Source organism: Tenrec ecaudatus, chromosome 3, assembly GCF_050624435.1.
Source record: "Tenrec ecaudatus isolate mTenEca1 chromosome 3, mTenEca1.hap1, whole genome shotgun sequence".
NCBI classification, from domain to species: domain Eukaryota; kingdom Metazoa; phylum Chordata; class Mammalia; order Afrosoricida; family Tenrecidae; genus Tenrec; species Tenrec ecaudatus.
This window is the reverse complement of record NC_134532.1, coordinates 215,937,175-216,078,775: the sequence shown is the minus strand read 5'-3', so window position 1 is coordinate 216,078,775 and position 141,601 is coordinate 215,937,175. Positions and strand designations below refer to the sequence as shown.

At 55.3% G+C, this 141,601-nt stretch overlaps 2 protein-coding genes across 2 annotated transcripts; one reads left to right on the top strand and one right to left on the bottom strand.

The window, feature by feature from the left end:
• Nucleotides 1–49,960: 49,960 nt before the first annotated feature.
• STX18 (syntaxin 18) lies at nucleotides 49,961–112,652 on the top strand. Its single transcript, XM_075544544.1, has 11 exons — nucleotides 49,961–50,265; nucleotides 98,265–98,332; nucleotides 101,661–101,776; nucleotides 102,578–102,655; nucleotides 102,755–102,821; nucleotides 105,537–105,652; nucleotides 106,692–106,783; nucleotides 110,360–110,418; nucleotides 111,156–111,225; nucleotides 112,007–112,087; nucleotides 112,332–112,652. The coding sequence occupies exons 1-11, from the start codon at nucleotides 50,098–50,100 to the stop codon at nucleotides 112,425–112,427; spliced, it is 1,011 nt and encodes a 336-aa protein (XP_075400659.1). The 5' UTR covers nucleotides 49,961–50,097; the 3' UTR covers nucleotides 112,428–112,652.
• Nucleotides 112,653–113,377: 725 nt separating this feature from the next.
• Nucleotides 113,378–134,926, bottom strand: NSG1 (neuronal vesicle trafficking associated 1). The gene is made up of 5 exons (XM_075544545.1): nucleotides 134,849–134,926; nucleotides 134,461–134,613; nucleotides 128,327–128,443; nucleotides 118,987–119,097; nucleotides 113,378–114,549 (listed from the first exon to the last, which is right to left on the bottom strand). The coding sequence occupies exons 2-5, from the start codon at nucleotides 134,587–134,589 to the stop codon at nucleotides 114,349–114,351; spliced, it is 558 nt and encodes a 185-aa protein (XP_075400660.1). The 5' UTR covers nucleotides 134,590–134,613; nucleotides 134,849–134,926; the 3' UTR covers nucleotides 113,378–114,348.
• Nucleotides 134,927–141,601: the final 6,675 nt, after the last annotated feature.

Here is a 141,601-nt window from a genome sequence, read left to right as displayed (position 1 = left end):
AAGCACATCTGTACAGTCTTTGCCCCAATCATTTTTTTCTCCTCTTTTCTTTTTTTACATTTTATTAGGGACTCATACAACTCTTATCACCATCCATACATATACATACATCAATTGTATAAAGCATATCCATACATTCCCTGCCCCAATCATTCTCAAGGCATTTGCTCTCCACTTAAGCCCCTTGCATCAGGTCCTCTTTTTTTTCCCCCTCCCTCCCCTTTCCCCCCTCCCTCATGTGCCCTTGGTAATTTATACCTCGTTATTTTGTCATATCTTGCCCTATCCGGAGTCTCCCTTCCCCCCTTCTCTGTTGTCCCTCTCCCAGGGAAGAGGTCACATGTGGATCCTTGTAATCAGTTCCCCCTTTCCAACCCACTCACCCTCCACTCTCCCAGCATCACCCCTCACACCCTTGGTCCTGAAGGTATCATCCACCCTTAGTTAGATGATCTTATGTCAACCTGAATATCTCTAAAAGTGTAAGGGTGGAGTTCAGCCTGTCAGCCAGCTCAAAACCCGATGCTGCCTGCCTGGGGGTGCGGCCTTCTTAAAAGGAGAACCCTAGGACCGCCCCACCCCTTTCTTCCTTGGTCTTCCTGCTGCCTGGTCACCCTCTGAGACAGCTCTCAGAGCCTGGTCATGTTCCCATGACCTTGTCCCCATGATTCTGTGTCCACCAGTCTGAGAGCCCGTGAGAACGCGGCCCATGCATCCTGCATCACTGCACGTGCGGCGTGCGTCTGAAGCGGGACTGAGGACTAGTATCAGACTGAGGGACTTGAGTTGAACTGGGCTGGGATGTTTTCTTGATATAGAATTGCTTCTTGATATAAAGCTTTCTTACCTACACATGTTTGAAATACCTGTGGCATAGCTTCTCCGATTAAAACAGCATGCCAGCCACCGGCGTAGGCCAAGTTCACAGAGGAGTGGTAGACCGAGGGACTGCAACATGTCTTTGGGCGGTGGGTGGGGCTCACAATTCAATCCATCAGAATGTGCGAGTGTGGAACGGAGATTCACAAGAGAACAAATACACAAAGCAAGGAAGGAGCCTGGCTTAGCAAATGTGTTCGTTAGATATCATGTCAACAAAGCACTCTGGGAAATGGGCAGAGTTCAACCTGTCAATCAAATGGTAGCTTGCTGACACCTCCTTAGGGGTGTGGCCTTTTGTAGAATAGCAAGATTGAACAGAGATGATTGCTCTCTGCTACTTCACCTTCCTCCGCACTGGGACTTCAGCGGGACTCTGTCTGCCTCGAGGCGTGGGCCTCCGGACCCTGAGAGCTATCCGCGCCCTGCCAGGCCTCCACCCACCTTGGATCCAGGTGACTCTGCACCCACCGGCCTGGGATCTCCCTGCTTCCCCTTCTGCATCGTTCCCCCTTCTACACCACCGGCCTGCGGCTATGTGAGTCTAAAGAAGGCCCGGCCAGCGGCAGACCTGTGGGCTTGAGTTGGACAGGGCCAGGCACCTTCTAGATGTCAAGGGTGCTTCTTGATGTCCAGTTCTTCCTTGTCCAGGGACGAGTGCCACTGGTTTGTTTCCATAGACACCCCAGGCAGATACAGCAGCGATAAATGTGCAGAATGGATCGAAAAAATAAATGCTCAGTGTTTGCTGTCAGAGATAAATGTGGAGGAGGGGCAGTTCTGTACACTCCTGGAAAGTTGGGGTCTAACCTGTCGCGTTAGGTGCTGTTGAGTCGGTTCCGACCCACAGTGCCCCGATGCACCACAGAATGAAACACTGCCCCGTCCTGAGCCATCCCCACAATTGTTCCTGTGTTTGAGCCCATAGCTGCAGCCACTGTGTCCATCCATCCTGTGGAGGGTCTTGCTCTTTTTTTTAAATGCGCTTCCACTTCACCAAAACTTAATGCCATTTTCTGGAGAGTGGTCTCCTGCTAACCTGAGACAAAACCTCATTACCCTTGCTGCTAAGGAACGTTCTGGCTGAACTTCTTCCAGAACTCTTTGGGCAGTCCAAGGTACTTCCAGTATTCCTCACTAGCACATAATTCATATGCAGCCTGATCTGTGGCCATGGGTGACGTTGGCAACTCTCTTCCCAACACCCTCACAAATCCCGGAGAGCATGCTGGGTTCTTGCAGGCATCTACTTCCTAGATGGTCCCAGTTGGTCCATGGCTGCCAATGCCCATCTCTGTGTGGCTCCCTTCCATATCAAAGAGGAGCCAACCTCTATATGGCAAAAGTGGAAAAGTATGATATCACAGGTCATATCTAAGTCCTTAGGACTCCTATCAGGACCACTCATCCTAGAGGTCACCTGCTAGGCCTTGAGGATGCTCAAGCTGTCCTGCTGGAAGGCCTATGTGGGGGAGGTGCTAAGGCTCCCATCCAATAGCAACAAGGGCAGCCATGTGATGAGCCACCTGGGCAGTGAATCCCAGTCAGGCTTTCAGATGGCAGTAGCCCCAGCTGACCTCTGTGTGCAACCTCATGAAAGACTTCGATGGAGACCCACCTGCCCACAGCCTTCCTGAATGTCGGACCCATAGAAACCATGAGCCCCAGCAAAGGCTATGCACACGCCTGAGTCATGGGGAAATTTGGTACACAGCAATGGATAGCTTATAGGACTGTCTGTTTACACCAGGTTATTTACCCACTTTGATCTCAACGTACTTACTCCCTTGTGGTTCTCCTGTCTATACAGCTATATATTGGGGGATTGTAGGACATCCAGGGGTGAAGGATTTGGCTCGGTGTCATAGATCAGAGATTTTCAGGTTCAGCAGAGCCTTCCTGGCATCTCCAGCAGTGGGAAGCATCAGCAAGCAAGAATTCCAGAGGAAATAGGACACAGGCAGGGACCATGTGGCCAGCCATCCCTGACCTCTCGGTGACAACCTGGGAAGTTTTTGGTTTTATTTCCTGAAGAGGTCTTCCAGGTGTCTCCAGGCTTGATGTGACACAGATGCCACGGGGCTTGGGGGCTCCCCTCCAGGGAGAGAGTGCTTCCTGTGATCAGAACCAGGCGAGGCTGAAGCCCCCAGAGCAGACACCATCAAAAGTCAAGTCTGAAGAGAAACCAGGGAGCGAAGGGGGAGTAGAGAAATGCTGATTGCTGAGGGAAGATCCGGGACAGAAGAAGGTCCCAGAAGTGAACGGGAAAGAGAGTTTTCACCACCATCTAAAGGCACAACTGTTGGTCTCTCTCCATCCAGAGCAAAGGAAAGGCACATCGAAGAGTTTGGGAAATGCTGGATCCCATGGACTAATGGGACGCATGAGCCTCTGTCGTCATGACCCTCAGACCAGAGAAACTAGATGCTTCCCGATACCAATGCCAACTTCTCTGAAAGGGATCACAATAGAAGGGCCTGGATACAGGGAAAGGATAATGTGGAACAAAATCCCACATCCTAGAAGAGACCAGACTCGCTGGTCTGATAGAGACTGGTGAGACCCCCAAGACAATGACCTTCAATCACCCTTCAGGCCTGGGGCTGAACTACTCCTTCCGCTCAAGTTTCAGCCAGATCCAAGGCAGGCCTACAAGGTAAACAATAGAACCTCCCCAGACTTAGAGGGCTACTCTCTGAGCTGCCCTCTACAAGGTCAACAGTTCGACTCCACCAACAGCTCCTTGGGAGAAAGGTGAGACTCTCTGCTCCCATGAAATGTTATAGCCTCACAAACACACAGGGACCATTCTGCTCTGTTCTGTGGGGTCCCACGTGAGTCAGAATGGGCTCGATGGCTATGAGGTGATATTTGCCCAAGGCAAAAGGTGGGGAGGCAGGAATGGTCAAGAAAGAAGGAGGCAGGGAAATGGGAAACCCAGGGAGGATGTGGGGAGAGCACTGAGACACCATGGCGACTGCAATCAGTGTCACCGACAAAATGTGCACAGGAGATTGGATGCTCTGGAGACTCCCACCCAAGCTTTTATGTTCTCCGACAGTTTAATTAGCATCTAATTTACATATTGCACAATCCAACGGATCAATCACACCAAGAAGAGTTGAACAGTCATCCCGGCAACATCCCAATCACACCATCATTCTGTACTCATCAGGATTAGTTCCTCGTTTCTCCTCAAGCTCCCCAGCCGCACCCTCAATGAATCATTAATCCAGTCACTGTCTCTATAGATTTGCTTATCTGGGACTTCATATACCAAAGATATTAAAAATAATCCACTTCCCAAGGCATTCTGAATGTTAGCAAGGAGATTCACATCCCTGGCCCATGGTCAGAGGGGATTCATCATGGGCTTAATCCATGTGTGTTTCCCATTCACTTTTTAAAAACTGAAACAGTTTTAAAATGGGTCAAAAGAGAGATCAAGTGATGATACATTTTTGCCTAACAACATCTGCCATCATCAGCTTTACAACACGCTCTCTGTCTGATAACAGGGCTCTTCACATTGTTCATTGAGATAGTTAGTTTATTGTGCCAGCCTGGCCGATCAATACAAGTGGGATTAATTGAAGGATGGAGAGATAAATGGCTCAGTGAGCCTTGCCTTTCTTGTCTCTTGCTCTTTGATCATCGGACCAGTGTGTGGCTGCCTTGCTTGTTCTGTGCCTCAATTTAGAGGCTACACGACCTGTGGGATGCCTAGCCGGTAGACTGTGTCACTGTAAGTTGAGGTCCCTTTAAGACCACACGATTGGAGTGTACATCTCTTGAGCTGGGGACTGATGGTTGGTGACCTGGCTGACAGTTGGTGACCTGCCTTGCTGTTTGCTGCCTGTGCTGGGATAGCCTAGCTCTCTCTGCAGAGGACTACCTGACGGCCCTCAAGACTTGAAGGACTGCCAGTGTCTCACAACTCTCTCATGGGAATGAGTAGCTCCGAGCCATTTGTACTGCTTTATAATTTAATGGTTTGTTTCTTGTATTATATATCAATCTGTTTATAAGTTAACTGTTCATTTTTTGTGTTATTTATCTATCTTTATATATATATATATATACATATATATATTAACTAGCAATCTGGTTTTGTCTTTCCAGAGAACCCTGTCTAACACATATGGTCAGAGGGGATTCACCGGCAGCTTACTCCACGTGTGGACCCTGTAACCATCAAAGGGGGTGTTAGTCAAGTGCACAGGGAAGGAGCATAGCAGCTCATGTGATCCCAGGATTGTAAATAATAAAATCCAAGATCAGAGGAGGGAAATTGTATTGGAGCTTAAACTCTGAGCACCCAGTTAGCAGATGGCTACGGATGACAGCGAAAGCCGATCAACCATTTGCAGAGTCCCCAGGCAGATTAAGCCGCCATTGGACTCCCTCGGACTAGTGACAGGGATCTGTAGTCTTGCCCGCAGACAGAGTGCATTGGAAAGTGTGTGCGTTCAGGTGTGCTGTTATTAGGAGTCACCAAGTCAGTTCAAGCCCATAATAAACACTACTGGATCTTGCACCATCCTCACAACAGCTCCACCGATACCTCTGTATATAAAGCTATTTCTAACTGCAGGTATTGTTAGGTTGACATTGAACATGTTTTCATTTGTTTTATCTTTTGATCCCTTTAAAAAATGTTCTTGTTCCCATTATCTCCCGGTTTCTCTTGGATTGAGGTTTTTCTGTGTTATACTTTATTGTCATTATTGGCTTTGTTTTTGTTTTGCCAAGATTTTCTTTATATGAAATCTGGGATAGGTAGATCCATAGGTATAGTAAATAGATTACTAATCCCTTAGGGTGATGACAGGGAAGGTTGGAGGGAGCTCGTAGACAGTGGGTACAAGAATGAAGAAAATGCTCTGAAACGGACTGTGGTGGCGGCTTCACGAGTCTTTTTAATCTATTTAAACCATTGGGTTGTACGGCACATGAGCTCTATGCCAATACAACTGTCTAAAAAGAAGAACGAAGCATTCCCGAGGAAAGGGGGATGGGGACAGGAGTACTGGGTGCTAGGTGGCATCAAGTCGACTCCAGCCCATAGCCACCCTCTGCACAACAGAAGGAGACACTGGCCCTGTGATGCCCTCACCTGAGCCCATTATTGCAGCCACTGTGTCCCTCCATCCCCTCGAGGGCCTTCCTCTGTTTCCCCGCCCCTCCACTTTACCAAGCACGATGTCCTTCTCAGGGACTGCCTCTCCTGACAACGTGTCCAAAGTACGTAAGAAGAATTCTCCCCATCCTTGCCTCTAAGGAGCACTCTGGTCATACTTTTTCCAAGACAGATGGGTTTGTCCTTTTGGCAGCCCAGGGTATTTTCAATAGTCTTCTCCAGACCCACGACTCAACTGCATCGATTCTTCCATCTTCCTTTTTCAAAGTCCAACTTCCACAGGCATGGGAGGCCGTGCAGAACAGCACGGCTCGGGTCAGGCGCACCTTGGTCCTCAAAGTAACCTTCTTGCTCTTCCACACCCCCAAGAGATCTTGTGCAGCAGATGGACCGAACGTACTGCCTCTTCATGGGTTTGCCTGTGGTTGACTTTTTTTTTTAAGTGTGGGGAGAATTCTGTGTCCAATGATCTATTTATTCCCCAGTATGCTTAACCACATCGAGAGATGGGCGGAGCACTGTGCACAGCGTCAAGGCTTCAGCCTACTGAAAAAATCAAGAACAACAACAAACATCACCTACAATTTTAAAAAGAAGGCATTTTCCCTGTTCCTGCTCCTCTTCAGACAAATCACCACCCTGGAGATGGGGGAAGATTGACTTAGCAGAAAGATGGGCTCTTGCCTTCGGCCCGGGACTCTTCACCCACCCAACCCATTCTGCTCCCAGGAGAACACTGGGCTCTGCTTGAAGGTCCCCAAGGAGGGACAGCACCGGCCCACCCCCTGGGTACGGGAACGAGCAAGGAGGGGGGCGGCCGGGAGGTGTCGTCTTACATCACCAGGAGACCATGTCTCTTCTACGCAGCCTCGTTCCCTTCTTACGCTGAATTAATCTTCCTGAGCATCTGCTTCGAGTAAAGGAGGGTTTGTGATGATTCAACCGTGACCCTGCGAAAGCCCAGTGATTTCACTGATGCCCGGCCGCGGCGTCTCCTGTGGGCAGCGGCGCTCTTTATTTCCATGATCATCAGCATGTTAACATGAGCTGATTAATCCCATCAACCGAGCTACACGGATCGGACACAGCCCAGGGCTAGGACCTCATTAGCGCTGGGAGGCCGGCACGCAGGCTCTGTGGCTCGGCCGGTCAGCTGGTCGCCCAGGCCTCTTTGGTGGCTGGGAATTGAAAGCAGATTCACCCATGGGCTGCTGCGCTGGCTCCCAGGCCCAGGTGATATGTCCCCGCTACGGCGCTGCCGGGACCTGCCCACAGGAAGGCTTGGGACCAGGCCACCCTGGGCTCAGAACCCACCAGTTCCTGGGGTGCAGTGGCCCCTGCCATGTCTGCTGAGGGAAAAAATGAGCCCGCCCACTGTGGTCCATTTGCTTCCTATGCCTCGCAACCCCGCACTTCAGAGCACAGCTGGCTGCTCCTCCATGAGTCGTGCTCTTCATGGACCGCCAGCCCTTTCTTCTGCAGCACTGCTGTGTACAGTTGCACCAACGACCCTTCTGTTCATGGTTGCGCCCCCTTGAGTCAGGGTCTACTTGTAGCTTAACTGCTGTGCCACCAGAGCTATCTCTGAGCACAGAGCGCTAACTGCTGGGTCAGCAAGGCTCTAGACGCAGAGTGCTCAATCGCTGCACCACCAGGGCTGTAAGCACTGGACACTTGACTGCCGCGCCACCAGGAGCATGGAGTGCTTAACTGCTGGACTACCAGAGCCCTGAGCACAAGCCTCCCCTGTTTCTAACTTTCTTGGGATACCCGCTTCTCCAGGGCAGGACCCCAGGCATGAGGTTCATTTGAGTCCCCGGCTGTCTCCTGGCGTCTGCATCCCAGGGACCTGCCTCCAGATAGAGGCTGCAGGAGAAAATGCAGAGGGTCTGTTTGCTCAAATCTGGACTCCGTATTTGGAAGAAATGAGTGTTCCTGGCCCCACCCCGCTCGTGTAAGGCTGCGTTTCCACAGCCCTCCACACACACACACAGGCGCACCTCGTTTTACTGAGCTACCAGGTAGGCATTTTTGTTTTTGTTATTTTATGGGCGCCATTTTTTCAACACCTTGTGCACACTACGTATTATGTCTGTGTTCCCTGTGGTCGCTCATGCCAGGCTTGAAGCTCTTCCATCCCACAGTTGCCCCGGGTCTCATAGAGACCCTAAAGGACAGGGTAGAACTGTCCCTGTGAATTTCCAAGACTAGCTGCTTACGGGAGTCGAAAGCCCTGTCTTCCTCCCACAGAGCACCTGGTGGTTTCAAACTGCCGAGCTTTCAGATTGCAACCCCGTGCAGAACCATTGTGCCACCATGGCTCCCTGTGGGTCGGCAATGAGTTTGTGTATTGGTTTGGTTACGCAAGATGAACTGACACAGTGGCTGCACCAATGGGCTCAAACATAGGAGCAAGGGCCAGAACCTACGCAAGGACACTTAACAACAATCGCACACTTAACAGGCAACAGCCAAGTGTCAACATACGTTATAGGCAGTAAGCGAAAGGGCTTTCTACTCCCCTAACGAGGTAGGTACAGTCTCAGAAACTCACAGGGGCAGTGTGTTAGGCTGGGTTGACCAACAAAACAAATCCAGAGACACTCGCATATGTGTAAGAAAGAGTTTTAGACCAAGAAGGCATTATATACCAAGAAAACATCCCAGCCCGGTCCTACTCCAGTCCACACGTCCGATTCTAGTCCCTAAGTCCCTCTTCAGACTCACGCAGTCAATGCAATGGTGCCCGATGCAGGAAGAGCACAGGCTGGCGGGTGGAGAGTCCTGTGGATCCACTGGCAGTGATGACATCACAGGGCTCCGGCTTCCATCAGGGTCGGCCAGCAGGAAGGTGAAGGCAGAGAGAGAGAGAGAAAGAGAGAGAGGTTCCCAGGACCCTCCTGATGAGAAGGCCACGCCCACAAGGAGGCGCCATCAGGCCCGGACCTGATGGACAGGTTGAACCTCAGCCCTGTAGGTCTATATAGCTTCAAGTGGACATGAAACTATGGAACGACCACGGGCAGTTCTACCTTGTCCTATAGGGTCACTGTGATTTGGCATGGCCTCGGTGGCAGTGAGCTTAGTTTGGGTTTTTGCAGATAGCCCACAAGGACTTGCTTTATTGCAATATTCTCTTTATTGTGGTGACCTCGACCTGCACCCCCGAGGTGTGGTCTGTGTGCCATTGTGGGAGTTGGTCATGGAAGCAACATTACTGCGTGGACTACTGGGGCCATCAAGGCAATGGCCCTCCTTGTGTGTGTGTGCTCATGTGCGCACACACACACACACACACACACACACACGTTTTAATCTCCAGAAGCTGACTAGGTCACCTCAGGGGGCAACAGGGACTTAACGGAGGTGATTAAGTGAAGGATTGTGAGGTGGGGAGGCTGGTCCAGGTGGGCCCCATGCCGTCATGTGGGTCCTCCGAAGAGGCAGGATGAGAGTCAGGGGGAGCAGGTGGAAGGATGCAAGCAGAGACCAGAGAAGACACTGTACTGCCGGCTCTGAGGCAGGAGGAAGAGGCCAAGGAATGCGAGGGGAAAAGTCCAGAGCTCCCAGAAAGAGCACAGCACGGCCAGAGCCAGTGTCGGACTTCTAATTTCCATGGCTCTTGATGACAACGCGAATGCTCATGGAAGCAGCCGTCCAGAAACCGAGTGTCAGGGGGAGGGGAAAAGAAATCAAATGACTGGATCACATTGGGAAAATCTGCTCCCCAGACCTCTTCAATGTGCTGAAGAGCAACGAGGTCACTTCGAGCCGAACCTGTGCTGGCCAAACCCGTGGTATTTTCAATGACCTCAGAGGCTCGTGAGAGCTGGGTAACGAATCAGGAAGGCCGGAGAAGGATTGATCCGTGTGAAGACCACTGAGAGTCCCACGGACTGCCAAGCGAACAAACTAATCTGTGTTGGAAGAAAGACAGCCAGACAGCTCCTAAGAGGCCAGGGATGGAGAGACTTGGTCTCACCTACTTGGGACATGTTGTCAGGAGAGACCAATCCCTGGAGAAGGACATCATGCTTGGTGAAGTAGGGGGGCAGCGGAAAAGAGGGAGATCCTTAACAGGGTGGAGTGACACGGCGGCTGCTACCGTGGGCTCAAACATCAGAACAACTGGGAGGAAGCTCAGGACCGGGTGGTGTTCTGGGACTGCACGTGGGGTCAGTGTGACCCCATGGCACCAAACCAAGTGATTGATGTGTGACTTTGTCACCGACGAGATTCATGCCAGTTGGTAACTGTTGTTGTCGTTGTCGTTAGGTGCATCAAGTCGGCTCCAACCCATGACTACCACAACAGAACAAAAGGCCGCCCGGTCCTGCCCCAGCCTCACCGTGGTTCCTGTGCCTGAGCCCATGGGTGCAGCCGCCGTGTCCGTCCATCTCCTTGAGGGTCTTCCTCTCATCTACCGCCCCTCCGCTGGACCATCTTGATGTCCTTCTCCAGGGACCAGTCTCTCCTGACAACATGCCCAAAATATGTAAGACAACGTCTTGCCATCCTTGCCACGAAGGAGCGCTCTGGCCGTACTTCTTTCAAGACAGATCTGCCTGTCCTTCTGGCCGTCCTCTTTGGGGGCACAAGTCCACAGGAGCACACGGCCTCTCCTTTCCTCTCCTGGACTGCGGTCTTCAGCAGAGATGCAACTAGGAAATCGGAGCGGTCCCCTACTCGCGCACCACCAGCCGTGAGTGCTGGCAACCTGCCTCCCCCAGGCACTCGGCTCCCGAGAGCGCCGAGGCCCACTCCTCCGTCTTTCCGTCCCTTCGGAGAGCTCCAGACGTTCACTGTTTTCTGCCCAAGAGCTGCCCCGGCCTCTTCCAAAGTGCAAGTTTAGAGGAAGCAGGGCAGCAGCACTGAGTTCTGTGGGGCCTCCTGCCCCACACGACAGGGGACACTGGTATCTTCCCCTTTGCAGACAAGGAAACTGAGGCACGGAGTGGTCAGGGGCTTGCCAGCTGCCCTTACACAAAGGAGTACGGAGATCACTCTGCAGCCAGGGGGTTGTTCTTGGGCCTCTTGGGGGGGGGCGGGGGATCAGGTGGGGGACATCGGCAGGGTGGGGACAAAGACAACATGCCACGGTACGTGTGGAAGCATCGCCAGGGTCCCAACCACGGTGGACAACCCAGGCAGAGGACGGCCCCAAGGCCCCAGGAGGGGAGGGCCTGTCGAGTCAGTCTCCCGCCCCACAGCCAGAAGGTTCTAGAAGCCTCCTGGGCAGCCCTTCCATGGAAAGTTGTTAGCGTGGGAGGTGGTATTGTTTGTGCTTTTTTGCCTCACATTTCAGGAACATTGCACTTCCATTTTTAATTTTAAATTATGACTTGGACGTGAACACTGAACTAATTTGGCCTTCCTTTCATCTAGGATTCCGGGCTAGAGAAGCAGAGTCCCAGCCCAATTCTTTCAAGTTTCTGGTACCCACCCACACAGACCACACGCACGCACATAGACCACACATGTATGAAAACATCCCACTCACACACACCACATATCACACACAGACCACCATGCACAATACATTTGCACACATGCACGCCCACACAGACCACACATGCATGCATATATACCACTCACACAGCACACATCACACACATAGGCACCCCCAAAGACCACACATATATGCCATTCACACCTCACACACACGCGCAAAACACTCACACACCACACACCACATACACAGACCACACAGAACATAACATATATACACCATGTCACACACATACATGTCCACACAATCTACATAAACTGCACACACCATACATACACTACACATACCACATACACATGCACACACGGTACACCACACCTATCACACATGCTAACATAAAGCCACATATACACACACTGCATACCCTCACACACCACACACGGACACATATACCACATAGACACCTGCATCATAGCACACAGGTATCACACACACACACCAACATCATACCATGCACATCACACACACATGCACAGAGCACACAGAGCATACACATGTACACCAAACACACCACACACTGAAACCGCACGCGCACACACATCCCACATGCACATAGTCTCACACCACACATGCACCACTTAACACAGGCCTTGTCATCATAGCACACACCTTACATGCATGTGCCATGTTCCCACATCACATGGACACAGCAACATCCTAGTACACACATTCCATGCTCACCACACGTACAGACACACACCCTACGTCATACCACACACATTGCACGCACTCACACCACACACACTCCAGTGTCACACTGCACATGTACACACTAGGAGCACACCACATGTACACACACACGCAGCGGCATACCACACCACATGCACACACATTCACAAACTGTACATCACACACCTCACACAGACTGCATGTGCCCACCACAGACACACCAGCATTATGCCTCACCACACCACACACACACATAACATACACACACCACAGCTCACACAGACTACATGTGCCCACCACAAACAGACACACCATCCTTACACCACACCATACACGGCACACACACGCACCTCACACACATACCACACACCTCACACACTCTCTATACGCCCACCACAAACACCAGCACCATGCCGCACAATTCATGCAAGCAACATACGTACCACACACCTTGCATACACTGCACACACCTGTGACACACACATCACACATATACCGCACACTTCACACACACTGCATATGCCCACCACAAACGGACACACCAGCTTCACACCACACAGGACACAGCGTCCCACAGTGATGTGGGGACAGGGAAGGACAGTCGGACAGCAGGAGAGCGGGCCTCCCCGTGGGAGCCCGTCTCACAGCCCCACCCCTCCAGTCCCCAGCCCTTCCAAGCACCGTGAGCACTTCGATTTCTCGACCTCGGCCTGGTGCAGAGATTGAAACACAAATATCCTGTCAGCGGAAATGAGTCTCCCAGGCCCGCTCCTTCGCTCTGGTTTCCCTGGCGACGGTGGAGGAGTAGAGGCGCCTGCCCTCCAGGGGTGGGGAGGCCAGCCCTGGACTCAGAGCCAGGAGAGCTGCCCCTGAGTCCCTGTGTCACCGTGGGCCACGCCTTCACCCTCTCTGGATCCCGCTGTCCACATGGGAGGAAGGGCAAACCCCACGTTGAACTGAGAAGGGATCCCAGCCAGCGCTCCTGACAGCATCACATCGTTCTGAGCCCAGAGGTCACAGGTCAGAGAAGAGGCCACCTTCTGGTGAGAGGGCCATTGATGGACGCAAGGTGGCCCCCGGTGGGTCTCCCCACCACCTTTGTTCTGTCACTGACGGGGACTGGGGTAGCTCTCTCTGCTCTGGCTGCCTCAGTTCCTTGGACGACGCCAATGGTCCTTAGCCAGTCTGTCTCAAAGCCCCCCAGGAATCAGAGGAGCCCACAGAGGCCAGTTCAGAGCCCCCCCACCACCGCCCATCTCTCAGGGTGTCATGCGAGGTGGCTTGGGTGCTGCTACCCTGCTGCTAACTAAAGAGTCAGCAGCCCGAACCCGCCCAGCCGCTCCGTGAGGGTAAGGCCTACCGAGCGGCTGCGGTCCAGGTGACAGGCAAGAAAGTCCTAAGGTGCCGATTGCCTCCATCGCGCCGGGTCGCCATGGGTCGGAGACCACGAGACACCCACGGACGACATGCGCTGGTATTTCAGTGCCCAGGTTTCACAGGCTTCTGGAGGAAGACCGACGAGGAAAAGAGACCAGGTGATCTACTTGCAAAATACAAACTAACCAGGCAATGAGAACCCTGAGGAATAAACGCACACACACATACACATATATACACATGCACATGCATACACATACATACACACACGCATACACACATACATGCACACGCATGCACACACAATACACACACACGCACATGCACACACATATACTTACACACATACATGCACACAAGCACACACGCATACACACACATACACACACACAAGCCAGGTTTAGTGGTCCGACAGAGACTGGCGGTACCCCCCAAGACTAGGGCCCTCATCATCCCTCAGGTCTGGAAATGAGCTCACCCTCAAGACTCCATTTTCGGCCAAACAGAGAGAGGACTATACGGGGAGCAGTGTGCTGGGGAGGTACACACACCTGCAAAGCATCGGCCATTTGAGCTGAAGGAGCAGCATGGACGTGAGGACGGAGCTCAGAGGGGTTAGGAAAGAAGGAGGGATGGAAACAGGAAGCGCAGGGAGGAAGGGAACGGGGTGGGTGATGTCACCCTGCAGGGACTGCAATGAAAGACGTGAGCCAACTTGAGAATGGATCGTTGAACGGGAAACGCGTCTGCTCGGCACATCGTCACCCAAGTCACAACAGAGAGCTCAGAAAGCCCTGGGGATGACTGCTGAATGAAGAGGGGGTAACACCCCCCGAAAAAAAGTGGGTCTTTCTCCCCCAAAAAACTATGTACTTAAACAGCACAACGCTGTGTACTTAATTTTTTTTATATAAAGCAGCCTTATCACCTTCAAAGTACTCCACGCCATGACACTTGATACAGTCAAATCTGCAAATCCACTCTTGGAAACATTTCTCAAACTCATCTGCCTGGATGGTTGACGGCACCTCCCTCGGTTTCCCTCACCTCTTCTATGTCGTCAGTCGCCGTCCTTTCATGCCCCTCTGTATTCACGAAAACAAAGTCGCACAGAGCAAGGTCAGGGGAGTCAGGTGCGTGGGGCAAGAGAGGCGTGCTGATTTTTACCAAACACTTGCTCACTGAGGTGGCTGCGTGAGCAGGTGCGTTGTCGTGGTGGCAAAACCAGCCCTCCATCTGCCACAAACCAGGCTCTTTTTTGCCGCACACTGTTATGTGTGCAGTCTTTTGATAACCTCTAAATAGAAAGCTTGATTAAGAGTCTGACCTGGTGGAACGAACTCCAAACAAACTCTGCATCACATCCCCTCGTACACAGTGCCCTGCAGGAAGGGGAGCGTCCTAGGCCAGAGTATGATAGGCATTCATGGCAACGATGGATTTCAGCATCACAGTGACAATGAGAATGGCACAGCAAGGGGCACATGACATCACCTGGATTTGTAGCCCGTGACAGCAATGACCCACCAACGCGCCTCCTGGGAAGATCCCTGGGCCTCAGTTGATCTGCCTCATGCCTGATGCCCCCAGGTTCCCCATCCTAGTGTCTGGTCCTGTGCTGGGCACACCACCCAAGCATGACACCAGGAGACCCTCCCCCATCCCGGTCTCTGATGTGCGCTTCAGTGCAGGGCAATTAGAGCAACTGAGGTCGCAAATACAAAGTACGTCGGGGTCTCTCCAGAACCATCCATTCCATGAGCCAGGTTCCTCCAGGGAGGAGAACCCACGCCCACGGTACAGCAGACATTCTCTGTGCACCAAATCTCCCGGTGAACGTCATTCGGCTCCTGCTCCCAGCACTGGCTGGTCTCAGATTAAACCTCCCGTGGAGAAGAACTATCAACAGTGAATTTGAAAACCAAGAAGTCTCTGAAGGCAGCAGAAATACCACAGCAGGGGTGGGGGCCCAGAGTAAGAGGAACAAGAGCCCAGGGGGACACATTGATTGGAGCTCTGGATTCCCTGCTGGTTTCACTCCCTGGGGATTTTCTCACTGAGTGGGTCTCAGAGGCCAAACCCAACCAGTGGTCTGAGCTCCGAGCAGCTTTGCTGGGAGGGGAGGGGTAAGGGAGCATGATTTAGAGTTCAGGGGACACCGGCAGCCAGGTCTCTGGGGACAAGGGTAGAAGAGGCCATGGGGAAGTGAGCCCCACAGTCTGCACTCAGTTAACCCACAAGACACCCCAGCAGGTACACGCTGGGTCAGCTGTACGATCCTTGATGTCCATGCAAGAACCCACCACATGTCTGTCATTGTCCTACTGTATGGGTGTGTGTGGCTGTGGGGGCTGTGTGTGGCAGGAAGCTATACCACGGTGACCCCAGTACCACAAGGGTGGCCCATGGTGGACAGGTTTCAGTGGAGCTTCCAGACGGTAGACTGGAGATACAAATCCAGGGAGACTCCTCATATGTGTATAAGAAAGAGCTTTCTATACAACAGCAGTTGAATGCTGAGAAAATGCCCCAACCCAGGCCAGATCAAGTCCATAAGTCTGATATTAGCCTCTATGTCTGATACTAATCTATAACGTCCTCTTCAGACTCACACAACACATGCAATGACGCCAAATGCAGGAAGACCACAGGTCAGTGGTGGGAAGTCTTGTGGATCCAGTGGCAGTGTAAGCATCTCAGTGCTGGCAGGGGTCTCCACATGGCTTCTCCAGCTCCCAGGGCTGCATCAGGGTAGGTCCATGTGGCTTCTCCTCAGAGATGTCTCACAGGGAGTCAGCCTTGTCCATAGAGAGTCTCCAAGGAGTGAATCAAGAGAGAGTGCCTCCCACCCCCAGGGAGTAAATATAGCAATTCCCAGAATCCTCAGGAGAAGGCCATGCTCACGCAGAGGCTTCAGTGACTATATCCCGATTGACAGGCTAGACTCCACCCTTTTATCCTTAATCCTCAAATTGACACCAGATTATGTAACTACCACGCAGACTAAGAACAGACTCGTAAGAAGGAATGTACGCTTCACTTCTGAGGGATTCACCTCTGGAAACCTTACCAGTAGCAGCAGCACTTTGTCAGACAGAGAGCCCCTCAGGTTGAGGAAGCGCTGCCTCACCGACGTGAAGTTGACCTTGATGACGTGGATGGAGCAGGGCTTTGGAGACCTTCCTCTGCTGGTGGGGCACGGCTTAAAATAAGAAGCAACGGCCACAAACATCCGTTGACAACTGGAATGTGGAATGCACTGACCATGAATCTGGGGAAAACTGGAAGTGAGTTCAAATAAAACGGGACTCCTAAAGATCAATATCCAAGGCATCCTGAGCTAAATGGACTGGGATTGATCAGAAAATCATACAGGATACTGTACTGGGAAAGAAAAGTTCAAGAGGACTGGTGTCGAAGTCATCATCCCGAAGGACATCTTAAGATCAACCTCGAAGACCAGCACTGTCCATAAGGAGATAATAGTATCCATATGCCTACAAAGTGGTCAACTATTATTCCAATCTACACACCAACAACCGGTGCTCACTCGGTGCTGTCCAGTCAACTCCAGCTCATGGGGACCTCCTAGGTCAGGGGAGAACTGCCCGTAGGTTTCTTTCAGGGAGCAGAAGGCTACCTCGTCCTCCCGCAGAGTGGCTGGAGATTTCAAACTGCTGCCTTTGCCCATCGCAGCCTGACAAGGACCCACTACACCACCAGCAAACATATCATTCAAATGTATGCACCCACCACTGAAGCTAGTGAGGAAGTAATTGAAGATTACCAACTTCTTCATACTGAAATTGGTCAGAAGGTTCCTAGGTAATTATTCGGTGATTGGAATTTGAAAGTCGGAAACAGAGGAAGGATCGGTAGTTGGAAAACACGGTATTCATGATAAAAAGAATAAAAACTGGAGATGGCATAATAGAATTTTGCAAGACCAAAGACTTCCTCACCATAAGTACCTTTTTTCAACAACCAGAACAGCAACTACACACAGGAGTCTCACCGGATGGAACACACAGAAATCCAATGGACGACATCTGTGGGGAGAGATGATGGAGAAGCTCAATATCAGCAGCCAAAACAAGGCCGGGGTCCAGCTGTGGAACAGGCCATCAATTTCTCCCTAGTTCCTGGGAAGGTTGAAGACAATGAAAGCAAGTCCACTAGAGCCAAAATACAACCTGGAGTCTGTTGCACCTGACTTCCCAGAACTGACGCAGGAGACCTGATGAGCTGTGGATGGCATCAAGAAGAGCGTACACGAAGAAAGCAAACGGCGTGGGGCCAAAGGGGGATGATGTCGAGGAGTCCAGGGAGAAAAAGAAAGCTTGGAAACGGACTGTGGCAGCAATTGCACAATTCTACATGCCAGGATTGAACTATGGAATGATATGTCATCTATTAAAAAAAATCCCACCGCATCGTAAGTCTTTTTAAAGACAGGAAAGACGGAAAAGATCAGGCTGGTTGCCAGAAAAGACTGACACTTGCTCTGGAATGTAGAGCGGCTGAGGCAAATGGGATCCAAATAGAACATTTCAAAGGGCAGCCCAGTGAACAAGGAAATGCGCAAAGACCTGGAGTTAAAAAGGAAAAAACAACAAAAAAATCCGCTCAGCATTTCTCAAACAGATAGAACTAAAATAAGTAAATAAATCAAGCTTCGGAGAGCAAATGTTTTGAAAATGATGAGGGCAAAGAATGTGCGGATGTGCTTTATACAATTGATGTATGTATATGTATGGATTGTGATAAGAGTTGTATGAGCCCCTAATAAAATGTTTAAAAAATCAAGCTTCAAGTTGCAATATTGAAGATTCTGTGGTAAAAATATTGAACGATGCAGCAAGCGTCAAAAGATGATGGAAAGAAAACAAAGTCACTGTACCAAGAAGAACTAGTCAAGGAGCTGATACCAAGGGTTCAAGTAGAAAGAAAATGTTTTGAAAATGACGATGGCAACAAATGTGCTTCACACAGTGCATGGATGGATGGATGGATGGATGGATGGATGGATGGATGGATGGATGGATGGATGGATGGATGGTGATGAGTTGTACGAGCCCCCAATAAAATGATTTTTTTTTTAAAAAAGAACTAGTCGACCTTCAACCATTTCAAGAGGGAGCATATGAACAAGAACCAACGGTGCCGAATGGGGACAAAAGCCCAGCTTCGCCAAAGGCATTAGCCCAAATCAAGCCTCCAACCAGTGACAGAATATCAGTTGAGATGTTTCAACAAGTTGATGCAGCACTGGAGGCTCCTACTCGATGAAAGACAATGGCTTGGCCACGGTGATGGAGAGAAGTCTCTTAATATGGCTCTTCGATCCATTTCTCTGTAACGCCCACCGAACGATTGGGTAGGGTCATACCAATAAGGTGCAGACGACTCTGACTCGGCTCTGGGTTCGTTTTGTCAATCCTCTAGGTATCAGAGGGCCATCTCACAAACAGAAACAGAGAGAATCTGAGACTCTCGGGAAGGATATGGCGGGAGTTCCCTGTCTGAAGTGCTAAGGGTAAAAGAGGCCTCAGCACGGAGGCCAGGAGACAGGGCAGAGGAGCCACACCAAGACGGAGCAGAGACAGCACCACTGAGATCGGAGGCAGTGAGGCTGAGTGGCAGTCAGGCGTCCTGGACTCTGGGGCCAGAGGCCAAGAGACCAAGTGGCCGTGCAGTTGAGAACCTAGATAGAGACATGGCTCCTGGTGGAAAAGGGGTGTTGCTTTGCACCAATGCCTCATCCTTAATGTTTTATGATCCTGACTGTGGTAACCAGCTAACTTTTCTACTAAACCCGAGAGTCGTGAGCATTGTCTGAGAGTTCTGTGTGGCCAATTGCAGCCGATTATCCAATCCAGCCGGAGCAGTAGAGTGGAGGCCTGGATGGTGTCAGAGTGGGGGAAGGAAGACCGGAGGGTGGAGGCATGTCTGAACGCTGCCTTGTGGCGACAGGCCATAGGCTGCTGTGGAATCAGACCCACCTGCTGCTCGAGGGAGCCAGAGGCGCTCAGACACGGGCCCCGCACCTTGCTCGCCGGCCGACGAGGAGAGGGCCACACTGGCACTCCTCCTAAGAACGGCAGCCCGACAGGTCCCAGCATGTATAGAACAAAGTCACTGACGTCACATGCAGGTGAGAGCTTGCTGAAGAGGACTTTTAAATGGCCGCAGCAGTCCGTGGATGGGTATCTTCCAGCAATCCGAGCAGAATCCACAAGAGGACGTGATCTACACCAGCCACTGCTTGGGTCACGTGGACCTCGGCTGAAAGCAAAGAGTGCCGGGCAGATGCATGTTCGTGTTTTATTGGCTGTGCCAGGGTATAGTCGATGAATGATTGACGATCAATGATTCGATTGCGCGAATCATCATAATACATAGAACTGTGGATAACATTGACGAGATGGGAAATCCCAGAATGCTTCACTGTGCTAAAGGGGAAGGCCAAGATCAGAGGCAGGAGATGCTGCGTGGTTTAAGATCAGGAAAGATGTGCCTGAGGGCTGTAGGCTCTCTCCAAACTTGTTATGCGCATTCCGTCTGTATGCTGCGCAAACACTGACAAGATGGACCGTGGGAAGAAGGGAGCGGAGGAGGCCGGCTGACAACCTGCAGGATTCAGGTGACACAACCTCGCCGCTTGCTGAAAGCGAGGAGGACTTGAAGCGCTTGCGGAGGAAGATCAAAGACTACAGCCTTCAGTGTGGATGACAACTCAATGTCAGGAAGACCAAGATCCTCACAACTAGACCAATAGGCAACATTCATGATCCATGGAGAAACGGCTGAAGTTGCCCAGGGTTCCGTCTTGCTTGGATCCACAGTCAATGCTCGTGGAAGCAGCAGTCGAGATCAAAAGACGCCTTTGCGGCAATCACGGATTTGAATGATGCACAAGACCCCTTTAGTTTGTTAAAGAGAAGAGCGATCATTTTGAAGACCAAGGTGCGCTTGAACAAAGCCATGGGATTCAATTACCTCACGTGCACGTGGAAACTGGACAACGAATAAGGAAGGCCAGAGAATAAAATGATGTGTTTCAATGATTTGTGTTAGCAATGGTAACACTGAAAGTACCACGGGCTGTCAAAAGAACAAACCAGCTGATATTGGGGGAAGTACCGCCAGAATGCTTCTTAGACGTGACAGTGATGAGAAACCCGTCGCTGGGAAATGACAGCGTTCGTGGTAGAAGGACAGGATCAGTGAAAAAGAGGGGAAAGACCCTCTGCAGGCTGGATTGGCCCAGTAGCTGCAGCAAGGGTCTCAAACAGAATAACGCTTGTGAAGATGGCCCAGGACCGGGCAGTGTTTGCTTCTGTGGTGTACAGGGTCACTGTGGTACGTGGTTTGGGGTCAACTTAGCTGGACCTAGATTCTCAGTAATTTGGCCTCCCCCATGATATGGTCTAATATATAATCAACTCGGCCCCCATGAGATGGTCTAAGACCGTATGATCATCTCCATGATGAGACCTGCTGTGAGCAGCCAAGCAGAAGTGGGAAGATGATGACCCCACTCAGGTCACAGCCCCTGACGATGTTTCCTCAGAGGCATGGCCTCCTTCACATAGAACCAGATGCTGTGGAGAGCTGCTTGCTCCTTGCCAATCCGGATCCTGCATCTGGCTCATAGAACTCTGATTCTTTGAATTGGAGCCAGTGGTCCAGCCATGTTGCCTGCCGACTCTGGGAGCCAGCAGCAGCCTGCTTGTCTGACCTGCTCACCTTGGATTCATGGGACTCTGCAGCCACGAGCCTGAGCGGCTGACCTGGGACTCATCCACCTCGACAATCCACCAGGCTGTGTTCCCTTTGTTTTTGTCTTCCTGCTTCCGGGTTTGTCAGCCTCCGAATGCCAGTCAGGAGAAACCTCCAGCCAGCTTCTAACACACAGACTTGATCCAGGATGGACTTAGCCACTTCTAAAACTGTGTGAGCCTTTTAAAAAGTGGAAATGTATCTCTTTCTTTCTTTTTTTCTTTCTCTTTCTTTCTTCCCCTCTCCTTCGCTCTCTCTTTCTGTTTTTGCTTCTCTAGAGGATCCAGCTTCGCACAGTCACTATGAGCCAGAGGTGACTCAGCGTCCCCCAACAACAGACAGCATCTGTGCTAAAGTGGCACAGAATTAAACACACACCAGTGAGGATGCGTGAAAGAGGAAATCTGAACAAAATGGTCAGATTGTCTCCATGGAAACATCCCGCTTGTGAGGGTGAACCACAGTTTTTGCAAGATGTCTCTGCCAGGGGAAGCTGCGCCAAGGATACAAGGGGCCCAACCGTGACTTCGCCCGGCTGCACGTGAACCCACGGCGATCTCAAACTTACATCTTGAATCAAACGAAGCAGAGACTTTGATGCCCAAATCTCAGCTCCCTCCCTTGCCGGCTGAGCAGCCATGGTCAAGAAACTCTTGAACATCTCATGGAGAAGGGCTATCATTCCCACTGGCTGGCTGTTAGGTTGTGTGTTTCTCGTTGTTAGCTGCCCTCAAGGCAACCTCTGATGAGTCAGGCGTTGGGATCTAATGACTGTGATGCACCCAGAGGGTTCTTGTTTTGTATTGAAAGCTGTTTGTTTTGGGTGGGTGAAGGTTTACAGAGCCAGTCCTCGGTCTTACACTCAACGATTCTTATACACCTGTTTCAGGACATCCATTGCCATCCCTTCTATGTCCCGTCACGTATCCTACTTCCTCCCTAGGTTTCCTGTTTCTGCTCCTCCTCCTTGCTGATCTCGCTGACCTCTGTCCACAGGTGCATGTTGTACTTCTGATCTTAAATGGTTGATTATTCTCGCACAGGGATGGGGTCAGTTCCAGACCCGCATGGTGATGGAGGGCTATCATCTCGGGGTCCCATCTGTCTCTCTCAGATCATTAAGCACAGGCTCTTTTATGATTGTGAGGTTCTGCCTACCCTGCCCCCCACTTTCCTCCCATTCTATCCAGGACCTTCTAATACAATCCTTTTTGGAGCAGTTGGTGCTGGTGGTTGGTCACCAGCTAGTCCTGCTGATCTCAGGATGGTGGAGGTCATCACACACACACACACACACACACACACACACACTTTGGCAGGGTTATCCCTTCGTATCACAGCTCTTTTTTTAAGGTATATGAGTTGGTTTTTGTTTTGTTATTGAATACTTTTATTGGGAGCTCTTACGTCTCATCACAATCCATACATTCATCCATTGTGTCAAGCACATTTGCACATATGCTCCATCATCATTTTCAAAGCATTCTCTTGCCACTTGAGCCCCTGATATCAAGTCCCCGTTTCTTCCCCCTCCTTTCCCCGCCCTCCTGCCTTCACAAACCCTTGATAAGTTATAGATTATTATTTTCATATCTTACATCGTCCTTCGTTGCCTCTCACCCAATTTTCCATTATTTGTCCCCCTGCGAAGGGGTTCTAGTTTGATCCTTGTGATCAGTTACCCTTTCAACTCCCACCCCCCTCCCTAATCCTCTTAGCATCTCTACTCTCATTGTTGGCCTCCAGGGGTTTATCTATCCTGGGTTCCCTGCTGTGGGCTCTTACCTATAGCAGTGTGCATGTTCAGGTCTAATCTGATTTGTAAGGTAGAATTGAGGTCATGAAAGTGGAGGGAAGGAAGCACCAAAGAACTAGAGGAAAGTTGTGTGTTTCTTCGGTGCTATGCTGCACCCTGACTGGCTCATGTCTTACCTGTGAGCCCTCTATGAGGGGATGTTCAATTGTCTACAGATGGGCATTGGTCTCCACTCCACCCCCATCCCCATGCACATTGGGTAGGATTTTGTTCTGGGTCTTAGATGCCTTAGATCCCATCCACACCTCATGATCACACAGCCTGGTGAGCTTCTTCCATGTGGGCTTTGCTGCTTCTCAGCTAGATGGCCACTTGTTTACCTTCAAGCCTTTAAGATCCCAGACGCTATGTCTTTTGATAGCCGGGCACCATCAGCTTTCTTTACCACATTTGCTTATGCACCCATTGTGTCTTCAGCGATCATGTCGGGAAGGCGAGCGTCATAGAGTGCCAGGTCATTAGAACAAAGTGTTCTTGTGCTGAGGGAGGACCTGTCATCTCACAGCTCTTGGTCCCCAGGGCATATACCAAGGGTTGGGATTGGCGGGTCATCTGGCAGTTCTACTCCCAACTTTTTGAGGCGGTGAGATAGCTCTTTGCACAGTGGGGTGCCACCAGCCATGTATGAAGGCTCCCATCTCCCCAAACCCTCGCCAATATGGACTGCTATCTGCTTTGTAGCTTTGTTAACTTTGCTGTTGGTGCAGAGATGGCATGGCCTCTCTTTGCTTGGACTGGCATCTCTGGAATGGCTTACCACCACAAGCATTTCTTCACACGCGTGTGGGCCACTTGAATGTCCGCAATGGCAAAGTGTCTGTTCATGTCCTCTGCCCATTTTTAACTAGATTATTTATCATTCTCTGTGAAGTCTTGAAGTTCTCTCTGAATTTCAGAGTTGAGTCCCTTGTCCGACATGCCGTTGACAAAATGGTATTCCCTGTCCGTGTGCCCTCTTTTCGTTCTTTGAGTGAAGTCTCAGATGAAGGCCGTGGTCATCGATCTTGTCTTCTGCAGCCTGCGTGTTTTCCATTCTGTTTGGTAGTGCATTTATGCCATGGACCAGGACACATAAGTTTGTTCCTGTTTTGTTTTTGTTTTAATTGATGATCTTTATTGTTCTGGTGTTTGATTCATCTAGAGTTCATTTCTGTATCCAAACTCAGCTGATGTTGGGTCCATTCTGATTCACAGAGAGCCTGTAGAACAGGGTAGAACTGCCCCTGTGAGTTTCTGAGACTGTGCACCTCTATGGGAGAAGAAAGACCCATCTTTCTCCCGCAGAACTGGTGGGTTTGAACTGCTAACCTTGTGGTTAGCAGCCCAGTCCACCAGGGATTCTCGTTTCCTTCCCGAGTCGTTTCATTCGTCTGCATCTAGATCTTCAGTTTTGTCGACACCGTTTGTTAAGAGACTGTCTCATCTCTTCTGTAGTCTCTGTGTTTTACTCCTTTATCAAAGATCAGCTGCCTGCAGGTAGATGGATTTGCCTCTGGGTTCTCAATTCGATTCCACTGGTCTACGCATCTGTTTGGATTGTAGCACTCACAATACGATACGATACAACACAATGCTATATTGTGTGGTATTGGAAGAAGTAAGACCAGAGAGCTCCCTAGAAGCAAGCATGGCGGGACTTCATCTTACCGACTTTGGACATGTTGTCAGGAGAGACCAGTCCCTGGAGAAGGACATCATGTTTGGTAAAGTGGACGGGCGGCGAGAAAGAGGAAGGCCCTTGACAGGTGGGTTGACGCAGTGGCTGCATCAATAGGTCCGGGCACAGGAGCAATGGTGAGGATGGCGCAGGATGGCGCAGGGCTTAGTTGTGTTGTGCATGCATGGGGTCACTATGGGTTGGGGCTGACCCGATGGCACCGAACACAACAAGACAACATCTATCTTTTGTTGTGTCAGTAGCAGACTGTTCTGACCACCCCGGCTGTGTGGTTGACTCGGAGCAGGAAGTAAGAGGCCCCCAGCTTGGTTCTTTTTAAGTCATGCTTTGCTTGTCCGGTGCCTCTTTCTTTCCCTATAAAGTTGGTGATTCGTCTTTCCCTCTCTTTACAGACGATGCTGGAGTCTGGATTGGGATGGCGTCATATGATGCCTAGGGTTTTCATCGGTTAGCTTAAATTACAGTATTGCCAAAAGATACTGAACGTGCTATGGCTTGCTAGAAGAACAACGACAACAAACACAAAGTCTGTCTTGGAGGAAGGGCGGCCAGACTGTTCCTTAAAAGCAAGCGTAGATTTTGTCTCACGTCCTTTGGACAGGTTGTCAGGGATCACTGAATCCTAGAACAAAATCCCTAGAGAAACACACCATGCTTGGTAAAGCGGCAGGTCAGTGAAAAAGGAAAAGACCTTCAACGAGATGGACGGACCCAGCGGCTGCAAAAATGGACTTGGACCTAACTCCTGGTCGGATGGTGCAGGACTGGGCAGGGACCCTTCCTGTTGTACACGGGGGCACGAGGGGCCAGACCAACCTGACAGCACCTGGTGACAGCAATTTTTTTTAAGTGGATCACCGGGAATTTCTGCCTGGTCCTTCTAAATTTGGAAGCTCTGCTGAAACCCATTCGGCCTCATAGCAAGACGAGAGCTTCCCATGGCAAATGCCTGAGGTGTCTGGGCTGGGAATCGAACCCAGGTATCCTGCATGGAAACAAGAGGCTTCACGGGACACAAGTATTGCTCCCATCACATAGTTGCTGCTGTGCTTATAAACTCTAAACCCAAACGCACCGCCAACTAGTCCATCCTGACTCTTAACAACCCTAAAGGACAGGGTAGAACTGCCCCTGTGTGTTTCTGAGACTGTGACTCTTTACGGGAGTAGAAAGCCTCGTTTTTCCCAGGCAGGGCGGCTGGTGGTTTTGAAGTGCTGTTCTTGCCCATAGCAGCCCAACTTGTAACCGCTGTGCCACCAGGGCTGGTGTTCTTAGGTGCTGTCAAATCAGCCCAGACTCATAGCAACTGTGGCAGTGACATCATCTCCTGTCAACTCGCAAAGGGGTGGCGTCTAGTCTGTCAATCAGGCCATAGTCAGTGAGGCCTCCGTGTGGGCATGGCCTTCTTCTGAGGATTCTGGGAACTCATGTCTTCCTCCCTGGAGGTGGGACACACACTCTCTGCTAGACATTCCTATTGACAAGTCACTGGGAGACACACTGATGGAACCAGAACCCTGGAGCTGGAGGAGCCACGGGTAGACCCACGCCAGTACTGAGATGCTTCCACCGCCACTGGATCCACAAGACTTTCCACCCACTGGCCTGTGACGTTCCTGCATTCGGTATCATTGCATGGCTGTGTGGGTCTAAAGAGGAATTTATGGATGAGTATCGGCATATGGGCTAAAATAGGACGTATGGACTTGATCTGGGGGGGCCGGGATGTTTTCTCGATGTACAACTGCTCTTAGTTAGAAGTTCCCTCTTACACACAGGAGTGTCTCTGGAGTTGTTTCTCTGGTCTGCCCGGACTCACACAGCAGCCGTGGGCACAGCAGGAGGGAGGACAGCCTGGCCCTGCACCATCCTCTCAATCATAGTGACAGTCCATCTCCTGGAGGGCCTTCCCCTCTTTGCTCGCCGCCCTCCACTTTACCCCGCACGGTGTCCCTCTCCAGGCGCCACCTCTCCCTGCAATATGTCCAGGGGAGTTCTGGGCTGCGTCTTGTGAGACAGATTCATTCGGACTTTCCACACCCTCCACCAGCGCCACATTCTCGTGCACTGATCCGTCGTCTTGTGTGTGGCTCATTCGTGCCCCACGTCCCAAGGAGGCTTCATTTCATGTGTATTCAAGCTACCGTGGCTCGCGCCGGGCGCACCTGAGTCCTCAAAGTGACCGCTGGGGCGAGCGTGACATGGCTAAGCACGGTGCCCGGACCATGTAAATCCTCAGGCACTGCCACCTGACGGATAACCGCCATTGTTAGAAGCCCGCGGAATCGGGCACAAGGAGATAATCCAGTGATTTGCCCCGGTCCCGTCCCGGTGTAGGAGGCCGGCCTGGGGGCTCTGTTTAGTCCTCAGAGGTGGGAGGGACAGGATCAAAGTGGGAAATCTGGGGGTGGCACGCCGTCCTCTCATGGTGACATTGTGTGTGTGTGCCTGGGGGAGGGTGGCGGGAGGGGGCGTCTGGGACACAAAGGAGGCAGGGGTCAGAGAGCAGGCAGCCACAGCCCACTAAGGGAATCAAAGGGCCACAGGAAACCAGCCAGCGGGCCTATTGTGCCCTGGCTCTGAGCCTGTCCCTCCTCGCCCGCAGGGGGCCTGCAGGGGTCAGCTGGTTCAAGGATGCGACAGCTGCTTGAGCCAGCCCCGCCCACGCCCTCGGGGAGCATGGCGATGGTGACCACGGGACGACAGCTGGACGGCCTCTGTGAACCAGGGTGGACTGCGCGCCCTGGGCTGTTGCCACGCTGCGTCGACTCGGAGCAGTCCCGGGGGACGCAGTAGGAGTGCCCCCCCGAGCCTCTCCTAGCTGTAGTGGCCCTTTACAAGAGCCCAGGCCTGGCTCTTCCTCCCCTAGAGCCACTGGTGGGTGTGAACTGCTGACCTTTGGACCCCTGAGCGCTTTGCCGCTGCTGCACCGGGCTCCTCCTCCGTGCCCAGGCTGGCCAGAATCGAAAGCCCTCACTGGCCCTTTGTCACCCTCTCTGTGCCCACTGCCTGGCCCCGCAGAGCCAGCCTCATGCCGTCACCAGCTGCCATTGCACAGCTCCGCGGAGGAGGCCCCGGACTCACCGTGGTCTCCTGTAGAAGTTTCCAGAGCAGGGCGAGGGGAGGGTTGTGCACGGGAGGGGCACCTGGCAGAACGCAGGGCCGAACAGGCTCTGGTTGGTGATTTCATTTCCTGAGAAGGCTGTAGAATCTATATCAAGACTGTGTGTCTTGAAAAGAAAAAAAGACGCAAAAACTGTTTAAATTCCTCCGGAGTCGCTCTCCCTGTCTGCGTGGCTTGAATAAAAATATTTTTTAAAAGAGGAGGGACCATAAGTGGAGACAGACTGGGAGTCTTCAGTAAGATCCCAGCGGGGAGGCACAAGGAGGCTTCAGAGAGTGTGTGGCGAAGTTGCAGAGGCCCTGGGGCCTTCCGTGGCTTTGTGGAAGCCCCTCCTCATGCGCTGGGCACATCGTCAACAACACGCACAAGGTTGGCCGCATGAGCCCACCGGTTCTGCGCGAGAACGGTGAGGCACCTGCTCTGTAAACATGGCGGCCTGGGAGACCCTGCGGGGCAGCTCTCCTCTGTCCACCTCTGGTGGGCGGGGGATATTTTTATGGAAGCAGACTGCCAGACCTTTCTTCTCTGCTACCCCTGGGTGGGACTGAACCTACAACTCCAAGGTCAGTGGTTGAGTGTGCACAGGGAGCAGACCGTCCAGGGTGGTGGCCATGCAGTGCTGTTGAGTTGACTCAGATGGTGAGAGTCCAATTGCCCTTCCAGCTTTCCTGGGCCTGAACCAACAAGAGCCGCCTGCCCAGCTTTGCTCTCAAGCACGACGGCGGGTGGGTTCCCACGGGCGGCCTTTCCGTCGACAACTGAGAGCTTGCCCGTAGTAGCATCTGGGTTCCTTACAATAAAGGAAAGTCCTGGCGCAAGAGCCTCCGAGTCCCTGCCCCCTGGTACAGAACATGCTCTGCGACTCTGTGCGCCCTCCTCTCCCCTGCAGGAACTCCAGATGCAAGAGTAGAGTGGGGGGATCGAACTGCAAGGTCAGCAGGTGGAGTCCCCCAACTGCTCACTCAGAGGGAGAGAGATGAGCCTATCCCCACCTGGGAAGCCCGGGAAAACCCAGGGAGCATTCTGCTCGGTCCTGTGGGCTCCCGTGGAGTCAAAGTAGACTTGATGGCAGTGTTTGGGGGGCCAGATGTGGGGGCGAATGGCCCCCTCCTGCCAGGCAGCAGAAAGAACATCATGCTTCACTCTTTCAGAACACGTCACAACACCCAGGCATCCAGATAAGCCGCATGGGGTGCTGTCGTTGTGAGGTGCCATGGAGTTGTGGGTTCTAGCCCACAGTGACCCGGTGTGCAACAGAACCAAACACTGCCGGGTCCATTGCTGCCCTCATGTTGAAGCCCACTGTGATCGCTACGGTGTCCGTCCGTCTCCTGGAGGCCCTTCCTCTCTTTCGCCGCCCCTCCACTTCACCAAGCATGACGTCCTTCTCCAGGGGCTGGTCTCTCCTGACAACACGCCAAGGCGCGTTAGACCGAGTCTCCCCACCCTTGCCTCCAAGGAGCGCTCCGGCTGCACTGCTTCCAGGTTAGATCTGTTTGTTCTTTGGGCAGTTCGTGGTGCCTTCTGCGCTGGCGCCTAGTTCTTCCTGGGCCTTCCTGATTCAAGATCCAGCTTTCCGAGCAGTATTTTAGGACAGTCATTTTACAATGTCTTAACATGTAAACCGATGCCCCGTGTGCGAAACAGCAAGACACAGAACGTAGACGGGATCTGTGGGGGACTGCGACCAGCCAGTCTGCCGTCTCTACTTCTAGCCCGGAGATCGGAGGTTCCAACCATGCCTCCGTTTCTTTCTCTGAACAGTGGGGCTGATAACTCCACCTCTCCACCGCGTCATCCAGGAAAGCGAGAGAGACAAAGCTAAAGACGCTCTGTATTGTCAGTGGTTCTCAACCTGGGGCTCGAACGACTCTTTCACAGGGGTCGCCTAGGGCCATATTCCCAATGGTCTTAGGAACCGAGACACGGCTCCTCCATCCGTCTCCAGGCAGGTCCGCCCACATGCAGATACGCCCACATACGGGGTCACCACAACATGAGGAACTGCATTAAAGGGTCACGGCATTGGGAAGGTTGGGAACCACTGTATTAAGTCATTATCATGGTGCAAGGCGGGAGAAAAATGGAGCTTCCTACTTCCATTAAGAGTTACGGCCTTAGAAACCCACAGGGGCAGCTCCACCTGTCCTATAGTCGGCATGGACGATGTGTCGGCATGGACTCCTTGGCCGTGAGTTGAATTGAGTTCAGTGAGTTCAGCTGAATGGTGTAAGGAGGCCGGATGGATTCCAGTCAGCCGTAGACGCATCTGAAGATCTACTTTAGAACAATCAGCCACTGAAAACACACAGCTCTCGAACCACAGGGAGTCGTCCAGAATTGCAGTCCAGGCTGCAGCAGCCCAGCTTCTCCAGGGCACGTCCGCCTTTCCACTGCCGGCCCCCCATCCCGAGAGAGCCTGTCTCCGCTATCATGTGCGCCCCTAGACCCAGAGCCCTTTGTCTGCGAGGCGGCTTCTGGAACGCTAACAATACCCCCACCAGCAAGCCCCTCCTTAGGCCCGGCTGCATATCACAGTGTACGGGGTCTCCAAAGGCCACCAGGGAGGGACATGCTGGCAGTGGCTGGACCTCGTGGCTGAAGAGGACGTGGCAGGCGGCCATACCTGCACACCAAGGGGCATGGACAGGCATGGGCAGGCCAGTTAATATCAGCAACTTTGGGGGTCCCCCTCTAGGGGGCACATAATGAAACCTTTCTTCCAATTCGGCCGCCAGCCAACTGTCATTACCTCCATCGTTACCAATGCATTGTCTGGGAAGTAAATGAAAATGGACGCCCTTTGGCTTTCCCCAAGACCAAGGGTGTCCTCCCGTCCTGCCCCGAGCAGAGGCACCCATCCCTAGGAGTCAGAGGGTAGTACTAACATCTGGTCGTGTGTTGCCCGTTGGGCTGCAAATCATGAGCTCATCAGTTCAAAACCACCAGCCGCTCTCCAGAAGAAGAATGAGGCTTTCTTCTCCCATAAAGAGTCAAGAGTCTTGGAACCCCACAAGGGTAGCTCTACCCTACCCTACAGAGCAATGGTCCTCAACCTTCCTGATGCCTCGACCCTTTAATACAGTGCTGCATGTTGTGGTGACCCCCAGCCACAAGATTATTTCGTTGCTACTGTTATGAATCAGGTGACCCCTGTGAAAGGGTCGTTCGGCCCCCAAAGGAGTCGCGACCCACAGGTTGAGAACCGCAGGAGTCCAGTTGGCCGGATGGCGGGGAGTCTGATTTATTTTTTTCGGAGGGGGGGTTGTTTGATACTAAATAAACAGGCTATGTGCAAAGCCGTGAGCCACAGGTCAGCAGTTTGAGGCCACCAATGGCACCTCAGCAGACAGATGAGACTTTCTACTCCGGTAAAGAGACCCACCAGGCAGCCCTGCTCTGTTCTGTTGGGTCACAATGGGTCGGCATCCACTCAGTGACCACAGATGTTTTTGGTTTGGTTTGGTTTGGATCTGCAGGTACTCCACATTTTAGGAAGAATGTGTGTATGTGGTGGGGGGGGGGGTGGTGACGGTGGTTAGTTGTCCAGCCTGCCCGACTCTCAGCGACCAGTTGTACCAGAGAAGGCACTGCCTGACACCGTGTCATCTTGCAGGAGACCTGGTGGCCTAGTGGGTCATGAGCCGGGCTGGTCACCACAGGTCACCATTTGAGACCACGAGCCACCCTGCAGGACACAGGCGGGCCTTTCTGCTCCAGTAGAGTCCCAGTCTTGGAAACCCACAGGGGCAGGTCCACCCTGTCCTGCAGGGTCCCCATGAGTCGGCATCAAGGTGATGGCAGTGAGTTATCATCACAGCGAGTGGGTCAGTTCCATCTCATGGAGAGCGCCCTTCGCTCTCACTGACTTTAACCAACGGTGTGGCTGTCTAGCGTGGTCATTCCTGATGGCTCTCCTGCAGTCTCTGCACCTGGCTTCCGGCTGTTGTTTACTAAGAATGGTTTCCCCGTTTTTCTGGCGGTCCATTCCCTGTTCTCCATGACCCTACAATTCAAACACGTCCGTTCTCCTTCAATCTGCCTTTTAGAATTAGCGTTCCTAGCTTCTGTCTTCGTTGCTTTCTTTCTTCTGTGGCAGAGGGCAAGAATTCTGCAGTCAGACTTGGCCACCTCAGCTCCCAGACGGACCACACACACCTGTCAGCAAGGTGGGAGAGTGGCGAAACACCAAAAACTCCCTGCCACGGAGTCGATTCTGACTCCCAGCCGGCCCACAGCATGGAGTGCACTTGCCCTTGTGGATTTCCACGACTGGACATCAGGAACAAAAAGCCTCATCTCTCTCCCTCAGAGCAGCTGGTAGCTTTGAACTGTTGACCTTGAGGTTAGGAGCCCAATGCGTAATCCCCTATGCAACCAGAGTTCCTTAGGGGGAAGCTCTGAAAAAAACAGAAACACAAATTCTCTGCCAAAGAGTTGGTTCTGACTCATGACGAGTCTTACAGGGTAGAACTGCGCCTGTCCCATAAGCCTCTGGGCCCGTGTTTCTCCCTGGCAGTGGCTGGTGGTTTTGAACTGCTGACCTTGCACCAGGGCTGACAGACCTGGTGACAGTTTAACAAGGGCAGGTGTGGGACTCAGCATATTGTCTCACACTGCCTGCACAGGGGAGGGTGGGAGAGATAGGGGCAGCAAGTGTGGAAAGGGGGCTCCCACCCGAGGCCTCAATCTTGAGAGCCAGTTTCCCAGAACCGTCAGTAACATCTGAAGCAGGTGGGGCAACAGCAGAGTCTCCAGGCTGGAGGCCCAGGAGTCCCCGGCGGGTCTGCAGGAGTCAGGCCACACAGGAAGGCCCGGCTCCTGTCTGGGGCGTGTTCTCTAAGGAAAGAGGACAATAGTGGGCACAGACCATGTGCGCCCATGCTCCTCTCCGCACTGGTCACAGTGTGAGCGCGTGAGGGCCCTGCACCAGCCCAGGGGTGGGACAGCAGGTGAAGGAGCTCTCCTCCATGCACACCACAGATTACTCAACTCCTGCACGCAGAGCGACCCTGCGGGACTGCGGGGAACCGTCCCTGGGAGTTTCCAAGACTCTGATTTTTCACGGGAGTAGAAAGCCCCCCTTGTCTCCCACAGAGTGGCTGGTGGTTTCAAACTGCTGGCCTGTGGTTAGCAGCCCAACGGGGGCTTAGGAAGCTGTTCTAGAAGGGATTCGAGCATCCAAGAGAGGCCAAGAAGAGCAGAAAACCGAACAAGCTCATTGCCCTCAAGTCCATTCCAATTCCCAGAGTCCCCACAGGGGGTCTCTCAGTTCGGGGTGGGACACTGGCCCTTTGGAGGTGGAACTCTGGCCGTCTGCGGGGCCGGGGGCCGTTGCTGTCCAGTGCAGCATGTCAGGCACAGCCAATGGCCGTCTGTCAGCAGGGGGTTGCTGTGTTGCTAAAATGCTGAGCAAGCTGCAGCTGCGCTTCCGATGAACCAGGGAAAGAAGCCTGATGAGGTCAGAAACCACCATCATTGGACCCCCAGCCAGGCATGGCCTGGGCACACGGGGTTGCTGTGAGGTCAGGGCCAAGTTCATGCCAGTCTTGAGATTTGAATCCTGTGGCCCTAGGTCTGAAAGCCCCACTGTGTCTGCCTCTCAAACAATCGGATCTGTCTGGAAGATGTACAGACAGAATGCTCCCTAGCAGCAAGGATGGCGAGACTTCCTCTCCTTTCCTTCGGAGGGACCGATCTCTGGAGAAGGCCGACGTGCTTGGCCTCAGCAGGATGAATGGACACAGGGAGCTCCCACACAGCAACGGCACCTGGGGTGGCCGTGACTCAGAACGCAGTGGTCCCTGGGCAGGGCGTTTGCTTCTCTTCCTGGTTGTTGTTAGGTGATGTGATCGTCGCATCATCTGCTGTCCATTTGAGAGTGGAGGGGTGGAGTTTAGCCTGTCCACCAGGTCGCAGCTTGATGACCTCATTTGGAGGCGCGAAGGAGATAAGTAGCTCATTAGAGGCGGGACACACGCTGGCTCCTGGCGAGACATTCCTGTTGAGGAGACACATGGGGCTACACTAGAGCCCTGGAGCCACATGGAGACCCCAGCCAGCACTGAGATGCTTCCACCACCACTGGATCCACAAGACTTTCCACCCACTGGCCTGTGATCTTCCTGCACTCAGTGTCATTGCATGGGGTGCATGAGTCTGTAGAGCAATTTATGGACTGGTATCGGACACATGGGCTAATATCAGACTTATGGACTTGATCTGGACTGGGCGGGGATGTTGTCTCAATGTACAGTTACTCTCGTGTATAACACTTTTTCTTGCACACGTGTAAGTGTCTATGAATTTGCTTCTCTTGTCCACCTGGACTAGCACAGGGGCCACTGTGTCGGTTCCAGCCCATAGCGACCTTACTGACAACAGACCAAAATACCGCCTGTGCCTGCGCCAGCCTCACAATGGTTCTTGGGCTGGAGGCCACGGTCACAGCCAATGCGCCAGTCCTTCTCTCTGAAGGCCTGCCTCTCTTTTGCTGCCCGCTGCTCTCCCAAGCATGATGTCCTTCTCCAGGGACTGGCCTCTCCTGACAACACGTCCAGAATATGTAAGATGAAGTCTCACCATCCATGCCTCTAAGGAGCACTCTGGCTGAACTCTTTCCGAGACAGACCCGTTTGTCTCTTTTATTCGTGGTTTCCAAAGAAACGGAAGAAACTCACCAACTGTGATGGTGTGTGTGACAGCTTCTCCGTCCTGAGCCCCATGTCTGTGTGTCCCTAATACTCACACCAGAAACCATTCATCACGTGGGTTCTGCCTCATGGTGACACGTGGTGGGCAGAGAACTGGGCTCCCAGGGTCTTCTGAGGAGGATTTCTCCGTAGATCGCCAGGCCTTTCTTCCCAAGTGCCTCTGGGCAGACTTGAACCTCCAACTTTTCAGTCAACAGCTGGGCACAGTCATCATTGTTTGCTCCACTCAGAGCCTCCAACACTTATACCCTGCTTCGGTGCGCAGACTCTGATGGTGCACACTGGAATGAATGAGTGAGTAAGTGAATGTAGGAGTGAGTGAATGAATGAATGAGTGAAGGGTGAGTCTGTGAATGAGTGAATGAATGAAGTGGATAATTGGTGAGTATGTGAATAAATGAGTGAGTGAATGAATGAAGGAGGGGAATAATAAATGAGGGAGTGAATGAATGAAGGAGTGAGTGGATAAATGAGTGAGTGAATGAATGAAAAGGGTGAGTGAGCAAATGAGTGCATAATTTAGTTGAGTGTGTGACCACTGTGAGCCTTGTGCTCTGTACATGTTGCTGCTCTCACTGCCATCGAGTCGATGCCGATTCTTAATGACCCTACAGGACAGGGTAGAACTGCCCCTGTGGGTTTCTGAGACTGTGACTCTTCATGGGAGTAGCAAGCCCCATCTATCTCTGAGGAGCGGCTGGTGGTTTTGAACAGCCGGCCATGTGTATCGCAGCCTATCTTGTGACCACTCTGCCGCCAGGGATCCTCGTTTTGTTGTGAGACGGTGTTTCCTAGGCGGGCACGTCTCTCACCCTGACCTCTTGGGCAGAGCTCGTGTCTCTTGTTCCACTGCAGGAAGAAGGACGCCGGGCAGTGAGGGGGGGAGGGGAGGGGAATAAAGGCATTCTAGGGACGTCCAAGCCATCCTCTGTGGCTTTTGGAAAATGTCTGGGCCGTTCTGCCTGAAGCTGAGAGATCAGGCCATGCTGCTTCTGCTTCTCTGTACACAGTGGTGGCTGTCCTAAGCCCCAGACAGTGAACGTCTAGAGCTCGCGGGGCATTGAATTGGCCAGGCTCCATCTTCCCTGGCCAGCAGTTATGAAGACATGCGGTCATCGGTCGCAGGGGCGCCATGTCTGGACACTTGCTTGGACCCGCTTAGCTTGCCCGAGGGCGGGGAGACCCAACGTGGACTGGCACTGTGCTTCTCTTGAGCATTCCGGACGACCTGCGCTGTCCCTTCTTGCCTTGGTCATTCTCGGGTCCAGTTTCCTGGCTGCCGACTTCAAATGGCTGGGAGAAGAGGCAGCAGCCTTAAACGCATGGATGGATGGTGAGAAAGAGAAATGGCAGGTGAATGAGCCAGAGAACCCAAACCCCCACCCCCCCACCCCCCGTGGACCGATTAGCACTGCCCTGTGGGCTTCCAAGACAGAGTAGACAGCCTCGTCTTTCTCCTTCGGAGCAGCTGGTGGGTTCGAACCACTGGCCTTGAGGTTGCCAGCTCTATGCACAGTCATCAAGGCGACCCTGGCTCAGAGTGACACTGCATGAAGTTTCTGATGCTGTCAATCTTGGTGGGTGCAGAGAGCCTCTTTCTCTGGCTGGCTGACTTGCACTGCCTTCCAGTTGCAATCATCCAATACTTAACTACTGTGGTCGTTACATCATCTGTCGCCAGTTTGAGGCTTAAGAGTGAAGGGGTGGAGTTTAGCTTGTCCATCGGATCACAGCTTGATGACCTCATTTGAAGGTGCTAAGGAGATAGCTGGTTGGAGGCAGGACACACGCTCACTCCCTGGGAGACATTGCAGCTGACAAGACACATGGAACGATTCTAGTGCCCTGAGCTGGAGGTACCACGTGGAGACCCCTGCCAGCACTGAGATGCTTACAACGCCACTGGATCCACAAGACTTCCCACCCACTGGCCTGTGATCTTTCTGCATTCAGCGTCATTGCATGTGTTTCATGAGTCTGAAGAGAACTTTATAGACTGTTATCGCACATATAGGCTAATTTCAGACTTATGGACTTGATCTGGACTGGGCTGTTTTCTTAATGTACAATTACTCTTTATATAAACCTCTTTCTTGTACGCTTATGAGTGTCTCTATGAATTTGTTTCTCTAATCAACCTAGACTAACACAACTGCCATCCAATACCTAACCGTCAGTGCTACTAGGTGGGTGGCAGGCAGTAACATGGGGAGAGAGGTTGCCAGGGAGAGGCTCAGTGTCAAGCCCGTCCACTCCTCAGGTCTTGTCCTGCTCACGAGAAAGATTGCAGATAAAGGATGAAATTCAGACAAGAGTCAGAGAAGAAGTTTGAATAGAAAGGTCAGTTTATCCAAGAGGGATACTTTGGAATGGAAATCCAACGGGGTCTTCGCTGGTCTAAATGACCTGGCAAAGCATGAAGCTGGACCTTCTAGTTTGCTAATGTCGGCCCTCCCTCCATGGCCTGCCATTCTTCTGCTCCTCTGTGGGTCCCTCCTTCTTCCAGGTGTATGCCCTCTGGCACCCCAGCACCCCAGACTTCGTGCTGTGCTCTTGTCTCAGACCCAGAACTCCATAGTCTATTCACTCATTGGGGGGGGGTGTGACTCCCTGCTTCTCTGCCCAGGCCATTTCCTTAACCCCAATATCTCGGGTCTCTTCCACTGATAAGGAAATTCGGTTCAGTGGCTTAGGCGGTACACATTGGGCTGCCAACACAGAGGTCAGCAGTTTGAAACCACCAGCCGCTCCCTGGGAGAAAGATGGGGCTTTCTAGTCCCATAAAGAGTCATAGTCTCTGGAACACACAGAAGCAGTTCCTGTCCTGTAGGGTCCTGTCCTGTAGGGACAGTTCCTGTCCTGTCCTGGTGAGTGGGCATAGACACTATAGTGGTGAATTTGGGGTTTTATGACTCACCTTCCTTTGTGCTGGGGGGCGGGGCTATGTGAGGAAGCCTGTTTCCACGTCTCTTGTGTTTAAGCCTCCTGCCCGCTTCCTCCCACTATCACCTCTTCTCCTCTTGCTGGTCCGTGACTTGCTAACAGACGTCCCAACAGGCTCCCTGCCCTGTCTGTGCCACATGATGAGCCTGCTGCTTTCAGCTTGCCAACCAAAGCCACATCCACTCAGACTCCTGTGAGCCCTGGTGGCCCTGTGCTTACAAGTTTGGCTGCCAACCTCAAGGTCAGCAGTTCGAAGCCACTCTCTGGAAGAAAGGGCTTTCTAGTCCCATAAAGAGCCACAGCCGTGGGCAGTTCTACCCTGTTTTACAGACTCACGATGAGTCAGCATTGCCTCCACGGCATAGTCTGGGTTGGGGTCTGGGTGCTGAATACATGGGCTGTGAGCCGCAAGGTCAGCAGTTTGAACCCGCCTGCCCCTCCATGAGAACGAAGGTGAGGCCCTCAACTCCCGTGAAGATTCACAGTCTCAGGCTCTCACAGGGACAGTTCTACCCAGTCCTGTGAGGACACTGAGTCCACCCTGACCCCATGGCAGGGAGAGTTGAAGGGTGATCCTGCGGTTCAAAACAGAACAGCCCCAGAAAGGGCTGCACGGTGGTCAAACCAGGGTCTTCTGGCTGGCAGCTGAGCCCCTAACCTCTGTTCCAACCCCGCACTCAGGCCCCTTTCTGCTTTCCAGCTCCCTGCCCGCCCCACAGCACGGCAAACGGCCTGGAGTCTGGAAAGCGGAGCACACTTTTGCACTCGGTTTTGCTCAGACCTCATTAATTCAGGAAGATGATACTGCCGCCAGAGGCCAGAGATCGCATGCATCCCCCAACTCCCTAATTGTGGCGCTCCTGGCTCGGTCTGCTCTCTTAATAAATTTGGAAACTTTTATGTAAATGATATGCTGGGAAGGGGGGCTGTGGCATTTTCCTGCTCCTCAGGGCTGGGGCCGGGATGGGACAGGGCAGCAGGGACAAAAACAAACCAGGTGTCCCTGCCCAGGAGACGGCCAGGGCAATAGCTTCTGTCCTTCGAGATGGCTTATGTGCATAAGAAGGAACCTTGCTGGTGCAGTGGTTACAAGATGGGCTACTAACTGCAAGATCAGCAGTTTGAAACCAGCAGCCACTCTTTTGGAGAAAGACGGGGTTTCTTCTGTAAAGAGTTATGGCCGCAGAAACTCACAAGGTCAGTCCTACAGGGTCCCTATGAGTCGGCATTGACTCGATGGCAGTGAGTTTGTTTTTTGAGTTTATGTGAGAGGACTTTGGGGGAATAAGGAGCTAAAGTAAGCCTGGGGGGAGTGGGACTGGGCCACATGATAATAACCTACTAGTGCTGAAGACAAACGTGTGCATAAACAAATGTGGCGAAGAAAGCTGATGGTGCCTGATGATCAAAAGATATAGCGTCTGGAGTCTTAAAGGCCTGAAGGTAAACAAACGGCCATGTAGCTCAGAGGCAACAAAGCCCACATGGAAGAAGCACACCAGCCTGTGCGATCACGAGGTGTCGAAGGGATCAGTCATCAGGCATCATCAGAACAAAAATCATAACATTGTGAATGAGGGGGAGTACAGGGTGGGGACTCAAAGCCTATCTGTGGGCAATTGGACATTCCCTTTATGGAAGGGTCGCGGGGAGGAGAAGAGCCAGTCAAGATGCAGTGTAGCAACGATGAAAAATACAACCTTCCTCTAGTTCCTAAATGCTTCCTCCCCCCGCCCCACTATCATGATCCCAATTCTACCTTACAAATCTGGCTAGACCAGAGGATGTACACTGGTACAGATAGGAACTGGAAACACAGGAAATCAGGACGGATGATCCCTTCAGGACCAGTGGTGAGAGTGGCAATACCAGGAGGGTGGGGTGGAAAGGGGGAACCGATTAGAGGTACCTACATATAACCCCCTCCCTGGGGGACGGACAACAGAAAAGTGGGTGAAGGAAGACTTTGGACAGTGTAAGACATGACAAAATAATAATTTATAAATTATCAAGGGTTCATGAGGGAGTGGGTAGCGGGGAAGGAGGGGAAAAATGAGGAGCTGATACCAAGGCCTTAAGTGGAGAGCAAATGTTCTGAGAATGACGAGGGTAACGAATGTACAATTGTGTTTTACACAACTGATGTATGTATGGTTTGTGATAAGAGTTGTATGAGCTCCCAATAAAATGATTTAAAAATAATAATAACCAACTTCTTCCAGGTCCTACTGGTATGCGCATTGGACTACCGACTGCAAGGTCAGCAGTTCCAAGCCACAAGCTGCTCCAAAGGGGAAAGAAGAGGCCTTCTATTCCTGTAAACAATTAAGTCTCACAAACTCACAGGGACAGTTCTACTCTGCTCCGTAGGGTCTCCGTGGCAGGTACATAATCTGTCAACCTGAGCAAAGGGGTGGAGTCTGGACTGCCAATCAGGTCACAGCCAATGAGGCCTCTGTGTGGGCATGGCCTTCCCCTGAGGATTCTGGGAACTCCTGTCTTCCTCCCTGAAGTGGAGAGGACACGAACACACAACTCACGGGATCGCACGGATTCACCGTCTGCAGGACGCTTGGACAAGGCGGTGGTGGTTCACAGGCAGCGTTCTCACCGACCATATGGGAGCCCAGGGCTGATCCCCAGCCAATTCGCCTTTTGCTATGATAGGTGACGGTGACACGGTGACATGTAGTGGCTGCATTCAAAGCCTTCCAACTCCAGCAACTAGAGACGGGGCCTTTCCCAGGAGGGCTGGAGAGAAGGTGGCACATGGCCAATGGCTGGCCACTGATCAGGTTTCAGATGCCTGCTATGCTGGCCCGCCAGTGTGCCTACCAATCAAAGAAAGGCGAAGACAAGTGAGAAGACAAAATGGGTGGCGAGGAAATGGCAAGCTTCATTAAAGGCACTCTGGGGGAGAGAAGGCCTTCAGGTAATTTCTTATTACATCAAAAGAAGAGAAGGGGGTTGGTCGCCAAAGCAGCCTCCGTAAGCAAAAGATGTGTGGATGGGATGTGAACCTGTAGATTGCCCCGTGTGGTGTAATCATCGGCTAACACCGACATCCTTCCCTTCGACAGGCCAAGGTCCCGTGTTTGTTGGTGAGTTTGTTGGTGTTTTCGAGTTCTTGGGTTAGAAGATTCTGCTAGTCTTGGGTTACCCATGTGGGCAAGAGCTTGAGGGGGCAGCCAAGCCTATGTCAGGTCATGCGTTAGCACTTAACGTCCCATTTCCAGAAGACATAGCATTGTGGACACCTTTCTAGCCCCAGTTTGTCATCTCAAAGTCCCCATGTACTCCTACTCAAGGAAGTCTTCATGTGTAGCTCAAGTTCCTCATGCTTCCCCGTAAGTTCAGCAACTCTCATTCGGCCCAACACAGACATGGGGAACGCTCTCCACTGGGCCATACTCTCAAGGACCTTAATTTTGTCCATGCTCCATGACTTCTCTCCAGGGTAACACCTCCAACTTCCCACGGCACTCTCTGAGACTCATCCAAACCACCGCGAGTCCTTGCTTTCTGTGATAATTAGGTTTATTGTGCCAACTAGGCCTCCGTAGGAACATGTGGGCAAAGTGTGATCAGGTTGCAGCTTGATGGGAGGGCGACCGAGATCAATCCTTTGTGCAGCCGGCATCCTGTCCCTGGCGACCAGACAGACCAGCATGCCGCTGCCGAGTTAGTTCTTTGCCTGTGGGCCGAGGTGAAGCATGGATCGTGTAGCTAGAGCTTGAGGCTCTTGTGAGACCTGCTTCGTTGCACTAAAGGTGCGTACATCGTGGCTGGTGGGTCTTGCCGCTGTGTGTACATCGCTTGAGTTGCAGACCCCATGGGGCCTGCTTCTCTAAGCTCCCAGCACTGCTGGCTGTTGCTGCCCCAAACTGTTGTTTGCTGCCTTTGGGGCCAACTCTGCCTGTCTTGCCTGAGGGCAGACTCCAGTTCTGCTTCCATGACCTTGGAATGGCAGCCGAGTCAGTGAACGTGTAAGCTGCTCAGCGCTGTCAGGGGTCTCCACACAGCTGCTCCAGCACCCAGGGCTGTATCCGGGTAGATCTCCTCAGGGATGTCTTGCAGGAAGTGAGCCTGGCCAGCTGAGGCAGAGAACTAACTCAGGCAGTCACACAAAGTCTGACCAGCAAAGAATAAGAGACGAGACAGGGGAGAGGTTCACTGAGCCATTTATCCCTCTGTCCTTCAATTAACCCCACATGTGTTTATAGGCCAGGTTGGCGCAATAAACCACCTTAATCCACCCCCTGCCAACCTGACACCTGTACATCAGTCTTTAGCTTCATGATTGAAATTAAGTAACACCTACACCTTGCACTTGAAGGACCTTCAGTTTATTCACTGTTCTTCCAAAGTGAGTTGAACTGAGCCCTCTGTACTGCTGTGTGGACTACTTGGCCATTATATTCCTTCTTGCTGTATAAACTTATCCGTGTGTGTGTGTGTGTGTGTGTGTGTGAGTTTTGTTTATCTAGGGAACCCTGCCAAACACACTCTCTAAGCACTCCTTTCCATACTAAAAATGGGGCCAGGGTACCGTTCAGCTTCCACTCTTGAACGTACACTTGTTGGTAACTCGGAGGTGTGAAAGTAAACCGAATCACCTTCAGATGTGAGAACGCTCCCCTGTCAGTACATCAAGCTTGGTAATGTGTCGGGGCAGGGAAAAAGATGGAGACTCTGGACAAAATGGATGGACACGGTGGCTGCCACGACGGGCACAAGGAGAAGAGCCATTGTGAGGACGGAGCAGGACCGGGCGAGGCGGTGCTCTGTTCGCTTCTGTTGTTCCCAGGGTCACTGCGAGCTGGAACCAACAACGACATGGGTCGAAGTGACCTGATGGCAGTCCGTTTTCCGGAGGCATGGACTTTGACAAAAGCAAAGACTCCAACTTAGGTTTAAATGCTTAGCACCCAGCACAGGGCTCACTCCTTAGGGCGACTAGAAACATGCTTTGCATTTTATAACAATGAAGCAATAAACCCCACACTTACCACTCCCTGCTGTGCAGTTAATCTGGATGCACACTGACCCTGTAAGCACAGGATGCCTCTGGTGGCATAGTGGTGATGCTTTAGGCTGCTATCTGCAAGGCCAGTGGTTCGAAACCACCAGCGACTCCTCAGGAGGAAGATAGGGCTTTCTACTCCCCAAAGTTAGTCTCGTAAACTCACAGGGCAGCTCTACGCTGTCCTTACAGGGTTGCTGTAAGTCAGCATCAACTCAATGCTTTCTTGAGAAGGGTAGCGTAGGACTGCCCCGCAGGGTTGGTTTCCCAGGCTATCATAGAGGTTAAGAATTAATTGGGCTGCAAACCTTAAGGTCGGCCCTTTGAAAGGTGAGGCTCTCTATTCCTCTAATGAATGACTGCCACGTCTTTCTCTTGTGAAGCAGTGGGAAGGAGGTGGTTTCCAACCACCGATCTTCTGGTTAGCAGCTGAGCCCTCTCACTACCAGGGCTCCTCCATATTTCCTAATCTCCTCCCTCCCCCAGCCAGTTCTCAAATGCAAAACGTTCTCAGAGATGCCCTTGTATAAATTCCTGTCTCTCCCTCCACAATGCTCCCACCCCCACCCCACTCCCTGCCTCCCACATCGAACCAGCAGGAGATAAAGAATCCCATCTCATTTCTCTCCCTAACCCAGTGTGTCCTCTTGGACACGTCTCTGATTTTCTCATCTGAAAGATGAGAAGGGCTGGCCCTGGCATGTTCTTGATTCTCCGTCTATCTCCCTCTCCTAATCAGACTTATCTAAATAAGTACACACACACACACACACACACACACACACGAAAAGAAAAACAACCACCACTTCACTCCATGCTGGAGAAACAAGTCATAATGAACTAAGCAAAACCAAATGCCCTTCAATATCCTGTTGTGAGCTATAAAATGTCCCCTAAAATCACATTTTCCCCCTTCAAACAGGATGTGTGTGTGTGTGTGTGTGTGTGTGTGTGTGTTAGGGGGCAGGAGACGGGGTTTTGTCAGAGTACTTTCCTAGTAAATCTTTTTCAAGCGCCAGAGAAAGCCTCTATTCCGTCCAACTCAAAGACTAGGGGAGCGCAGGGCCATGGTACTCAGGGAAGAGGGGGGATGTCACCTCCTTAGAAACTCTGTGGCTTGCCAGCAGACCACGTCCAGGCTTTCTGGAAAGGGGTATTTTGAGGGGGTGTTAGCAGTTGACGTGGGCCATTCAGTTCCTTAGACTCCTGGGGCAGGCAGTGGGAGCCCTGGGATGGAACTGTCCCAATGTGGAACCTGGGAAGTCAAACGAGAGGGAGGGGGCTTGGGCTTTGGTGGCTGTTGACTGCATTGGAGGTGAACTGGGTTCTCTCAGGTAGGCTGTTCTTGTGTGTGTGTGTGGGGGGGGCGCATTGAGTTGGGTGTTGAACTCATAGCAACCTCAGATCAGAATGGCCCCAAGGGCTTCCTCCTGGGCTGTTGTCTTTAAGGAAGCAGGCTGCCAGCCTCTGAGTCCCATGGGGGTGGGGGAGGGGGTTGAACTGTCAACTACTCTGTTGGCAGTTGACTGCTAAAAGTGTTTGACTTCAGGGCACCTTAAAACGAGGCACCCAAACCCACTGCCATGACTTGACTCCGACCCTATAAGGCGGAGAGGACTGTCTCCTTGGATTTCAAGATCGGCTATCTTTATGGGAGCAGACAGCCTCATCTCCCTCCCTTGGAGCAAATGGCGGATTTGAACTGCTTGCCGGAATCAAACAAACATAATTTTGACCTGGCAAACAATTGGCCCAATTTGAACAAACTGTGAGGCTGGCACAGGACCAGGTAGTGCTTCATGCCGTTTTATGGGGGTTGACCCGACTCGATGGCACCCCACAAGAGATTTCTGCACTTGATCCCGCGGGAGTACACTCCCATGTCTGGGTGCTTCCTTGGTATCTGCGTGCCTTCTCATCTTGGTGGGGTTTCAGAGTGCTGGCGGAGGCCCCATGGTTAAGAAGTGCTAATGGAGGGTCAGTGGCTCGCACAGGGCTGCTGCTCCGTGCGAGGACGTCGTGGTGGTCAGTCCCTGTAAGGGTTATAGCCATTGTCGCCCTGCTTGTCATATGGAGTCGCTGGGAGAGGAAAAGCACAGGACATCATCATGTAGTTATCTGCCCACTGTCCCTAGGTGCCCTTGCCCTTTGAGATTAAATGGTGTAAAAAGGAAATCCACAGAGCTCAATCCCTCATCCATGGTCTTTGGGAAGTCACTGGTCTCCTGAAGATGTACCCAACTTACCCAAGACCTGATGTCGCTCCGGAGCCCTGGTGGGGTTCATGGTTAGGAGTTGGGCTGAGATCCACACGGTCGGGTCGGCAGTTCCAAACCACCACGAGCTCCTCGGGAGAAAGACTGGACTTTCTACTCCCATAAGCAGTCACTGTCTCAGACACGCATGCCGGCCAGCCTTAACTAGATGGCAGTGAGTCTATTGGCCTTGACCCATTAGGGATTAAGGGGGCTGGCCCCCCAATGGCTGCACGCAACGAAGATTAGCTGGCCATGCCACAATTACAGAAGGATCCCAAATGGAGCAGGCTCAGACCCAGGTCACCTAGGCCCATGGGAGATCAACCAGGCACAGCCACAGGGAACCAGAGGCATGACATCACACTCGTGCACCTAAACTCAGCCAATCAGATTGGCCGATCCTCTCAACACCCACCCCCCACTTCACCCCCGCGCCTGTGGGAACAGGGATGATAAATAGCAGACTGGAGGCAGGCTACAGGTTGCTCTTGCAGGGATCTCTACTGTGCGCGTGCGTGCGTGCGTGCGTGCGTCATTTCCGGCCCTCAGCTCGCTATCCCAGCTTGTCTTCCTTGTTTGGTTCTGGCACTGTGGACTGCTCTTAACGGCCATTTCCCATGTGAGCCATCTTCAGTCCCGAACTTTCCCCCGGCTCCCGCCGTGCGCCTTGCGTGCTTTCCAGGCAGTGTGCCGGGTGGGTCTGAGACTGGGGCGGCCCCAAACGTTCCTTTCCCGCATAACAGTTACTTCGATTAACAAAAGTGCTTTTGCCCCATGAATTCTTTCAGTGCGGAGAAACAAGAACAGAAAACCCTCCCAGAAACCTAGCAGGATAGGCCTGGTGGCGTAGTGGTTATGTGCTGGGCTGGGCTTGGTAAGGTCGGCAGTTGGAAACCAGTTGCAGCTCCGTGGGAGAAAGATGGGCTTTCCACTCCACTCCTGTCAGGAGTTACAGCCTCAGAGACCCACAGTAGTTCTCTTTTTCGATAGGCTCACTATGAGTTGGCATCGGCTCGGTGGCAGTGAGGGTCAAGGGTCAAGAGTAGAGAGTCCTGGTGGCACTGAGTTGGTGGCAGGCTTGACAGGTAGGTAGATTAGAGATCAAGGGGGCTTGTCTCCCAATCGGCTGGCAGGGCCACAGACCACAATTTGCAAAGAAATCAGACATACTAATCATACACCGATGGGACAGTCCAGAACTGCGCATGCTCAGACCCAAGTCACCTAGCCCCAGGTGCGAGGTACACCTGGGGTGACAGACTAGGCACCGGCGCAGGTGTATCTAAATTCAGCCAATAAGGGCCCCCATTACCCTTAACCACGCCTCCCCAGCCAGTGGGTATAGGAGGAGGGGAAAAGCAGGCTGTAGGAAGGTCTTGATTTCCCTAGTTCAGGTGTGCCCTGCAAGCGGAGAGGGAATCTCTCCTGAGTGCACTGCAAGGCAGGAAAGCACCTGCTCTCCTTAAGTGGCCACCTTTTGGGTCTCCATCTCCCTCCAGGTCTCTGCGCGGCCTTGAACGCTTCCCAGAAATAGCATGTACTATCTGACACTGTAATACCTGAAACTTCTTCCCTTTCCCTCATAAAGGTAACAGATTGACAAAAGTGCTTCTGCCGCGTGAATTCTTTCAGCACTGAAAAGCAAGAACTGAACCAGCGGCTAACTGCAAGGTCAGCGGTTCAAATCCACCAGTGAGGGTTTGCCTGCTCCAGAGATGGGGTCGCCAGAGTCAGTCAGGATGGGTGCCTTGGCCGTGGTTTACATCTTTGGGTCCTTCTTGGGCTCCCTCTCCACCAGATCCACATCAAACTCTTCAATTGAGTCCTCACCCTCCTCCCCAAACCAAGCTGACTGGCAGTTCAAGTTCCCTCTCAAAAGACCCTCCCACATCCCTACTTTCCCAACTCTAGCGGGGAGCAGTATCTCCTCCACCACCCTTCTCTTTCCTCCCCTTTCTCCTAATTCAGTCTTTACAATGCAGAGCCATTTAACTGCTCTTCTGCCCCAGGCTTACCTTTGCAAAGCCAAACTCTCATTAATGTCCCTGATAAAACAAAGGGCTATTGAGGGGAGAAGGCTAAACTGGCACAGTCAGTAATTTCTCCCTCTCTCTCCCCCTCCCTTCCTCCGCAGGCGGGAGGGAGGGGGAGAGAGAAATCTATGGAAATTTATTTTTCCCAAATATGGCTACGTATTAAATAACCGTCTCCTTCCCCCTTTCAGATACAAATGTACTTTTTACAGATAGTTTTGATACATTTGATTATGTAAGCCAGTGGTTCTCAAACTTCTTTGGCTCAGAACTTTTTTAACCATCCCAAACCCAACCCCAAACCCACCTACCATCAATTATGACTCACAGTGACCCACTAGCACACAGTGGTACTGTCCCTTTTGGGTGCAAAATTGTAATTCCTTTTCCCTCATCTTTCTCCCTGGGGGCGGCTGGTAGATTGGAACCGCTGACCTTGAAGTTAACAGTCCAAATCCTAGCCCACAAAGGCTCCTTGGCCTAATAGAGGAGAGCTGAGTTTAACCTTTCTGCCTTTGGTCGCTTGCCGTATCTTAGAGCCTGCAGCCTCTGGAGAATTCCATTGTATACAGTTCATCTGAGATTGAGTGAAAGGGGAATCATGCTTTAGGATTCTTGGGAAGGATCTGGTGGTGCAGAGATTAAGAACAACACTGTTAAGGGAAGGTCGGTGGAGGCTCAAATGTACCAGCCGAGCCTTGAGAAAAAGACAAGATATGAATTTTTTTACTTTGTTGATGTCAGAGAGAATAATTAATAACAGACATCTTACTTTAATTTTAAGATTTTCTTACCCACAAAACCAAAAATTCCATAAAGAAATTCCTGACTAGCAGTAATCCTGCCAGCGGCTTTTCCTCCACCCCAAAATGCTAATCTTTCCTTTCCTGTGTGAAGCCCTGTTTATCACATTTGAATTTCAAAAGGTCTGGCTGCAGGTGGGGAAAGGGGAAGGTCAGAGTCCACCTTGTAACCTGATATTTTGTGATGTCGCTGCTAGGCACGACTGAAGTGCATTAAGATTAGCCATTGGTGGATCTTCTCTTTATAAGCCTTATTGTAACTTGGCAAGAGCCCTCCCCTGGTGGTGTAGTGCTTACTTGTTGGGATGCTAACCAGTGAAACCACCAGCGGATCTTTGGGAGAAAGACAGGACTTCATCCTCCCTCGAAGAATTACAGTCTCTGTAACCCACAGGGTTAGTTCTACCCTGTCCTATACCACGTCCAAAACCAACTCACGGCCAGAGAGTCAATGCTGGCTCATAGTGACCTCCTTGTGCGTTTCTAAGACTAACTGTTCACAGAAGGAGAAAGCCGTCTTTCTCCTGAGGAGCTGGTTTCAAACAGCCGACCATTCGGGTCACAGCCTGACACCTAACCACTATGCCACCTAGGCTCCCACCCTGCCCCATGGGGTCGCTGTATGTTGCCATTGACTCGGTGGCAGTGAGTTTCAGAGAGAATCTGGTTTTCCGATATGCACACAGAACAACTCAGAATAAACCTCATGTTTCAATAAATGGAATGTTGGGGGGGGGCTGTTTTTCAACAATAACCACGCTTTGTGGCATAAACAAATCTGATTCAGAATGTAGGGGTGGAGTCTAGCTTGTCAATTAGGATATAGCCAATGAGGCCTCTGTGTCATACTGTGTCCTGAGGATTCTGGGAACTCCTGTATTTCCTCCTTGAAAGCAGGAGACACTCTCTCTATGCTCACTCCCTACAAGACATCCTTGTGGAGAAGACACATGGAGAGAGGCTGATGGAGCCAGACCTCTGGAGCTGGAGGCGCCACCGTGGAGATCCTTGCCAGTACTGAGATGCTTACAATGCCACTGGACCCACAATATTTTCCACTACTGGCCTGTGATTTTCCTGCATTCAAAGTCATGTATTTTGTGAGTCTGAAGAGGAATTTATAGATTGATATCGGGCATATGGGCTAATATCAGACTTGACCAGATCTGAACTGGGCTGGGATGTTTTTTCAATATTCAACTGCTCTTGTGGATAAAGCTCTTTCTTATACACATGAGCTGCTATGAATTTGTTTCTCTAGTCAACCCCGGACTAACACAAGTTGGAAGCAACTCCATTTCACAACAAGGAGAACCATGTTTAAATAAACATACTCAGTATGTGTCACAGTTAAATGCCACACTAAAACAACAAAACCTGTTCCAATTTGCTTTATGTGGGTTTCCAAGACTGTAACTTTTCATGGGTGTACAAATCCTCATCCCTCTCCCAAGGAGTGTCTGGTGGTTTTGAACTGATGGCCTTGAGATTAGCAAGCTCAATGTGCAATCGCTTTGCAAATGCTAGATTCACTGCCTAGTCAATTCCGACTCATCGTGAACCTATCGGGCAGAGTAGAACTGCCCTCTGTGGCCAAGGCTGTCACTCTAAAGGAGTAGAAAGCCCTTTCTCCCCAGGAGCGGCTGGTTTTGAACTGCTGTTCTTGCGGCTAGCAGCCAAACTCATAACCACAACACCACCAGGGCTTATTTCAATGCGAGGTTGGCATTAGTCGAGACAATTGGTTGGAGGGCCACAGGAAGGAAGGCCTGGCGATCTGTGGCCAAGAAATCAGAGCCTTGAAAACCCTAAGGAGCAGTTCAACTCTGACATATGTGGTGGCCAGCAGCCAGAATCAACTCCATGCCAACTGTCCCAGGACAAGCCAGAATCTCCTCTCCGTCCCCTGAGATCGGCCGGGCCGCATGCTACCAGGCAAGGAACATATCCTTCCAGGCTTTCCGACCCTACAGTCCGGGACCCAAACTCCCTAAACCAGCACACGGGGATCCGGGGCCATTCGAAGCTGCCAAGGACGCAGGGGGTTGCAGGGAGAAGAAAGAGGCGCGAGCTGCCGGGCCGGGAAGTCGCCGAGATGCGCTGGCCGGAGGCCGGAACCTTTCTCCTCGCGCCGCGGTTGCTGGCCGGAAGCCGGAACCCTTCTTCTCAGGCCGCGGTTGCTGGCCGGAAGCGCAGCGGTTGCTGGCCGGAGGCCGGAACCTTTCTCCTCGCGCCGCGGCTGCCGGACGGAGGCGTGCGAGGGCAACAGTCCTCCCACCCCCGGGCTCCCGTCGCTGTCGCCGGTTGCTGATGTGGGCGGACCCGGTGGGGGCCGCGGGTGTGGGTCTCCATGGCGGTCGACATTACGTTGTTGTTCCGGGCGAGCGTCAAGACCGTGAAGACGCGCAACAAGGCTCTGGGAGTGGCGGTGGGCGGCGGAGCCGATGGCAGCCGCGACGAGCTGTTCCGCCGGAGCCTTCGGCCCAAGGGCGACTTCTCCAGCCGGGCGCGTGAAGTGGTGAGTTGGTTGCTAGGGAAACGGCGGGGGGGGTGGGAGAGTGGGACGGACCCGCACCCTCGGACTCTGTCGGGGAGCCTTTGTGTGACGCGAACGCTTGGGGAAAGAGACTTGCCGCGGGAACCGGAGCGGTGGCTTCTCTGAGACCTGACAGCTGTTTGGGGGAAGAAACTCCCTCTCTTTGGCAAGTGGGGGTCCATAGCTGGAGATCGAGATCGAGGGAGCCGATTTCTCTCGGGCGGAAGGAGGCACTCGGTGACCTCGGGCGCGTTGTGTAGTAATGAGCACGCCGTCACTGCAGACTTGAACCCCCAGACCTTTGCTTCCTCAGCCTCACCCCCTCCCCTGTCTGTGCGTCTGACCCAAGACCAGGCGCTAATGCAGCCGCCCCTTCGTCTCCCCTCCCCTCCAGGCACTCACTGACGTTCCCCAAACCCAAAGCGAACATGCTGCCATCCTGTCGATGCGGCCTCGTAGCGACCCGATAGGACAGGATAGAACTACGCATGCGCGTTTCCGAGGCCAGCTGTTTGCAGGAGCATAAAGCCTCGCCTTTCTCCCGTTCTTGAGATTAGGTTAGTGTAATCTTTCGGGTTCCGGGCTTCTCAAGGGCTCTCTATGTACCGAATACAGCAAGCCTTTCCCATTTCTGAGAGCAGGGACCTCTTTGGGGGCTGGGGCGGCCTTGGCTTTCTCTCAGAACACCCGAGGCAGGACTGGCAGCCGTTCATAGTCAATGTTTGTGGAGTGAATGAATGAACAAATGCGCCACAGCTTCCCCCACTAAACAGGCAGCCTCGTAAGAGGCGAGAGAATGCCTCCCTTGTTCCTTTCGTGTATCCTTGGCACCAGAAGTGAATCGGGTGTTTATGGGGCCTGCAGGGTACACAAAGCTTTGTCTGCTTCTTTAAGAGCTGTGGAAGTATGGAGGTCAGACCAAACCAGGTTTAGCGCTTTGGCAAGTCTAAATGAGAGGCCCTGAAGTTGAAGGTGGCCTCATTTCCCAGTCAGCCACTTGAGCATGTGGCCCACAGTCCAGTGCCCCTCGGATCTGTAGACACCCAGGTGTGCGGGTGTTTGTGAGTGAGCGTGTGCATGCCTGAACTGATGAGCAGCAGTTTACGGAGGATGTTAATGCGTTCAAAGGAGTTCCACAGCTCAAACAAACTCTGCCACCCTGTGCATTTCCGAGACTGTAAATCTTCATGGGACTAGAAAGCTTCTTCTGTCTCTCAAGGAGCCGTTGGTGGTTTTGAACTGCTGATCTGGCTGTTAGCAGCCCAACTCGCAACCCAGTGTACCACCAGGACCCTGAGAAGGGGATTAGACTAAATGAGTATGTTGAGTCCATTAGCAAGCACCTTTCACTGTTCTTTACCATCCTCATAATTCATGTGCATCGATTCTTTGGTCTTTTTTATTCTTTGTCCAACTTTTGCATACATATGAAGGGATCAAATGGATGATTGAGTGGACTGCCAGGAGAACGAACCCATCTGTCTTGGAAGAAGTACAGCCAGAGTGTTCCTTTAGAGGCAAGGATGGCGAGACTTCATCTCGTGTACTTTGGACATGATGTCAGGAGAGACCAGTCCCTGGAGAGGGACATCATGGCTGGTAAGAACAATTGTGAGGATGGCTCAGGACCGGGCAGTGTTTCATTCTGTTGTGCTTGTGGGTCGCTATGGGTGGGAACCCTCTCCATGATGAGACCTAACAACAATTAAGCACCTAGCTTCTGGTAACGTGGTATAAAAGGCGAGGCAAAGGAGACATATGAACGACATAGAGCTATGTAGGTGCTGGGACAGAAAAGTGGGGGAGGTGGGGAGTGTGGGTTTCAGAGGAGAGGGTGGCTGAGGCCACTTGAAGGCCAGGAAGGGCTTGCTAGAGGAGATAATGCCGGAAACATTGAATGTTTTGGTTCTGGTCCAGACAGGGTGGGGAAGGGCATCTCGGGCTCACAGAACAGTGTGTGCACATATAGTTGGGGACAAACTGACATGAATTGGGTCAATGAGTGTGTGAATGTGGCTAGAGCAGGAGGCCCCAGGAAAATAAGGCTGGGTGGGGCTGGCGGGCAGCTGGTGCGGAGCACAGCTCCTGCAGGTGGCCCTGTGCGGGAAGGTCCTCCAGAAGGAGCCCAGAGTCCAGGCTGCTGTCTCCACCTGCCACTGCTGAGCTTTTGTGCCCTGTTTATTTGCCTGTAAATGGAACCTTCCTGTTTCCTAATTAAAAGCAGCATTGACCTCCTATAAGGGACAGCGGGAAAGGAGGCTTCTGGGGTTGAAGTGAGAGGAAGGAAGTCAGCCCCAGGTTCCTTGGCCTCTCCCCAGTTTGGTCAGGCACCTCAGATGGAGGTGTCTGCTAGGGAGCTGTGTGTGTGGAGGGCCCTTTCAGGCTGAAGGAGGGAGGCATGGGTGGTTCAGTAAAGGAGTCCCGCCTCAGGTGCAGCTATCTGCCCAGGAAGACGTATAGGTGACCGTGCTGCTGGGTGGATTTCAGGGAAGCTTCCAGACTAAATACACTAGGAAGAAAGGCCTGGCGATCCACTTCTGGAAATGTGACCATGAGAAGCCAGTGAATTCAAGCAAGAGAGAAACTGTGGATCTTGCTAGAGCATTGTTGGTCCTGCCCTGCTCAGGATAATGAGGCCAGGCCACGATCCTTTCTGTGCAGTATGGAATATCCCCGGGTTGGAGCCCAGCAGCGAAGCCGGAGAGCACTCTGGCTCTAGTCACTGCTCGGTTAACAGTGCTCATCTTGAGGCCTGCTCTGGTGAAGGCACTCTGGTGTGCCAGACGTTGGGTTCAGTAACCCCGCACTGGATGTTCCAACCACCAGCTGCTCCGGGGACGGAGATGAGGCTGCCTGCTTCTCTGAAGATCCCCCCCGTCAGGACCCTATTGGCCTCTCTGTGAGGTAGAATTGGCTTGATAGTAGCTCGGCTTGGTTTTGAATCTCAGGAAGAGGGGATCTGAGAGTGATAGAGCAGGGAAATCCCTCGGGTGGTTCTACTTCGTCCTGCTGGGTGGTGAGGAGTCAGAATGGCAGCAGGTCTGTCTGTCTGTTTGTTGCAGGGGCAAGCAACACAGTTGAGTGGGCAAGTCCAGTGGAGAACTGGGCGGGCACTCAGACCTCACGCTGCCTCCCTCAAAGAGAATCTTCCAAGGTGAGCATTTGCTCTAGGTCCTTGCCCAAGGGCCTGTGGGCGCTGAGTCCCCTGTCACTGGAGGTGTGTAAACAGGATGATTGTGAGAGATGTTTGAGACGAGGGTGTATTTGTCAGGGGTTGGACAGCATGCCATGAAAAGCTCAGTTCTGACGTTTAGTGACATCATGTCTAGGTGTTGAGGCTTACAGGGTCTATGGCAGCGGTTCTCAGTCTTTGGGTCGCAACCCCTTTGCGGGTCAAACGACTTTCACAGGGGTCGCCCAATTCCTAACAGTAGCAAAATGACAGTGATGAAGTAGCCATGAAAATAATGTTATGGTTGGAGTCACCATCACATGAGGAACTGTATGGAAGGGTGGCGGCTGAGGAAGGCTGAGCCCCGCTGCTCTGTGGAGTCAGGGCAGGAGCTGTGTCTTTCAGAGACACATGGAGAAAGCCTGTGTCTTGGGAGCTTTTGTGTTTACATTGCACCTGCTCCAAATGACCTCCCATTCTTCCCAGCATCCTTTTCTTTTGGTCCGTCTCCCTCGTAGCAGACAAGGACGAGAAGAGAGCCAGTTTCTGGATGTCCTGTGCTCTGACCCCAAGAAGACAGTTACAAATCTGTCGGCTGCTTTGTGTGGTCGGCGTTGCTGACCCTCTGAGTTGCCCAGAGGAGGACCATGTGCTCTAGTGCAGGTTCAGAGCCGAGCCCGGGTGCCGGAGTTTAGGACCCGTCCTCAGGTGCAGTGGCGCATTTATTCATTGCCTTCAGTGAGCCATCTGCCCTCGCAGAGTACGTTTGTTGTTGTTGTTAGGTGCCCTCCAGTCTATTCCAACTCAGGGTGACCAGCGACCCGATGGACAACTGAAGGACATCTGCCCGGTCCTGAGGTCCTCACAGCGCCACCCTCAGCGATTTCCATGCTTGAGCCCGTTGCATTTCATTGAGGACCTTCCTCTTTTTACTGACCTTCGAGTTTACTAATTTGATGTCCTCCTGATAACACGGTACAGTTGCTGAGACAGCGTGTCTCCATCCTCGCTCCTAAGGAACACTCAGGGTGGACTTGTAGGTGGATTTGCCCCGTTCTCCTGGCAGTCTGTGGTGTGTTCCATGTTCCTCACCAGGCCCGTAATTCAAATGCAGCCGCTCTGTGGTGTTCCGTATTCAGCCTCCGCCCACCCCTTGCATGCGTGATTGCAAGGACCATGGTTGGGCCAGGTGCACCTAGTCCTCAAAGGCATGTCTTTGCTGTTCAGCAGGAGGTCTAGTGCAGCCACGCTGCTCACTGCACTATAACGCCCGCGCTTCCTTTCCCCCTGGCAGACAGAATGTCTGCCGCTGTCAGAATGCTGTCTCGAAGGAGTTATTGCCAAGATTGGAAGGTTTATGGTGAGCTGAAAAGCATTGTGCTGAAACTAGATATCCCCACCAACACACAGACTGGTGAAGGTTTTTAAAAACATGGGGCTTCAATGCTCAGGTCCCCAAATTTGCATCTACTGAATGCCTGTCGCCATTAAACTGTAGACAGATTCATCAGGACGTATGTACCTGGTGTGCATATCCCTGTCCCTATCTGCAGGGGGCGCTGGGTGAGTGATGGCCAGTGTGGTGCACCTGTTGAAAGGAGAACAGGGATTCTGGCATAGAAGAAAAGCAAACCAAACTCTGGTGCCGTCGAGCCAATGCCAGCTGGCAGCAACTCTGTAGGCCAGGGTAGAACTACTGCCGTGTGTGCATGGGTTTCCCTCAGAGCATCTGGTGGTTTTGAACTGCCGGCCTTGTGGTTAGCAACCAGTGCATAACCTCCATCCCACCAGGGCCCCTGGGGACTGGCATTCAGGTTGCCATCACTTGACAGCCTCTCTGTCGGCATAAATGCAGACTGCCTGGCTACTGTTGAACCTTGGTGTTTCCGTTGAAAAGCTTGGTTTTATGCCTTCTCCACCTGCATCCTCCTCCCTAAAATGTCAAGGATTTGTTTTTTAAAAATCAGAAATCCTTTGACTCTTCGATGCCTGTGAGTATCTTCTTGAGTTGCTATTGGGTCCTTAGCTGGGTAGTGAATGACACTTGGACCAGGAAGGCCTGGATTTGAACACCTCTCACCTGCTGTGTGACCGTGGATGAGTTGCATAACCACGGTGACCTCATCTCCAAAACAGGTGAAGTAAAAAGCCCGATAGTTGCTATTGAGGCGATTACCACTCGGGGCTGCCTGGGGTTCCAGCGTAGAGCTGTGCTCCGCAGTTTTTCGGGGGCTGTGATCTCGCCAGGCCTTTCTTCCTAGGTACTAGATGGGGAAGTAACCAGGTGTCCTTAGAGCAGTCAGAGGAAGAGGATCCCGGACTTGCAAAACTGCCCTTGAAGGGGACCAGCTGGCAGTGCCCTCGGCTCCCCAGGTGCGGGAACACAGCATCTCTTGTCACCCAGAGTTCCTCTCATGAGTGATTCCAAAACAAAAATCAAAGCAACACAAGACCTGCTTGCCGGGGAGCTTCGATCTGTGGTGGGAATGGGGTGAGCTCCTGGATGAGCAGCATGTCCGAGTAGATGGTGTCTAATGGCACAGGAAACTCACAAAGGAGGCAACGGTGTGGCCTCGGCGGCGAGTCATTTGCCTATAATTCAGCTGAACTCAAAGTTCAGGCTCCCGCAGCCTACAGGAAAATGGCCCACAAATGCTGCCTTGAAGTCTCCGCTCTCGGCCCGTCAGTCTGAAAACACAATCAGCGTGCATAATCGCTACCATTTGCCGAGTGTCTGTTCTACGCAGCACCGGGCTGACACCGTGAGCATTTGTTTGGACATGCTGGCGAGTCAGGTACTGCCAGGACTTCCCCTGTAAAGAAGCCGGGGTACGATGAAGTGATGTGACCCAGGTGGTGTCCCTGGCACTGCCATTTGAGACGGGGCCGGCCAGGGCCCAGCATTGCATTCTCCCGTGCTGTGCTCTGTCCCAGGTGCAGCCAGCACCCCCCAGACAGGTGACTCTCTCCCTCATAGACTGTCACTGCGTCTGGATTGTGGTACAAAACTCCAAACCCACTGCCATCAAGTCAGTTCCGACTCACAGCGACCCAATAGGACAGGGTGTTCTGTACAGGAGCAGAAAACTTCACACTCCTCCTGAGAACAGCTAGTGGTTTTGAACTGCTGACGTTGTCAGCCCCAAACATAACCCATACTAGACCACCGAGTTCCTTTAGACATCTGTTAGAGGGTGCAATTGAGAGGGAGGCTACTTGGAAGAGGTGACGTAGGTGGATCTCTAACATCCCCCACAGGAGTACTGGTGGTACAGTGGTTGAGAGCTTGGTGCTAGCCCCAAGGCTAGTGGTTTGAGATCTACCAGCTGCTCTGTGGGGAAACAGTGAGTGCCTGACCCTGTGAAGGTGGACAGTCCCAGACGCTGTGGGGCAGGCCTCCTCTGTCCAAAGGAGTCGCTGGGAGTGGGCTTGGTTTGGGTTTCTGAAGACCCTGAAGTGCCCCACCCCATGGAAATCAGAGCTTGAACAGCAGGTGTGGTATGTACAGTAGGCCCCGGCAGGGAGCCCTGCAGTGACTCACCCATGGGGACTGACAGCAGCATGTGCATGAGGGGGGGTCACGGTGTGCCAACGCCATCCACCTCCACTGCCTGTGCCAGCCCACTTTGCCCCAGGGACTGGCTTTAAGAACGCCTTGCATTTTGGCATCTGCTGGGGTGGGGGTTGGAGCTCCTGCAGGAGGTAGGAGGGCTGGAAGTGGGGGTGTCATAGGGTCTGGGGGAGCACTCATCTTTAATGTTGCCCTCCTACCTTGGAACCTCCCCTGGAAGCATGACACAGTCCCTGGGCTAGAAGGAGGTTCACTGTAGGTTGGTACCTGCAGCAGTGACAGCTGTATCAAGGCTGGTGCTGATGGCCAGTGACAGGGACATGGTTCCTAATTAGGGTGAGGACTTCGGGCCCGTCACCTCTCTTACTTGTTTCCCCACAAATACTCGCTGCCATCTAGTCGATAGTGACCCTAATACAGGCTTTCCTAGACTGTCAATCTTTACGGTAGCAGATAGCCAAGCCTCCTCTTTCTCCAGTGGAGTGGTTGGTGGATTTGAACTGCCAGCCCAGCGCTTCCCCACCAGGACTTGCCTGCTTTGTTTCCAGTGGCTTCTGTATGAGATCTCACCCTCTCTGGCTCAGTGTTGCAGCAGGGAGAAGTCAGATACTGGGCTCACACTCACATGGTGCAGTGCTTCACATGTTGCTCCCAGGCCAAGTGGAGAGGTGTTTGATTGTCGGTCTGCCCAGCTCTGGGTCTGTAACACATTACCAGGCTCTCCGTCAAGCCTGTCCTCCTCCTGTTTTTGTTTCAGGGGAAACGTGTGTTTTCATGCCGTCAGTGGACAGTCTCTGTGCGATATTGGAAGGGAATTCCATAATGCAGACTTGATGTGAAGGGACTGGTTAAATGCTGCCCGTGCCGAGGGACGCCATTAGAGCAATAAGGAAATCACCCCCTACCTCCAGTGGGGACAGGCTGTCTTGATGCTGTTGTCATGCAAGCAAAGCCCCACAGGGTCTGAGGAGGGCTGGCCCCGCTGAGAGCGGGTGTGGGTTGAGTGGGGCATTTGGAGCAATAGGGCTAAGAGCTCAGCCTTCTGACAGATGACAGTCTATGTACGAGGGTTCCCAGATGAGGGCGGGCTGGGGAGCACCAGCACCCTAATTGACTCCAGACTGCGAGGCAGCGATTGGTAAGCAGGCAGCGCCAAGAGGAAGTGAACCCCAAATTAAATTAAAGGGGAGGAAGGAAAAGCGGGAGATAGCAGGGAGAGGTGATGAATTCTCTGGAAGTGGCCAAGTACCTTTCTGTGGGGAGGTGGGCCCTGGGCCTCTGTCTCCCTTGTCAAAGGCGCAAGGCTGGAAACATTTCAGCCACACACAAAAACACAACTGCCCAAGAACCTGCTTTCTCCCTCTCTCCCTCCCTCCCTCCCTCCCTCTCCAGTCCTGCTTTTCAGGTCTTGGTGCCTCAAGCGCACCGCCTACTGTAGGCTTTTCCCACGGCCTCAGCTGGCACTCAGGCCAGTGCTCGCCCATGACCCCCTGGACTGATGTTCTGGGAGGACTGGGCTCTCGCTTATAGGCTGACGCCTGTGCTGTTGTCCCAGCCTTGTGACTACTGCTCTGGGGATCAGCTGACCCATGTGGGCCTTCACTTTCATCATCGTCGTCTGTCTTTCATTCACTCTCCTACAGCTTGTTCTTGAACCCAGTGGCCAGGGCCTTTGTTCCGAGCCTCACTCCCAGCCAGGAGCACAGTATGCCCTTCAGCCCGAGTTTGTGAGCCTAGTGCTGGAACCCATGTGTTGAGTCACCCCCTCCCCTCCCCAGCAGCCCCCTCAGTCACCGCATGAGCCCCATCGCTGTCCCGAGGCCTGCCACCCAGAGGAAACATGCTCATCATGCAGCTTTGCTCACACATGCGCACGACTGCTCGTTCCCCACGAGACAAGTCACAGCGATCTGGCTGCGTCCCGAGCTCTCGCTGAGGATGCGATAACTCAGGCCCTGCGGCAGTGGTTAAAGAGCCCGGCTGCTAGAGTTTGAGGCCAGCAGCCGCTCCGAGGAGAAAGATGAGCCAGCATCTTGAAAGACACTCCTTTGAAGATCCAGGCTTTGGAAACCTGTTGGATCAATTCGGATGTGTCCTGGAGGATCCCTAGGAATTGAAATGGACTCACTCTGCAGCAGGGGCTTGCTGTGGGTTTTGTTAAAGGCACGTTCTAGTCCACCCAAGGGTCCCTGCCCTGAGTGTAAAGCGTGTGCAGTTGACAGCAGTCTCACGGTGACTGGACTCCACTGAACGGAACTCACAGAGGGAGGAGCCTCCCGGTAGGCAGGGCCTCTGGAGAATGCTTTAGAGGAGAGCCCATGCGTGTCCCAGTAGCCAGCCACCTTGTTCAGTGCCAGGTTTTTCATTAGTAGATTACCAGGCCTTTATTCTGAGGCGCCTTAGAGTGGGCCAGCGCTCAGCCTCTGGGTTCATCGGTGTTGTCCGTGGTGCCCGGCCAAGGCTTGTGAGTCACTGTTCCCACTGGCTCCTTGGCATCTACTGTCTGTGTATAAACATGAGGCTAAACCAAAAAGGATAGCTACCAAATTATAGCCCAACATAGCAAGCTCCAAGTGATGCTCTCTCCATACCTGCTTCCTCTGGGTCCACATGTCTGAAGGCGGCGGTTTTCTGCTGTCTCTGAGCCCTCCCACAAGGATCGAGAGCTCCTTGGGTCACACTCTTCAAAAGGGCCACGTGAGCATCCTCCAGGGACTCCAGGCATGGCTCTCGGAAATGACCTTCCAGTCTAGTGAGTGCAGTCTGCAGGGGCAAGATCAGAACTGTAGGGTGGATGGGGGTAAGGCTTCCCAAAGAAAGTCCCCCATAGGACAGCCTCAGGTGCCTCGTCCCACCAGCACACCCTCGGCTCAGCCTCTCTGGCCTCCCCCTCACTGAGGCTGTGTTCAAGTTTCTGCGTACACCCTCTGCATGACTGCCCTGGCCCTGTGAGAAGGTCTACCAGACGACCATGCCCTTCTGTGCTGAGCTCTGCCCTGAACTGAAGTGGCTCCGCAGCAGCTCCACCCTCTGAAGCCACTGTCGTGATTGGACATTGGTGGGGGTGGGGGGGCGGCTAACATTTGACCAAGAGGATTTGTCAGCAGCCTGCCGATCACCGAGACACACAGAAGCTTGTGTGGACTGGAATAAATGGACGGACCGGAGCCCTAGTGGCAAGTTGCTGTTGCATACCTTGTCCTTGGCCCTGTCCCGAGGGAGAGAGCACACTGCATCTGTAGCAGGAGCCAGCACTGAGCAGGGGAAGGGTGGGTTCCGAAGGGCTCTGGGAGAGGGGTGGTGAGGGTTGATGGGCAGCAGTACCTGCACAGTGCACTCACAGTGGTGCCCCTGCCCTGGGCTCTTGAGAGCCAACCAACTCCACTGTGCACTGAGGGTGTCATTGAGAGGCAGCGGACGTGCGGGAGCATCCACTGTGCACCAGGCATGTACTGGAGAGAGGGAGACAAGCCCAACTTCGAGAAACATCTTGTTATACGTCCTGCTCACAGTGGCCCCGAGTGCCATAGAGAGGGGACCCTGTGCTAGCCTGCACCAGCTGCGGTGCGGTGCCTGCTGGCCTGGAGCCCACCCTGCAGCCACTGTGTCAGTCCAGTTCCTTAAGGACCCTCTTCTCTGTGCCGACCCTTCCTCAGGAACTGGCCCCTCCTCATCACGTCCAAAGTACGCCCCCCTTGCTAAGGCGCCTGCTGGCTGTACTGGCAGTAAGTCAAGTGGTTAAAGGATCTCGGCATTAGGAAGGTAGAGAAAGAAGCACACTGAGGCAAGGAAGGGAGATGGACTGACAGTAATGGGCTCAGACATAGGACCGACCTTTGTGAAGACAGTGCAGGACCGCACTGTGGTACATCAGGTCACTCTGGGTCGGAACCGGCTCTCAGACACCTGGCAACCGCGATCAGTGCTGTCACCAGCATTTCTCGGGAGGGGGGGTGCAGGAAGGTCCCCTGAAGAGCTCAGTGGCAGGGCCTCACAGCAGCCTGGTTTTGAGCAGAGCCTGGAAGCAGGCAGGGATTTCCCGGGAGTGGGCTTGTCATGGCCAAGGAGAGCTGTCAGGCATTTTCAGCAGGGTGACGACCAGGTCAGATCCATGGTCTGGAGGGGAGGCTGTGGCTGAGGAAGTCGTGTGCAGCCTGGGAAGGCAGTGGGCCCGCGGCAGCACTGAGCCGAGTCATGGGGCAGCAAGGGGGCGGAGTCCAGCAGCCAGTGCTGTGGGGATAGAGGGCAGGCTTTGGAGCTGGTCGGCGGGGGCAGGAGATGGAAATCAGTGGTTCTGGATGACTAAGGTTTCAGTTGGTGGCCTAGTGGGTGGTCAAGATGAGCCGAGGCCCCCAGTGAGGTGAGGGCTTGTGGAACACCCAGCCTGCCGGCCGTCGCTCCGGGAGTGGCTGGTGACACGCTAACACTGTGAGGGGAGAGCCAGCCCGATGCTGTTCACTGGTGATTTAAGGATAGGAGACAAGGCCCCAGAAACCTTTCTGGGGAGTGACAACACCCAAAGGAGCCAGGGGCGGGCGTGAGCACCTGGTGCCGCTGGTGTCAGGGGGTGGCATGAGGAGCAGGGCCTCGGAGGCTTTCCCATCCAGTGGTGAGTTGACTTGTGGGCAGGTGACCCTCTGGTTTCCTGATCATAGCGCAAGAAGTGCGGCCAGCCTGCCCTCGTGTGTATCCCGTGTCCCTGGGGCTCTGTCTGTCTGGTGTGCTTCTCCCCGTCTCCTGTACCTGCCCCAAATCAGTGTGTGTGCGGCTCAGTACACGCCCTCCTGACAACCCGAGTGGTATGCAGGCTGGGCAGAAGAGGCCTGGGGAAGCCTGTTCCTTCTCTCTGAAGCCCCTCCCATGTGCTCTTGGAAGCCGCCTCACCAGTGGCTTCTGAAGGCTTCCTAGAGGTTTGGTTTTGCCTGTACTTCCATCCAGTTTTGCTTCTTTGACATTTCACTTGCTTTAAATTGCTCCCAATACCTCCACATACAGCCGCACCCACCCCCACCCCCTTTCCTTTCCTGAGAAGACTCCTTGCAGGCTTCTGGGTGCTCTGCCTGGGAGTCCCTGGCATTCAGAGCCACCACTGGGCATGCCTTTTAACCGAGTGACTGTCCCCAGCGCTCTTACTGCTCTCCCGAGTATAGTACCTCCAGCCTTTTACTGCCCCTGCCAGGAGACCTGAGCCTGCAAGGCACTCCCTCCTCTTCCTCTCTCCCCTCTCAGAGCTGTGTGCCCACAGCCAGCGAACCACTAGCTCTGCCAGGCAGTTGTGTTTGAAGGGGCACAGAGTTCAATGAAATTCTGGTGGCCCCAGGGCTGTGGTGTCAATGGTTCAAACCCCCCATCTACCCCCATGGGAGAAAGAGGAGGCTGTGCCCCCATGGGAGAAAGAGGAGGCCGGCTGCCCCCATGGGAGAATGAGGAGGCCGACTGCCCCCATGGGAGAAAGAGGAGGCTGTGCCCCCATGGGAGAAAGAGGAGGCTGTGCCCCCATGGGAGAAAGAGGAGGCCGGCTGCCCCCATGGGAGAAAGAGGAGGCTGTGCCCCCATGGGAGAAAGAGGAGGCCGGCTGCCCCATGGGAGCCTCAGCCTCTGGAGGTCTAGAGGTTAAAGCACTGGGCTGTCAGTGTGGGGGTGAAGGTCTGCTCCTCTGAAGACGCCCCCCCAGGCGGGACTCCCTGCTGGGGGTTGGATCCTGCGGGGGGGCTGGGACAGACAGGGAAATGGCATCTTTGAGACTCTAGGTCACAGGAGTGGGGGCAACCAGCTGCTCTGGGTGTGCATTTTTTCCCAGTCCTTGGGGTGGGTCCCTGGTTCGAGTCTGGAACCCCAGCCTTGCCGGTCTGCCTGCCTGCCACGTGAAGGGCGCATGGGCAATGGTGCTGGCGATGAAAACCACTGAATGATTAGTGCGGAAACAAATATTGTTTAATGAAAAGAGAAACCATGTCGAAAGGGCCCAGTGCTGACTCTGGGCAATCCAGGCCGGCTGCGGTCTCCCGCTGCCCGCTGCCCTGCGAAGGAGGCCGTGTTTAACTTGCCGGGGAGCTGGAGCCGGCAATTGTGCGCCTGGAATGCCCTGCAGATCATTAAGTTGTGGTCAGGCTCTGGAAAAATAAAAAGTTCTCGAACTATGATTTTATAAACATGCTACAATAACATTTCTTTATATTTAACAGTTTCTTATAGAAAGCTGATACTCTCATGAGGCATTGATTAAAGGTAAAACATCAAGAAAGAGAAAATATTAAATTAAAACTTCACTTAGGATGTTGACAGTTGGCTTGTAATATTAAACAGATGTGCATGTTCCTGGGGATGGTCTGAACTGAATGGCTGTGTGTGTGTGTGTGTGTGTGTGTGTGTGTGTGTGTGTGTGTGTGTGTGAGACAACTACAAATTTTTGATCAGTTAATAATTTTAAAGACCCTTTCCACAGTCTCCTGTGTTCCAGCTGCTCCCTGGTGTGGCAATGGGCCACGCCCCTCCCTGCTGCCCCTTTGAAAGTTTCTCATTTTCTTTCCTCCCACCCCCCAGCTTCACTGGGCCCTCTGATTTCATGATGCATTCTTGGAGACGGATTCCTTGAAATAATTTTAGGATCATTGGGTGGAATTCTACCCTCGCAAGAATTATGCCTACAGTTTGCCCCCACATAAGCATCTCAGTGGCATTTGAGTGGAAAAGTCGGCCTGCACTGCGAGATGACTGGGTTTGTGTAGCCGTTTGCAAAAGCTCCATCGTGGGAAAGTCGGAGCCATCCATGCAGGCTGCCCCCAAATGCCTGCCCAGGAGGGGAACTTTCCTGACGCTGCCTGGGGGCTGGGGGTTGGGGTGTCAGCCTTGGGCAGCCCCTGTAGATGCTGTTGGGAGAGGTGGTGGAAGCTGGAGGGAGTGGGGTGGCGAAGGCGAGGGGAGGGCAGTCCACGGCTGCCTTTGAGGTGCTTCACCCACCTGGCAGGCCAGGTCCTGATGTCGGTGCTGACGTGTGCTGTTTGGGCTGAGGACTTGCTCTCCTTTTCGAGGCATGTCTGACTTGTGGCCCTCCTCTGTCCCTGAGAGCTGTGTCCCCAGCACAGGTCTTCCCAGCAAGCCTGCGAGAAGCATTGTCCTTGGAACGTCTCAGGATGTCATTTGGGAAAGTTGGGTTTAGGGCCTGAGTGGGTTGAAGACATTTCCAACAAACACAGTCGAGCTCAGCGTCTGCATGTTCACCCTGAGAGGGTTCCCGGCCTCCAGAGCCCTGAGCTCGCAGTTTAAGAAGGACACTGTCTTCATCCTCCCTAATTCATGGTGCAGTTGCTCAGTGCCCTGCTCCCAAACTTGGTTTTCCTGTGCAAGAATGCGATGGGAACGGAAGTCGAGCCATCAGCCCTGGACGCTAGCCCACAGTGTTGGGGTTACTGTTACTGTGTGGAGGTGGGGGTGGATGGAAGGAGAGGGATGTTCTGTGTCGGATGTCTTAGCAGATTTAGTTGAATGCCAGCCATGCTCTCGGGGAATTTGGGAATGTGAATTACCAGAGCCCCCGTTTGAGGGGTTGGGGAACTTTGACCTCTGCACAGGGCAGCCCCTTCTCTCTCACAGAAGGCTCTGGAAAGCGGTCTGCTCTGTTCCATCCTCAAGGGCTGGGAACCATTCCCTGTTACAGGGCTGCAGCTAGATGACAGGCGTGTTGTGAATGTTTTCAGCAGGCCCCAGCTCCCGTGCTCACCACACCGGGGGATGCAGAGGGCTGTGTGATCCGTCGGAGGACCCCGGGGCTCCTGGCTGGGCTCACCGCTCCTAATTCCAGCATTATGCCTGACTTGGCGGGAAGCTACTGGGAGTCGTGCAGGGAATTGTATTAGGCAGGCTTGATTTTCCGTATCAGGGAGGGGCTGCAGCCTTTCCTCCGCTACCTCTCGGCCTTAGAAAAAGCAGGGTATGAGAACAGTTATTTAAAAGTAAGCATAGAAGAGGGAGGTGGCCTGGATACCCCCTACCCTGCAGGCAGCAGCGGGGGTGGGTGGGCATCTCTTATGGCTTAGGAGCAGGGGCTCTTCTCACTGGGATTGACTTGGGAAATGAAGGCTCTCACGGGTCCCGAGTGGTGTGAAATGGGACACACGTCACCCAACAGTGCCCTTGGCACCTTCAGGAAGGCACAGCGTTGGATGCCAAGCAGAAAGGCTAGCTTACCTTAGTCGGCTAATGGGGGGATGGGCTTCTTGCAAGGCCGCCTCCCCTCCACAAGAAAGGTGCTGCATGGGGCAGCGGGGCTGCTCAACCTGTGGCCGCACCCCCAGCCACTTAGGGCATGCAGGGAAAGGCTGTGAGTGTGAGCAGGAGTCCTGGTGGCGCAGGGGTTAAAGTGCTTGCTGCTGCCTGAAAGGTTGTCAGTTCAAACCAACCAGCCTCCACACAAGAGAAAGATGGCGGCAGTGAGCTTCAGGGCGATGTCCAGGTTCGGAAATCGACGGGCAGCCCTCTGCTGCCCTGGAGGGCCATTCTGAGTTGGCAGAGGGGTCGGGGTGGGGCTGAGCAGGCTGAGGAGAGCCCACGAGGACCCTCACATGCCCTATGCACTCGCCTTTCCTGCTGGGTTCTCGGGACACCACCAAGGCTGGGCTCGCTGCTCCGTTTGCCCTGCTGCTGCTGTCTCTGCACTGACTTCTGTGTGAGCTTTTATTGTCCCTGCCTGTGAAAGTGACAGCCTGTGGGTTCACACAACCCACCCTGAGCACAGTGCCCCATTTCCTATAACTCTCTGCTCCAGGGACCATAAAACACCATGTAACTTGTTTTCAAAAGGTAAGGGCCTTTCTGGAGCAAGGCGCGCACGGACGGACGGATGCCTCTCCAGGCCTCCTTTTCTTCTCCCAGCGGGTTTCACCACTTCAAACACATCAGTCATGGGAGGAGGTGTGAGCTAGGGGTCCTAGGGGTCGGCTAGCACTCTTGCCTGGCCTGCCTTTGCCGATATTGGCATGGATGGCGTTAGGGAAGGAGCCAGAGGGGGAGGGGAGGAATCAGTGTTCAGCACAGCTGTCTCTTTAGGAAAAAGCACTGTTTGTTCTCCTAAGTAGCCGGAAGTTTCTGGGCTACATTAAGGCTTTGTTTGGGGCGCCCTCGCTTATGAAACTCAGGCTGAAATTGCCCAGGAGATGCTCTGTGGGACCCCCTGGGGCCTCAGGAGTAAGGCCAGCACCTAGCCAGCTCCTGGCAGGGGCCTTGTACCGGTACCGGCTTGGTTCTGCGTGCCAGCCTTCTGAGAACGTGTGAGTCCACACCCTCAGCATGCCTCTGGGCCCCTGCCCCTTGCCACGCAGCACAGGAGCAAGGTGGCAGAAGGAATGTGTGCAGCAGGGAAATAGAAAAGAGGAACCGGTTTCATGATCCAGCAGTGTGTCATGGATTTCACTTTGAGAGCCATGCCCTCCCTGCCAACGGTCTCTTGCTGACAGTCCTGTCCATAGTGGTGTGGCTTTGCTGGCCAGTCTTCTGCTCAGATGAATGCGGTCTCCTCTGGTCTGTGTGGTATGGGACCTGCTGGGTGGGTCTGCATCCATGAACTGTGTGCGGGGCGGACTGTGCTCAGCGGGTGTTTGAGTCTGTGAGCAAGGTCGGTGTAGGTGCCGCCGCCATGGCGGGGCACGTCCCTTTCCCCTTGTACGTAACCACTACAAACGGACTCGCTAAACCCTACAGCCACCACCTCGGGGGTCTATGCCTCTTTTTTCCTGACAGACCATCCGATGGGGCGTGGGGCTGCTCCTCACAGACAACTTGGGGATAAGATTGACGTTGTAATTGCGAAGGACATTTTTAAAAGATGGCGAGATCTTGCTGTCCCTCCCTGGAAGATGAGCAGGATGGAGCCTGGACTGAGGATGGAGCCCGCTCCACTTTCCCTCCCCTCCCCTCCCGGAAGGCCCAGGCGACGCGTTTCTACGGACTCTGTCCTTAGCCGTGAGAACCTCATCCCTGTGGTCAGTATCCACGCAAAGCTGACCTTTCCTGGCATTTTGAAAGCCACTGGTTTCCATAATTAAACATTTGGTGGACGGCTCCGTGAACTAAATTGCTTCAGCATGGGCCTTGCAGAGGCAGGCTCAAGACCGAGCATGGGCATCTCCATGCTAGCGAGTGGTGATTGTCCCGGGTGCCGCATGGCTTTGGCGTCTCGGCCAGCCACAGGGAGCCTCGGGCCAGAGATCTGGTGCCATCAGGGACACGCCCTCCTCGCTCTACTGTAGTGATCGAGTAAAAGCGTGTAGGGATTCCCTCACGAATACACACCACCGTTTTCACAGATGCTCTCGGTGTGCACAAAGCTACACATGAGTTTCGGGCAGCTTTCACGCCCAGAGCGCCGATGTCGCCTTGTTTCTGTTTTTGACTTCTCTGGGAAATGCTCCCAGTGGGCTTCGGATGGCATGGAATCATTTGTTACTAAATGACTGACTTCCCCACCCCCACCTGTGAAAGGTTTTGTCAGAATGACCCTTCTCCATCAGAAAGGGGCACCTTTTTTATTCCTTAGTTCTCTTCCCCCCAAAACTTCAACTTCAGAAAATATGTAAGAGGTGTAGCAATTAACCTACATGCACATTCATAACTAGAAAATGGGCAGCTAGTTACCCTCACAGACAGGATCTGATAGGCCCAAATTGCTGAAAACACCACAGTTATTGAAGCTAGACCCCAGGGAATTTGAGAAACCATTTAACAGATGAAAGTACATTTTGAAAAGTCTGACCTTACAGGCAATCATAAAATGAATCAAAACAGTGCTTTTCCCCCCTGAAATGTACAGAGCCCATCTGTGTCTAATCCAGTAATTACAGACTGTGTTCAATTACCTTTTCAAACTTGGAGCCGACTACAGACTCGGCAGCGAGCAAACCTCGGGTTTTGTCTAGACCGCAATTGACCACAGTCTAAAGCTTGAATTTATATCTAATTTTGTTTTTTTGTTGGGCTTGATCGTTCTTAAAGGGTCCCTTTCTGCTACTTGGGTGTCGCAGCCCCTTGGATGGGACCGCTTGCCTCTCCCATCACAAAAGCTTTTGCATCAGCCCCAGCGCTAGCGGTCACCAGACTTCACCCTCTGAATGCTCACTTTTGTCTGAAAATCAATAATTTTGCGCTGCCAGAGAGCAAGCGGCCTGGGAGGAAGGGCCAGGAAGCCAGGCCAGCGAGGAGGGGGTGGGTTTTGTTTTGAACGGTTTTCCGAGTGTTGCGGTTGCCGTCAGCTCCTTTGCGTGTGCGTGGAAACAAAAAGAGAATTTCCTTTCTGCCTAGATTTAGAAAAGGGCCTTCGGTCCTTCGGCAGCTTTGTTATCTCTCTTGGTTGCGCTAAGAAAGGCCGCCCTGCTTTCTAAGGCTGCTTGCCCTTTGCTGTCAAATAACTCTGTCTCATTTTTCCTTCAATTTTTGTTCTCCTTTCCCCGTTTTTATTGCATTTGCTGGTTGCGCGGCTCCGCACGGTGGTACCATGCAGCGTGGCTCCCTGTCCTAACTCTCCCTGGAAGCCCGCCCGCTGAGGCCCATGGACAATCCCATTTGTCTGCCTGCCCTGTTCACGACGCCCAACTCCGGTACCGGGACATTAGCGGCGAGTTAAAGCAGACAAGCAGAAGATGGCCCCGAGCCCCCGTGTCTCCTGCACAGCAGCCAGCGAGCTGCCTTCCACGAGCTCCTCTTCCCATTCGCAGCCAGCCACATTCCGGTTAGCATTGGAAACAAATGTTCTTGGGCATTTACTGGAAGTAATCCCTGCTTATCAGAGCAGGGGGGGGGGGTTCTAGAAACCGTAGCCACTACGAGCTTGCTAGACTGTTTTCACAGCCTTGTCCCGTAGCCCCGCCACCCCTGGGAGGCCGAGGGGCTGGGCGACGCTGCCCCGGGAGAGGGAAGACGATGTGTTGGATTGCCTGAGGGTCCGTCCGGTGTGAGGATGTCTTGGGGGCTGGCAGGGCACTTGGGCAGTGAGATTTCTCCACCCGCTTCCTGCCTCCGTGTCTTGGGGATTGTGTTGTGGACTGCCTGCTGTTGGATGCTTCTCCGGATGAGGACAGGAAGTGAAAGACGAGTCCTGACTGCAACCTGGGAGACACTTCCTGGTCTCCTTCATGCCCATGCCCTCCTACGGAGCCCCCTGCGGGGTCAGGTTCTTTCCTCATCTCTTCACGAACCTGGATGCACTCCCCGGCCACACCACCATGACGTGGGGCCACCTCCTTCTTGGCACTTACCACACTCTTGTCTATTCACCTGCTAGTTAGTTGTCTGCCCCTCCGCCTGGACTGCCAGCTCCTACAGACCCCGAGTCAGAGCTGGGTGGGCTTTGGGGGTGCACACCATCTTACAGATCTTTCCACCTCGCCCTGAAATACCTTCCGTCGTTCCCCCACGGCAGGCCCAGCCTTTCACTCTGCCGTTAGAAAGGTGATGCACTCACCCTTGGAAGCCTGCTTGTCCGGCTACATCCTCTCTTTCCAGACCTGTGCCGGTGTGAGGTGCCGGGGAGCCAGTACCGACGCAGTGACCCCACGTGCACCAGAACAAAACACCGCCGGGGACCCGCCATCCTCACAGGAATGACGTGGGAGCCCGCTGTGGCAGCCACGGAGTCAGTCCGTCTCGCTGAGGACCTTCCCCCTCTGCTCTGCCTCCACCTTACCAAGCTTGGTGTCCTTCTCCAGGGCAGGCCCTCCTCATCACACCCCCAGTTTGGGAGCCGGTGGCTCGCCGCCCTTGGCTGGCCTCTGCATTTGTTTGAGCGTGGTTGAGAAGGCATGTTTCCTGTAGCGGAGGACATGGTTTTGGGCTTGCCGGAGGTCAGCACTGACTCGGTAGCAGCTGGTTTGTTTTGATTTTTTTCAGTTTTGTGGGCTGTTGTCCCGGGGCTTCTGTAAAGTTTTAAGTCTGTGAGCAATAACCAGCCTTTCTGCACAGCCTTCCAGCTCACTGGTCCTTTCCACCCAATCTGCGGCACGCCTTTGGGATGGCCCCCCTAATTTAGGATCAGGTGCCGTGAGATGACCTGGCTGAGTCACCCACCCGTGCAGCCAGCCAGGGATCCGGGTCTTGTCACTCCAGCACCCGTGTTCTTCCAAGGTCCTTCTTAAGCTGTGTTGTTTTAAGTTGGTTTACCCCCGCTAGGCTGAGTTAGTGCACCCAGTGGTGTTGCCTGGGAGATTCTCTCTGGCCACAGTGAATATTTTCATAAAAGAAATTTTGCTTAAATCTTGTGTTTTGTGATGGCCAATTTAAGAGAACAGCATGTAGCTATGAAATTTTGTTTCCTGCTTGGGGAAAATGCTGCACAAACTTACAAGGACAGGGCTATTGGAAAAACTAAGCTGTATACAAGTGGTTGTCTCATTTTCAAAAAAGGTGACATGTCGATTGATGACAAACCTCGTTCCAGAGCAGATGAACATGTCCACTTGCAGTGCATTTGCGTCCATCCCACCAGGTCAGACTATTTGTCAAGCTTTCTATTGAGAGGTTCTGAAAAGATGGCATAACAGTGTGCGACCAAAAAAGCCCATTTTGTGACAGACAGGGCACTGGTTTTGCCACCACGACAATGCACCTGCTCACACAGCCATCTGGTGTGCCAGTTTTGGGCAGAATCATCATGCCTCCCTCTCTTGCCACCCACACCTTTCTCACCTGGCCTCGCTGCGGCGATTCTTTTTGTTTCCTCACATGCAAAGGGACACCAGCTTGACGACTTAGCAGAGGGGAAGAAAAATGAGGGAAGTGCTGTGCTGACAGCCAGCTCACCAGCCTGTGCAGACCACGAGGTGTCGAAGGAGTCAGCTATCAGGCATCATCAGAACAAAACCTCATATCATTGTGAATGAGAGGACGTGCAGCGTGGAGACCCAAAGCCCATCTGTAGGCAATTGGACATCCCCTTTATGGAAGGGTCTCGGGGAGGAGACGAGCCAGTGAGGGTGCAGTGTAGCACTGAGGAAACATACCACTTTCCTCTAGTTCCTAAGGGTTTCTCTCCGCCCGCCGCTTCCCACCCCCGCCCCCCACTATCATGATCCCAGTTCTACCTTGCAAGTCTGGCTAGACCAGAGGATATACACTGGTACAGAGAGGAGCTAGAAACAGGGAATCCAGGGCGGATGATCTCTTCAGGACCAGTGGTGAGAGTGGCGATACTGGGAGGGTGGGGGAAGGGTGGGTTGGAAAGGGGGAACCGATTACAAGGATCTACATATAACCTCCTCTCTGGGGGACAGACAACAGAAAAGTGGGAGAAGGGAGATGTTGGACAGTGCAAGACATGACAAAATAATAATTTACAAATTATCAAGGGTTCATGAGGAAGGGGCGAGCGGGGAGGGAGGGGAAAACTGAGCTGATGCCAGGGGCTTAAGTGGAGAGCAAATGTTTTGATATTGATGAGGGCAATGAATGTACAAATGTGCTTGACACAATTGATGTATGTATGGATTGTGATGAGTTGTATGAGCCCCTAATAAAACGATTTAAAAAAATGTTTCCGAGAATGGATTAGCAGATTTGACAAATGTATTGATTGGAAACAGAGAGTACTTTGAAGGTGATAAGGTTGTTTTGTAAATAAAAAAACAAAAACTTAAATGCATAGCTTTGAAAAAACATTGCTGGGGTTTTTTGGGTTCCCCTTTGTATCCTTCACATATTGTCGCCACAGTTTCAGAGCACTTTCTTCTCGTGCTTGTTGGTGCTAGCCCCCACCCCCAGTCACCCCAGTCCTGCCCCTAGGCAACTGTCTATCTGTCTATCCAGTCTCTGCCTTTCTAGATCTCCCTGCCCTGCAGACCCTAGAGAGAGAATCGTAGGAAACACAAGCAGGAAGCAAGCTAGCAAGCAGATGCACAAAAAGCCCTCAGCAGCAGTGACTAGACAAAGCACAGAAAACCTTAAATCAAAAGGAAGTAGAAAATAACTACAAATGGAAAAACTTTCCAAACGGGTCCAAAGGAAGATCATTTTGACCCTAATTGCCTCTGCCATAACCGACTAAGGTGCCCTCTGACCCACAGCAAGACTAGTCACGCCCCTCGGCTGTGGTCTGAGGGGGTGATGCCCTGGGGGACCCTGAGTTGTACTTTCCTTTGTATACAGTGACTGAAGTGCGGCTGGTCGCCATGCCTGCTTGACAGTGTCCCTACCCTGCAGCGACTGCCTCGCATCTCTCCAGCCTCGCATCTCCCCAGCGCCACTGCCACGCCCTTTCCAGTACCAGTAACTGGTCATGGTTGGTGTGAAAGAACACCGCCAAGCTCACTGCCCTCTAACGGGTTCTGACTCAGGGCGACTCTAGAACAGGGTAGAACTGCCCCCGTGGGTATTGGAGACTGGAACTCTTCACAGGAGTGGCGGCCTCTTTCCCCTGTAGGTGTGAATTGCTGACCTTCCAGGTAGCAGCCCACACATAACCACTGCCCCCAGGGCTCCTCTGTGGGTCTACCTTAACTGCTGTAGAGACACGTGCTTGCTTCTGCACCCGCACTGCCCCAGGTCCTCTGCTCCAAATCAGCTCACTGCCCGGAGGCCATTCCCCTTCAATGACCCTGCACCCTGGTAAATCTCCACTGGAGCCAAAAGCCTCCTCTTTCTTCCACTGGTTGGCTGGTGGGTTCAAACCGCTGATGTAGTGGTTAGCTGCCCAAAGCCTAACCTGCTACACCACCAAGAGTCTGCATTGACTCTACCATCTGCAAGGGAAGGGGTTGGGAGCTCACCAGTCCCTCTGCAGGAGAAAGAGCTGGGACTAAGCAGAGGAGGAGTGGAGGGAGAGGATTTGTACCTGGTGAGCATATCGTCCGCTGGCGAAGTGGGCGGACACACACGCCAGAGCCCACCGGTGGCCTGCTCTGCACCTCCACGCTCCGTTTGATAACCAGCGGAGCTTGTGGCAGCGCCTTCCTCGGGGCTCAGTGGGTTCAAGGATGAGGAGCCCTCCAAAGCGTGTGGGGACATGGGATGAAAAGGTGACAGGAGAGAGGCAGGAGGGGGAGAAAAAAGAAAAGGTGACAGGATTTCTCGGTGAACTTTGTGGAGTGCCCTCATGGGCAGCTCAGGCAGTAAACCGGAGGCCATCCGACTGGAATGATGGGCGCCCACCAGTGAGTAAGCACCTGACAGGGAGCACAGGAGCTGACACCAGTGACCTTGTCCTTCTCTCCCCCCTTCTCCTGGGCCCCCCTGCGACTGGTGGGGTCGAACCATCAACCTCTCACAGTGCAGCCCGTGGTACACCACCATCTGCCACTGCCCAGTGACTTCATTTTATTGTCTCTACCCTATGCTGCTGTCACATCAAGCCTGACTCACTGTGACCCCGTAGGTCAGAGTAGGGCTTCCCCAGACGGTGACCCAAGGTTGTCCCATCACAGAAGCAGGTGGCCCATCCTTCCGCAGACTGCCTGCTGGGCTGGAGTGCTGACCTTCCTGGGAGCAGCTGGGCGCTTGATGCAGTGAGGCCCCAGACCTAGGGGCCCCCTCTGGCTGGACCCCCTCATGTAGCAGTGGGCCGCCACGCAGTGTCCCCTCCCTGCTGAAGTAGGCTCCTGCACGGTGTCCCCAGATCCCCAAGTGGGCCAGAAAGAAGCTGTGTTGGCCAAGAGAGCAATACCTAACAGCAGCTGTCACCCAAATGAGCAGACACGTATGATTGCCTGATGGCAGCCCCCGGGGCCCCTCCTCGAGATGGGCCAGGCCAGGCAGTGTGAGTGGGCACAGGCTCCCCAAATGTTTGCCTTGCAACTTTCCAACTGATCTCTCCAGAGGTTCACAACTTGGGGCGTAAGACTAAGTGGTCAGGTGTTGGAGCCTGTCTCTCTCCCAGTAGATCACAGCCAAGTAGGTGACCCTTTATGGTCTGGGCTCACTTGAGGCACAGTAGAGGTTGGAGATGCAGGCCAGCTTCCACCTTCTTTCTAATCTCCCCAACCCAGAGGAAGGTGCAGACACCTCTGATGGAAGGAAAGCGTAGGTTCTGAGTGTGCTAATGAGAGGACCAAGAAGGCCGCCTTAGCGCCTCTGGGCCTCTAGGAGCGTCCCGTCATTTCCAGCTAGACCACTTCTGTCTCCGAACCGGATACATTCATGTTTGATGTGTCTATTGCTGTGCTCTTGCATTTTATTCTTGAACCCAGTTGGAAAGTTGCAAGGCAAACATTTGGTTTTCTGTTAGCCCACAAATGGGCCATGGCTGTTCACTTACGGTCTGCAGTTGTCTTAGGCAGCAGCACATGTTACAATTATATTTTGCTAGTGGTCCACAAAGCATACCAACTGTCAGCCCGTTGTCATGTCTGTCGGAGCGCAGTGGGCAGTAATAGCAGTCGTTGCAGGTTTTGCCTAAGGGTCACTTAAACCGGTCATCAGTGGAAAGTCCCCTTGTGTAGATGTTGTGCACTCTGCTTACCCGCTAGTCCTCCTGTGGGCACAAGCATCCCCCAGGCTGTTGGGCACCCCAGTGTGCTGCTGGGGCACCGGCAGACCAGAACTCTGAATTTGAAAGATCTGGGAGCACCCTGGCTGCTGACTGCCCGTCTGTCGGGATTTCTCTATCTCTGTCCCCAGTAGACCCTCTTCAGCGCCGCTCCCCCCTCCCCCGTGAACCCACCATCACCATTTACTATATTACCAGGCAACAGCCTGGCCAGCCATAAGCCCAGGATTTGTTAGGACTTGGAAGCAGGAGAAGGTGGCATCCCCCTCCAGGGATCTGGATTTTAAATGTCAAATCTAAGAGCTGAGAGTTGTGACAGCTCTGGAATGGGGATGCTACTGGCACCTAGACAGGGATGCGGCTAAAGACCCTACTGTGTGCACCGGCCAGCTCCCCAGACCCCAACCCCCTGTGGACTGTTCAGCCCACAGTGTCCACAATTCAGCATGACCTGTCATCTCTTTAAGAGAACCCTAACTCGGTGACGGACTGTGGCATGGCGCTGCCCTTGGCCATCTGCTCGGCCACCTGTTGTCGTCATGGTTAAGTGCATTGCTGTGCCTGGTGTCAGCACACTTTACCCAGAGCCCCTCGTTCTCCTGACTAACACCACATCCTCTTCTGACCCTTGGCCTTTCCTGAGCACAATGTGCCCAAAGACAGCAGGTGGAAGTCCTGCCCCCCTCACTACAAAGGAATGTTTAGCTGTATTTCTTCTCAGACTAGCTTCTCTCTTCTCTTGGCGGTGCACAGAATATTGAAGATGTGTTTAACCTAGGTATAGATGAACCAACCATTGTCCTTGGCGATTAGCGTCCATGTCAGTCTCATATTTAAAGAAAAACACACAGCTGACCTGCAATACAGATATTCCATCATCCGCGTGATGGTGTCGTTAGGTGCCATCGGGTCGGTTCTGACTCACAGTGCCCTGGTGTACGACAGAACAGAACATCGCCCGGTCGTGCGTCATCCTCACGGCCCTTAGTTATATTTGAGCCCATTGTGGTAGCCACGGTGCCCATCTGTCTTGCCAAGGACGTGAGATGCGGTCTTGCCTTCCTTGCCTCTGAGGAGCCCTCTGGGGGTGGCCTTGGTAGTCCGTGGTGCTAGCAATATTCTGGGCCAGCCCTGTCCCTCAGAGGCTCCAGTCGTGTCGTCCTCCCCTTGCATTCTCATGTCTGTGTGTTGGTCTGGCACCCCAGTGTAGAGGGACTGTTGGTTCCCCCGAAGCAGCCCTGGTGATGCAGTGGGTTGGGCGTTGGGCTGCTAGCCACAGGTCCGTTCTTCATCTAAAGCTGGAGCCCCGAGGCTTGCTATGGGTTGGAACTGACTCGGGAGAGGTGGTTTGAGCCCGGGCCATTGATTCATCTAGCACAGGGTTAGGAAAGAAAGGAACTGACGGACGAACCTCAGCACAGATTTAGACCGGCAGGCTGGCCTTTCTCACGCCACAGCTCTGAATTCTAGAAGCCTTGGTGGCCCGGTGCTTAGGGCTTGGCTTCTAGCTGCAGGGCTGGCAGTTCAAACCACCAGCCTCATGGTGGGAGGATGAGAATGACCGTCTGTTTACGGAAGGATTTCAGCTTCGGAACCTGCTGGGACAGTACTTCTGTGTTGCAGGCTCACTGGATCAGGAGTGGTGTTAGGAGTTACTGTGTGTATCTAGTACTGCCAATCAGGCCTTGAAATATTTCTATCAGCCCAGTGCTCCACCCACATTGCCCTCAGCTACGAGCCTATCATCCTGTTGCTGTGATTACAGTCATGTGTGAGGGCCTTCTAGAAGGGGGCCTTCCTGCCGGCTGGCTGATTGGAACACTCTGAGCCGTGATCTGTGAGGCCTCTGGTAGGAGTCAGACAGCCGGACAGCAGTGTCATGGCCCAACCTGCTCAGGCGGGCTTAGCCGGCAGACGCTCACACCAGCAGGCCTGATGCCCGCAGGCAAATTCAGGTGCACCTATCTGGGGAATGCGATGCAGCCATGAAAGGGATCGATGTGGTTTTCCTGTTTGCAGTTTTCATGGTGGGGAGGGCTTGTTAGTGGCACGGAGGCTGTTGCAGCGTTCTGTGGTTTGTATGTTTCCACCCCGCTCCATACAGGGCACGTTAGCTGAGACAGCAGTGCCTTTGCTAGCACAGGGTGGTGGGGGGCCGCGCCTTAGGGACCCCGGTGCTGGTATAGCCTACATTCTTCATCGCGCCCCCCTTCCACTGCCACCCCCAGGACTCGGAGCCCCTCACTGGGACAGTAGCTCATCCGGAGGACTATACGTGCAAGGAAAGGGGCTTTCATTTGGGGGCCATTGTACTTAGAAAACAGGTCCTTTCCTACTTCCTCAGGCCAGCGCTGCTGAGCGTCCACTGGTCTGTGCCACTGGCTCCTGAGGAGGCCCCTGTGCCGGCCTTTGTCACGACGGGGCGTGCGTCCACCGGCCTTCCTTTCCTGCCGGCTCAGGTATAATCATTACACAGGGTCAGCTTGCCCGGGGTGAGTGCTAGACCAGTGTGACACAGTGAGCCGGGGATGGGGGCGGCGATGCCAAGCCAGGCTGGGCTCATGGCTTCTGTGCAGGTGCTGCTGCTGGGAGCCGGGGCCTGGCCAGGCAGCTGTGGCAGTCCGGTACTGTGTGTCTGTCTGGTCAGCCTGGGCTTTGCAATCCGGATTCTTTGAAATAAGCAATGCCTAGTTTGAAGTTTTCCATTCCACTTAGTAATTTCCAATTGATAGCTTCTTGCTACCGCGATGTCACATGTGTGCCACGCACACAGCAGTAGTGTTTACTCACTTGCAGTTTCCTGTATTGATGTACTTGGTCTCATGCCCTGCGACAGTTACGGTCCTTGGAGCTGCTTTTCCCAAGTGAGACGGGGGTGCATTCAGAAAGCTACTGTTTTTAATTTGAGAGACAAGAGCCTCTAAGGAAAGCCTGCCAGGCGTCAGGGTCCATGTTGGAACGGTTTGTCGTGGGTAAATTCACGGTGGCCTCCGGTGGCTGGAGAATTGGCACCTGGAACTTGGCTGTGTGTCTGCTCCATGCGCTGGGACCCCGGACTGCGGAGCTGGACCCTCCTGCTGGGGTGAGCTTCTTGCCTTCGAGCAACGTCCCCCCGTCCCCAGCCGAGGAGCTGAGGCCTGGCCTGCTTACCCTTCGAGGCCTCCGGAGAAGGGAATCCCAGAGTGTCCCCCTCACTCGCCCTCACCAGCTCATGTGGCCGCGGAGCTTTTTCTATGAGTGGAGACTGCTCACTGTTTGTTGAATGTGGAGGGCGGGTGTAGTGTTACTTCAGCTGTTCTTATTGTACCGTGTTCTCTGCCTGTATTATGTTAGCTGACTTGCGCTCTAACACATGGGTTCCCGTACTTATTTGGCTTGCCACCTTCTTTTCAGAAAAAAAAAAAAATTAGCCAGAAGTCCTCCCGACCCACTCCCCACCCCACCCCCACCCGCAATTAAAAGCATCAACACTGTAGCCCATTCCCCTCCCGCATGCAATCACTCACTTTGGGAAGCACCCTTCTGAGGGTCTTGTCAAGTGCTAGTGTGTCAGCATCGCTGGCCGAGTGCCCTCTGAGGGGTTACAGGCTGCTCTCTGATAGAGCCAGTGATGGGGTGGTCCCAGCATCACCCACTGATAGGCTCAGTGAATGCAGATGGCGGCCTCCCATGGCTGGCCCTGGTGCAGAGCATTGGCGGGACGTGGCGCACCTTTCCATTAGGCGTTGACCCGATGTGCCACCCAGGGCTGTGGTACCGGGATGAGAGCCACCACTGGCACATTTGCCTGGCTTTGCCTCCTGCTGGGTGCCTTGCCCAGGGATCAAAGACAATAAACACCCAACAGACTGACAACCAGCAGGGAAAGGCAGGGAGATCACCCACCAGCATGAAACCCGGACGCTGGGAATGTACGAGGGACAGGAGGGCTTCCATTCCCGTTGCTCGGGCCATACTGTTCTTGAACTTGCTCATTCGTAGCAGAACAGTCTATCCATCGTGTAGCATCCTCACTACCACTGGGCACTTTCAGAGCCAAAGCACCACACGAGGAGAGCCTGGCCCTGCTCACTTGCCCAGCTCAGTGTGGGGGAGGCCCCCGGAGACTGACTGAGGCAGCTGGAGCTGTGGGGTGTGTAGGCGGATCATTGCCAGGAGCCCCATCACCAGGCTTTGTGTCCTGTAGGTGACGCCAGCACCACGGTGGCCCTTGGTGTCTCTGAGAATTGGGGGGGTTTGTAGGATGGGGTGCCCAGCAGGATGCTTGGTCAGTTAATGGTAGTCTCAGTGTCCATCACAGCCAAGTGCCAGGACCAGGTCAGTCAGCTAAGCGAGGACTTGTTCTCCACTGATGACCTCCTGCAAACGTCATAGTGGATGCTGGGCCTCTGAGGGCCAGGTCAGGGGGCCCTAAGTTCACACTCCGGAGGCCTTCACAGCGACCCCGGCTCTGGGGGAGCTGGGTGGGATGTCTGATGGTCATTATCCTGCAGGGTTCTGATCATCTGTCCTCAGTTTGGGTTGGTGAGCCCACCTACACCCTCAGGAGATGCGTCAGCCGGGTGTTCCCCAGCCAGTCCTTCCCCAGACTGGGCCCTCTCTGAGGACACAGGCCACTCTGTCCCCTTGGCAGGAGGTGAGGCACTCCACCCCCTCAACAGAGCAGACAGGCCCCTTTGCACATGTCACGGCAGCTGTTCCCAGCAGCGGGCGGACACCTGGCCTACTGAGAAAAGAGTGGTGCCTGTCGAGGTGGCGAGGGGTGGGGGGCGGGAAGGGGTGAATTCCTCAAATTTGGGGTGCAAGGATCCAGGGTGAGCTGTCAGTTTCCCTGCCCACAGTTATTTGGGGGCCTGAGTATAGAGTTGCAGGCACCCCAGGCCTAGCTTGGTGGGTGTGGTGGATGGAGGGGGAGCCTGCCACGGCAGGGGCACTGAAGAGGATCCAGGGCCAAGGTGGAGGGGCAATGCAGAGACTTTGTGGTGGCAGAGAGGCCGAGCAGCAAGGAGCTGAGGCCAGGCCTTAGCCTGAGGAGGCTGTGATGTTCCCAGGACCATTGAGGCTGACTCACGCTGGTGCAGCTCCAGAGTTGTGCTCTCAGACGGGGCTGCCCTTGCTTGCTGCCTTCCCTCCTCTCCGTCACCCGGGAGACTGGAGACATCTGCATTCCCCAGCCCCTACTCAGCGTCAGTTTCCCCTGAGGGCGCAGGGCATACCACTGGCTTCGCCTTGTCTAGGGGTGGCCACGGCCTCTAGTATGTGGCAGCGCACATAGCAAGGACCTCTTGGTGAAGGGACAGTGAATGCGTCGGGCCCCAGTGACGTGGTGGGTTATGTGTCAGGCTGCAAACCACAAAGTCAGTGGTTCGAAATCATCAGCTGCTCCACTGGGGTTTCCCCCTCTCCTAAAGCTACAATCTCAGAAACCCCTTTACAGCTGTGGGGGCGAGGCTCCTGTGAGCCAGTGGCTGACTGGCTAGTAACAGGGACAGGCAGTCTGACTGACCGCTCCTTGCCCCAGCCATGCTAAGCTCTGGCTCTGTACCTGGGAGGCTCCTGGGGAACTTGGGGTGGTGATTAAAGACATTTTCTTGGGGTCCCTGAGATCAGCCATGCCTCTCTTCTCCAGCGTTTACCCCAAGGTCAGAGGCCACTCCACCTCCCCAACCCCGACCCACTTCATGGCCTATCAGTGTTTGTCAGGAGCCCTGGTGGTGCCATGGGTTGAGCATTGGACTGCTAACTGAGAGGTCTGTGGTTCAAACCCACCAGCCACTCCACAGGAGAAAGATGAGGCAGTCTACTCCCATGGGGAGAAACCACAGGGGCCAATTCTTCTCCACCCTCAGTAGTCACCTTGAGTCAGACTTGACTCTTTGACAGCTAGTCTCGAGGTGTGGACACTGAGGCTGGCGCCTCAGTGCATGCTTGTAACCTGTAAAATGGGAGCAGGTAGAAGGCAAGAGGTGGCCGCCATGGCTAGGGGCTCCCTTCGTCCAGACGCCCCTCTGGCGGGCCCGCAGACAAGCAGGCCAGCCATACAGTTCTGTGTCTTTGTATGTCAAAGTGTGCATGCACACAACCCCCCCAGCGGGCTCCGTGAGGAGTCCCAGGCCTGGGAGAGAAAACCTGAAGGACCCACCCTGGGGAGGTGGGTGCTGGGGGTACAGCAGGAGAAGAGTTAAAACCACAGACCAGCTGTCATTGGAGAGCCGGCCCCATGGCTCTTGTCTGGGGAAGGGGCGTCGACCGTCTTTAATCGATTTTTGTGCTTCTAAGACTCAAAGCCGAGCAGGGCGGAGGTATTCCAAGTATTCTTGTGGAATTCGGCCTTCCCGGCAGCATGCTCCACGCCCCGAGTGCCAGGCCCAGCTGCAGCCTCAGCCCGACCTGGCCATTGGAGGGCTCTTTAGGTGACAGCCATCTGAATTAAAAGGGAGAGGCAGTTTGGGAAAGCAGAATAGGGATTGTGGGTTTGGAGACTTGTTGCCATGGAAACACACCACCTGAAATGCAGATAGGACGTTGAGTCCTTTAGAATACCTGAGTTAAGAATTTTGGTACCCCAGGTGACAGAGTCAACCAGCTGTGGGATCAGTGAAATGCTGATGTCTGGGGTTCCTCAGCTACCACCTCTGGGTACCTTCTGACTCACACCACCATGGCCCGTCCCTCCAAGGCTCGGCCATCCAGCCTTTGTCCTTCTGTGAGTTGAGCCAACAAGGACAGATGGTAGGGGAGGAGGCCACGCCCGGCGGGAATGGTGGCTCCACAGTCTGGCAGTGACCACCCCTGACCACCTACAGGGTACCCAAGTATGTGCGTGTGTGTGCGCGTGCGCCCTCTCAGGATCCCGCCAGCCTCCTCCTCTCTGTCCTGGCCTCTTCCCAGTCCTGTCCTAAAAAACCCAAGTGGGGGCGTTTTAAAAAGCACAGCCCTGGGCAGCAGCGCCTGGGGGGCTTTGCAGTATCATGGTCCAGCCCATTGCCTAAAAGTGGCCATGTGTGCAGGGTCATCAGAGGCTGTGTGCCCATGCCGTGCTGGGGGACCACAGAGCCCCAGGTCAGGAGGCCCGATGGGCCAGAATGAGACCAGAGTCACTGTAGGTTGGGGCTGTATCCTGCCCAGGCCCCTGAAGGACAGTCTGTTAATCAAACCCAGAGTCACCCTCCTATGAAGGTTAGTCCTCGCCTCTCCCGGCCTTTCTGCCCCCACGGGCGGGATGGGTCAGTCCCCTCTGTCTGCACACCCGTCCCTCTCATCCTTCACCCAACAAGGAAACGTGTGGGACTCATTGGTCACAAAAAGGACTGCCTGCGGCAACCCCGCTCTCCATGCCATGGGGTGGGGGTGGAAGTCTTCCAGGCCCACAGACCGGTCCTTATTTCTAAGAGCAGCAGAGCTCTGATTTTAATTAAATAAAGAGCAGTTTATGCCACCACCACCACCCCCCACACACAAAAGCTTCAGCTTAATTTCTATGGTTACTAGGGATATGAATCTCTCAATGGCTTTAAAAACAGATTTTTGTTCAGGAGCGGGTTGACAGCTCCCTTTAAGAGACGTTATTACTTAATTTTACTTTCCTCAGTTTAAACACATAAAAATATTTGTAATGATACCCCAAAGGCATCATAAAAATGTAAAATAATTATACTCTAAAATATCCAAAATTACAGGAAATAGACCTCATTTTGGAAAATGAACTGGGGACCTGGTGTGTGACATACTTCAAAACCAGGACCTCTGCTCAGGAGGCGTTTTTTGGTGTGTGTCCCCCATCCCACCCCACCCCTTTAATGCCGAAAGGCTTTCTCACCTATACTTTAAAATGCGTTCATTCGGTTAGAAAACGTTTCCTTCCCTCACTTTGGCGGGTCATGGACGCCTCCGGTTCCCTTCAAGAGACTCCAGTGGCCTCACTTGGGCTGTGGCCACAGCACCGGAGAGCGCCAGCAGCCTTAGCTCTGTCACGGTCATTTCTAACGGGGCCTCTTGCTTCCTCTGTCAGGAGATAGCCTTAGCTGGTCAGCTGCTCCCGGTTACAGGCCGCCCCGTTTGTTTCAGTAAGTGCAGCGCAGAATCATAGTCGGACAGGCGGTGATGTGGAGAGTAAAAGCCCAACTTTCTTTGTATGTGAAACGGGGACATCTGCAGTATTAGGGCGCGGTTTCTGCCCTATCCTCGCTTGCTGAGAAGACCCGCGGGACTCCAGTCTCCCAGGAAAGGGCATGTGGACTTACGGAGGAAATCCTCAGGCTGAGGTTGCAGGAGAGGCGGCACACTGAGTGAACCTCACTGGTGAATGGGGATATTTAAGAGCGCGTCCGACCCGGGAGTGCTATGCGCCCGCCCGGGAACTGGCAGTTAGAGAAGAACTACAGCCCCTCCCCCCGCCTTTTTACATTTTTTAAGAGAAAACAAACCGAAGTTGAGTACAGGTCTGTGCGCCGAGAGTCAATGCCGATTATTACAACCCTGCATTTTGGGCCGACCTGCTTTTATCCAGGGCGCGGCACGTTTCCCACTGTTTCCACAAGCTTGTGTTTGGGTTGGGGAGACTGGGGACGTTTGTGTGAAAGTGTGAGTCCGTTTGGGAGACCCATGGTTAGAGTTAGGTAATCTACAGACTGAAGGCACATTGAGAAAGTGTCTTCCAGTCAGATGCGACTGGTCCATAAGGTTGCGTCTTGGTGTTTTTCCCAAAGGAGAACCGTGGTAAGATGTACGGAGGTTTGAAACAGAAGCACTGCCATCCCTTAGACGCAGTCTTAGAGGAAGGCCTGAAGGGTTAACTATGAATTCCTCCACTTGGACGAACCCCACCCCCACCCCCAATTATGCAATTTTTGTGTGTGGGGGCTCCTCGAAAATGTCCCTTTCCTATTTGAGGCACAGAAATTACATATTTATTTATAGATCCAACTTTTACAAATGCTTAATTATTTTACATTGTCTACAAAATAAGCAGTCCGTTTCATAGGCACAGAGAGTCTGTCTTCTGAGGATCAAGCCAGCAAACAGAGCTGTTGGTTGAATTTCTAAGGGAGCGCACACACGAGCACAGTCATGGCAACACCGTCGGCCGCCCCAGGGCAGCTCAGCACTGTAAGCTGGCGTGCCTTTTCCGCCCCTGTCGCCTGGGTGTCCACTGAGGGCCACTGCAGTGGCACACCAAGGGGACAAGGCACAGCCCTGAGCTGGGAGCCGATGGGGCACACTGTCACAGTGAGTGCGAGGGGCCCTTGCCCAGGGCGGCACGCTCTTCTCGTGTGGCTCGGTGTAGCTCTTACTGCAGGCGCCCCTCCACAGGCTGTGTCACGGGGCGGGGTGGCTCCCTTAGCAATGCCATGTTTCCATGGTGGCAAGTGGAATGGGAGGCGCTGGTAATGACTTCACCAGGGCCTTTGGATCCCGATACCACCTCGTGGACAGGCTTCAGGCGGAGCTGTCACACTCCCCCTGGGGCCTGTAAAGCAGCAGCTCTGCCTTCCACAATGGAGAGGTAAATGGAGCCATGGAACCAACCCTGGCTCCATGGAGCTGCAGAGAACAAAATGCGATGGCCCGCCTGCTGCTTCCAGGGTTTCTGCCTTGTTGCCCGAGGTTGTGGGGAGGGCCCCACATCCCTCTCAGAAGGGCTTCTCCACGGACACCGCTCAGGATCTGGCCGATGTTCTAGGTGTCTGTGACCAGGTGTTCTCTAGGAAATGCAGGGGTTATGCTATTTCACATCTTCAACTATTCATTTTTAGCAGCGAGTCCTTCTGTAAAGCGTAGCAGGCCAGCAATCGGCTATTTCTTCAACGCCTGGGAACCACTAAATTACACATTCTTGTTTTTCAAGCAAAGGAATGTCAAATGTCTTGTCATTATTTTTGCATATGTACTTTTAAGTTTCATGCCATGTTTGCTTTGAAAAGAAGGCCTGAGGAACGATGGAATCTTTGTAAGTGTGTGTGTGCGTGTGCATCCGTTCGTGGGACTTGGCTGGTGTGGAACGAGCACATTCCTTGGTCGAGGCCAAGACCTGCTCCCACCCCGTCCCCGCTTCTCTCCCGTTGGTGGGGTTGAAGGATGAAGGGAGGTGGCTCTGTCCCTTGGTGGCAGGAGGCCCCTGGCCCTGTTCCTGGTGCCACGGCGGGCTGCATGCAGGCACATAGCTTTGCTTTCCATTTTACAGTGTCCTTTGTGGGGCAGGCTTGTCTGTTGGTCTGTTGTGTGCCTGTGGGAGGTCGCCAGCCCTTCTCCCTTTGTCCTGGGCCGCGCCCCTCCCACCCCCCGCTGATGGGAAGCAGAAGCGGGCCCAGGTACAGGCTGATGGTGAGATTAGAGGCTGCCCGGCTGCCTGTCTCCTGCCTGCCTGCCTGCCTGCCTGCCTGCCTGCCCAGGGAGGCCTGGGACCACCCCTTCCCGCTTTGGGTATTACTTGCTCTTTTGAGTTTCAGATTACAGGAGCAATTGATCTGCATAACCTACCTTAAGAACTTTAACTCTGCAGTGGAAACCTAAACCAAATGTATATTCTCCAGAGACAGATCATCCAGGACCAGGCGGTGTCCTGAGGGTGGACTGCACGCCTCGCCCCCACCTGGCGGTGCAGGGCGCCACCTCGTGGCCGCGAGCCGTACTTGCTGTGCTGGTCCCACTGGACACCTTCTTCCTCGCCCACCCGGGCTTCCAGTGAGCCAGCCACGCCAGTGAGGCTTGTCTGCTGCTCCTGATCCTGAAGGCCAAGAGGGACAGCTGTGACGTGCCACGTTTAGAGGCAGTTTTCTCATTCTTCTAGTGGACTGTGCTAGTCCTTGCCAGCTTCATAAGCATTTTCTCGTCGCGGATACTGCCCTACAGTCCCACTACTGTACTGCACCACGCCTCGGGGTGCTAGACTGAGGTACCTTACTGCATCACGGCACCCTAGCTCGCCCTGTGCTGTGTGTATCACACTGTACTGCACCACGCCTCGGGGTGCTGCCCACCCCGTCGTCTGTGCCACATGGTACTGCACCACCCTAGTTGCTAGCCTGTTCCATACTGTCGTGTAGTGTGCTGTGTTACAGAGAGATAGCACATACACTGCTGTACTTGTGCTTTAGGGTACTGTACTCTCCCATACTAGAGGGTGCTGCTGGCCCATATGTACATACCATACTATACAGTAGTGTGCTAGCCTATGCTGTACTGTACTCTCCCATACTAGAGGGTGCTGCTGGCCCATATGTATATACCATACTAGAGGGTACTGGCCCAGCCCAAACTGTGCCGTTTTGTACTGTGCCAGCCTGCCCTGTACATACACAATGTAGTTACCATGCTGTGCTATAGTGTACATCATACTAGAGGGCACTGTCCTAGACTGCAGGGTGCTGCACTCCCCCCCCCCCCCACACACAGACGTTGCAGTGTGCCTCGCTGTGTTACAGGTGCTGGCCCAGTCCAGGAGGGGCCTTGGTGGTGCAGGGGGTGCTGTGCTGGGCTGCTTGCTTGCTCTCTGTCTCACTGTGCTTACTGGCTTTCTTTGTTGTTGTGAGGAGTCAACACTCTATGCCAAGCATCTGTGAGCACTGAACGGTGAGAGTAACGCCGTGTTGCTAGGTGCTATCAAGTTGGTTCTGGCTCATAGCAATCCCAGGGGGCAGGTAAAACTGCCCTTGTGAATGTCTTGAGACTAACTGATGATGGAAGCAGACAGCCCTATCTTTCTCCCTTGGTGCAGCTTGTGGTTTTCCAAGTGTATAACCCCTGACAGCCCCAGGTCAGCACCACCACTCGGCTTTATCACGGGCTAGTAGGAGTGCTTACCAAGGAGCCCTGGTGGCATGGTGGGTATGCATTGGGCTGCTAACCACAAGGCCAGCACTTCGGAACCACCAGCAGCTCCTCAGGAGACAGACAGGGCTTTCTATTCCCATAAAGAGTGACAGTTGGAAACTCACAAGGGAGGCCATTCCTGCCCCTGCCTGTAGGGTCACTAGGTGCTGACATCGACTCGATGGCAGTTTTTTGGTTATCTTTCCCCAGAGGTCGATTCCCTCTCTTTTTTTCTATGTGTTGCTCTTGTCTGATGCCCTTTGCCCACCTCACTCACCAACTGTGGGCCTCAGAGCCCCTCCTGTTTGCCCCAACTCAGCCTCTGCTGGTCCAGTTCTTGCTCAAGGCAGTAACTGCAGGGCTAGCTTCTTGTTGTCCCCCCAAAACCTACCCACTGCATGACCTGATAGGACAGGCTAGGGCTTCTTAGAGCACTCCGTCAGTGCAGGAGCAGCCAGCCTCATCTTTCTCCCTCGGAGGGGCTGGCATCAGCAGCCCAGTGCTTAACCCTCTCCACCACCAGGTCTCTCCACCCCCTCTGTCAACGTGTGTTGTAAGCCCTGACCCGTGTCCTGAAGTTGTAATCCTGTTTGGGAGTGTGTTGTCTTTGCTGTGTTGAAACAGGATTAGTGCAGGCTGTGTCTGGAGTCTCTCTTTTCAAATGGAAGAGATTGAAGGATAGCCAGGCTGCCAGCTCAGGCTGGAAAGAGGCAGACGTGCCAGGCCAAGAGGAGCCCAGCTCTCAGGCCTCCGGAGGAACCAGGACCGTGTCCTCCAGAAGCCAGGCAGAGGAAGGGCTGCTGTCCTCCCCTCCCTCCCCCACCCCCAGCACATCTGTTTCTGAATGTCTGTGAAAGACCCACCCCTGGATTGTTTGGGCTGCAGCTGCCGGCGCTCAGTGACTAAGCCACTGCAGTGGAACACGCCCCCACCCGCTCACACCTGGAAGGTTCAGTGCAGATCAGAGCTGCGCTTTTTTTTAAGATAGAAAAGCATTTAAGGAGAGAAGTGATGTTAGTTGGAGGAACTCTAGTATAAAAGGGGAGACAGATTGTGTGTCCGCTCGCTCGCTCGCCACTGTTGGCCCAGTTCTGAAAGGTGACTGGGTAAGGAAGGGTAGTGAGCGCAAGCACTGGGGTGGGGTCTGAAATTTGTACTTCATCTGTAAAATGGGAGTATAACTGCCTCGCCTGGTAGGGACGGAGGACTGCATGGAGTCGCATATTAAACACCCGTGTAAGTGGAACCCGACGCCCTGAGCGATTTCCTGGGGGATCTCACCAGGAAGCCCCCTGCCTGAGTCCACGCCTGCTCCTAGCGACTGTGCAGGCTCTTCCTCCGGACCCACAGCACCACCAAGGTTTCTTCTCAAGCCAAATGGTCTCAAGTTCACGGTCTTGCAGGCCTTGGGTGCAAGGAAGCCGGTGGGGGTGCTGGCTGGGAGTTGGCAGTGAACAGCTCTGCCAGAGGCCTGGGAGAGTCCTGGAATCCAGAGAGCAGGATGCTTCCAGAACAGGGCTGGCGTGGACTCAGGCAGGGGCTTCATGGTGAGAGCCCCCAGGAAATTTCTCAGGACATCCGTTCCACTGACACATGATGAGTGAGAATGAACATACTGAGTGTGGTTGGGTTTTAAAGAAAGAGACCAGAGAAAGGCCATCTTCCTGCCTCTGGACTGTTCTCACTGGCCGGGTGCCCTGGAGAGTGTCTCGCCCTTGGAACTGGGACTCAGACAGCCCGCCCCCCAGGGAGTGAGTGTGAGATCTAGTTTGCCGGGCTCCAAGTGAAACTCAGGAAGGTGGTCCTGTGGAAAACCATTTTGGCCCATCAGTAGGTGGCCAGCCTTCCCAGCAAGGCCATGGATCTAGCCGGTGGCCAACAGTCCCTGACACAGTGAGGAAAGCAGCCCTGGAGTATGATCCAGGCACAGTCCACATCCTGGCCAGGGACAGCCCACAGCGTGGCTGGGTAGGACCCACAGCCTGGCCAGGGGATGCCTCACAGCATAACTGGGGACAACCCCGCCCACAGCCCGGCCAGGGACAGCAGGGCCTCCTGGATCTGGCACCCTGCATGCTTCCGGCGGAGGCCAGTGCTGCAGGTGACCTGGGTGCTTCATCGTCAGTCAGGCCTTTGTTGGAGGTGGGGCGACTGCCAGCAGCACAGAAGCCCGGGAGGGGCTGCTCTGGACCCTTTGAAGAGAGTGCCACTGGTCAGTGTTCTGTGCAGCTGTGCATCTGACTCTGGGGAGTTGACCGCAGGCTGCTGCATGGTGACACGCACCCACTGAGCAGCGGAGCAGGCTGCACCCGGGCGCCAGATGGCAGCTGTGCCTGAGTCCCCTTTGTGCCTAGGAACCCACGGCGCCACATTCCACCAGCTGACCGGCTCTCCAAGGACAAGCACGCTGCCTCAGACGACAAGCCACCTTCATCCATCCTTTGACTGTACGTCACCGAGAAAGGAGACACGGACTGTTGGCCTACTTTTGAGTGGCTGCTCTTGCTGCTGCGGCGTCCTGCTGCGCCATCTAGTGGGGCGGGTGGGAGGTGGCCACCCATGGCTCAGTGGACAGGTTTATTTTACTGCCCTGCTGGCGGGGTGGGCTGTGATATGCTGTGGCAGCACTTCAAACCAGCAGCCTTTTCTTGGGAGGAAAAAGACAGGGCTAGCCACACCGCTAAACTGTTACGGTCCCAGGGGCTTTTCTACCTGGCCTGTTGGGTCGCTATGAGTCCAGCATCACCGCAGTGGATGGAGTGAGTGATACTGAATGCATGGGCCATGAGGTTAGCAGGTGGAACTCAGCACCCCCTCCCCGGGACAAGGATGAGGCTCCCTGCTCCTTCACAGCCTCAGAAACCCACAGAGGCAGTTCTCCTGGGTCCTGTGGGGTCACTGCAAGTCACGATTGATTGACGTGGTGGCAGCTAGTTTGGGCTTTTTTGAGGTGGTGGGAGGGAAATACCCGAATATGAAGGCGTCCAGGTGGCACATTGCACTGCTAACTGAAGGGTTCACAGTTCAAACCCACCAGCCACTCCAGGGAAGAGAGGTGAGGCAGTCTGCCCCCAGTAAGATGTACAAGGCTTGGGACCCCTACGTAGGGCTGGTTACTCTGAGCTGGGGTCCATTTGCTGGCAGGGGCTTGGCTTTAGGGGTACATGGAACTTAACAAGCCTGGGTGGTTAATCCTGGGCCAGTAACGGAAAGAAAGGTGGGCGAGTTGGAGCTACGAGCGCCTCCCCGGCAGTGGGCTGGTCTTGCTTTGCTTTTGGGTGTGATGAGATTTTGTCTCACTTACTTTGGATACGTCGTCAGGAAGGGCCGCTCACTCCATGCTTGGTGAAGCAGAGGACTGCCAGGAAAGGCGAGAGAAACCACCCATGAGATGGACTGTCGCAAAAGCCCACCGATCGTGAGGAGGTGCACGACTGGACAGCACTTCCTCTGGTACATACCGGCAGCTGCCGTGCAGTGGAGACGCCGCTGCCCCAGGAAAGCGCATCAGTTCAGTTCAGAGAGTGAAGTGGTTGCTGAGGAAGCCGCCCTGGCCAGGAGGAGCTCATGTCGATGGACAGGGAAGCGTTTCCAGTCAAAAGGGCTGGAAGCCACAGAGATGACCTCTAACGGGCAGAGCACCTGAGCTGAGATGGCATTGCTCAGAGGACCTGGATTGTAGGGTGGAGGTGGGCTTTGAGCCTGGAGACATTCGTGAGTACATCACGAGGAGCCAACCCACAGTCTTAGACTATGTAGCAAAGCCGGCCTTTCTGTCGTTTCACCAGTGGCTTTTACAGCACAGAATCGCAGATTCTGCTGATGAGTTGTGAGACCTTTGAGAAGAACCAAGTAGTATGAGGAAAGCAAAATCCCCAGAGCCGCCCACCCGCAGAGCTGCAGGGGGTGCTGTTGAGTGTCATGGAGCCCGTTCTGACCCATCAAGACCCCACACACAGCAGAAGAAAACACTGCCCGGCCTTGCACCAGCCTCACAAGCGTTCCTGTGCCTGAGCCGATTGCTGCGGCCGCCGTTTGAGTCCATCTCACTGAGGGCCTGCCTCTCTTTAGCTGCCCCTCCACTGCACCAAGCATGATGCTTACAGAGCTAGCCGTCAGTGTTTTGAGTAGTGGTCATTGTGGACCCTCAGGAACATGTGATCACAGCGAGGGGTGTGCATTACATCGTGGGCCACACCGGATGTGCTCTGTGCAGCCTCGTTCGTGTCCCCCCACCCCCAGCCCCCAGCGGTGTGCTCCAAGAGTGCCACTGTGGCCTGCTACCCTCCCCTCCAGGGTGTTCTTGTTGCTCTCTCCCAAAGAGTCCTGGTGGTCCAATGCGGTAAGTACTGGTTTGCTAACTTCTGGGTTGGTGGTTCAAGCTCTTCAATCAACCATCCATCAATCGGGAGAAAGATGAGATTTTCTGCTTTAGGAATTCTACAGTTGCTCTAACTGCAAACAGTGTGTTGCATTGGGTAAATCTGCCGCACAGGACCTCTTGAGAGTGGCGAAGAGCAAAGATATGAATTACTCTGAGGTTAAGATGGGTCTGACCCAAGCCATGGTGTTGTCAGTTGCTCTGGAAGTGAGCATGTGGAAGTTAGACATTGAGTAAGAAGACTGAAGGAGAACTGGAGTGCTGGAATTGTGGTGCTCGTGAATAATGCTGAAAGTCTCATGCACTGCTACAAGGACAAACCAACCTGTTGCGTTACTCCAGGCCGACTAAAGAGATACTCACATACATGTTAGACAGCTTTATATCAGCCCAGTCCAGATCAAGTCCGTAAGTCTGATATTATCCCATATGTCTGACACCAGTCTATAAAGTCCTCTTCAGACTCATGCAATACATGTACTGATGGTGAGTGCAGGAAGATTGAGTGGGAAGTTTTGTGGATTCAGTGGCTGGCATGGCTCTCCACGTGGCTCCTCCAGCTCCAGGACTCTGGCTCCATCAGCATAGCTCCATATGGCTTGTCAACAGGAAGGTGTCGCTTGAGAGAGTATGTGTGTCCTGCTTCCAGGGAGGAAGACAGGAGTTCCCAGAATCCTCAGGAGAAGGCCATGCCCCCACAGAGCCATGCCATCTCATTGGCTGTGACCTGGTTGACAGACTAGACTCCGCCCCTTCACAAGTTGACAGGAAATTATGGAACTGCCACACCTGTCTTGGAAGGCATCTGGCCCGAGTGCTCCTTAGAGGCAAGGGTGTTGAGACTTTGTCTCACGTACTTCGGACATGGCCAGAGAGACAGCTCCCTTGAGAAGGCCATCATGCTGAAGTGGAGGGGCAGCGGACGAGAGGAGGGCCCTCAACGAGATGGATGGACAGAGGGGCTGCAGCCTAAGAACACCTGTGTGAGGATACTTGTGCAAGACTGGGCACTGTTTGGTTCTGTGGTGCACCAGGTCACTGTGGGTCTGAGCCTAACAGGAGAGTTGCTGAAACCCTAAGGAGCAGGTCTGCCCTGTCCCTTGTGGGCTCGCTCTGAGTTGAAATTGACTGTGGCCGTGGCTTTTTTAGTAAATCATGAATTACCACATATACTCGTGTATAAGACGAGTTTTTTCAGCACATTTTTAATGCCGTTTCTGTGATAAAATTAGGTGCCTTGGCTGATATTCGGGTAGGTTTATACTCGAGTATATACGGTACTTTAATCTTCTGCGTACTTTATAGGATCCTTTAGAAAAACAAGTTAGAAGAAATTGCTCTTTTTCAGGGCATTTCTCAACTGTACCAATTTATATTGAGGCTTCTCAAAATAGCTACTAGAAGCCTAGCCTTAATAAGGCATTTCCCACCTAAGAATTAAAAGACTGCTTCACAAGAAAAAACTAATAACTGCAGGTCACAGCTTCTTGAGGCACAACTGAAAAAGAATTTAGACAACGCCAGATAGAAAACTTAGTAAACTCACCAGTCTGTAAGATACTGATCACACAATGTGGGGCATTCCTTGGAACTTACTTTAATTTTGACGATAGAGACCCAGACTCTTATTTCAAATAGGTTTGTTTAACTGATTAGAAAAATGGCTACTGACTTAACAAACGGTTGTTAAAGAGTTTGTATAAACAATCAAATGTAGCCACTTAACTGTGGTGGTTTCATTTAGAGGTCCTTCCAGAGACTAATTCACTGCAGAGAGTCAGATCAGCCCAGGCAGAAACTACCGTAGGTCAGCCATCCAGTGGCCGAGGGACTCCTGAAAACACGTGCCAGCCTGTCGCCGTGTGAAACAGCACTGGAACTGTATTGCTCATCTGTGCAAGCCACCGAGGGGATGGTCCAGCTCCCCGTCTCACCAAGCAGCAGCACCTATGCACTCCGTTAATGAGTCGCATCTAAAGCCAGAAAGTCCAGATTGGGCTGCTAACATAAGGCCAGCAGTTGGAACCCACCAGTGCTCCCAGGGAGAAGGATGAGGTTTTCTCGTCCCATACAGATTGACACCCTGGGAACCTCAGTATGTGGTTGCTTTGAGTCAGAATAAACTTGATGTCAGTGGATGGGCTGGGTGTCAGTACATTTGAGCCTTGGCATTGAGGTGGTGCCAGCACATGCGCTGCCCATGGAAGCAGACAGAAAGGGACTTCACAAGACACCGTAGCCTAGAACTGCAGTGACATGAAAGTACTTGCTCTGGCTGGTCAGTCCATAGACTTTGCAACTCAGAGTGGAAGCATGCAAATGAGGTATATAGAACTCTGACTGGAGGGTTGGTTGGTTTTCCCGTTGCACTGGGGATAAACGTGAGCCGTCTCGGGAGAGGAAACAGGCGTCTGACGACTCAGAAAACAGAGCCACGACCGAGTGCATTTGAGAGCCTTGCCAGAGGCCGCAGCCTGAGACCGTGGGACAGAGCAGAGCAACAGAGAGAGGTGAGAGGTCATGGGAACAACGGAGCAGAGCCAAGACCATGAGGTGGAGAGACAGGCCTCCCGGCCCACAGAACAAGTAGAGCCGAGGGCCTTCGGGCAGGAGGCTGGCTTACAGAGGGGGAGCCCTTTGGACATGTGTCTGCACTCAGCTTTGTAACTGAGCAGGGCACAGGTCAAGGGGCCTGCGGCTGAGGGCTGAGGACCAGAGAGGCACGAAGTTGATGTGAACAAAGGACTCTCTCTCTGATGTTTTCTGGTCCTGACTTGTGGCAACCTGCTAACTTCCTCAATGTTGTTGTTAGGTGCCATCATGTCGGTTCCGACCCACAGTAGCCCTGTGTACAACAAAACTAAACAGCCCCTGGTCCTGTGCCATCCTCACCGTTGTTCCTATACTGGAGCCATTTTGCAACTACGGTGTGGATCCGTCTTGTGGCTGGCCTTGCCTCATAAACCCCCCATAAGTGTGAGTATTGTGTGTGCGTTCTCTGTGGCCACTGCAGTGGGTGACCGAACCCAGCAGAGATGTAGAGAGTTGTGGGAAGGATGGCCGGTGTCAGAGTAAGGGTAAGAAGGTTGGAGAGTGGGGACATACCTGATCTCTGGATCATTGGCATCATCTTGGAGCAGAATTGGAGGCACGGTGTCCTTCCCCTTCTGTGGCTGGAGAAGGTCAGGAGCCGTTTCTCAAGAACCACAACAACTTGAACAAACAGACAGATCCTCAGTCAGAGTCACAGGGCTCTGTGCAGGACCTTGCTGTTGAGAGGCTACCCCAGGAAACCCTTGGGAATCTGGAAAGTTGATGAGCCATGTGTTAGCCTGGGCTGACTAGAGAAACAAATCCAGAGACACTCATGTGTGTGTGTGAGAGAGAACATTCTATCAAAGAGCAGTTGTACATTCAGAAAACATAACCAGCCCAGTCCAGATCAAGTCCCTAAGTTCCTCATCAGACTCGTACAACACATGCAGTGACACCAAATGCAGGAAGATCACAGGCCAGTGGGTGGAAAGTTGTGGATCCAGTGGCGGTGGAAGCATCTCAGCGCTAGCAAGGGTCTCCACGTGGCTTCTCTAGCTCCAGGGCTCTGGCTCCATCAGTGTAGTTCCTGGTGACTTGTCAGCAGGAAGACAAAGTGGAGAGTGTCTCACCTCCAGAGAGGAAGACAGGAGTTCCCAGAATCCTCAGGAGAAGGCCATGCCCACACAGAGGCCTCACTGGCTATGACCTGATTGACAGACTAGACTCCACCCCTTCGCAAGTTGACAGGAGATTATGTAACTGCCACAAGTTAAAAGGTTCTGTTAGCCAGGCCTACACTCTCTCTATGTCCTGGAGTTGTGGGAGGTAGAAGGGCTTTGAAATCCCACTTCTGACACCAAATGAAGGTATGGGTCAAAGTCACAAAACTTTGTTAAAAACCAAAAGGGTTTTGTTGTGGTGAGCGAGGCAGCTGCCTCTGGAGAAGCACTTTACAAAGTGTGGAGTGCTCCCAGGTTCCGCAGGCATCAGGTAAGCCAGGAGCTAACCTCGTACTCTTCTGACTGGCTTCGTTCCCGTCACTAAGCCCACTTAAAGGTGGGGCAGCGAGGAGCATGGCTTTTTAATGATCTGGGGCATAGTAGTACTGGACTCAGTGGAGTGGACAGAAGACATCATGGCGGGTTGAGGCTTCGCGACCGCTCACACATCCATGATGGGCTGGAGATTTTCAGGGCCATGATGCGGAAGCTCCCCTTTCCGAGTGCCCAGATCAAGAGAGATCTGGAACAAGAGTTCCATGAGGTGCTGGTTGTCGATGGCACATTCTCAACCTGCCTGCCAAGAAGAGCATGCCTTCATTGGGTCCTAAGCAGCAGGATGTGTGCCTGTGCGGAGTTTGCCTGGAACCTTTGGTTCTCGCGCAGATCAGACTGGATGCATCTCACTCCTGTGCGTCCCATGTCATTGCCCCGTGCTGTCTCATGGCTCAGTGTGAGGGCGCAGCGTGGCTCCGTCTATGCCACTGATGAACACGAGAGCCGTGCTGCCCAGATAGGGACTTGTGCAGACGGGAGGCACACAGGGACTGGGTCGGGGAGTTGGCAGCCTGGATCTGAGCCTTTACACTTAGTGTGTTACCCCAGCGGGTTCTGGAGCCTCGGTGTGGTCTCATCTGTGACATGGGACCATGCCCTGTAGGGGATACATGAGGCCACGCCTGCCGCATAGTATGTGCTCCAAGCCTGCCTTTGACTTCTGCTGCGGTATTCACAGGCATAGAGCTCTGCGTGTGTGTGTGTGTGTGTGTGTGTGCGCGTATACACATACACACACACACACATTGTTTTTCTTCTGAATAACTTCTACCCTTCCCTTCGTAGTCCAACCCAGGGAGGTTAAGCAACTTGTCGGTTGACAAGGGTTAAGAGTCCAGGGGAGCTTATAAATCGCACACTCCTCACTTCCTTGCCCCATTTTGGAAGCACCTGACAGGGAGATGCAGGCGTCAGAACAAGAGAAAGCCAAATGGAGAGGCTGCCTTTAGATTTGTGGCCAATGATGGGGTCAGCGCTCGTCCAAATGGGCCCTCTGTGCTGGCTGGCAGGTCGCCAGAGAGGAGAGGACAGAGCTGAGCATGCCCAGTCCAGTTCCATATCCTAGCCCAGGGCAGCCTCTCTTCCTCCTCCCTCGGGGAGAGTAGGGATGGGACAGGAGACGCAGGAGACGGGCTAGAACAGGATGGTCCAGGTGCCACCAAGCAGAAGACCCAGGAATGAGGATTTCCTCCAGCAGGGGCAGAGCGGGGACAACGTGCAGGCTCTGTGAATTCACGGACAGCTCCTTGATGGAATCTTTGCCCACCTCCCTTCCGTCTGTTACCCCACCCCCCAGTGCAGCGTCTTGCCTCAGCATCTCCCCATCCCAAGCAGAGGGGGGTTGAGAAGAACTCAAAGCAGAGAGACCAGCCCTGGACACCGGAGCCATGGGGCTTGTTCACCGTTGGAGTGGTTTGTGAAGGGTGGTTACGTCACGGCCACTGTCCTGGTGCCTTGCCTGCATTTGTGGCCCTGCTGGCCCACTGCCACAGAACAGGCAGGGGAGCCACTGGTCTGGAAAAGACCTCTTCCACCCTGAAAACATGCCTTGCCTGCAGACCTACCTGTGTTCAGTGCAGTCTAGACGTTTCTTTCTACATTTAAACAACGAAACTAATATAAATAATGAAGTGTGATAGATCTTTGGTAGAGTCAGTACCCAGCCATTGTGATCTGATCCCAGCCTGCCACTCACTGGCTTGCCTGGGGACTGTGCTCAGACCTCATCTGCATGTTTATGAGGTTGTCTGTGTGTTTGTGTCTGTGTTTGTATGTAACTGAGTGTGTATGTGTGTTTGTGTGTGTGTGTGTGTGTGTGTGTGTGTCTAGGAGGGTGTCCCATCCAATTCAGAGGATTATGCAGCAGAGGCCTGGCACCCACATGGTTGGCACCAAGTGATGCCTCCACAGTTGGGTAGAACCAAGCACGGTCTCACGGCCAAAGCTAAATTCAGTAAGAGTACAGCTTAGGCTGCGTCTGTCTGTTCCCAACCACCACAGGGAAGCTAACCGTGACCTGCCAGGGGTCAGGCTGGCCTCAGCCCGGTGCCACCTCTTCCAGGGGTGCGTCCAGCAAATGGCTTATCCCCTCAGACGCAGTTTCCTCATCTCTGAAACAGCTGTGCCAGCTTTGCTACCTCCTGGGGGCTGCTGGGAAACTGTGCCCACAGCACCCCCTCCATGTGAGGTCCTCAGCACCACTGCATAGTAGACCCTGAAAGTCAAGGTCGCAGGCCTCCCCAAATGAAGCAATGACGTGGCGAGGGGTGGGGCGTGGGGGTTGGTTGGTGATCCCGCTGTGGGTTTTCCTGCTTTGATTACCAAGGTCTGTCCCTGCGAACGCTAGGGGAAAGTGCTCAGCGTGAGACTTGCAGTTTCCTACTATCGCTAACATTGACAGAAGTGTAAGGACCCACAGACCCTTCCTGAGCTGTCCGTGTGGACAGGTGGGAACTCCCGGCATTCCGAGCGCCCGCTAACCTGCAGATGCGGGGAGCATGGCAGAGCTGGGTGACATGTGCTGGCGCAGCACAGCCCGTCCATGGCGACTCAGAGACCGAGTGAGCAGGACAAGTGGCACTGGCCCGCAGGACATCCAAGGCTGGGGTCCTCACTGAGGCAGATTGCATCCCCCCACACACAGCTGGTGGGTCCCAACCGGCCACCTTTCAGTTAGCAGCCGAGCGAGTACTTAACCACTGCACCGCCTGGGCCCCTCGGTGCTTTGGCAGTAGGCGCAGCAGCAGGAAAGCAGGACGGATCCTAGCGCAGGACACAGGTCAGGTTGATGGGTGGTGGTCATGTGACGTTTGTGGCACAGCTCACTGCTAGCTGGTCGACCTGGGTCTGACCTGGGCTGATGCACCCACGAATGCGCCGTCGCTCGGTAGAGAGTAGTGGCCACAGTTACTGTCCGGTGTCGCATGTCTCTGAACAAAAAGGTCTCTGAGTTGTACAAGGCCAGAGGGCATACAAAGGGGCGGGGCGGCTGTGTCTCACCAGGGGTGTAAGCCCACAGAAATGAGGGGCCGGTGACGCCTTGTGACAAATCTCGCCAGTCCCCGATAGCTGTTCAGGAGCTGTGGGCTTGGAGTGGGGGTGTTAAAGGGGATGACCCTCAACAAGTGGTCATTGACTCTCAACCTCCATAGCGGTGTACCCCAAAGCACACTCCCCTTGCCTTGGTTCAGCCGCAGTGACCCTAAGGGCAGAGCCCTGCCTGCGGGGTTTCCACGACTCCACATCTCCCTGTAAGCAGGTCTCCCCTTTCTCCCGGGGAGTGACTGGTGGGTCTGAACCAGCCCCTTGCAGTTAGCAGCACAGCGCCTCAGGGCACCCAGCCAATGGCTGAGCCAGGGTCAGAGTTCCCGGGCGTGTGCCAGCTGTCAGAGTCTCCATGGCGCTATCGTCGTCCTCTGTCCATTTAAAATGCGTCTGTGTGACTGTCCATCTGCCCAACCCTCCCTATGACCTGTTGGCTTCCTCCCTTGCAGATCTCACACATTGGCAAGCTGCGGGATTTCCTCCTGGAGCACAGGAAGGATTACATCAATGCCTGCAGGTGAGTGCACGGGCCAGCCAGCAGTTCCCGTTCTGTCACACACCCACAGTCCTGGGAGCCTCGTGCTGTTCCCGTTGTGGACTTGGTGACACAGAGCTGGGAGGGGGGCGGGGGTCTGCCTGCTACCCTCGCTCACCCGGCATGCAGAGCAGAGCTGGGAACATGTGTGCTGTGTGCCAGCGGCACCTCAGGAGGGCCATTTCTCCCCACTCTGTCCACCGGCCCCTCCTGTGACCCCAGGCCCTACTGCCTCTCCGTCCTCGCCTGCTCCCACCCAGTCCTCAGGCCTCTGGTCCTCCTGGCCTCCTCTGGCACTTGACTGGCGAGAAATAAGCATGTGGGGGAGCCCTGGTGGCACAGAGGGCTAAGTGTTGGGATGGCTAACCAAAGGGTCAGAGGTTGGAAGCTGCCAGCTGCTGTGGGCAACACCCTAAAGATGTCTGTCACGGTGCCCTCCCTGTGCTCAGGACAGACCTGTGACGGTGGGTTAGTTCTGGGAGAGAGCTCGTGGGGCCAGTGTAGATGCTCCCTCTTGTTCTCCCTTAGTGGCTTCCGTCCGGATGTCCTCCCCAAAGTACAGGTGTCCACGTCAGGCCATCCTCATGTCTAAGAAGCATGCCTACCGTACTTCTTCCAAGACAGATGTGCTGCTGCTCCCGGCAGTCCACGGCATGGGCCACGTTCTCTGGCGGCACCACAGTTCAGCAGCCGGGAGCCCTCCTCTGGCCCACCCTCCCTGCCCAGCATAAGCGCTCATTCAACGTCACTGGGGCTTGGGTCCAGTGCATCATAGTCCTCAGTGACAGAGTCGCTCTCTCCAGGTTGCTGGGAGCAGGGCAGCCCAGGGCAGCATGTGGCCCCATCTTCTGGCTGTTTCCGTGGGTGCTGACTGTGGGCACCAGTGAGGGGCAGCCATCAGCCGCCTGGATATTTTCTCAGCTTATCAGGAAGCTGCCGATTGGTCCAGTGGTGAGCCTTGTTTCCTAGAGAGGGCGGGGTGGTCCCTACTGAGTGCACTCATGTCTTCACCAGCCACAAAGTTCGCACCACTGTGCCGTGGGCAGCTTTGTGTTCTGCAGAGAGAGGACAGGCGCTGGCAAGGGTGGCGTGTCCCTGGGTGCCCGGCAGCCCTGGAAGAGGAGCATGAGCTGGTGCACGCCCGGGGAAGCCGCCACTGGAGGGTTCACGGCCTGCTAAGAGAGTTCAGAAGCAGAGGAGCCCTTGGTAACTGTCAGGAAGGACTGATGGCCCCTCCCTCTCACCACACACTCACTCACTCACTCACTCACTCACTCACTCACTCACTCACTCACTCACTCACTCACTGTCTGCGTAAGGGACATGCTGGCAGCTCCATACTTGTAAACTCCCTCCTTTCTGTGTTATGGTGGAATCTGCTGGGGGCTCCTGAGAAGGCCAAGCAGTAAGAGAGCTGTCATTTTACTGACCATCACTAGGTGACAGTAGAGCCATGGTTCTCTGGAGCCCGGGACTGGGCAGCTCAGGGACGTACCTTGTTGTTCAACTCTCCTCTTGGCACCTGCATGCCCGCTTGCGGGTGCAGGGCTGGGCAGTGCTGCCTTCTGTTGGCCTAGGGTTGCCATGGGCCAGAGCCCACTTGGTGGCACTCACGGCAGTGGGGACATGAGGGCAGGGTAAGTTTCATGCCCACTCCTCCCACGAGTCCTCCCCCCAAGAACCCTGGACTCTTGCAAGCCTTTTGTTTTCCAGCATGCTGACTTGGACCTGTGCCAGGTGTACTTGACTGGGAGTCAGGGCCTGCTGAGATGCCACCAGCTGGACCCCACCCCCACCCCACCTCCTGGGGAATTTCCTTTGAGGATGAGATTGTAGTAGGCCCGCCCTCCCAGGCTGCCCCGCAGGCCTGCCTGCTCCTACTTCAATCTGCTCTCTTCAAGATGGTCAGAAATAGCCCGCAGCCATCTGCCCTGGTTTCTTTTTCCAAAACCAGTTGTTGGTTTTGGAGCATTCAGTCCCAAGCACTTCCCCACCCTGGGGAGTGCAGTAGGAGGACCGGTATTAATCGTGGTGTTTGTCCTCCGAGGGAGCGCCAGGGTCCTGTCGTCTGCTCCCCTCGTGACCCTCAACCTCCAACCCTGGCCCAGCCACCCCTTTCCAGTCCTTTGTCACCACCCACACGCTGCCGTGACCCCTGCCTTAAGATTCACCACGACAGACGTTTACCGAGCACCTAACTCAAGGCTCTGGGCAAGTGCCCGGCCTGGTTCCACTAGCCCAGTACTCATCCATTCCTGATATTTCAGCCAGCCTGGCCAGCACTCCCAGCCAAGCCCCTGCCCACCAGCCCCCAAGGACACAGCCACTGTCCCTCTGCTTGCCCCACACCCCAGCCACACCAGGCAGCCACACCTCCTCCTGCATCCCCTCCCTTACACATGGTATCTGTCCCCGGGCCCTCCGCCGCCTCCCGGGGATCCCCTCTGTGCTGCTGCCAGGAAAGGGGCATGAAAAGGGGTGGGGTCTGCCCTCTCAGGGGTTGAAGGCCCCTGTGTAACAGCAGATGAGGAAATCGTTTGGAATGATTTGCCCAATGGCTCATCTATTCAAAGCAGTCATCAGAGTGTGACTGCAGGCCTTAATTTGTGGCCATGCCCACTGCTTACCTTGACCCTCAGTCTGAGCTCTTCTTGTCCTCGGTGGTGCCCAGACACGGGCTCATCCTGGGCGCCTCACTCAGCACCCACCTGCTGGACCACATCACTGTAACCGATGTGCCCTCCCCCTGGAATCCACCTGAAGTCATTTGCAGACGATGCCGGGGCTGGTCAGAAACACTGCGACTTCCGCAGTGGCGGGTGTGGGCTCCGACGCCCAGAGTCAGGCTCTGGGCCTGCATGGGACAGACAGCTTTCTCACACACACCCTGTCTGCCAGACTGAAGAGCCTCCATCCGTGGGGGCTGGGGCTGGGGGGGTCGGCAGACCGCTAGGGGGCTGCCCGGGCCCGAGTGGAGTGGTGTTCTTATGCCTTCTCCATGTGCCCTTCCTGGATGAGGGCCCCGTGCCCACAAGAGAAATGGAAGCTGTTTCTGAAAGGTCCACAGGGGGGTCTGAGGGCTGTCACTCCCACTCTGCCAGGCAGACTCTTCCATCGCAGCCTTGGGGCACCCCTCTCCACTGTCAAGTACCAGACCCCCCTGCTCATGCCCCGCAGCAGGCAGTCCTGAGGCCAGTGCTCGGTCTGGCCGTGCCCCACAGCCTCAGTCCCAGCCTACTTGTTGGGGCTAAGGGGAAGCACTTTCTCCCCCTTCAGCCCCACCCCGCCGACCTCTGAGTCTTCCTTCCAGCCATGCCATGACCGAGTGCGGGCGCATGACCGATGCCGAACGAGACCAGATTGACCAGGACGCGCAGCTGTTCATGAGGACCTGTGCCGAGGCCATCCAGCAGCTGAGGACAGAAGGTACCAGATGGGGGCTCACGGGGACTGGCCACCGCCCAGACCAGCCGCAGCTCCAAGCCCCCTTCTAGTCTGCCCTGCTCACATTCTAGCCTCAGCTTCTCAAGGGGACGACAGAGACCTACAAGGGGCTTCCACAAGTGCCTGGGGATCCCACTGTCCTGAGAAGTGTGTGCATGTGATACGAAAATGTGTCTGTGCATGTCAAATGATCGATGGACAGGGCCTCTCCGCCCACATCACTCAGTGCAGATTTGCACTCGGTGGGGCCCCTTGCACACAATCCTCTGAGCCCTGTGTGTGCCATGCATGCAAGCGCGAGCCATGGCAGGTGCTGTGGGACAGCACGAGGACAGCTGTGTGGGGCCACGTGTGTGCTGGCCCGAGCAGAACTGCAGCTGGTGGTGGAGAGAGGGCTGGCAGAGGGAGGCCAGGCACGTTGTTCCCGGCATGGTGGCAAGTGTGGCAATGGGTGCAGTGAGTGCCTGGCTTGTGGTTCGGTGGGGAGAGGAGCCACGGCGACTGGTGTGGTGGTGGTGCTAGGAGTTAGTGTGGGGCTGCCAGTTCAAACCCACCAGCCCCTCCTCAGGAGAAGGAGCAGGCCATTGGCTCCCAGGAAGACTGACAACATCTGGTGTCCTCTACGGGGTTCCGTGCATCATGTGAAGGATGGCCTGAGCACTGGGCCCCCTTGGTGCCCGCGGGGTCTGCTCTGCAGTGGTGTCACAGCCACACAGCTCCCCTGTCTGCCGCTCCCCACCCCCACCCCAGGCATGTCAGTGAAGTGTGGTCTCCTCTGCTCAGCCCTCAGGGCAGCATCCTCCCCGCAGGTGAAGGAGCACCGAGGTGTCGTCCTGGACTTCATCCAAGACTACCTGAAAAGTACGTCCTGCTTTCTTGCGGGGCGGGCTGAGCAAGCTGTCTGAGGGTGCTCATGGGGGCCATCGTTGTAACCCATGCTATCCTGCCCTCCCCCAACAGGAGTGTGCAAACTCTACTCGGAGCAGAGAGCCGTGCGCGTCAAGCGCCTGGTGGACAAGAAGAGGCTGTGAGTCTTCCTCAGGCACTGGGCCCCACAATGCCTGTGGCGGCTGTGTGCTGGGCCAGGCAGGAGCATGGCAACCCTTTGGGGGGTGGGGGAGGGCAACCCCAGGAAGCAGGTCATGCGCTGTGCTTGATGCCCACGTCGGGCCCACCTGCTCTGCTTCCGGTTGGTGCCAGCTTGCCCGGGTTACCAGGACCTCTGACTCTGAGGGAGGAGCTGGCACATGGCCCATGCATGGCCCCTGGAGGGCTTCCCCAGAGCACCCGAGTCTCCACTGCTACTGCAGGGCAGAGCATCCAATGCAGTGCTCTGTGCAGGCCGAGCCCCCAGCCAAGGCAGGAGCTCTGGGTGGCAGAAGGCCACACAGGTTAAACAACTGGCCCAAGGCCACCGGCCAGACCTTAGCCAGGAAGCCAGGCAGAGTCACTTCTGGGCTTGCCTGCCCCCACCCCCACCCCCCAATTTTGCTACAAACTGAAAAGCCTGGTGGGCAGTGCTCCCTGGGCTGGCAGGGTCGCTCGGAGTTGGGGTTGGTCAACTTGACACAGCCTGGGCAGTAGGAAGGAAGAAACCGCAGTTCAGCCCAGTAGCACGTTCCCCCCCTCCCAGGGGTCTGTTGTTGACTGTGCCACCACCCCGCTACACCTGGGCTGGCTCCATGCTCAGGGTCACCCAGCTGAGCTTGGCGGTGAACCCAGGGCAGCCGTGGTGCATCACCCAAACCTGTGTTGGGTGAGTGGATCGGAGACAGGCACCAGCACAGGCTCGGGTGGAGAGATCTGGCGTGCCCACTGCCCTCATTCCCTGGAGCTGCTATCGCAGGGCCAGCCCCCCACTCGGCTGACAAGCTAAGAGGACGCTCACCCTGCAGGAGGGCTTGCTTCAGGGAAGGCTCCCGGGAAAGGGCTGGTCCTCTGAGCCTCTCGCCAGCATTCCCTGGAGAGCACGGAGGGCACAGCCTCAGTCTTTCCCGGGGCTGGGTGCTAGGGGCCCAGGGCCAAGGAACAAACGCCGCTCCCAGCTCCTCTTTCCTAAGTCCCTTCTCCTTTCATGCTTGTAAGATACATGGTGAGGCAGGCCTCCCGCCCCAACCCACCCCCCGCCCCCTTTGCTGGTTTATCTCAACGGATGCTATCACATGGCTCCCAGGCCAGCAAGCAGCCCAGCCATTTGGGCACATGCTCAATCCATGACAGAGGGGTTAGCTCTGAAGATGCGGGTCCTCTGTCGGGATTGTGGTGGCCTGGGGCAGAAGTGCAAGTCCTGCATTTGCCACAGGTGGACCCGGGCACTTGGGGCCCTGCATCAAGTAAAACCCGGTTCTCAGCAGGTAAAATCCATCCGTCAGGCTCACTGTAACTGAGACAGGGACGAGCAGGCTTTGTCGGCTGGCTGGCAGCCCGGCCAGTGTGAGCAGCCGCCTGAGGGCAGTCGGTCCTGATGCTCTCTGATGCTCACGCAGGTGGTGATGGTTTTGTTTGGTGCCCTTCCATCTGCGAGGGTCTCCCTCCCCCTCCCAGACCTTCTGCTTCACCAAGCGTGATGCCCCCTCCAGCCATCGAGGCCTCCTGAGGACACACACGTCCAAAGCCAGTGACAGACGATGGTTGCCCAGCCCTGCCTGCTAGCCCTCCATCGGAGGCCCCGTGCAGACGGCAGCAGATACTGTGAACTGTGGAAAGGAGTACAGGAGGGGCCACTCCCCGGGGCACTGTTGACTCAGCTGCCTGGGGTCCGGTTTCTGTGGTGCCTGAGCTGCAGCACCACTATGTAAACACAGAAGGCAGAGGGGGCCCTGGGGGGCTGGACTAGAGTGACAGCTGCTGCTGGGGCGTACGGCCAGGCCCAGAGACAGGGCTGGGAGAGAGTTTGTGGGTGTACACACTTGCGGGTCCTAGCTCTGCCCCTGGAGGCAGTGGGCTCCCAGGAGCAGTCAGCAGGTTTGGGGCCCAACTTCAGCCCCAAGGATCCAGGAACTGGGGCTCCACTTGGCTCCTGGGAGCAGGCGTGTTGACAGGGCGTCTGGACCCCATATTGTTCCAGAAGTCAAGGCAGGCCTCAAGGAGGGTGGAGGGCCAATCTGCAGGGGCTCACCCAGCGGGGCTCCAGGGCCCTCCCTCAGTCAGCATTCCAGCCTTTAGGCCCGCTGCCACCCTTGTGGCTCTGACCACCATGAGAGTGCATGCCGCACCCTCTCCTCCCCTCAGGGTGGCTTCCGGGCTTGAACCTTTGGCCCAGCAGGGCTCCTCTCGGTGTTAGCTGCCATTAGCAGTCCTTCCCTTACTTGTGTCTCTGGCCCTCTCAGTGGTAGCACTGGCCGCAGCCACTGGACACTTGGTCTTCTTCGTCTGAGGTCTGCCTGCACTTTCCACAGTGACCCCACAGGATGGAGGAGGGTGGCCCCCGGGGTGTCCAGGGCTGTCATTCTGTATGGAAGCCAGTAGCCATCTCTTTCTGCCGCCCAGCGGCCGGTGTGTTCCAACCATGTCCTTCCAGCTAGCAGCCATGGGCTCTCCCCACCCATACCAGCAGGGTGCCCGGCCATCACAGGGACACTCGGTGTGGAGTGGTCGGCATTAGTGCACGGCCGTGAGCCTCCTGGGCTGGAGCTAGGAGGAACCAGAGCTGCTGGCACAGCCTCCCTGGGGCACATAGGCTGGCACGCTCCTCTGCAGACGCCCGGCCCCCAGAGGACAAGGATGATTCTTCCCTTTGTAGGTCTAAGCTGGAGCCGGAGCCCAGCACGAAGCCCCGAGAGCCCCCGTCCCCCGAGGCAGTGTCCCAGGACCCTTCCAGAGACTCGGAGGAGAAGCCCGCCCCTGAGGACTCTCCAGGTGTGTGTCAGTGTGGCCCAGCCAGCAAGGCCTTGTCACTCAGGTGGGATGAACTCATGAGGGAAGGCACTCCAGCCCTGCTTGTCACTTCTTTATGTGGTCTGCTGTGACAGCGCCTTCGGTGACCAGAGCAGCCCTCCGCCCCAACCCTCAGCGGATCTGTGGGGCAGGCTCTGTCCAGCCCGCCCCACCTGGGGCCAGACTCCAGTGGACTCCCACCCAGCAGCCTGAGGGTGTAGGGGTCTCACGGCTGCCGTCTTCACAGGAGCGGAGGGGAGACTGCACAGGGGCAGTCCCATGGGGCCTGTCCTGTAGGGTGGCAGTGAGTCTGGCTTGTTCCTCTGCACACATGCAGACTGCCCCATCTCTTCCACCCTGAGAGCCACTGGTGCCTTCAAACCTCCCACGCCTTCCCTTCCCCGAGAGGTCCCCTCAGAGGCTCCCTCCTGCCTGTGGGCGGTCATAGTCTCAGGACCAGGCTCTGCCTCGAGCAGAGGGCATAAGTTAGGGTGTGGGGGGGCAGGGAGAGGTGCCATGGACTTAGAATGTTCTAGAGGACACACAGGAGCCAATGCTGGGAGCTAAGGGGTGAGGTGGACCACAGGGGGTACATGGCTGTGGGGCGGACTGGCCAGCCTGGCTTGGGACGATAGGATTTCTCACTCTGACTCAGGGTCTGTGTGTGCTTGGTTCCCAGGACCAAAATGTCTGTGTGTCTAAATCTGGTGTCTTGTACTTAGAGAGCTAGGGGCTCCAGTGGCATGGTGGTCATGTCTGGAGAGATGGGCTGGAATATCCACCCACCTCAGCTAAGTCAGGGTAAACCTGAACCTGGGCCCCAGCCTGTTCCCCATCTCACTCACTCACTCAGTCAGTCTCTCTCACACATACACACACACAGCTAGGAACGTGCATACGTGGACAGTGTCAACTCCAAACCAGGAGGACACCTCCATTGGGTGGGTGGGTGGGTGTTGGGGTGGGGTGTGTCCTCTGGTCCCATGTGGGTCACTGCCTGTCTACTTTTCTTTCTTTCCAGTGGAAAAGCACTCGCCCGACGCCCGGCCAGAACTGGGGAGCTGGGGGGAAGGGAGAGGCGAGGACGAGTTGTCCCCCGAGGAGATCCAGATGGTAAGGCGCCTGCCTGTCAGTGACGAGGAGGAGGCTACCACGTGCTGGCCCCCAGCATCCACAGCCTAAGGGGCTCTGCATGGTGGTCAGGCTGGCCACAGTTCAGTGTGCCCGGGGCTCGTGGTAAGGTTAGGACTGCATCCATCACACCGCAGCATCGGCCACCATCCGGGGCTGGCTCCTCAGTGGTGGGAATTTACTGGAGCTGTGGTCATTTGAGGCCAGTGTAAGACCACCGTCACCCTTGTTGGCGCTCCGTTTAGTGAGGCGGCTTCTGCTCCCTGGTTGTCAAGTGCAATTCCAGTGGGTTTACAGAGAAGCCCGGGGTCTGAGTGCAGCTCGGCTGGGCTTCGACAGGGACAGGACTGGAGGAAGCCCTGCCCGGGGCCCTACGCTGCTGTGTCCACCCAGCATGCCAGCCAGCAGCTGTCTCTGCTGCTGCTGCTGCTGCTGCTGCTGCTGCTGCTGCTGCTTGGTGCCGAGTCAGTTCCTTCTCGGAGCAGCCCGACCCGGCCCTCCACCTGCATGACCCTCCATCCCGAGGAAATGCAGAGATGGCATAGCAGTACCGACACTGTCACACACACATAAGACTGCTGGCAGCAGTCCAGACCTGGTGCGCCGGTGCATTGACAGGAAACTGCCAGGACTCAGAGCGAGAGGTGGCAGGAGTGATGGCAGGCGGATCTTGGCTGGCAGCAGAGTACCAGAAAGACGGGTACTTGTGTTTTGTTAGCCTGGAGAAGAATAGGGGTTCCAAACACTGCCTCGTGTTTCTGCGGAGCCTGGGCAGAGCTCAGGAGTCAGTCCTTCAAACAAAGGGAGCTGCCGCATGGGTCCTCTCAGCATACGTATTCACTGTGTCCCAAGCACGCAGAGGAACACGCGTGAGCGTGGGAGGAAGACTTCCTAAGCATGTGGGTGACATGGCCTCGCTTGTTAACAGAGAGGAGGACACAGAACTGGTTTATGGGCTCACACACGGGCCTTCAGGACAGATTGCTGCTCAACGTCTAGAAAGGACAGCCTCACTCGGACCAGTGGACAGCAATGTGACAACCATCCTGGCCTGCAGAAGCAGCGAGCTGGAAACCAGAGGATACATTGCATGGGGCACACTTGAATCCTGGCAGAACAAAGATGTTCATCCATCCGTCTCCTCGAGGGCCTGCCTTCTTTTTCGATGTCTTTGTTCAGGGACCGGTCTCTCCTGACAAGATGCCCAAGTATAGGAGATGAACTCTCACTGTGCTTGCCTCTCAGAAGCACTGGCCACACTGCTCCCCAGACTGGCCAGTTTGTCCTGTGGGCAGTCCGTCGGGGTTCTTTCAGTGTTCTTCCCCAGCACCACCATTCAAATGCACCAATTCTCCTCCAGTCGTCCACAGTCGGCGTCCAACACCCACCTGCATGGGAGGCCAGGGGCCACCACACCGAGCTCAAGCAGCCACAGTGGCAAGGCAGGACTGGGCGGCGTTTCCTTGTGCTAGCTGTGGGCTCGCTGTGACGGGGAAGCGACTGCGGGTGGGAGGCACAAGTCGCCGTTGATTCAGGACCCTCTTGCAGGCCCTCAATTGCCCAGTCCTGTCTCTCCATTGGGAATAGTAGCCGAGAGTCTGACCTCCTGGCTCAACCCAGAGCACGAAGGGAAGGAAGGACTGTGTGTGGGCGGGTCTGCAGCACATGTGGCCATCATTCATAACCGTCATCTCTTGAGGGCCGTCGGCCCCCACCCGGGGGAAAACACTCAATTGAGCCCAACAACAGCGATTTGATTTGGGATTTCACCTAGAGGAGCGGCTGCCAGCTGTCCCCAGAACAGGGAGGAGGTGTGGGCTCAGTGGGCTGGTTCTGCTGCCCCCCTCCCTGCTCTCGGGTGGAACCACCTGCCTGTATGGAGCGTGTCCCGGGCCGGTATAAAGAAACAAGGCTGGCTTCTGGGTCTTCCGTCCCCCAACCCTGGCCCTTTGTCCTCCGAGGCCTCTCATTATCAGGATGCTCACAGAAGTACCAACGAGGGACGTTAGGCCCAGAGGGACAGCTGCGCAGGGACTGCTGGCCCCGGGCCCAGGCCCCTTCCCCGTGGCCTCCACGTCCCATCAGCAGGCTTCACCAGCCTCGGGCGAGCCCGAGCCCGTGAGAGGGGTACTTGTCCTGTGTAGGCAGTACAGGTGCAGAGAGGTGGGAGCAGGGTCCAAGGGAGTTTGCCACGGAGTCACGGCTTGACCAGCCTAGAACCCATGTAGCAGGGCTGGGCTCTGGTGGCATCCTTGTTAAGCACTTGGCTGCTTTCCAGAGCTCCCTGGTTCCAGCCACCAGGTGCAGAGAAGGCAGTGGCAGTGGACGGGCTTCCCCCAGAGGCAGGCAGCATGGGAACCCCGTGGAGCGTCACTGGGTGTCATCCGGGGCAGTCAGCTCGTCATCGCCGACAAGCACAGAGAACAGAGAAGGAGGTGCCCTGCCCAAGGCTAAAGGTCAGGGAGCTGCATTTGAGGCTGTGTCCTCAGGCCGTCAGCATGGCTGCTCACAGGGTCCCTGACAAGCCTCGGGGGAGGCCTTGGGTTGCTTCCTGCCTCACTGCCCAGACGAGAGGGGAGGTACACCGGTCATTCTGTAAAGGGGGGCCCAGCACTGAGGACCCCTCCTCAGAGCCCCACAGTCACGGGAGGTACCCATCAGCAGATGGGATGGGCATTGTGCATCTGACAGGTGAGGGCATGGAAGGCATTTGAGGGCCTGTAGGGTAGAAGAGGCTGCCAGACCGCACCTGGAGTGGTGACGGGGCTGGGTGTTCGAGAAGGGGAGGGAGCACCAGGAGGTACCCAGGGGGGCAGTGCTGGAGAGGGGGTGGGAGGCAGCAGGGAGGGAGAGACTGAGGTAGCACCCAGCACCATCCTGGACGCCGACTGTGGACGACTGGAGGAGAATTGGTGCATTTGAATGGTGGTGCTGGGGAAGAACACTGAAAGAACACCGACGGACTGCCCACAGGACAAAGCCACTTTGTTCTTCCATTCCTGCTCTGAGGGCAAGTGGAGTAAAGCAGGCTGCAGGCTCCAGCCTCAGTGAGCACAGTCGCCCAGGGGGGACACAGTGTACCCCCAGCAGAGGCAGAGGGTGAGCAGGGAGGCGCAGCTAGAAAACTGAGAAGCCGCCTTCCACTCCTGTCATGTGGGGAGAAGGTGACGGGGGGTGGAGGTAGGGGGAGGGGAAGCTAAGCCGGTACCTGTCTCGTGGGAAAGGGTGACGGGACTTGCATCTGAGGTGGCTTTTCTGCATCAGCCAGGGAGGGACTGCAGGTCCCCAGAAGGTGTGGCTGAGGATACGGTGTGGTGGCCAGCCTGTCCTGTCCTCACAGCAACCAACCTCATGGTGACAGGCGCTCTTCTGACCCACCCCCCAGCACAGCCCCTCGTCTGCCGAGGAAACTGCAGGCCAAGCCCGGGACAGACCGGGGTGACAGGCTGGTGTGTGGGAGGACACGGGTCAGGAGCGAAGGCCACACAGTTGTGACAGCCCCGCAGCCTTAATGCAGAGCCCAGAGTAACGTGGCTCTGTGGGCCTGTCCCTTCACAGTTTGAGCAAGAGAACCAGCGGCTCGTCGGCGAAATGAACAGCCTGTTTGAAGAAGTGAGGTATGTGCAGCAGTCACGCGAGGACCATTCCAGAGGGCCCAGCATGTGCTGTCCACACTGATACACAGCCAGGCCTCCTTGTGGACAGTGGATGTGCTTGCCAGAGACCCTGGTGGCGGCGCAGTGTGGCCTGTTGGGGTCTTTCCTGAGGGGGAAGCCCCTGCTGCATTGTGGTCTCTTCCCAAAGGTGGTGGTCACAGGGCCTTGGGGCCTCCCAGGGCAGTTGTGTATCCCATAGGTCCTTCCTGAGCATTATGTCCCTGAGCTCACACGGCCGCAGCTGCCGCTCCGTCTGCCTTCCTGCTCTGTCCCCCACCTCACTCTGTCCACTGAGACCTCAGCTCAGAACAGCCCTGCCTCCTGGGTCTGCCTCTCGCCCCCACCCCTTAGCTGCTGCTGCAGGCATGAGATGTCCCTGTAGCACCCCAGCCACCCTGGGCACAGCAGGCTGGTCAGAGAGGGGGCCAGTGAAGTCTGACATCCCTAGGACCCCCTCCATTCTGGGGTGGCACTGGCCCCCCATTTGAGAAACGGGCACAGCTGGGTGCCACACTCCAGGGCCCACCTGGTTCAGAATTGGAGGCCATGCGGCACCCCCAGGTGTCAGTGCCTGCTTACTTGATGGTTGCTGAGGGAACCGGAGGTGCAGGCCCTGGCAGACGGGACCCCTCAGCTGGCTGCCCTCCCTGTGGGTGGCCTACCTCGGACACGACCCGCTTGTTCTTGTTTTCGTGCAGGCAGATAGAAGGTAAAGTGGTTGAAATCTCCAGACTCCAAGAGATGTTCACAGAGAAGGTCTTACAACAGGTACGGGGAGAGGCGGTGGGGTTGTAAGTTTAGCTCAGAAGGATCCGGGACTCTGCGCGTGTGGATCCCAGGGACACTGGGGGTCATGAGGTCACCCAGAGCCCTGGAGACATGCTGGGCAGTGCAGTTGGCTGATGAGGGAGGCCTGGCTGCCTCCCGAGGTGAGCTGGGTCACCCCTTCTGAACCCCATGGCAAGAGGGAGGTAGCTGTGACCCTGCAGGACTGCTGGGAAGTTTGCCAGCACCTGGCTGGAGGCAACCCCAGTCTCGCATGGGAGTGTGTGTGTCCATCTGAGGGCTCCTCCAAGTGAGGCAGGTTCTCATAGGAAACAGTCCCGCCACACCACACTTACTTCGGACAACAAATTCATGGGGAAATGGGATTAACAGAGAATGGCATTTCCCCAGAACTTTCTGAAGCCCCTCACAGTCCTCATGGCACACCCACCTGAAGTTTTCAGCCACTACCTGGCACAGTGTGTAGTGTTGAGGCCGACCTATAGCCCCCCAATGTACAGCAGAGAGGGACACTGTGGCCCTGCACTCACTGCCGTCCTATGCCCTGCACAGCAGCCACCAGGTCAGTCCATCTCCTGCAGGCAGAGCCCAGCCATGGAGCCCCCTGACTCCCAGCCAGACAGCCGTCTTTCTCTCCTGAGTGGCTTCCCCAGAGGGCCAGAGGAGGACGAGCCTTTGTCTGAGGGCCCCCGCCTGCCGGGAGCATCCTTCCTTGGGCCAGAGGAGCAGGAGTGGCTCACCTGTAGGCCCTGTTCTCCCGCAGGAAGCTGAGATCGACAACATCCACCAGCTGGTGGTTGGCGCCACAGAGAACATCAAGGAGGGCAATGAAGACATCCGAGAGGTGGGTGCTGTGCCCGAGAAGCCGGCCCACTGTGGCCCGTGGTCCCAGGCCCATTGGTACTTTCAGATTCCCCCACTGCAGTACCCATGGCCAGACCTGTGTGGTGTGCCTGTGTGTGTGTGTGTCAGTGCAGACACGGGTCTCAGAGGGCACAGAGGAGCATATCCTATGCAGTAGGACCCCAGAGCAGCCCCATGGGGTAGCAGTGGGGGTATCTGACCACTGTGATCCGTGCTTGCCCCAGGCCATCAAGAACAACGCCGGCTTCCGCGTGTGGATCCTCTTCTTCCTCGTCATGTGCTCCTTCTCCTTGCTCTTCCTCGACTGGTACGACAGCTAGAGCCTCCGAGCCGCGCCTGCTGCGGCCGCGCACCGCCCGGCGCAGGTGAACCATGGAACTGTCCGGGTGAGACGGCTTCCGGGGTTCCTACTGCCAACGCGCCACGCCCGAGTGGCTGCTAATGGGAGTCGCGGGCACCAGGGCGCTGCAGGCCCCGGCTTGTCTCAGGTCCTTGCTGCCCGTCCGGCCCCGAGAGCCTCTCCTTTCAATAAAGGCAGGAAACTGCGGCGGCGCCCTGTGCCTTCTCTGAGTCGGGAGCACCCACTCTGGGGGCGCACAAAAGTGACTGGTGGTCTGGCTGGCGCTTTGTTCACGTGGCCGTGGCCGCCACCCCTCCCTTCCCCTCCCCTCGCCCAGAGCTGAGACAGGACCTGCGGGAGGAAGGCCTGCACCCCAAGGAAGAGCAGGTGGATCCGCACATGTGCGTGACGCACAGCAGGGGCGGCGCCGGACAGATGCAGTGAACACGCCCATCCGCGCTGGGCGCCGTGGGGTAGGGCAGGGGCGTGGTGTTTTGGACCGGGCGAGGGGAGCTGGGGTTCAGCGGGTGCACGGATGCTTGTGGCAGCGTGCCAGCAGTAGTGGGGCGGCGCAGTTGCCCTCTGGGTCGTGGTGTAGTTATGCACCGGGCTGCGATGTGCATGGTCGGCGCGTCCGCAGGAAAGCCTCAGAAACCCACCCAGGTCTCTATGAAGCAGCACTGACTGGACAGTGAGTGTGGCCAGTCCGACACCCCTGCAGCTGCACTGTGCACACCCATTTGTGGGTTGGGGCCCTTGTCACCCCTGTCGGGAGCCGCCGTGGGCGCCGTCCCCCCGCGTGGGCTCACAAACAGCCCCCACGCGCGTGCCTGCGGCCTCGTCCTGACCTACCTGGCAACAGGCAGGCTCCTGAACCGCGCCCCCTGGCCCAGCCCCCACCACGCGGTCCCACCACGCGGAGACGGCAGGGAAGGCCTTTTGTTCTGTTTAATGTGCCACACGAGTAAGTTTATCTAACTGGCAATTTGTAAACATATACTTGGATGTCAGAATTCGGATCGGAACGTCATTTCTTTACAAAGATTGTGGACGGGCATTTCCTAACTGGGTGTGCATGTTCCCCGCCTCCCACCCGCCTCCCAGCCCCCCATCGGCCTCCCTCACGGAGGCCCTGGGGAGGTGCCCCGGCCCAGCCCCCATGTCGCCCCCCCCCTCCCCTGCTGGGTTTCCCAACAGCCTTGCTAAAGGGGTGGGCTTCAGCCCTGCCCACCGGCTGAGGGCAGAGACCCCTCTGCCACACTCACCCACCTTCAACGACACTTGTGAACGTGCAAGTCGGCACAGGGGCCTGGGTACCCTTCCCCTCCCCTCCCCTCCCTGACCCGATGGCCGGCAGGAGCCGGGCTGGGGACAGCTCTGTTCAGCTAAGCAGGAGCTCTTCCTGGGGGCCAGCAGCAGTTGTGGGGGTGGCTCCCCTCTCCTAAATGCGAACTCACCCAAGGGGCCGGCAGAGGGAGAGTGGGGAAAGCTGCCCTCAGCCACAGGAGAGCTCACCCTAAGGGTGTCTATTGAGCAGGGTTTGCAAACAGCAAGGTGGGTTAAGGAAAAAAAAAAAATCCCACAAGAATGCGAGTTTTTCGGTAGTCCAGCCCCTGACCATCCCGGGGAAAGGTGTTCTCGGGCAGCTCCCGGCTCCCCTGGGGGCAGGGCCTGTGTGGCCGCAGCACTGGAGGCCGGGCCGAGGTCCTGGCTGCACCTGCCCGGCGTCTGCAGCAGGCACATTTGCAAAGCAGCATTATTGGACAGAAGCAATTGCACCGGAAATGAGTAACCTCTAAAGGATCGGTAATTACACAGAATGAAATGTCCCTCCAGGTCCCTCGGTTACCTCCTCCGGGAGAGCCCCGGTGGGGGCAGGGGCGGGGGCACGGGCTGCCCCGCTAGGCTGACTTCTCTGCGGCCTCGGTCTCCTGCTCGGACAGCTTCTCCTCCGACAGCACGGACATCCAGGGAGAGGCGGCCCGTGCGCTGCCCTGCCTGGCCAGGCTGTAGTGGTTGATGACCGTGTAGAACTTCTCCCGGGCGCTCGAGTCCTGCTCCGCATAGTAGCTCTCCAGGCCCTCGGGCACGCACTGCGTGTTCTGGGGAGAGAGGGCCGCAAAGGCGCCAGCGTCAGCCTCGACCTACCTGCAGCTACTTCCTGGAGGGAAGGCGGAGGGGGCAGGGCCTCGGCCCTCACTGCCAGGGCCCCCCCCCCCCGATCCCCAAGAGGCCTCATACCTCACCCCAACCCAGGGCCACCTCCCACGACCCAGAACTGCCCACGGGATCTGCGAGGCCACCATCTTCATGGGGACAGCCAGCCAGGCCTCTCTCCCTCGCAGACAGCCGGGGACTAGAACACGGGCCTCTGGGCTCGCCGGGAGCACTTGGCCACCGCACCGCCAGACCCAGAGCCACTCAAACAGATGAGTTGCATCAGGGAGAGGAGGAAAGGGAGGCACCCAGCAGGTGCAGATGGCAGCCCCAGAACAGGCCAGTGCTCAGAGAGCAGAGCTGAGGAGTAATTACCACACAGAATAAAATGCTGGGGGGGGGGGGGAGCTCCTGCCCAACAGCATGAGTGATGGCCATACCCAGAGTCGTGGTTGTCACCTACTGTCCAGGACCTAAGGAAGTCACTGGCCAGGCTGGCGGGACCCTGCCACCTCAGGAAGCAGTGCTAGACCTACAGGCCAGAACCCGCGAAGCCCTGGGTGGGGGCTCCCTCTGATGGCTGAGACCCCAGTGATGCCAGAAGGTTATACTGGAGAGAAGCCCTGCCCCATTTGTCGATGCAAGGGGTGGGGCATCAGTGGGAGGAGCCAGCCCCCTGCTCCCCTTGGGTCAGGCTGGTCAAGAGCCAGATGAGCTCAGGGCAGGTCACAGGCCTGCTGGCCCATGTGACACCTTGTCACCTCTCCAAGGCTAAGCTGCCTTGTCCTTTCAATGTGTGCTGATTCATCTGGCACTGCCGGGCAGCTCAGCTGGGGATGGGGAAGAGGCCATGCCTAGTGTCTCCCACGGGGATCAGTCCTGGTCCTAGCAGAGTCTGACCATGACCAGATTTTCCATCTCCACACCTGGGTGACTCCCACCTGGGACACCTGTATCTATGAACAGGGTGAGAGGGTACCATACCAGTTCTTCCTTTTATCCTCAGCACCTCTGCCACACACACCCCATACCCCACTTCCTAGGGCACCTCCTGCATCAGGGTACGGTCAGCTGGAGCATCTCCTGCAGGTGGGCTGCCTACTAATGGGGAAGCCAGCTCCCCCCGGTCAACTAGTGCCAGCAGCCGCACTCAGGGCCTGCCTCGCTCGCAGAGCTGCTGCTTTGTCATTACTGGCTCTGGGAAGATGGGGGTATGGGGAACAGCAAACAATGCACTGGACTAAAGATTAGGTGTACTGAGCCTGCCCAACCGACCTTTGAAGAAAGGCCTGGTGATCCTGTTCCGTTACGCCCAAAACCCCTCCCTGCAGAGCACAGCCCTCCCTGTAACCCATAGGCTCACCATTAGTCTGAACCACATCACTGAGTGATGAAAGGGGACATAGGCAAGGGTGACCTGGTGAGCTTTCAGGGGCCCTGGTGGTGCAGCAGCTAAGCGCTCAACTGCCAACCCAAGGCACAGCAGTTGGAACCTCCATATGAGAAGAGACCTGGCAGTTGGCCCCCAAACAGGAAACGCTGTGGGGTAGTTCTCTGCGCCAAGGCAGTGGCTGTGAGGCAGTCAGCAGGCGGAGGCCCACAAGGCGAGTGGGTGTTTGCCACATGAGTGCTGATGGCAGCAGGGCCTCTGGAGGGCTTGGGGGTCATGTGCACTCTCTCAGGGAGACAGAGCTGGGTGTCAGCTATGGGCAGGTCAGGGACCTCTGGTCCTCACAGGATCACAGACCTGCCTCAGGGACGGCTGCAGGTCTCCAGACCACCTACCACTCTAGACAGGCTAGGGACACTGACCCACATTCATTTCCCAGGCCAAAACGGCTCAGGAAGAAAGGCCTAGTGATCGGCTACTGCAAACCAGCCAGGGGGGGGGCCCTGTGGGCCACACCAAGTCCTGAGGGGGGAGGGCAAGCACGGGACAGTGAGGAGAGCTGGTGAGACCCCGGACCTTCCAGAGCGTGCTGGGATCTGGGAAGTGGAGGGGTGCCGAGCGCTGGAGAGGTAGTGTTGCTGTACTCTGCTATGGCCCAAAGGTTGCAGCTTCAAACCCACCCAGGGGTGCACAGGAGAAAAGCCTAGCAATAGTGTCAAGATCGCAGCTGAGAGAACTAATGGGGTTGTGTTCCACCCTTCACGAGCCAGTCTCCGCTAACAACCACAGCAAGCTCCCACGCACGCTCTCTGTCACACACACACACACACGCTGAGGATGCCCTGGGAGGCATGCTGCCTCACCTCTTGGGAGTTAACCATTTCCCACAAGCATCTGCTGGGGTAGCCTTGCTGGGGCGAGCGGCTGTGAGAGCCCCGTGTTCAGCTGCCCTAGGCCAAAGCTTGAGGGCCCCCATCCCCACCTGCCTGCACATTTCTGGGTGGGGCACGCAGGCGGTTCTGGGCTATAGCCCCCTGCCTCTTTTAAGACCTGGGTTCCAGCCCTGGCCAGTGCCTGCCACACACCCCCTCGAGGCCTCCCCAGGATCAGCCGGCCCCCTCCCATGGGCCCATAGTCCTCTCCTCCAGGCCTCCCAGACTCGGGCTTAGTCAGCCCACCCCCATGTGCTTTAGAAGACAAGCCTGTCAGTCTCGGCCTCTGGAAAGCACAGCCCCAAACCAGGTGTGAGGCACACCTGGCAGTAGCTTTCTCCAGGCGCAGCCTAGGACAGCTGTAAACATGGTTGCTTCACCTGCCCAGTCCTGGTGGGCAGATGCACTGGATACCCACACAGCTCTCTCACCCACATCATGTGACCTCCTCTCTTACCCTCTTCCTTGGAGCCCCTGCCCTCTGGCCCACTACCTCTACTCAGCCTCAGATCCTGGTCATCTCATCTCGGGACCCAGACAGACCCGAGACGTCGCCCAGCACCCTGCTAAGGGAGTCAGGACAGGCCTCCCCTGCCTGCGGGTCCGCCTCCAGCTGGCTTCCCATCAGCCCATGCATCAACGGGCAGCCCAACTTCCTGTCTCCTGACCCCAGACACTCCCTGGGGAGCCTGGTGTCCGAGCTGCTGAGGTCAGGTTGGCTGTGTGTACCCACCCTACAGCTCTGCGGGAGAAAGGCCTGGCACTCACCCACCGCCACCTACCCCAGTTCAACTGGCAGTGTAGAACTGCCCCTGGAGGTTCCCGAGGTGGTCACTCTGGAGCTCACTGTCCCTGAGTCCACTCAGACTCACGGTAACCCACTGCCTCTGTGGGCTGCCACGGCTGTAACTTCCCGGGAATAGAGGCATCTCCTCGTTCTCCTACAGGGTGGCTGGCGGTTGTGAACTGCTGACCTTGCGGTTAACAGCCTGACACAAAACCTGCTGTGCCACCAGGGCTCATGGTCTAGAAAACCCTAGGGGCCAGTTCTGTCACCACAGAGGTCACAGGAGTCACTGTAATTAATGACCCCTCAGCAACAACGATGTCTTGTAAACCAACAAAAACCAAACCTGTCTCTCTCAGGCCGATTCCTAGTCCAGGGGACCCCTGAGCCAAGAGCCTTGACAACGTCTGCTTATCCAGAGCAGAATGAGGCTGTCTGCTCTTAGAGAAGGTGGCTCAAGTCAGCATCCACTGGACAACCACGGGGGCGCCTAACCACGTAAGTGCTCGCCAGTGCAGGGGCCTGAATTCAGGGTCCCAGGGCCCGAGTCCAATGGGACATGGAAGGACATTGGACGGGTGGGAACCGGGAATTCTGAGGCTCCCCAGGCCTGTGCATCGATGGCGGGGAAAGAGCAGGGCTGGGAGTGTTCCGTCCTTTCGTACGTCGAGTAGGACAGACTGACCACTGCCACCTAACTACACTTGCTGCTACTGTTAAAAACGGTTCTCAGGGCTGCAGGAGAGGTGGAGTCCCCACCTCCCGGTCTCGGTCCTCCCGGCAAAGCCACAGAGGAGCTCCATGCTTCTGGCAGGGAGGGCAGAGCCTGCCGCGTCTTCTCGGTGGTCATGTCCCAGCCCTGCACTGGCACGTGTCTCCCTCCACATGGTTCTGGAAGGCCCACAGCCAGCTGGTGGGTGAGAAAGGCCGCCTTCCCTTCCCAGCCCTCACCCCAGCCACGGCCTTGCCCGGCCTGTGTGACTGTGACCATGCCCCCTGCAGGCTGTGGGACAAGGCGTTCTGGGCCCAACAGGCATGTCCACACGGCCGGCTGACTCCGACTCGTAGGCTGGAGCCTGGCCGCAGTAACCCCGTTTCCCATACCTTGAAGACTTCAGTCTCCCACCTGCAGTGAGCACCTTTGTTGTGGGGTGAGAGCAGGTCCAGCTGTCTTCTCTCCCAGGCAGGCCTCCCTGTGGCCACCCATCACCCCCCACCCCAACAGCCCGGGGGACCACTGTGTGCAAACCCAGGTCCATGGAGCAAGTGTTACCTTGAGGACGAAGCCATCGGGGCAGGCCCGGTCATACTTGTACACCTTGTAGACGACCAGGAAGACGACGCAGGTGAGGAAGGCCAGGGCGAAGAGGACCAGCACGGAGACCTGTGGGTAGGAGGGGTGCCGTCAGCCGGGGGCGGGGGGCAGAGTGGCCGCCTGGACAGACGGACGGACACAGACACAGGAGGTAGGCAGACACAGATGAACGGACTCAGGTGCAGACAGACAGATAGGTGCAGGCAGAGACCACCCCTGAGAAGGATGCACAGATCAGAATCCAGAAAACACAATGTCTGCAGTGACGGTACCCCCTCCCATGTGGGTGGGGCCTCCCTCCCAGGGTGGACAGCCCCTCTTTGGCTCGGCCCCCAACACTGCGTGACCACAACCTGCCAGGGCTCTGGTCATAATTACGCCCTGAGGAAAGGCCCAGAGCAGCTGGCCTCACCGTCCACCCAGGATAAGGTGGGAGGTTGGCAGGAAGTGGTGCCACCCCATGAGGGAGGGGCACCCACGAGAGGCTGGCCATAATGCCCGCCTCGCTGGCCAGTCATGCCCGGTGCTCAGCAGCTCGGCCATGGCTTTGGGTCAATCCCCTCATCCACTTTGCCCCGGTGAGCAGTTCTGGCCCGGGAGCCAGGCAGACCACACCAGCCCGAGGCACCGGAATTGGTCGGCCTGGCCTCTTGGTCTCTGCCAGCCTTTCCGTTGGCAGCTGCGTGCTTAACCCTGGTGCCACCAGGGGTCCTGGGCAGACGGACGGTGGTGGTTTCCATCCTGAGCGAGCCCCGGTCAGCGGAATCTTGAGTCCCAGAGAGCAGGAGTCTGCCAGTCCCACTGCACATCGTGTGGCTCAAGACACCCCATCTGCTTCAGGTTAAAAAGAGCCCCGTTCTCGCAGAACGTCACAGGGGACTCTTGCCCCAGCTCCCCACCCCTGCCCCATGGCTGAGGCTCTCAGAGCAGGAAATGAGAACTCTGCTATCCTGGTGGGGGATGGAGCAGAGGGTGGCCAAACAGGGGAGTGAGTCCTTGTCCCTGGACCCCAGAGGGGCCAGGTCACCTGCTCAAGGTCATGCAGTTGGCAGGGGACAGAAAAAGCCCACTCTAGACAGGGTGAGGCATCTTTCTGTAAAGTTTCCTGGCTCTCACATAAGCCCGCAGGCTCTGGTAGCCACAACGGGGATGCTGTGGCCTGTAGCAGGGGAATCTGGCTTCCCTGAACTGGACAAGGACGGACCTGGGCCCGTGTCGCACTGAGGGGAACTGCACCCACTCCAGTGGGGTGCCCTTGGCTGCCACGTTTCCAGAAGCCTGCCCTGGGGCCTTTCTTCCACTCCGATACTCGGTGGGTTCCTGGTGCCGGCCTCTGGGTCAGCGGCTGGTTGCAAACTCAGGTCACTAGGCTCCTTGGGCCCTGGACACGGGCACAGCTCCTCTCGCTGGGCTCTGCAGAGCCCGTGTCCTCTACCGGCTGGGGTGGCTGAGCCTGCTGCCAGGAAGCCTGTCTTCCTAAAAAGCCATGCTGGTCTAAGCCACCCTCGACCACCTTAACCCCGTGGACTGCTTGTCCTCCTCACACAGAAGCTGTCACTCAGGTGCCATCAGGTGACTCCCGGGCACAACAGACTGAAACACCGCCCGGTCCTGCACCGCCCTCGCAATGTCCTCTGCCTGAGCCCACGGATGCAGCCACTGTGTCTGGACACCTCGCCTGAAGCCTCCCTCTTTTTATCTCCCCCGCCGCTCTACCGAGCACGATGTCCTTCTGACACTTGCTCTTCAACACCTTAAAGAGGTCTGAGGCAGGAGATGTGCCTGATGCAACTAAAGCAACGTGTCTCTCGATCTCTTGACTGCTGCTTCCTTGAGCATGATGAAACCCGGACAGCTTCCAAACCTTTCTCATGGGTCATGTTCTCTATTGGTCCAGTTGTAAGGATGCTGGTTTTTACATTGAGTTGTGATCTGTACGGAAGGCTGCCATCCTTGATCTCCATCAGCAAGCACTTCGAGTTCCCCTCGCTGCCAGCAGGCAAGGCTGTGTCAACTGCGCACCGCAGGTGGTTTGTTAACCAGCCTCCCTCCGATCCTGGTGCCACGTCCTTCATCATTTGATCGAGTTTCTGTGCTGATCTGCTCAGCAAACTGGGGTGATGAGAGGGTGCAGCGCTACTGCACGCCTTTCCTGATGGCACTCCACTCCTCTTCCCTTGTTCTGTTCGGATGATTGCCTCTTGGTCCATGTGCAGGTTCCGTTTGAGCGCCATGAAGTATTCTGGAACTCCGTTCTCCTCAACAAGGCTCTCCACACTCGCTTAGGAGCCACCCCGCCGAGGGCCTGGGCACAGTCCATAAAACACAAGTAAACATCGTTCTGGCCTTTGGACTTTCAGCCAAGATCCATCTGAGACTAACAATGACACCCCTCCTTCCACTTCCTCTTCTGCATGCAGGTTGAATTTCGGGCAGCTCCCTGGTGAGGTCCTGCTGCGACCACTGAGGAATAAACTTCAGTGCTTGATGCTCATGGCCTCTGCCACAGAGTACACTGCAGCTCATGGAGGGTGACCCTGCAGGACGGGGGAGAGCTGCCCCTGTGGGTTCAGACAGGCTGCCAGTCTTGAAGGGAGCTGTGTTCTATAATTGTCTGGTGTTAGGGGTGGGAAATCCAGGGTTGGTCGGAGTTTCCATTCTTCCTGGGATTGCTCCCAAATAGCCACTGCACCCCACAGCTTGTCCATGCTTTTCCTGGGGAGAACCCCAATCAAGATGGGTGACTAGCCGCGTCTCTGAGGTTGGCTGGAGCTGAGTGGCCACAGAGGACCAGGAGAGAGCCAGGCTGGGCCAGCGTAGACAGAGATATGCGGGGGGGCGGGGCTGGAGAGGCTATGGGCCCTGAGGAAGTTGGAGCTGGGCAACAGGAGAGAAGATGGGCCCCCAGCACGGGCCCTTGTGGGGTTCCTGAGGAGGGGGGTCAGGCGAGGAGCCCCTAGCCACCCTGCCCAAGGTATCAAGGAGCAGAAGGCAGCTCAATGACAAGAGCTCCCAAACATGGAACTAACGGGCAGCAAACTGGACCTGCCATTTCTGAGCTGTCTACACACAGGGGCCACGTGTCTGAAAGCAGGGACTGGACAGGCTGATGCTTCCGACCTAGGTGCCCTGACGGGTCACTACCCCCGGCCTTCATGACCGTCCCACTGGGTGTGGGTGTGTGGTGTGTGTGCACATATGTGTGAATGGTTCTCAAAGGTGGCACAGGTTGGTGGTTCAAAGCCCGCAGTGCACCGTGGAAGAAAGGTCTGTCCATCGGTCTCCAGAGGTGATGCCAAGAACACCCCACGGAGCCGTCTCTGTGACACGGGCCATCATGCGTCAGCCCAGGCTCATTGGCAGCCAGGGCAGCCTGCCAGTGGCTGGCCCAGGTCCTGAACAGTCAAAGGCTCACCTTCCCCGCCTCTCCTGCCAGCGGGTGGATTCAGACTGAGGGCAGAGCAGGTCTGCCCAGGCCTGGACCAACTGTCAATCTCCACAGAAACAGCGGCCTCGCCTCTCTCCCAGGTGGGACCACCGGCCATGGGGTTAGCAGCCAGTGCTGCATCTCCAGGGCTCCTGGGCCACTCTCAGGTGGAGGGTGCTCACCATGGCCCGGCGTACCCACTAGGCAATGCATCTTCCACAGGGGACTCCCAGAGAGACATGCCCAGCTGGAGTGGGAACTGGTCACCCCCTGCACCCCCCAGGGGTGCAGAGCTGAGTGGGCTGTGGCTTGTCCTCACCAATGGTGGGTCCCATCCCATCCCTGCTCTGGGGTTGTGTCATCCTGGCCTGACTCCTCTCTGCAGCACCAGGACAAGGTCAATTTAAGAGCCCATCCAGAAGCAAGATCCCAGGAGGGCGGGGCCCTGGGGCGTCCACACAGCTTGGATGGATGGCAGCTCCCAGGGGGGAGGGTCAGGAATGTGCCTTTCTGCACAGTAACGCAGCAAAGCCCATCCCCCAAAAAACCCTCTCTTGGAAAAGGTGGGTGGACCCTGGCATCTCCCAGCCTCGGGAGACAAATACTTCTGGGACCCCACACAGTGGTGAGCGCAGACAGATGGTGAGGGGTTGGTGGGAGCCTGTGCTGGGTGTGACGCGCACAGCCCACTCTGAGCCCTGCAGGATGCTCAGCACAGAGGAGGGAGCAAAACCAGGGGGCAGGCAGCCCAGGAAGGTCACCGCTTGCCCAGTCTGCGTGTCTAAATGGTTAGTAAATGCAGCTTATATACACTGGGGGTGGAGGGTTAGTAGAGATGGTGGCCAACAGTGAGGCAGGTGGGCGGTGTGCAGGGAGCTCAAGGTCATGGAAGACGGAGCCCTGAGCACAGGGACCAGCCCACGGCAGCACCGCAGGCCTGCCAGATCCTTCAAGAACATCCCCCAGCTCAAGTGCTGACTGCAGGAGTCAGGGTGCCAAGCTGACCTTGGAGTCATCGCTGACAACTCAGGAAGGCGACCCAGTATCCGAGGACGCCCCAGGCTAAGAGGGGATGGGGTCTCAGTAAAGATCAAGGGGTTCTTTCATCTACATAATGAGGAGTCCTGAGGGAGGTGGGGGGGGAGGGGTGATGCACGGTGGAGAGGTCAGCTGCAAACTGGAAGGTGAGCAGTTCGAATGTACCCAGCTTCTCCGGGGGAGAAAGACCTGTCCATCTACAGGACGCCAGGCATGAACAGCCATTGAGCAGCAACCTGCTGAGCAAGAGTGTGGAGAGGCAGCCCCCAGCCTACCTGCTACACCTCAGCAGCTGGGAGGGGGGCCCTGCTCTGGGACAATCTCCCTTCATTTGGGAACCAGCTCGGTCTTTGTTCTCTGCACACACAGGCCGGGGTGATAAAAAGGCCGCCTCCTGCCTCAGACTGGAACCTCTGCGGAAGCCAAGACTCCCCGCCTGCCCTCCCTGGGTGACTCACCGAGCAATCCCTGCATGGCGAGCAATCCCTGCATGGCGGGGCAGCAATTGCATCTTACAAAAACCCTTGTCCCTATCAGCCCGCTGCCTAGCAACCAGCCCAGCAACCTGGAAGCCAGGAGATTCGGCTGCCAGCTAGCTTCCTCTCAAGGGCACCGTCCAAGACACACGGACAGAGCATGGAGCTCCTGGTGCGCACGGTGAGAAATAGAAGGCCGTGCTGTGGACCGCAGGCCACACGTCAGACCAGCAGGTACCACTGTATCATTCCCTGGGTCACACCCAGAGGGAAAAGGGGCTAGGCAGCCAGCTGGCTGGACAGAGGAGCCTCCGGAACCTGCCCTCACTCAGCTCTCTGCCCCACAACGGTCCCCGTCTCAACCTTCAGAGCTAGAAGGTCTGACCCTCAACAGATGGACTCCTCCAGAGGCATCAAGGACATACGCACATTCAGAGACATGCAGCTCAGCCCGGAGAAAAAGAGGCCCAGAGAATATTTCAGAACATTCCAGAACATCTCGAGGGAAGGCAGTCACCACCCTCTGCATTTTCCAGGAGGCAGCAGCCCTCCTGAAAACCCCTTGCTGTCCTGTTAGGGTTCGCCCCACCTCTACCCCCAACAGAACTCCAAACACCACCACCGAGTCAATGCCAACTCAGCACGACCCTGTAGACCTGGGTAGAAGTGCCCCCATGGGCGTCCCAGCCTGTCACTCTGTACTGGAGTGGAAAGCCCATCTGGGGGTTTCAAACTGCCGGCCTTGTGGATCACAGCCCAATGCGCAGCCACTAGGCCCTAAGAGGTCCAGCCCAGAGGTCAGGTCAGAGGTCAGGGAACTGTGTACATGAAGACCGGCCCCAACTCACAGACAATGCCTACCTGCTCTTTAAAACCCACCCACAGCTCTCAGGTGATCTACAGTGTAGGTAAATGTCCCTCCCTTGGAAACGACAGGACCAGCCCAGACCGGGCACAGGCACATCATCATCATCATCTTCCCCGTGCATGTGCAGCATTTCCATCCTTGCCCTGATGGGACCCTGACACGCGGGAGGCTCAGGGCCATCCCGCGCACCTGTCCAAACTCGGCTTGCACGCACACCTGGGTACGCGTGTCACTCGTGACCCTACGAAACGGAACCAGCCGCTACTGAATCTGCTCCAGCTCCTGGGGACCCCACATGGGTCAGCACATAACTGCGCTCTGTGGGCTCTGCAGTGGCTGCTTTGGGGGGAGACGTCCAGCCCCAGGCCTTTCTTCCAAGCACCTCTGGGTGGACTCCAACCGCGGACCTTTTGGTCATGAGCCAAGGTGTACATTACTGCCACCGCCCCCGAACCGAGGTGCCGACTCAGTGACACCCCTGCCCCCTAGGACAAGGGAGAGCTGCCAATGGGTTTCCGTGGCTGCAAACCCTTCCTTACGCAAACAGGATACCTGCTCTGCCCTCCTCAGAGCAGCTGGTGGGCTCGAACCGCTGGTCTTGAGCCCACGTTCCAAAGTCACATTCGGGGCCCCACCCTGGCAGGTCCATTGGGCATGCCTAGTGGGGCCCAGGCTCCCCAAGATAAACCGAACTGCGGCTGATTCCAATATACAGGGCCCATCTTCAGGGGTGCCCTCCCCTCCCCCCAGTTCAGTAGGGGGCCAGGAGCCCGCAGGGTACAGGCAGTCCAGTTCCCAAGTCCAGTCTGCAAATGTTCAGATGGGGCAGCCATAGTGACCTAGGGCAGGCCACCCCTTACACCACAGAGCCAAACACTGCCCAGGCGCCTAGCGCGTCCCCTCATCCGCCAGGGGCCAGGCCGCTGGTGATCCTTCCAGTTTGGCTGGTTTTCAGAAGGTCACCAGACCTTTCTTCCTAGTCCACCCAGGTCTGGGTGTTCTGCTGAAACTGCACAGCATCATAGGAAACACGGGAGGCTCCGGTGACAGTGGAAACTGCATTAAGAGGTGCCGGGGCCGGAGTAGAACACTGGAAGGGGAGGAGACAGGCCACGCCCCCTGAGTGAGCCCCGCCCCCGCGCTCCGCCCACAGGCTTGTGTGGGTGCGCCCCTCCCAGCAGGGGCGTGGACGTTGTTAGTGGTCTTTTATGTCCACACTGCCGATGCCAAGTAGCTCTCCAGGCCTGTCTGGTGGCACACCTCTGGGTGGTTCCGAACCTCCATCCTCGAGTCCAGCGCTTAACCCTTGGTGCCATGCAGAGGGCCTAAATGTACGTTCAAGTCGTTGCCAACGCACAGCCGGTCCAGTGCGTGCTGGGGCGTCGGCTCTTGAGCTTCACGGGAGACAATGGCAGAGCCCCGAGGCCGCCGCTGGGACAGGCAAGCTGCTGCGCAGGTCCGGGGAGGCCTCGGTCCTGGGCAACGGGCGCCAGGTAACTACCCCACGGCCCCACGCGACTGCAGGGCTAGTGACTAACGTGGTCCCCGAGGCCTGGAGCAAGGGGTCTGGGGACTGCATCCGCGGAGCCAGCAAGCGCTGAGAAGCCCCAAGGGTGCAGGGGAATGGGTAGAGAGGCAGAGTTCAAACCCAGGGTGCCCATAGCCCTGTTCGTGGCCTCAGCCCTGCAACCAGCCTTGGACTGGAGGCCAGCCGTGGGAGGGGAGGGGCAACTCTGTCTGGTCCTCGTTATGAAGTCCCCTGGTGTGTGAGCCACCGTGCCAGGTACCCCGGGGAGGGCAGAGAATGCCATGAGCCCCCAGCAGCAGGAAGCAGGGGCCCTGCCTTCCGGGACACCTGGGCTTCCCAGTCTGTGTGCAGTGGGCTGCACTGCCAGCGTCTACCGTTGGGGCCGGTCCATGGGAGGGTCAGAGAAGCCAACGCCAAGGCAGGAGCTCCCTGCGGGATCGGGCCCCAGGGCCAGGCAGGCCCTTCCACCCCAGCTGCTCCCTGCCCCAGAGGCAGTGTGGAGTGGCGGGCAGGAGGAGGGGCTGACGTCAGCTAGCACCCCAGTGTCCCCAGGGACTCCCCCATCCCAGGCTGTGCCCAGGTCAGCCTCCTGTGAGCCACCGGGCTGTAGCAGGGATCAAGCACGGATGACAAACAGAAAGGGCGCTGGACGACGTTGGTGCCCGTGCCCCGGAACAAACATCACAAAACCTGGGTGTATGTGAGGGGTGGGGTGGGGGCTGGTGATTCTCTGAGACTGGAGAACCACAATGTCTACCAAAGGCCCCCTGAGTCTGCAAGGAGGGCCCCATTTTTACCTTCTCTAGGGAGACACACATAAAGGTTCCAGAACATGGGCCTTGGTCCTCCCTCAACCAACCCTTGCTCCCACCTTCCTGCCCTTCCTCCCAGCAGCCAGCCCTCTCCAGAGAAGTATCCAGAACAAGGCAGGCCCTTCCAGCACCACCACCCCCAGTGCCCAGCCACAGGAGGCACAGGGTGGAGGGGAGGCGCAAGGGCTCTGGGACCAGGCTACTGATTTTGCATCTGGCCTGACGCTGGGCCTCAACCTGTCCATCTGTGACCTGGGCTGTTCGCGGGCAGAGCCCAGGGCTGGTGTGTGCAGAGCGCACAATCTCATTCTCTGCCCCATCTGCTTCTTCCTGGGACGGTAACCCAGAGACTGTCATGCTCGCTAAGTGCCTCTGCAGGTGCATATAACCCGCGTGTCTCACACAAAGCTGGTGGAGCACCTTCCCGGCTATGTAAGCAAGTCACCCGAAAGCATCTTGGAAGGTAAGCCGAGGAAGACGATTCGCAAGGTCAAGAGTATCCGGTGAGCCTTGCACCAGCGTTCAGCCCAACAACCCCCACCCCTGTTTGTGGCCAGAGGATGAGATGGTGGGGACCACACACAGACTGCCTATCCAGCCCCGGGGCTCACGTGGAAGCCTCCACCTTGCCCACCCACAGAGCAGTCCACTAGAACGCACGCCACGGGATTCCCGCCATAGGACACTGCTTGGCCACAGAGAGAGTCCATGCTCAGACACGCGGCCACCTCCATGAACTTGGCCGATGCCAGGCTGGTGAGACTAGTCGGTTGCAAAGCGATGGATGCTGGCTGATCACGCTTGCACCCAGTAACAAACTGGCAGAAACCGCAGGTTCTTAGTGGTGGGGAAAGGTGCTTTGTCTCTCTGGTTGACACTGGGCTGGCCTTCATGGTGATGGTATATCTGGGGACAGGACTGGGGCAAGGACGGGGCAGAGCACCGGCACCACAGTCAGAACAGAAACCTCCACAACCCCTACATGTCCGCCTGCCGCCGGACACTGCCAGGGTCACCAGGTGGAAGGTGTCGCCACCGCAGAGACTGGTGCTCCACAGCACACACCCCCCCCACACACACACACACACAGCTCGGCAGGCCCCATGCAGCAGGGGCAGAAGCAGCAGCCCAGGCCCTCCGGCCACTTACCTTAAACCTCTCGGTGGCACCCTCGGTGATGCTGACCGTGAACTCGGCTATCTTGGGAGGGCGTCCCTTGCTCTTCTTGCGGTCCGGCTCATACTCGGTCTTGGTTTTCACCACCACCTTGCCCAGAAATCAGAGAAGCCAGCCATCAGGAGTGCGGCCTGAGACCTGGAGCCGAGACCCCACCCCCGGCCCCGCCCACAATGCTGCAGGGTCTTGGAGCCTTTTCATCAGGAAGTTACAAACCAAACGGGAACAGGGAACCGCCAACACTTACTGGCAAGCTCCTCTGTGCGGCCCAAGTTCCCCCAGGGCCCTCCCGGCAGCTCCAGCAGGGAACCCTTATACCCATTATGGCAGAGGGGGCCAGCTCAGGGGCCTAGCCTGACCACTGACTCCTGCCCCATCTCCTGCCACCACCCAGAGCGGAGTCCCAGGGGGTTGGATGAATGCCTTGGGCGGTCCCACTGGTCTTCCTGCCCCCACTGGCGCCTGGTGGGGTGCACGGTCCACTTCACGCAGGATGAGGGAGTAGAGCAGCGGTTCTCAACCTGTGGGTCGAGACCCCTTTAGGGGTCGAAGGATCATATTTCTGGTGGAGAAGATACATCTCCAGGCGGTCTGCCCACATGCAGATACGCCCACATACAGGGTCACCACAACATGAGGAACTGCCTTAAAGGGTCTCACGGCATTAGGAAGGTTGAGAACCCCTGCTGTAGAGGGATTGGATGAGCAAACTGTGGTGCTGTTCAAAGGTTCTATAGCAGAACTTTGATCAAAAGGGGGGAAACTGTCAAAGATAATTTCAATTCTCAAAGAAATCTGGAATTCCTGGAGCCCCAGAGGCTAAATGGCATTCCTGAAATGATTGCCCTGAGGTCACTTTTAAACTTTACACCAAAAATATCTTCTAAGTTCTTCTTAAAACCAAACAGTACATAAAGGGGCCAGGGGACTAAACAAATTCACTTCCATCAAGTCGATCCCAACTCAGCCTGACCCTGTGGACCAGGGTAGAACGTACGTCCCCTCTGGGTCTTCCAAGCTGCAGCTCTGTGAGCAGAACGCCTCATCTTTCTCCCTCAAAGAAGCTGGTGGTTTCAAACTGCTGACTTGGTGCTTGGCAGCCCATCTCATAACCTGCTGTACCACCAGGGCTGCTGAAACGGAACAGGAGTTTAGCTCAGGGGTTCTCAACCTTCCTGATGCCGCGACCCTTTAAGACAGCTCCTCAGGTTGCAGTGACCCGCCCCCAACCATAACATTATTTTCCTTGCTACTTCATCACTGTCGTTTTGCTACTGTTACGAATGTATGTGGGCGTATCTGCATGTGGGCAGCCACCCGCTGGAGAGACGAAGTTTTCTACTCCCATAGAGTTAGTCTTGGAACTCTCCGGGGCAGCTCTACCCTGTCCTGTAGGGTCGTGATGAGTCAGAATCAACTCGAGGGCAGTGAGGTTGGTTTTTTTGAGTGGGGAAGTGGGCAGGAATTTTGGGTAGAAAATGCCTGTCTTGAGCACTGGGCTCTTTGGAAAACTACCTGTGCGCTCGACAGCAGTCACAAGAGAGGTTTCATCAGGACCTTAGCGGGGAGCAGGCAAACTGCTGCTCATGAGGATGGGCCAACTCAGGGAGGGGTGGGGACAGGGGTCCAACCCCCAGAACGTCATCAGGTGCCACTGAACTGAACGTGCACTGACGCCTTGAATCGACGTATGTTTAGACTGGGGACGGTCTAGAAACCACCAATGTTGTCGTTATGAATACGTGACGGTGTTGTGCCCAGTGTCGGGGAGGGTGCTGGTGGAGGGGGGACTGAGTTCAACCGTAGAACAGGACTGCCGGGACGCTAGTCTTTTATGGGGGAGGCTACCAGGTTACGGGGAAGATCACCGGGTCTTTTCCACCAGGGCCAGGTCCTGACGCAGCCACGGGGCTGAGCCTTGAAAACCCGGTGCTGAGTAAAGTCAGACACGACTGGCCATGTACGGTCTGACTTCAGATGAATTAAGCAAATACAAACCAAGCTCATTCCTGAAGACTGTGGAGGGGGTGTGTGTGTGATGGAGGCCCTGGTGGGACTGCCCGCGAGGCACCGCATGCAGGGCGGGAGGTTCAAACCCACCAAGCACTCCACAGCAGACAAACGAGGCTGCCTGCTCCCATAAAGCGCCATAGCCTCAGAACCCCCGTATAGGGTGTTGGGAACCCCAATAGGGTGTGCTTTGAGTCTGCAGGGGGTGGGAGAGAGGGAGGGGGCTGGTCTTCGTTAGGGGGATGCTCGGGAACAGGACAGGACAGTGTCCTAGCATTACGAACACCATCAAGGTCATTGACCTGTGGCGTGGGAGCGGGGTGGGTATTTCCACAGGAAGAAAGAGGAAGAATTGCTTTCCATGGAGGGCCAGCAGTAAATGATGAGCGGAGTCCTGACAGGCAGGGCCCCAGCCCCCCTAGGGTGCCGACTTCTTCTCCCACCACTTCAGCTGCAAAGGGGGAGTGGTCTGCTCCTCCCCCTGTGGGTGCTCCCCCACCCACATCCCTCCCCCTGTAACCCACTACCTTCAGATACAGCCCCCCTACCACTAGTCCCCGAGACCAGCAGGCTCACAGCCCCTCCCCGTGGGCACCGCCTGAATCCTACAGGTTGCCAGCCCCTATTTATTCTCAGGCTCCCATGGTGGAGGAGGGGACAGTGTCAAGGGGTGGCATGTGCGGCTTCCTGAGTCCCCACGGGCGGGCGCTGAGAAGGCAGGCTGAGGAGACGCCTGCCTGAGACTGCCTAACCTCAGAGAGGCCGGGGAGTCGGGCCAGCAGGCACTTCGGGCTGCCCACTGGGGCTGCCACCACTCTTGTCTTCTCAGGTGCTTCACCGAGAAGCTTCCAGAAGATCAGGATCTTACCTTGTTCCTCCATTACACCTTCCTCCCCACCCAGCTCTGGCCTCCCAGCGACCAGCCCTCACCAGGGAACCATTCAGAACGTGGCAGGCCCTTCCAACACCACCATTCATAGTGGGCATTACCCACTCCCACCCCCAGTCCTTGTCTCAGGATCCACCAGCAAGCAGGAGGCACAGGGGGGATGGAAATGGGACTCCAGGGCCACTGGGTTTGGCTCCTGTTACATGGGCTGCAGAGACAGACCCCAGCTCTCCTGGGAGATGCTGGGAAGAGTAGAGTAGCACATGGGCAGAGCCCAGGTCTGGGAAGCAGTGGAGGTCCATGCCCAGTGTCCCTGAAAAAAATGCCCTTGGCCTCCCTCACTGGATTTCTCACACATGCCCTCCATGGCAGGGAGGGGGTGCTGAGTGCCCCCCGTCAGGAGGGGCAGTGCTGCAGCATCACCCTACCATCCTCAACCTAAGCTGTGCCAGTCTCTCCTTCTGGGGTGCCCTGAGCTGGCACTTGGTCACGTTGAGAGAGAGGGGCTGTCCTCGCCCAAGAAAGGGAGAACATTGGGACCTGTCTCACGGGGCGGCTGAGGACAAGGAAGCTCCCAGACTCAGCTCACATCTACATCCAGCGCCCTGGATTCTAACCCCCGGCAGGCTGGGTGACCTTGGGTAGGTCCCTTAAGCTCTGTGCTCAGCTGCCATCCCATCAGACCCGCTGCAGAACAGAACGACGCCTGGTCCTGGACCCTGCTCCCAATGCCGTGACGGCTGTGACTTTGGCCTGTGCGGATCCCTTGAATTTTCACTGGCCGATTTCCAGGAGGACATCTCCAGGCCTTTCTTCCTAGCCTATCTGAGTCGGGAAGCCAGTTCAGCTACACGGCATGTGTCCACTGACAGGCAGTGGCTGGCCCAGAGGGGTTCACTGACCAGAAACCAAACCCCAGTCTTCTGAATGCAAGGTGCAAATCCATCCTAACCCACCATGACCTCCATGCTCGGGAAGCAGTTAGACTTTTGGGGGCCCCAAATTGACTCAATTCACTGCCATCCGGTGACATTATAGACAGGGTAGAAGTGCCCCCCAGGAGTTTACGAGACTATCAATCTTCATGGGAGCAGCTGGTGGTTTCAAACTGCCGACCTTGGGGTTAGCAGCCCGACGTGTAACCCACTACTACAACAAAAAAACCCCACTGCCATCGAGTCAATCCCAACTCATAAACAAGTCTGTGGAAGACAAGCGAACTGCCCCTGTGACTCTATAAGAATAGAAAACCTCATCGAACTGCCAGCTTTGCCCTCAGTAGCTCGACTCATAACCATTACGCCCTCAGAGTTCCTCGAGACAATAGCGGGGCCTTCTCCCACGTAAGCCTGCCGCTCACGCCGCTGCTGGCACCGAGGTGCCACCAGCTGCCGGATGCTGTGCTCGGAATGTATTCTGATCACCTCCCGGGCTGCCCCTTCGGCCCTGGGAAGCCACATAGCCCAGGGCAGCTGGCATCCCCTCCCAGAGCCCCGGTGGTGAGCTGCAGCTTGGAGAGGTCTGGAGAAGACCTGGCTAGCTCAAAGGAGGGGGCTGCAGAGGCATTTGGGAAACCAAGTGACCTTGGGCATATCCTGGAAACTCGTGGGGGTTCCATGTCCTCATCCACTCCTCAACCCTTCCAGCCCCACCACCCACCCCTGCACAACAACCCCTTCCCCTTCCACCGCCCCCCCCCCCCCGGCACCATAGTTAAAGGCCTGGCTACTAACAGAAAGATTGGCAGTTCGAATCCATCAGTGGGAGAACAGGCCTGGGGCTCTACCCCAGTCACAACTTCGTCCTACGCTGTCACCCAGGGTCCCCACAACTGGGAAAAGGACTCCTCGGGACACAACAGCAACACATCCCTGCCGGGGAGCCACCCTGCGTTTGAATGCCTCCAGGGACAGGAGGCTCAGCCCTTCTCAGGGATAAGGTACCCGTGGGCAGCCGGGTGGGTTCTCCAGGGCATCCTATCTGCCTAGCATCCTCCTGCCTGTATAAACCAGCTCTGTGCCAGGCTGGGACAGGAACAGGCAGAGGGCAAAAGGAGGAAGCCATGGCTTAGAAAGGAGGCACATTCCTGGCCCCAGAGTAGCTGGGAATGGGGCAGTGGGGGAGGGGGGAGGGGGCAGTGGGGCAAGGGGCACAGGTGCAACCAGCTCATGCGGTCTCCCTGCACTGCCATCCCTGCCCCCACCCCCACCCCAAATCCAACAGAGTAGAGGATAGAACCTTGAAGGGCGGGGTGAGGGGGGTGAGGGGGTGTTGAGGAGCCTTTGCAAGGGCCCATGAAGAACAGTCAATAACTGCCCCAAACCCACACGAAGGGCCCCTAACCATCCTTCCCCCACCTCCCCTGGGTCCCATCTTGTACCAGGTCCCTGGGGGACAGGGTGGGCGGGGCAGTTTACAAGGAGTTGCTGGTGACCATCAAGGATGCGGGGTGGGGGTGCCGGGGACAAACGTCTCTTCTGACACAGACCCTACCTGTTTGGAGGCGCGGACAAAGGCAGCGGTTTCGGGATTCTGCCTGTGTATCCCAAACACGCTGAGGGGTGGGGCTTGGAGGTGGGGGAATGGTGGACAGAGAGCTTGTGGTGGCATTCACCGTGTCACTGCCGCTCAGGTGAGGGCGGGGCTCCTTTGGGCATCGTACCCCAGGAACAAAGGGAGGAGGGGCTCCACGAGGAAGGGGCCCCGCGCGCGCGCGCGCGCGCGCGCGCACACACACACACACACACACACACAGCACCACCACCACCAGTTCCCGGTGAGCCGGAACGGGGAGAGGGGGGAGAGGCAGGCCCTCAAGGAGGGGCCAAGTGGCCAAGGAGGGGCCTGACCCTACGCCCCAGCATAGACTGGGCGGCTGGACAGCCCCCCGCAACCCCCAGCCGAGCCGGACCAGGAAGGAGGGGAATGGGTTGCTCGCTGAGGGGCAGGGTCTGGGCTCCGACAAGCACCCCCACCCCGCGACCCGCTCCCCGCGACCACCAAGGACAGCTCTCCCAAGAGCTAGCTCCTTCGTCGTCGGGAGGCGGCGGTCCCCTGGGGGAGGGGCCCAGCCGCCCAATCCCGCGCCCCGGCCTCGGAGCACGCACGCGGCGCCTTTCCTTTGTTGCCGCCGCCGCGGCCGCCCGAGATTTGGGGGTGCGCACGGCGCCGCAGGGGGGCTGCGGCGGGGCGCCGGGGAGCCCCTTACCTTGTCCGGGGGCGGGAACTGCAGTTGGTTGACGTCCAGGGGCGTCATCAGGGGGATGGTGTCGAAGCCATCCTCCAACAGCGCCGGCTTGGTGCCCTTCTCCGCGAAATTGTGCCCCAACTTAACCATCGTGCCAGGGACCGAGGCCGTCGCCTGCAGAGCGCAGGGCGCGGGCGTCAGCGGGGCTGGAGAGGGGTTGGCCGGCCCCACCTCGCCCTTGGGGGATCTGCGGACGCGGGGGTCGCGGCCCGATGGGGGATGGGTGCACTGACCCCCACCGCGGCACGGGGAGGGGACGCCGCCCCACGTAGACGCGCCCGCCCCCCCGGGACCCTCGGCCCAGCCCCCCGACCCCGGACCCGGGCCTCCCAGCCCCGCAGGCGCTCACCCTCGCTGTCTGGCAGCTCTGCTCGGCGCTCCCAGCTCCTCGGCGCCCGCTCTGCGCGCAGCAATGGCGGAGGCGGTGCCGGGCGGCGGGCGCGCTGAGCGATTGGGCCCCGCGCGCCCCTCCCCGCATTCCCCCCCCCGGGGTTCACGGGGCGCGGGCGGGGGGACGCGGGGCGCGGCGGCTCGCCTTGACGCAACGCGCCCGCCCGGCGCACAAAGGAACGGGGGTCCCCAGGGACCTCACTGCGTCCCCAGTAAGCTAAGTGGACGGGAGTGCTCCCCGGGGACCACCCTCACCTGCGGTGGACTGGAGCGCGGTGGGAGAAAGGGGGAAGAGTGGAGAGCACCCCAGGCCGCACGCGGGGTGCGGGCTACGGGCTGCGCCACTCTGGGATGGGGGTGGAAGTAGGGATAGCTGGGTGATACAGAGATTGAAAACAGGTCCTAGATTGTAGAGACCCTCAAAGGTGGGGGAAGGTACCACCCACCGGCCCCAGCCACTCTGATGCAGGAGTGGGGGCGGGGGGAATGTTGAAGATGGGTGATGGGTTTGGGGAGGTCCCCAGGAGGCGGAAGGCTCTGGCAGAGAATGAAGGATCCCAGCGTGTGGGACCCACACAAAGGGCGTGCAGGTGGGATTGGAGGGCGGATGCACGGTGGGGGCGTGGACTCCAGGGAGCCCTGGGGGTATCACCTAGCAGAGACCATATCCAGGGCACAATCCTGGGGTTGAAGGAAAGGGTCTGGCCTGGTCAAAGAGGGATGGGGGCCCTCCATCTGCAGCCCCTACCCCCTAGGGAAGGAACCACCCCATGACCTGGAATGACTTGGGGGTGCTGTCTCAGCTGCCCAGGTGACCGGCAGTCAGCTGTCCGCGGGCCTGTGAGCCTCCACAGATGCAAAACCGTGAGAGGACAAGGGAAGGCGAGTGGGCTGGTGGCTGGCTGACACCCCCCACCCCAAATCCATCACCTTCCCACCAGACCAAGAACCCCTCTGCGGGGCCAAGTTCAGGCCTTTCCGAGCAGGAGTAAAGCATCCCCTGGTGAACAGCAGAGCCCTCCTCCCCCCACCCCACCCCCCACACGCAGGTACCTCTCTGGTCTCAGGTGGGAGTTTCCAGACATCTACAAGGATCCCTCTCCTCTTAGAGGCCCCTCCCAAATTGCCCAAGTGGGATGCAGGGGGTGGGGGTGGGAACCGAGGCTTTGACCGTGAGAACCAGATGAGGCCCAGGTTTGGACTAGAGGGTTACATGTCCTCCCTCCCCACCCCAGCGACTAAGGAAGGGCAGGGGCTGCACCCCTTAGCTTCCATCGCTCCCCCACCCTACTTATCCTGGACACTAGCATCCTGATGACCCAGGTGCCCACAGAGCTGACCCCATGGAAGCCTCCACCCCGCCCCCCTGTGGCTCACGTTTCTTCCCCAGCACCTCACCTTGGCCACCTCCCTGCAACCTTAGTCCCTGGCTGCACCCTGGCTGTTCAGGTGGCCGCCTGGGCTCTGACCACCTGTCAGGAGAGAGCCTGTCGTGTGCCTTCTCAGGCCCACGCTTTCTGCAAAGCCCACCACAGACACACAATGAGGCTCGAATCCCCCCAGGTGCCAAAAAAGGGGAGGGGGACTCTAAAACACCCTCTCTCAGAAAGAAAAAGAAACTAACCAAAAGAAACCTGCTAACCATTTGTATGTCCCAGAGGATTCTCCTCTCTCTTTTTTCCCTCTCTCCCTCCTCCCTTCCCCCACCCCTTTCCCAAGAAGATACTTAGATGACACACAGATCAAAACCAGACTCACTGACATGGAGTCAATTTGACTCGTAGCGACCCTATAGGACAGGGCAGAACTGCCCCTGTGGGTTTTGGAGACTAACCCTTTTGGCGTGAGGCATTGAGTCGGTGCTGACCCACACTGACCCCATGCACACCAGCGGGAGACAATGGCCCATCCCTCACAACTGTCCTATCTATACTAGCTTCCGGAAGTTCTCGAGCCCTTCCTGCAGCATCTGCCACTGTCTCCATGCTGCCTATGCGGTTTCCAGAGGCTGTGTGCTCTGGAAGCCAGCCCCTCTTTCCTTGTCTGTTCTTAATCTGGAACCTGTTCAAGTTAGGTGACCTTGCTGGCTTTTGAAAGACCAGTGAGTGACATCGCTTCTGGCCTTACAGCAACATGCAAGCCACCACAGTATGACAGACTGACAGATCAATGGTGGGTGACAGTCTTTGGACTCAGAACTCTGCGAGTGTAGAAAGCCTCGTCTTTCCTCCAGGAAGCGGCTGTTGGTTTCAAACTGCCGAGCTTCCAGTTAGCAGCCCAATGCATGACTGCTACACCAGCAGGGATCTTCAGACAGATAGGCAGATGCCATCAAGTCAACTAAGGCGCGGTGGAAAGATCTGGTGGTTTGTTTCCGGAAATCAGCCAATGGAAAAGACCCAGTCCTCAAATGATCATGGGCTAGATTGTGTTTCGTCGTCCTCTTGGACATGGGTGGATGGGGTCCCCAAGAGTTCAGTCACCCCAGGTAACAATCACCCCAGGACCACACTAAAGACAGGGTGGCCCGTGACATCAGGAAGGAATCGTCTCTCCTCAGTTTAACTGCAACGTGCTTTTTCCAGAAAGCGCTATACCTTATTTTAAGACACATCCTGTCTAGGCAAAAATCTTAAGTACAATGAGCTTTTGCTAGATGACCCCTGCGGGTACCTGAAAGGGACTGGGAATGAAGATGGGCAAGAGACAAGGAGAATGGAGACAAGACAGGAATCTGACCAAGTCTCATTTATTGAGCTGAGAGCAGAGGCTTAAATAGCCAGCGAAGGGTGGGCACCATTACATCATATGGAAATAAGGTATAGCTGGGGTAGCCAATAGTCACGCACCTACCAAATGGCGGGCGATTGTGCTCAAACAGGTCCGCATGCTAATGAGGCATACCGGGCGCCTGACAGAAGTGCCGCCAGGTGTGTGTTGTCCAATGAGCGTAGCGGCTGCTAGCAATTGAGCACCAGTCCTAGCAAAGGTCAAGTAACTAATGACCGCAGGGGAAACAAGGGCAGGAAGACCACTGGGCACAATTTATGTGACAGAAAACCACGAGTAAATACATGAAGGTTGTATATGGCTTTGATCCAGGGTTGAGGGACATGCAGTTCCCTACAGCTAGATGCCCCTGAGACAGTCCCATAGCAACCCTATGCACAACAGAACACAGCACTGCCTGGTCCTGTGCCATCCTCACAATTGTTTCTATGTTTGAGCCCATGGTTGCAGCCACTGTGCCAATCCAGTTCCTCGAGGGCCTGCCTCTCTTTCCCCGCCCCTCCACTTTACCAAGCATGACGTCCTTCTCCAGGGACTGGTCTCTCCTGACAACATGGCCAAGTGTGCAAGGCCAAGTCTGGCCACCCTTACTTGTAAGGGGCTCTCTGGCTGCACTTCTTCCAAGACAGACTTGTTTGTCCTTTCGGCAGTCCATGGTCTGTTCAATATTCTTCTCCAGCCCCACCGTTCACATGCATCAATTCTATGTCAGTCTTCCTGATTCAGTGTCCAACTTTCACGTGCTTATGGGGCCATGGAGAATGCGCTGGCTTGGGTCAGGTGTACCTTAGTCCTCAAAATAACAGCCTTGCTTTTCGACACTCTAAAGCGATCTTGTGCAGCAGATTGACCCTATGCAGCTGTCTTTTGGTCTCTTGACTGCTGCTTCCAAGAGCACTGATTGTGGAGCCAAGCGAGACAAGGTCCTTGACAACTTCCATTTTGACCATGATGGCACCTGTGAGAAGTGGTTTCCAATGTTGGTTGTGTTTGGATTTTACTCTCGGGGCTCCCAGCACCCACCCCGATGGGCCCCCACCAGTCTCCAGAATGACCAGAGCACAGACATCTGGTCTGTCGATGCCATAGACCAGCGGTTCTCAACCTTCCTCATGCTGTGACCCTGTCATCCAGTCCCTCATGTGGTGGGGACCCCACACCATAAAGTTATTTGTGTTGCTACTTCATAACTGTCATTTTGCTACTGTTATGAATCGTCATGTAAATATCTGATAGGCAAGATGTATTTTCATTGTTACAAATGGAACATAAACAGAATTAAAGCATAGTGATGTGATAGGATCGCTGAAGACAAACAGGTGCATAAGCAAATGTGATGAAGAAAGCTGATGGTGCCCGGCTATCAAAAGAGATAGTGTCTGGGGTCTTAAAGGCTTGAAGGTGAACAAGCGGCCATCTAGCTCAGAAGCAAAAAAGCCCACATGGAAGAAGCACACCAGCCGGTGCGATCACGAGGTGTCAAGGGACCAGGTATAAGGCATCATTGCAAAAAAAAAAACTATATAAGTGTGTGTATGTATGTGTATATGTGTGTATATGTATATATGTATATGTATATATATATACCATATTAAATGAAGGGGGAAGTGCAGAGTGGATACCCAAGGCCCAAGTGTCGGCCAATGGAGATCCCCTCATAGAGGGGTTTAGGAGAGGAGATGGGTTAATTAGGGTGCGAGGTAGTACCGATGAAGAACACAGCTTTCCCCCAGATCCTGGATGCTTCCTCCCCCCAACTACCATGATCCGAATTCTACCTTGCAGGCCTGGATAGGACAGAGGCTGTACACTGGTACATATGAGGGCTGGAGGCACAGGTAATCCAGGGTGGATGATACCTTCAGGACCAAGGGTGTGAGGGGTGATGCTGGGAGAGTGGAGGCTGAGTGGGTTGGAAAGTGGGAACTGATTACAAGGATCCACATGTGACCTCTTCCCTGGGAGAGGGACAGCAGTGAAGGCGGGAAGGGAGACTCCGGATAGGGCAAGATATGACAAAATAACAATGTATAAATTACCAAGGGCACATGAGGGAGGGGGGAAAATGGAGGGAGGGAAAAAAAAAGAGGACCTGATGCAAGGGGCTTAAGTGGAGAGCAAATGCCTTGAGAATGATTGGGGCAGGGAATGTATGGATGTGCTTTATACAATTGATGTATGTATATGTATGGATGGTGATAAGAGTTGTATGAGTCCCTAATAAAATGTAAAAAAAGAAAAGAGAAAAAAAAGAAAATGATTAGGGCAAAGACTGTACAGATGTGCTTTATACAATTGATGTATATATATGTATGAACTGTGATAAGAATTGTATGAGCCCCAATAAATTGTTAAAAAAAAAAAACAAAAAAAAAGCATAGTGAAGAATCACAAAACAATATGTAATTATATGTTATGAAATATGTGGGCAAAGAATGTACAGATGTGCTTTACACAATAGATGTGTGTATGGATTGTGATAAGAGTTGTATAAGCCCCTAATAAAATGTTTTAAAAAAGAAAGAAAGAAGTATGTATGTGCTTTCTGATGGCCTTGGGCGACCCCTGTGAAAGGGTTGACACCCAAAGGGGTCACGACCCACAGGTCGAGAACCGCTGCCATAGAAGGAGCCCTGGTGATGTAGTGGTAGTGCTCAGCAGTTTAACACCAGCAGCTGCTCCTCAGGAGAAAGAGGAGACTAGCTACTCCCATAGTTACAGGCTCGGAAACCCAGAGGGGCAGTTCTACTCTGCCCTAGAGGGTCGCTATGTGTTGGAATCAACTGGACGGCAGTGAGTTTGGTTTGGGCTTAGAGTGTTGGGTTTATAGTGTCGACGCAGACAGCTCATGAGGCTGTGGGACTGGGAGTCATGAGACCACGGGCTGGGGCTGTGACCTGGACTGTGACCAGGTGGGCATGGTCTTGGTCTGTTAGGTCAGTATCCTCGTAAGGGGCCCTGTGGCAACTCTTCATTTTCCCACAGGGAGCCCCGGTTTCACAGCAGTTACACATTAGGCTGCGCTCCACAAGGCCAGCCATTCGAAACCACTAGCCGCTCTCGCGAGAGAAAGGCAGGGACTTTCCAGTGATATATTTATGCTAAAAACATTTGATTGTGACTCGGGGGAGAGCTGACTGTCTCAAAGAGTAATTGTATATTATGAAAACATCCCGGCCCCGTCTAGACCAAGTCCATAAGTCTGATATTAGCCCATATGTCCGATACCAGTCTATAATTTCCTCTTCAGACTCACGCAACACATGCAATGATGCCCAATGCAGGAAGATCACAGGCCAGTGAGTGGAAAGTCTTGTGGATCCAGTGGCGGTGGAAGCATCTCCAGGGCTCTGACTGCCATCAGTGTGGTTCCACGTGGCTTGTCAACCCAATGTGAAACAGAGAGAGAGTGTGACCCACCTCCAGGGAGGAAGACAGGCATGCCCAGAATCCCCAGGAGGCCACGCCCACACAGAAGCATCATTGGCTATGACCCGATGGACAGGCTAGACCCACCCCTTCACCCAAGATTGACAGAAGATGATGTAATTGCCACAATGGACCCCTGGTGTAATAAAACTGCAAGTGAGGGCGCCAACCAAGAAGCAACGTGGAAACTTCTTAACAGTTTTATTGGTTTTTGCCAGGTATTATTTGATATCTTCATGAATATTTTCAAACTCTTATGACCTAGTTTTGTGTACTTCTTGTTGTTCTTCTTAGAGTACCAGCTGTGTGAACTAATGAGCTACCTTTCGGTGTGTCTTTTTTCATACTTAACACGGCCATGAGGGCAGTGAGCTGGTTGTCAAATTGTTTGAATCTCCCCACTGTGCTTGACCTTGGGAAGAGGAGAACAAGGAAAGAGATAGGTGCAGGGTTCCGGACAGTGGTCCTCTCTGGACCTGTGTGTCTTCTATGA

Coding starts and splice junctions, on each gene's coding strand:
- STX18 (XM_075544544.1), top strand. CDS start 50,098: ATGGCGGTCGACATTACGTTGTTGTTCCGGGCGAGCGTCAAGACCGTG. Junction 50,266..98,264: donor CCAGCCGGGCGCGTGAAGTG/GTGAGTTGGTTG, acceptor CCTCCCTTGCAG/ATCTCACACATTGGCAAGCT. Junction 111,226..112,006: donor CAGAGAAGGTCTTACAACAG/GTACGGGGAGAG, acceptor GTTCTCCCGCAG/GAAGCTGAGATCGACAACAT.
- NSG1 (XM_075544545.1), bottom strand. CDS start 134,589: ATGGTTAAGTTGGGGCACAATTTCGCGGAGAAGGGCACCAAGCCGGCG. Junction 128,444..134,460: donor AGTTCCCGCCCCCGGACAAG/GTAAGGGGCTCC, acceptor TTTCTGGGCAAG/GTGGTGGTGAAAACCAAGAC. Junction 119,098..128,326: donor GTGCCACCGAGAGGTTTAAG/GTAAGTGGCCGG, acceptor TCCTACCCACAG/GTCTCCGTGCTGGTCCTCTT.